Below are 144,179 nucleotides of genomic sequence, written 5' to 3' on the forward strand. Positions count from 1 at the left end.
ACAAATATATTAAATAAAAAAAAAACAATTACTAGTAACAATGTGCAGTCAAGTTTTTTTTTTGTCTTCTAGGAATGAAAACATGCCAGTATGTCCCTAAATAACATTTCCAGTTTGGCAATAAGCATTTCAATGCTGCTCATTCACATAAATGATATTTAAAAGTCCACAAATAACAAAAGGCCTGGGCAAACACCAGCTGTACAGAGTACCAGTTCTTTGGTAGCATGCACTTAAGAATTACATTAAAAGAATACATTCATCTGGAAAATATGGCCTCTAGTTACCTCAAGCTGCACATACTATATAGTTCTTCCCCATGTAGTCTATAAGTATATAAAAACCCTAGAGAAAGATAAAAGAATATAGAAAATTGTATCTGCATAATAATAAATACACATTATAGATATCTAGGCAAACAAAACCTATATCTATGAATAAAATGTTACATTGACAATAACTACAATAGTTGTCAAAAACTAGTGCAGCTTTAAATATAGTAGTACTGTACTAATAAATCCAAGATCTGTCATGTTAATGGGGTTCTCTCATACAGGCCCAATGATCAGCTTTCATCCTGCGAGAAACTGCATACGACTAAGGGTGGCACATGCCTGAAACGCGTCATGTTTTTCCTGTTCCTGTGTTCCTGATTTTATTCAATAAAGGATTATCTGCACATTCCATGCTGGCAATTTGTTCTGTTCTCTGCTGTTCAGTGTAGGCATACACCTGCCGCGCTGTGGAAAGGACGCCTATCCAGTGAGCTGATCTACCTGTCTCCTATTTCACGCAGGAGAAAAGTAGTATTGCATGTCTGCAATTAAAATGCATGGCTAGATGTGTTGGGTCCACCAGAGCAAGAGCCACTCTTTCTGCTCTGGCTCATAAATAAGGGTTTTGAACAGAGGACCCCCTATAATGTCCAAATGCCTTAACAGGGGTCTTTATCAGACAACCCTTTAAAGTACTATATATTGCTTTAGAATGCTGACAAACACAAGTGTTACACAAACAATACAAAATAGCAAATATAATAAATACCACAATTATTAAGGAACACAGTGAATGGGCACAACATGCACCAAATACAAAAGTTATATCTTAATAATAAAATACTTATCATTCGTAAACATGACTATGAAGATTGTATTACTATATTTTATATTACTGATTAACAATAATGGGTTCTCATACATCTGTTGTCGCGTAAAACCAACCATCATAGCTTTGAAATAGTCTTTTGTTGACCATAAAGCATTATTTCTCTATAAACTTTGTTGAAAGATACCAATAAAAGATACCAATAACAAGGGCACATCCTTGTTATTTTTTCACTGTAAGAGCAGTAAACTATAGAAATCTTTGTCAGAGGAAGCTGTCATAGTTAACTCATGAAAAGTGTCCAGATGAGGTCTGGATTTCATTCTTGAGTGTAATATTACTTATTATCATTACTAGATTTATTCTGGTTTTGAGATGGAAAGGACTTCCTTAAAGGGGTACTCCACCCCTAAACATCATATCCCCTATCCAAAGGATAAGATGTCTGATCGTGGGGGTCCCGCCGCTGGGGATCCCCGCAATATAGCATGCGGCACCCACCTGTTTCTGCTCCGGAAGCGCTGGAGGGTCTGGGTCCCGACCACCGGAACGGAAGTCCGTGACGTCACGACTCCGCCCCCGTGTGACGTCACGCCCGGTCCCCTCAATGCAAGTCTATGGGAGGGGGCGTGACGGCTGTCACGACCCTTCCCATAGACTTGCATTGAGGGGACAGGGCGTGACGTCACACGGGGGCGGAGTCGGTGGTCGGGACCCAGACCCTCCAGCTCTTCCAGAGCAGAAACAGGTGGGTGGCGCATGCTATTTTGCGGGGGTCCCCAGCGGCGGGACCCCCGCGAACAGGGATAAGATGTCTAGGGGTGGAGTACCCCTTTAAGGTGAGGAAAACTTATTTCTCTACCGCTTGGGGTTACTTGTCTATCTCTGGATCAACAATGCAGGATGACTAGATGGACGTAACCCTTCCAAACCATGTTACTATGTAACAAAAAATGGATGCCAGTTTTAAAATTTACCACTAACTATGTTTTCACAGCTAACACAACTTGCCAAACCACTGTAAGAAAATAAAGCAGTACCATTCAAGTTGCATTCCACTAACACCGGACATCACACTGTATGATCTAGCCCTGAATATCTGTAATATATATAACATATGTATTCTTTTAGGGTGGCAGGGAAACTACTTTTAACTGAGCCAAGATACTAATTTACTACATTGCCAGTCAGTTAATAAATATAGCTTTACTATGTATGTATAAAGCTATTGAGCAAGATTTATAGGTATATTTAACATTTTTGACTCTAGTTGTCTTTTTTGTAAGAGAAAAGTTTCATGTGATATTGAATCTGTTCACATCCCTGCTAGTCTCAGTTCCACAGGTTTTTTGTTCCTTTTCGAAGGCAAGGATAGCACAAGGCTGTTCTCTGCCAGGGTCTGTTTCAAAATAAATCCATCAACGTTGTCATGACTGTAATGTGAACACATCTTTAGACTGACATTTCAGTTATGATTACAGACCTTTACTTACTATACTTTATGTCTATTCTACACAAATAATCCTATTTTGTATGTGCAATACAGGTTTCCACATATAGTTTGCCCAGGCCTGTCGCATACTCAATATGTGCATGTTTTGAGGAGATCCAGTTGATCCACTGAATATTTTTATGGTAGAAGTTACCTCTCTGACTTTCTTAGAACTGACACCTTATAGATCCATCATAATTCTCTTAAATCTTCCATGTTCCATTACCTTTCATATATTTTCTACTTGCTATTTCAATCTCATTTCTGCAAATATATTCCGTTACCTTCCATATATGCAGCTTTTCGACTTACCATGAGCCACTTCCGTCAACATATTATGAACCAACTGATACCAAGTCACATATCCTACACTGAAGCCATCCATATTTTACATCTTCTATTTGCTGACAGTGAGAGTAAAGAAATCTGAACTGTATGCTTCACTGAGTATTTGCCAACAAAAATGGTTGTAATGGGTTCTTCATGTAAAATACATCTGGAAGTGTGTCTCAGCTCCAACTCAACCAAGAAGAGTGCCTCGTTCATTTTCAGCTAAGTATTCTTAAATTATATTTGGCATATGTTTGAAAATGTGCTTTAAATCCTAAAGAAAACATAAAAGCTGGGAACACCCGTACGAAAAATGCTTGGGCACCTGTCAGTACATTTACATTTTTTTTAAGAATGCCATGAATTCTATAGGCATAGGCATGATAAAAAAAAAACATCAACATTAGGAGTAAAGTATTTGGCCCATACAGACAGACAGTAATGATATTAACTTCAATTGGAGCTGGTCTGGCGTGCATCTGATCACCATGGACCCTATTCAGTGTTTTATCTGGTAAAAGCTTCACCTGGCGAAACATCTCTCCTGTAGTAGCCAATGCAGGAGAGATGTGGTACTGCATACCAGAAGGACTCAAATACTTGGCCAACCATGTAAAATACATGAATGCTGAGTATGAGCTGCTCTTTGTTAACAGCTCTGTACACTGACTCAGTAAAGGGGAGCCCAGAGTGGGGGATCCTCTTCTATTTTGTCTATTTGCTCTTCTATAGTGCATACAAATAAGCTGTCCTTATGAGATAATCTCTTTAACCCCTTAAGGACTCAGCCCATTTGGGCCTTAAGGACAATTTTATTTTTACGTTTTCATTTTTTCCACCTCGCCTTCAAAAAATCATAACTATTTTATATTTTACATCCACAAACTAATATTAGGGCTTGTTTTTTGCGCGACCAATTGTCCATTGTAATTCCATCACTCACTTTACCATAAAATGTATGGCGCAACCAAAAAAATACTATTTGGGTGGGGAAATTAAAAAGAAAAATACGCAATTTTGCTAATTTTGTAAGGTTTCGTTTTCACGCCGTACAATTTACGTTAAAAATTACGTGTTCTTTATTCTTTGGGTCAATATGATTAAAATGATACCCATGATAACATACTTTTCTATTACTGTTGCGCTTAAAAAAAATCGCAAACTTTTTAACCAAATTAATACATTTAAAATCCCTCTATTTGAAGACCTATACCTTTTTCATTTTTCCGTATAAGCGGCGGTGTGAGGGGTCATTTTTTGCGCCGTGATCTGTACTTTTTATTGATACCATATTTGCTTATATAAAACTTTTAATACATTTTTTATCAATTTTTTTGGGAATAAAAAAAAAAAAAGCATTAATCTTGGATTTTTTTTTTTAACGTTAATGCAGTTCACCGTACAGTATCATTAACATTATATTTTAATAGTTTGGATATTTACGCACGCGGTGAAACCAAATATGTATATTGAGTTTTTTTTTTACACTTTTTGGGGGTGAAATAGGAAAAATGGGACAATTTACATTTTTATTAGGGGAGGGGTTTTGCACATATCTTTTTTAACTTTCACTTTTACACTTTAATAGTCCCCTTAGGGGACTATTTAAAGCAATCATTTGATTGCTAATACTGTTCAGTGCTATGCAGGGAGCATAGCACTGATCAGTGTTAACGGTGATCTTCTGCTCTGGTCTGCTCGATCTGTATTGATCATGGCATCTGAGGGGTTAATGGCGGACATCCGTGCGATCACGGATGTCGGCCATTACCAGCGGGTCCCTGGCTGCTATCAGCAGCCGGGACCTGCCGTGCATGACCCGAGCATCGCTCCGATGCTTGCGGTTATGTATAGGACGTAAATGTACGTCCTGGTACGTTAAGTACCAGATCACCAAGACGTACATTAGTTACGTTAAGGGGTTAAATTAAATTAATAGCATATAGATTTCATAAAATGTTTAAAACATGATTAAGGGGCTTTACTTTAGATGCTATTGAATTCTCCCTAAAATTTTTAAGTGTATTATATACTTATACATTTGATAAAATATCCCTTAATGCTATCTATCAATTCATACGCAACAAAAAGGTACTGAAAGAAAATTAACCTTTAGGCCGACTTTAACATTTTGGTTTTTACAGATTATTGACTTAAAGCGTACCCGTCAGATCCAACAAAAAAAAACATTTTTTTAAATATATCACTCAGTACCTAATCCTGAACATGTACATCTAATTTTTATGTGCCTAGCACCTTTATTTATTTATTTTATTACACTTTTAATTTAGCTCACTAGTCTGAATTCCTCTCAAAGGGAGGGGGCGTGGCCTCACTGTGCAGGTCTCCGCCCCTCCCTCAGTATGCTGTCTGCTCACATCTCCCCTAGCATTAGCAAAACTACAACTCCCAGCTTGTCCTCACTGACAGTAGCGGGACACAAGCTGACAGTGGGAGGATTTTTCCTCCAGCTATTAGCCCTGCGCTCACAGCTGTCAATCAAGGAAGTGTGTCCACGACATAGGTGATGATGCATGGACACAGCAGGACTAGTATGTGTCCAAGCAGGCAGGGGGGGGGTAGTTGTTTGACTGGCTTTTTCAGTATGAAATACTGAAAATTTTCTAATGAAAGCAATTGCAAAACCTATTGGTTTTGCATGCTTTACAACATATCAAATGTTTTTGTAGCTGACAGTGCCTATTTAACTTCAATCCTTCTACACAAGTAAGCATTATATGTATTTCTCCCACAGCTGAGCCATTTTCTCCAGCTAAACAAATATTTTATTTGTAATGTAACAGCCCACTTTCAATGTAAAGGAACAATAGAACAGTTGTCCTATTGTTATGTTCTGACTTTCTAAACAATCACTGTCAGCAAAGTAACTTCCTTGCCATAAACAGTTATCCCCTTAGTAACTATTTGAGCTTGTTGCAGATCTCTAAAGCTTTTTTGTAAACCTGAGTTACGTCATCCATGTCTGTAAGTAAAGAAAAACTGCTGTCAGCAAAGCGATTGCGATAACGTTTCAGGTTCTGCGGCCGAGGACTTTTGGGAAGTCCTTCAAAATCCTTAATAAAAAGAATATTTTCAGCTGAAACACAACTACGTATTCTTTGTCGGTTTGGTCTTCCAGCTGATAATTCAAGCAATTCAAAAGAGTCATTAGATAAAACCATGTCATGGCTAATGATACTAGATGGACGACTGTAGCTTCGAGATAGACCTTCCACAGGTGCAAGACCTTGCTCCATTGATTCCAGTGATGTTGTGGCAGGACCCGCCACTGAGGAGTCTGTGTTGCTATTAGAATATTTACTGTTGTGCTTTAAGATTCCTTTCCGCCTGTATGATAGGCTGTGAGAAACTGTTCGCTTTGTTTCATTACTGACTGGAGACGATTCATTGCTCTCTGTTCCATCGTTGTCCAATAGTTCTGAAGATTCGCTTCTTTCTGGTGAAGAATAGTACCCAGACTCCCTCTGCTGAGTCTTTTTTAAAATGCCTTTCTTTGGCATTGGTGTAGACTGCTTTGAGCCATATAATATCGGTTTCTCAAGCTCACTTGTATTCATAAGAACTTTGTCTGTGTCAGAGTTACATGTAGGAGACAATACTGGGCTGATAACACCTTCTATATAGCCAGCACTGTGGCAGCGGTGCTCACTGTTACTCCTCTTTTTCAAGATGCTCTTAGGCCTCTTTGATATAGTTGTTTCTTCTTGCAATGCCTGTGCAATGTCATTGTCCTTTTTGGATTTTTTCAAAGACCTCTGTCGATCAAGAGATGCTTCAGATGGCTTTGAAAGGCACTTGGTTTTGTTTTCAGATTCCATCTGCCGGTTAGTGGAGCGATGATGCCAGTCAATGAACCTGGCAAGCAATGGAGATTCTGAGTCCCTTAAGACATCACAGTCACACACACTCGTCTTGTAGCTCCAGTTAACCCACCAATGGTTTGCAATATCCTCAATTGTTGCTCGGCGTTCAGGATTAACCATTAGCATCCATCTGATCAGTCCACGGGCATCTGTAAAGAAAATCATTTTTGTCAAATATAAACACTTTGGGGGAGATTTATCAAAACTTGTCCAGAGGAAAAGTTGCTGAGTTGCCCGTAGGAACCAATCAGATCTCTTCTTTCATTTTTCAGAGGCCTTTTCAAATATGAAAGAAGCGATCTGATTGGTTGCTATGGGCAACTCAGCAACTTTTCCTCTGGACAGGTTTTGATAAATCTCCCCCTTTGGGCAGTCATTTACAGTAATACACTTCTTGTATTACATTTAACATGTTTAGTGAGTCAATGCAATACACAGCTATATATTTTAATTGGATCTGCACTAAAAGAAGCACTCCACTTTTTCCCCATATGAGGCACATTTCCCCTTACTAGCCATACAGCGCCATTGGTTTCATTTCAGCACAGCGGCATCCATGTGTTTCATTATTGTTGCTGTCATGTGATCACAAGTCTGACCACATAAATGACAGTGATTAATGTGTCAGAGTAAGTGATCTGTCCTAGGTCAGCTAACTTACTGTGAACAACAGGATGACATCATGATCTATTACATTCTCCTGGCAGCTGCCAGACTCACCCCACCTAGCTTTACCCGTATGCTGCTACTGCTATCTCTATTGGATTAGGATATATCGTAGTTATACACCTTCCCTGAGGCTGTGTTAACACATTGCATTTTTGGCGGGTAATTTTTCGAAAATAGTGGCAAAAATGGGATTATTTACAGCAATTACACAAATCACTGTAAAAATGCATTAAAAATGCAACACATGAAAACAGTATGAAGATTTAAAGTCTTCGTAAAAGACCTCAATTGTTATTATAGGTCAAATCACTTTCTCCTCATGGCAATTCTTCTCTAGAAACTCAATTTAAATAAAGAAATGCTTTAAAACTGCGAACTGACACCAACCCACTTATGAGTCTCAGCAGTTTAGGCTTCTGGTTGCTGGAGTGTAGCCAGGTCTATCTCATTAGGTGAATTGAAGTGACTACACTCCACCCCTCTCACTGCAAAGGATTTATGGAAAATGTATGCATTAGTAAACCCAAAATAGACACCAATATGGCTAAAAACCCTGCCTGCTGCATAAGCTAAAATAGGTACCGTATATACTCGAGTATAAGCCAACCCGAATATAAGCCGAGGCCCCTAATTTCACCCCAAAAACCCAGGAAAAGTAATTGACTCGACTATAAGCCTAGGGTGAGAAATACATCATCCCCCCATGTAATCATCCAGACCCCCGTCATCATCCAGACCCCCGTTATCATCCCCCCCCCCTTCATCATCACCACCTGTAAATCCCTTCAGCCATCGGCTGTCCGGGCATGCTGGGAGTTGTAGTTTTGAAACCTCTGGAGGTCCGCAGGTTGAAGACCACTGCGACCTTCTTCATCATCCAGACCCCCGTCATCATCCCCCCCCTTCATCATCACCACCTGTCAATCCCTTCATCAGTGGTCTTCAACCTGCGGACCTCCAGAAGTTGCAAAACTACAATTTCCAGCATGCCCGGACAGCCGAAACCTCTGGAGGTCCGCAGGTTGAAGACCACTGCGGCCTTCGTCATCATCCAGACCCCCCCCCCCTTTAGTTTTCTACTCACCTCTCCTCGTGGGAAGGAAGGGTGAGCTGGTCCGGGCCATCTATGCTGCAGGGACCGTCCGGTGGGGAGGGTTAGTCGTTCCAGGCAGTCCATTTTCACTGGGGGGGGCCCTCTTCTCTGCGCTCCGGGCCTGCCCCGGACTAGTGATGTTGCCTTGACGACGACGCACAGGGACGTTCATGCGCGTCCATGTGCGTCGTCGTCAAGGCAACGTCACTAGCTGGGCCCGGAGCGCCATGAAGAGGGCCCCCCGGTGAAAATGTACAGCCCGGAAAGACTAACCCTCCCCACCGGACGGTCCCTGCAGCATAGATGGCCTGGACCAGCTCACCCTTCCTTCCCACCAAGGGGAGGTGAGTAGAAAACTAAAGGGGGGGGGGGGTCTGGATGATGAAGAAGGCCACAGTGGTCTTCAACCTGCGGACCTCCAGAGGTTTCAAAACTACAACTGGGAGTTGTAGTTTTGCAACATCTGGAGGTCCGCAGGTTGAAGACCACTGAGAAGGGATTGACAGGCGGAGAGTTCACTCGAGTATAAGCCGAGGGGGTGTTTTCAGCACGAAAAATCGTGCTGAAAAACGCGGCTTATACTCGAGTATTTACACAAGTAAGTACACAAGACCCTCAACATTATTCTCTAATGATAGCCTATGCTGCTAAATAAATAAATAAATTCTGGAGTGTGCCTTTAATACCAGTTTTGTGTCTCCCACCATACAATTACCTGATGGCTGGGTTGGCTCTCTATATTCTCCACTACTTATTTGGCGAATTAGGTTTTTATGGTCAAACCCATCAAATGGCATGGTGCCATAGACCAGAGTATAGAGAAGTACACCAAGTGCCCAACTGTCAACCTGAAACATAATGGAATATTACAGAATTCATCAATTACAGCAAGTATGGTATCATATAATATTGAGTAAAAAATACTTTTCAATTGCAATTTTAATTATCTACTAGTTTAATTATCTGCTAGTTATCTACCTACTTGTTGGGGGGGGGGGGAGCTAGGGTCTTCCTCCCTGTCAAATTGAATATGCAGTCCAATCTGTGAGAATTGTTATCATCTGCTTAGCTCCTTCTGCTCTATAACATGCTTCTCACAGACTAGATTGTATTTTCAACATAACTGGTTCCCACTAAGCACAATGACTTGCCTCACTGACCATATTGAGGAATTTCATTCTATGTGTTAGGTATTCTTTAATAACAAAATCCATCCAAAGTCTGAAAACATAATGATTTTATGTGTTTGAATAGTTATTTTTTGTACTTACTGTCGCTTTATTGTCACACTTTAAAGAGTGCCTGTCACCAAATAAAACTTTTAATATAGTGTTCCCTGTGTAATTAGAAGACACTTTCCCATTCACTTGCTTTTAAAATTATCAACATAAATATGTTTAAAAAGGAATATAAAAAATGACCACTAGGTGGCTCTGTTGTGCTCCCTGCCACAATTAATACAGTGAGTTTGGTCTCCTCCCAGCCTGGCAGGAGTCCAAACTCAGCAAGTGCTTCTCTGCACTCAGCCTGATTGACAGCTGTACAGAAAGTGAAAGCTCCACAGATTCTCACAGAAATCTTTACAGAACGAAAGCTGCAGGAGAGCCTCACTGATAGCAACACAGACTGAAACATCCATAGAGCCTTAGGTCTTCTATTTATCACAGTACTGCAACTATGTGAGGGTGGAAGTGCTCCCCCAGCAGGCTTCAGTGTTGTCATGCCTGCTGGGAAACACCCACTTTCTCCTGCTGGGAAATTATACAATGTGAGCAATAAGAAAGGTAAAAGACAGAGCTCTGAGATTTTTTTAAAGGCTGGGGGGAGTTTAAGAGTAGTTAGGGAATATAGCCTGAGTTAGTTTAGAATAATTTATCTGGTGACAGGCGGGTACTTTTTAATTGCATGTCACACAGACATGTCAAAGATTTTGACTGGTAAGTGTCTCATTGTTGAGACCCCTACCAATCTCTAGATATAGCCAGGAGTAGTGCATGGCTGTAGTCTATGAAGGACATCTGTTGCAATGACATAGCGTGGGAGGCCAGTGAAACGCATAGCTGCTCACTTCTTCTGTCTACATTTAAGATTGGTGACAGACCGACTGGTCAAAACTTTTAACATGTTTGTGTGACATGTCAAACTATTTTATTTTAATTTTTTATGAAAGTAATGTTACAGTATTTTAAAAGAGAGGGAAATACAGTTTTCCCTCACCCCATTGTTTATCAACTTCAGAACCCAAGGCTTGCCCCAAGACTATTATGTTCAGAAGATGTATTATCCGTAAGTCCCATGCAAGTCTGCCAAATCTGTTTATGACTGATATTTTCAGTGCAAGCCTTGGGCTCCATAGGTGTCACCAAATTTAAAAAGGTATCCTGCCACTGGGACCCTCATCACAGGTACACTTCAGATGCATACTACAAAGATTATTTGGCACAGATATAGACTGGAATATCACATGTTTGTCCAAACAGGCAAGAACAACAAATGTTCAACATTAAGATTATGACATAATACAAAATATTGCTAATACAATGCTTAATAGTAGGCACTCCTTACCTCAGGACCTCGATAGGGCTTTCCATTTACAATTTCTGGGGATGCATAAAGAGGACTGCCACAAAATGTCTGCAAAAACTTGTCTTTTTGATAGAGGTTTGACAGACCAAAATCAGCAATCTACAAGCAAAGGTGAACATATTTAATGCCCTCATTTTCCTCGGGTTTTTATATCAAAAGTAACAGCAGCATATTAAACATCTTAACATCACATATTTAACCAGAAAGCAAATGTCTATACAGTGATGAAAATACAATTTTTTATTGGCCTGACAATAAGCATAAGGGCTGGACACCTAAACCTAACATACTGTGCCAAGAACCACATGATGACAACTCGATGCTACTTGGTCCACATCAGTAAAGTTGGTGTGTTTGTGCCCTGTAAACTTCTGAAGCAGCTAGCACTATAACCTGTTCAGAGGTCTGTAACATATTGGGGTTCATTTATCTTTAAAAACTGTGTGTAAATTATTTGAAGGGATGTATTGCCTAGATTGCTTTTTTTTTTACTGTAATAGTTTTTTTTTCTTCTAATCTGTTACTATTTTCTGACTGTAATTCCATTTCATTCACCCATATTGCCTGAGCTTTTTGGACAGCATTTAGAGGTATGCTTTACAGCAGCCCATGGACACAGGAAACATTAGACTGGACAGAACCCTATTAAATTCTTTGGGAGAGTTTTCTAGGCATCCTCTGTGATATGTGCAGAGGTCCATGTGCAAAAGGTAGGGAAGAAGTAGAGCTTTAATCATTGCCAACAGTCCGATGTACCTACATGTGGTTATCTCTTCTCCTTTGAGTACAAAACTCATCATGTCCTCCTCTCTGTCACTCTAAATGTCTCTGGAGAGGGTATGTTTCACATGCTGGGCAGCAGTTAGTCCAGTGTCAGTCCCTACTAGTTCAGCAGACCCTTTTAAACAGCCCAATGTCTGCACTATAATAAGTGCAGCATTCCTTGCTCAATCCTCATTTAAGTAGCTGGGCCACACAACAATTGCTAGATCAGGAAATGTATGTAACGGAAGAAATAGTGCCTGCACTCCTGTCACAAAATAACGTCCGTTATTAATAATGTCATTATAAAGGATCTTTAAAACAGATGAATTTATAATGTGAAAGGAGCCTTAATAGATTAAACATACAGCATAGTATTACAAATAGTATATTACATAAAAGTACTGCAAAATATATTACATAAAAAAAAGAACTAAAAGGCCCTTTGACCTGTCCTGAAACCTAATTCTTAGACACACACACAGATGAAGCCTTTAATTTCCCCTAATTCCTCCTATCGGTTCTTAATGGCCGCATTGCAGGAAGTTGCGCTTAAGCCTTTAGACGTGTGTCCTGCCAGTCAAGAAGAAAATAATAAAACATTTACACGACTTATGAATCTGTGCTAGTCTCTAACCTTTGTCCTGGCTTTCAATACTCCAAGAATTTTCCCTTAAAATTGCACTCTATGCTTTCCTTAAAATAACACATAGCTCTTAATGGCATGGAATGTATGAAACATGAAATGCAAGGCATAATATATTTGTTTTCTCATGAAGGAGCGGTTTCTGCAGCCATGTTTTCATTATGGCTATTCAGGAAAAAAAGTATTTACATTTAAGTCCACTCCCATCCTCACAGACTGATGCTTATCAGCTTTTCCCATTAAACTTGTCAGACTCCTTGAAACAAGATTAATAGGATTTCAGATTACTCTAAGTTCTTGGCTCTTCGACCAGCAATTTAGTTATTTAAAAAGAATTGAAAATATGAGAAGGGTTTTAGAGAAACACTATATGGTAAAGTCTATTTTTGGAATTTGTATTTATGTCTCATAGTAAATCTACTGTTGTACATTGGTATTCAGGAACAAGGTGGCAACATGTACTATGGCTAATGGTATATTATTCACTTTCTAAACTAATGCATTGTGGGTGTCACAGTGGCCGCAATGTAGCCAGTGCTTTACGTCTGCAATTCCTGAAACTACCAGGGCTCATCTAAACTGAATGTAGACCTCCACAAACACTAGTGATCTTAGTCTGGTACAAGAGAACTGTGGGTGAGCAAATGTTGCAGGTGGGCACATTACAGCCCAAGGCTGCATTCACCCTGCAGTTGGAGCGTATGGCTGCCGGATCCAGCTGGGGGAGGGGAAAACTGTGCGCACCCACGCCGAACTCCATTGACTTTAATGAGCCGACCAAAGTCAAAAAGTGGTAAACAACGGTTTTAGGTCCGATCACAACAAAAATGAGCCGACCGGAGTCACGGTTTGGCTTTGGTCGGCTCATTAAAGTTAATGGAGTTCGGCACCAATCCGGCTGGGGTATGGTAGCGCACAGTTTTCCCCTCCCCAGCAGCCATACACTCCAACCACAGTGTGAATGCATCCTAAGCTTACAACCCATTTTTTTCAACCTTTTTTCAGCCATTCACACACTTTTTCCTGCCATTTTTTGCTTCTGGTGCATTTTAGTACCAATTTCAACTCAAAATAAGGCTCACAGACAATGGCAATGTTCACAAATATTTTTACAACCATCTATTGTACAAAAAAAGAAGAACCCGCCATATCCAGTTTTTAAGTTTACTGGAACCCAATGAAAAACAGATGGTATTAAGCACGTTATTTAATAGCTGTTTTTAAGAAAAAAAGATTTCTGTCTTCTGAACAAATTAATGCCTCAAAATAGGCAGTTTTTTACAGATATAAATACGGGACCAAAATTGTGTGTGAACTTGGCCTATGGGTACATTCACACTGCATACTTTTAGTAATTTGCACTGGTAAATCAAAAGAAGAAGTGGATCGTTATAATTTGCCCATCTCACAGTAAATAAGGAAGCCCATACAAACAGCTGGTTATCTTCTCCAAAGCATCAGTGATCTTTAACCCCTTGGGGACAGAGCCCATCATGACCCTAAGGACGGGAGCATTTTTTTTTCAAATCTGGCCTCTATCACTTTATGCATTAATAACTCTGGGATGCTTTTAATTATAAATTTGATTCCGAGATTGTTTTTTTGTGACATATTCTACTTTATGTTAGTGGTAAATTTTCGTCAATACTTGCATCATTTCTTGTTGAAAAATTCCAAAATTTCAGGAAAAATTTGAAAATGTTGCATTTTTCTAACTTTGAAGCACTCTGTTTGTAAGGAGAAGGGACATGTCAAATAAATTACACATAGATTTTTTTTTTTTAGACTAATATGCTGGTGTAGCCCCTAACTTTTTCTTTTCATAAGGGGTAAAAGGAGAAAAAAATCCCACCAAAATTTGTAACGCACGGAATGGAAATATCCCATATGTGGCCCTAAACTGTTTCCTTAAAATACGACAGGGCTCCGAAGTGAGAGAGCGCCATGCCCATTTGAGGCCTAAATTAAGGATTTGCAATAGGGGCGGACCCGGATACAAGGATGACAGGGTGCCCCCAGCGGTTGAATAACTCCCAGCCTGCCAGGACAGTCAATGGCTGTCCAGCAATACTGGGAGTTGTTGTTTTGCAACAGCTGGAGGCTCCGTTTAGGAAACACTGCCGTATGAGACATTTTTCATTTTTATTGGGGGGGGGGGGGGGGGGAACGTGAAAGGGTATGTATGTAGTGTTTTACTTTTTATTTTGTGTAGTGTAGTGTTTTTAGGGTATATTTACACGGGTGGGGGTTCACAGTGAATTTTCCACTGGGAGTTTGAGCTGCGGCAGAAAATGTAAACCCACTGTAAACCCCCGCCCGTGTGAATGTAGCCTGTACATTCATCTGCTTTTGCAAAACTATGACTCCCAGAATGCACTGAAAGACCGTACATGCTGGGAGTTGTAGTTTTGCAACAGCTGTAGGCACACTGTTGGGGAATTACTGAGTTAGGAAACAGACTCTAGCTCAGTGATTCCAACTCGTGTGCCTCCAGCTAATGCAAAACTACTACTCCCAGCATGTACGGTCTGTCAGCGCATTCTGGGAGTCATAGTTTTGCAACAGCTGGAGGAACACGGGTTGGAATAACTGAGTTAGGAAACGGACTATAGCTCAGTGTTTCCCAACCAGTGTGCCTACAGCTGTTGCAAAACTACAACTCCCAGCATGCACTGACAGCCGAAAGGCATGCTAGGAGTTGCAGTTATGCAACAACTGGGCAACTGGGGAAGAACACTTTGGAGACCGCTAAGTAGTGGTCTCCAAACTGTAGCCCTCCAGATGTTGCAAAACTACAACTCCAAGCATGCCCAGACTGTCCAGGCATGCTGGGAGTTGTAGTTCTGCAACATCTGAAGGGCCATATATTGCAGAGCTACACTGCCTAGCATCCCTGACTGTCTGAGCATGCTGGGAATTGTAGTTTTGCAACATCTGGATGGCAACAGTTTGGAGACCACCATATAGTGGTCTTTAAACTGTGGCACTTCAGATGTTGCAAAACTACAACTCCCAACATGCCCAGACAGTCAGTGCATGCTGAAAGTTCTAGTTTTGCAAGATCTGGAGGACCACAGATTGTGTAGTGGTCTCCAAACTGTGGCCATCCAGATGTTGCAAAACTACAACTCCCAGCATGCCCAGACAGCCTTAAGTACAAGGACACAAAGGCATACCTGTACGCCCTCTGTCCCCAACAGGTTAAGGGGTTGTCTGGTGTATATATTTACTTAACTACAGTGCCCAGACTACCTGATAAAGCTAATTGAACCTTAACTCACCTTCCTTGTACCCTTCGGTATCAGGATGCTCCATTAAAGCGCTGCTCAGTCAATCCCTGGCTGCATCGGTGTCCCCCCTCAGTTAGTGATTGGCCAACGACACTGTCAGTTCCCACGGTTGCAGACGCTATGATCTAAGAAAAGCAATGTTGCTGGCTACATATGGGGTGCCCTGATACCAGAGTCTACGAAGGAGCGAGGAAGGTTAAGTGTGTTAGGGTACGTTCACACGTACGCAGATTTGATGCGCAGGATTTGATGCGCAGGATTTTCTGCTGCAGATATCAATATAAACTAAATGACTGAGCACAGCTTCTAATCTGCAGTTACAAATCCTGTGCATCAAATCTGCGCAGGATCCTGTATGTGTGAATGTACCCTTAAACTGTTTTATTAGGCAGTCTGGGCATATTAGTTAAATCAAAATATTCACCGGATAACCCCTTTAGGTAGGCCATACATATTAGTTACAAGTAGGTTGATACTTGAACAACCCTTGAACAAATGATCGTCTGATGATCGATCATTATGCAGACACCGCCGCATTTTAGTCCATACTTTGGTCAACTTTAATCTAATGTGTATGGGCACCTATAGCATGGCATCCTTTTCTAGGGTTCATACAGAATAACACAGATATTAACTGTAGAGTACTAGTCCACATATATCTATAGGTGCAGTATAACAGCTCTGTACAATTCAGAGACCATATAAAGCCATTATATGCCAGGGTGCATAAGCCTTTAGGGAAAGTTTTCCTTCTCTCCTTCTCACGAGCTCCATAACTATTGTAACGAAAAGAATGTAAAGTAGATTCTTTGGATTCTGTAAGTATTTGGCCTATAATAATACAACAATGCTATTTCAAAAATGCAATTAGGATTAATTATTACAAAGTGTTCTTGCATGTTCAACATTCACTGACTATACACGGTGCACTTGTTTTCTTACTCTGTCACAGTGGTTGACTTGACCTTGAGTCGCATACCTACAACTATGCACAGTACAAACTATTAGACCACTTTTGTCATTTCTGACTCAGGAATTTACAACAACAATAGGGTCTCCTGCATGTACTAGTCAGAAATGCTCTCATTCTGCATCTTTGCATAATGAGTTGTAAGTTATGCAAATCAGTCTATGTTTACAAGAGAGCAATTTGTAAAATTCTACAAAACCTGGAATTGAAATAATGGATTGCCTTGTGTTTAGAGACAAGGTCAATATAGGTTAATAGCGTGCAGACGACACATTGCACATCTTCACCTATAAGTGAAAGGTGGCCATACACATTAGATTGAAGTAGTTTGGACAGATGAATAAACAATTGTCTGGTGAACAGTCAGTACACTGACACATACGCATTGCTCATACTGACCATTAAAGGGGTACTCTGGTGGAGAACCTTTTTTTTTTAAATCAACTGGTGCCAGAAAGTTAAACAGATTTGTAAATTATTCCGGCACTGCTGCTGATACTTGCATGGACTTGGACTATGGGACGTGTGACGTGGTCCTCTGACTAGTAATAGCAAATCTCATATCTTGATGCAGAAGAAAAGTGAAAAAAGTCAGCAAACTCACATGGACTTCTTTTTCAGGGTTGTTTCTTTATTGCATACTCACATATAAAAATAGGTGCAGAGGGGGGAGAGAGGGATCACAGTGGGGGGTATTCACTGTCTGGCAACAGAATCTGTTTCGCTCGGTACTCAAGCTTCTTCTGGCCAGAAGAAGCTCGAGTACCGAGCGAAACAGATTCTGTCGCCAGACAGTGAATACCCCCCACTGTGATCCCTCTCTCCCCCCTGTGCACCTATTTTTATATGTGAGTATGCAATAAAGAAACAACCCTGAAAAAGAAGTCCATGGTGAGTTTGCCGACTTTTTTCACTTTTCTTCTGCATCAAGATATGAGATTTGTAAATGACTTCTATTAAAAAATCTTAATCCTTCCAGTACTTATTAGCTGCTGAATACTACAGAGGAAATGGTTTTCTTTTTGGAAGACAGAGCTCTCTGCTGACATCATGACCACAGTGCTCTCTGCTGACATCTCTGTCCATTTTAAGAACTATCCAGAGTAGGAGAAACCCCCCATAGAAAACATATGCTGCTCTGGACAGTTCCTAAAATGGACAGAGATGTCAGCAGAGAGCACTGTGTTCCAAAAAGAAAATAATTTCCTATGTAGTATTCAGCAGCTAATAAGGAAGGATTAAGATTTTTAATAGAAGTAATTTACAAATCTTAATGTAACAATAGAAGAATGTAGCATTCACTCACCGCAACAAAGGCATCAACATTCCCGGCTAGAGGGGATCGCGGGTCAGCGTCTTCAGGACTTCAGGAGTGCTCAGAGGCTACAACCGGTTTGTTTCACGCGCTGTTGCCTTCGGACAGGCCGGACGAAGCGCGCAACAGCACGTGAAACAAACCGGTTGTAGCCTCTGAGCGCTCCTGAAGACGCCGACCCGCGATCCCCTCTAGCCGGGACCGTTGATGCCGTTGTTGCGGTGAGTGAATGCTACATTCTTCTATTGTTAAATTTTGATACTCTATCTAGTTGCAGGCATCCAGCAGGTATTACGGAGTAACTGGACCCTCACAACTGCCGCAGACTCCTTATACTGGTACCACCCATATACAGAGTTGCTCTCCTTCCGTTCCTTTCTCTCAATTGTTTGATCATTTACAAATCTGTTTAACTTTCTGGCACCAGATGATTTAAAAAAAAAAAAAAAGTTTCCAACGGAGTACCCCTTTAAGGTGGACATACACATAAGACAGATTTCTCTCCTGATGCCCCCATACACATGCATGATGTGTGAGGCTTATTTCCTGAGAACAAAAGGATCAGGCAGTTCAACTCCAATATACACAGATTCTTCTTTCCTTCAACAACTTCTCATTGGGAAGAATTGGGACCCCCCATTAGTTAGCTTAATCTTGCAGGTTCTGCCAATAGCTGTTCAAACTGACCATATATGTTTAACAAAATGGAGCAGATGACAGCAAATTTTGAACAAACTCTTTAAACACTTTCAGTTCCTTTTTAGACCAGGGTCATCGTTGAACAAAAAAAAAAACTAAAGTTTGTTGTGAAGTTTTATGCGATGAAAGATCATGTTGGTTAAACTTGTCCATTTTGATCAACTTTGAAGTAACTGGGATAAAGACTGTGCCCTGCAACACGTAGATAGTGCTAGATAATCATTTATATCTCAACAGTTAAAATGACAATAAAATACGATACATAAGAGATAACAAGTATCACAAGATTTAGGAATAAACTGGAGGTGGGACAAGAAGGAAGATGTAATGCTGGTACTGTACGTTCTAGATAATTGTCCTTTAGCTTTACATACAGTTTAAAATGAGATTAAATATGATACATGAGAGATAACAAGAGTAACCAGATTTGGATTAAACTGGAGGTGGGATAAGAAGGAAGAGATGATGTGGGTACTGTACGTGCTAGTTATACAAGTGGTGTGGGTGGTACTTTTGTACTTGGCTGCTGGCATGGGAGTGTGAGTTTCATGATAAACACTGCGCGTTTCTACATGATCACATTTCATATTGGTGCCAGTATTGAACTTTTGGTTTTGAGTGATATATGGGTAAAAAATAAAACTTGCTATTAAATCAAATGAGTAATGGGTGAGTGGTGAAAAGTGACGAACCTTTACAGCTATAAGCAAACATACAGACTACACAATTAATGAATAGCCTCACTACCTTCTCATTTGGCCAGACCCTCATGATCACCTGTATAAGGGGGATTGGAATCACGCATAGAGACTTGCATAGAGTATGTCAAAACTCCCAGTTCTACACAAAGACTAGATTGGCCCTACTGAAATGATTTTGAAAATAGTGAAAATAGGCGTCTCTACTAGAAGCAACTGCTCACATGACATCTGTCATCTTCCTGTGCAGCCGCTAAAACTAAGGCTAAAATGCTACATCTCATAAATAAGCAAATAGTTCTATAAATCTTTATGCAAGGCATAAAAAGATACACTTTGTTTGGTATGTGTGACTCATATGATGATCCAATTCAGCTCCAATTTAAAGGCATACATGGAGTTTTGTAAAGGGAAGGTTCTTGGCCTTAAAGGGGTATTTCAGGATTTTTTTATTTAAGTGTACTACAGGAGTTGTAAAGTTAGTGTAGTTCATAATATAGTGTTTGTACCTGTGTTTCATGGTGGTATCGCCATTCTTATGTGATCTTTGCCCCTATGTTTATTTTGAACAGCATACAAAATGAGTGTCTCAGGTTTTCCCAGGTTGCAGTGTGGCCCGGGACATTACATCACTAGTCAAGTGTTCAAAGGAGCCTGTCTGCTTTAATGGGTGGGGCAACCACTGGGTTGGAAGGAGATCATTCTGCAGTGAATTGTAGTTTTGCTACAGCTGGAGGCATCCTGGTCAGAAAACACTGGTTGTTTGTTTACAGCAAAGCATGGAAGGTAGCTCACCTGTGTTTCAATGGGTGGGGAGGAAGAAAAGTGACCTCACACTTACAAACAATGAATCCTGGGACTTGTAGTTGGAGGGAGGGAACTCCAATTTACAAAAATAATTCAGCAGCATTATAGTAAACTCAGAGCACAGCCATTTAGCTCAAAGACAAGCACAGATCCTTCCTAAGCATTTCCATTACTGTCTGGCAGGTAAGCACTAAAATCACCTTATGGTGGCTAACCCCTTAAAGTATGGAAAAATGTACACATATACACAAACACCCACTTACTGCACACACACACTGTGAAACACATACATACAGAGGAATGTGGAATTCCTATCGCCCGACGCCCGTGACATGAAGTGCGATCCACTATAGAGGTAGCCGGAAGGCTTACCTCTGCTTCCCTGGTGTCCGTGGCTCTGTAATTGATAGAGCCTGGCTGGACTAGGCTCTATCAATGGATCGCAGAGCACACAGATCAATGGAGTTCAATAGAACTCTATTGATTTGTATGAGGAATCTAATGATTCCTCCTAAAAGTCCCCTAAGGAACTAATAAAGTGTAAAAAAAAATGTTTAATAAAAGTTTAAAAGGCACATATTAACCCCTTCCATATCAAAAATTCAAATCACACCCTTTTCCTATATAAAAACATGTAAACATAATAAAAATAAACATATTTGGTATTGCTGCGTGCGTAATTGTACGAACTATTAAAATATAACATTATGTATCCCGTATGGTAAATTACGTAAATGTAAAAAAAATACCAAACCACAGAACTGCAATTTTTATAAAGTTAAAAGTGATTAAAAAGTCAGATCAATACCAATTTTTTTTTAAAATTGGTAAAACATGATTGCTGTAATCAGGCCGGCCTAAAGTATCAAAATAACATGTTAGCCCAACGAAATGGTAAATAGCGTAGAAAACCACCAAATTTGCTAAATTATCTTTTACTATTTAAATTTCACCTCACCCAAATAAATTTTTTTTTTTTAAATGAAAAGGTATCATTATGGTAGTTGGTTATGGCTTTTATAGGGCGAGGAGGAAAAAACGAGAGTGTAAAAGTGAAAATTGGCCCGGACAAGTGGATCGTCATGAGGGACATGTAGATTTTGCTCTGTTTTAGTCCCATGGACAAGTCGTTTTTTTATTACATTTCTACACTCCGGATACATATACATGTACGCACATGTAGACATACATATTCGACTAAGCCTGCATGTGTTTTACAGAGGAAGGGAAAATAACCTGCTGGCAGACTTGCTTATTTCCTGATGAAACTAAAATTGTGAATGTTGGAATCCACTACTCCTGGTCCTACTTTTCCCTAAAGGGAAAGTTGAGAGGCTTTTTACCTAATTCTGTTTATTTACTTTCTGATAATGAAAACATACTGTCCTTCTCCAAAAATAAACAATTAACAAACCAACCACTCCTTTACCCTGTCTAGTTTCCTAATAGGGATAAATAATGCCACTGTCATGATCCAGGATATAACTTACAGCCTACCTTACAATCAATATATTTTCTAGTTATATAAAGAAATTTACCATGTGTGCAAAAAAAAAAAAAAACACTAATTGTAAAATGTTAAGATCAAAGAGTGAGCCTACTGAGCGCTCATGTGTATGAATGTTTAAATCTAGCCGGCGGGCCTGCCTCAAAGCGCAAGTCAGCACTGGGAGAGAGGGACTTTCAGGGGATCGGGGCTCCGGACTGCAGGTAGGTATAGCATTCCGAGACCCCGCATCTGTCTCCTGTTCACCCGCACTATAACCCGGTGTATTGGGTTATAGTGCGGGTGAACAAATGACCGTTTTCCTTTAATAGCATTTACCAGTAAAAACCATCACACATGCCTGTTATCAGTGACCAAGTCATCTGAATGTAATAATGTCTACATTCATTCACTGAGGGAACTTATTATGCATAATCCACCTCAAATTCCATGTGATATATGCATCTTAATGTTTTAAATGGAAATCTGTCCAGTAGTTCACACTATGAGCTGACGGAAAACTATAAGTGGAATTCTACTAATTGAATAATTTGTGGATTAATTTTACACAGAAAATGTGCTGGGGTACCCAGGACGTATATAAGTCCCATGTAATGTGGATAACGCAAAACCAAAATCAATAAAAAAATCCAAGCCACAGAGAGCAAAAAAATTCTAAATCAATCCAGGCATATGGTTAGGATTTCTGTCAAGCATTTTATAGAAGATTACTCCAATAGAAAAATGCACCATGTGGCCATAGCTGCACTTTTAGCTGCACTAATACAAAAAATTTAAGTTTTACATTTTATGATGTACAGTCTAAGGCAAAGGTGTCCAATATGCATCTTGAAGTTGGCCCGCCAAAATAGAGGTGTGGCCCCCTGAAGATCTCTAGCTGTCTGGGGGCATGGTGGCACAGTCCTTTGGGGGCATGGTGGCACAGGTATTTAGGGGTATGGTGGCACAGCACTTTAGGGGCATGGTGGCACAGGTATTTAGGGGTATGGTGGCACAGCACTTTAGGGGCATGGTGGCACAGGTGTTTAGGGGTATGGTGGCACAGCACTTTAGGGGCATGGTGGCACAGGTGTTTAGGGGTATGGTGGCACAGCACTTTAGGGGCATGGTGGCACAGGTGTTTAGGGGTATGGTGGCACAGCACTTTAGGGGCATGGTGGCACAGGTGTTTAGGGGTATGGTGGCACAACACTTTAGGGGCATGGTGGCACAGGTGTTTAGGGGTATGGTGGCACAGCACTTTAGGTGCATGGTGGCACAGTACATTAGGGCAATGGTGACACAGATTATAAGGGGCATGGTAGCACAAATTAATAGGAGCATGATGGCACAGTTTATTAGGGTCCTGATGGCACAGATGATTATCAGCATGATGGAAATCTGTCCCCAGCTCATGTTCTCAATTTTAGCCGATTTCTGGGGAAGTTTAAACAAGCCCTTTAATAGACTGATGTTTTCTTAAGATTGTAACATTTCTCAAGAGCTTCGATAGATAATCCACTCTTACCTTTATGTTACCATTTTCATCCAGAAGTATGTTTTCCAGCTTGAGATCCCTGTGCACAACACCATTCTGGAGAGATAAAAAAATGATATGAAATGTTATATAGAAACAATGGTGTGAATAATATTCACTGAACAAGATTCTTTCTCTATGCCATTACCAACATAAAGTCTAACAGCAGGCTATCTATTAGTCACTTGCTATGCGGTTAAGACAAGAATGAGTGGAATCCATCCTCCTACAAAGTATATGAAACAACAGAAGATTCTTCTGGTACCTTATTTCAACTCCCCTAGTCTGTAGTGTGCAGGAGTAATATAATCTGCAGCTTAGTGCCAAGATCTGGAAGTGCAAGTCTAATTCCATTTGGGTGCCTCTCAGATATTCAATAAACATTTCACAAAGATATGCTTTGATTATGGAGGAAAAATGTCTTATAGCTGTGGGTTAGGCTTATCTAAGCTTCCACATTTTCGGTTGGCACATAAGAACTACGGTAAGTGTCTTGTTGTGTTTAGTCTGTGAGCTAGACAGCAGGAAGGATCTTCTATAAAAAGAATAGCGGAAAGATAGTTGTGTAAACTGTACGTGCAATGAAACAAATACAATTTTGTCACTCGGTGCAATGGAAATGTAAAAGGCTAAATAAAAGTCCTTGACCTAAATGAAATATTCAGCAAAAGGAAGCATGTATGATATTTTACTTAGCGTATTATATTTCCAGCGGACTTACAAATTTTCTTTTGTTCTCCTACCAGCAAGAACTATTTTACTTGCCATATTCCTAGTTATCTAAAATGTAAGATCGCCCCCCCCCCTTTCTCATTTGAGATACATATAATTAACCCTTAAATGTTGTATGCATCATGCACTGAAGTATCAGCTATAAAGATAACATGTGTTCGCTTACTGAATAATGAAAAAGGATAAATGATTCGTACAACAAGTGGTAGACTAAGTTCTGCACCTTAAAGGGGTACTCTGCCCCTAGATATCTTTTCCCCGATCCAAAGGATAGGGGATAAGATGTCTGATTGCGGGGGTCCTGCCACTGGGGACCCCCGCGATCTCCCTGCTGCACCCGGCGTTTGTTTAGAGCATCAAGAGCAGTGCCGAACGCTCGTGACATCACGGTCACACACCCTCAATGCAAGTCTATTAGAGGGGGAGAGGGATGGCTGTCATGCCCCCTCACATAGACTTGTATTGAGGTGGTGTGGCCATGATCTCACAAGCGGGGCGTGACTGTAACATCACTAGCCCCCGGAACTGCTCTTGACACTCTAAACAAATGCTGGGTGCAGCAGGGAGATCACGAGCCTCTGCCCCACATTGCCAGTCATCTGGCACGGAGTGAAGCTCGCTCCGTGCACTGGATGTCTGGGGTACCGCAACCAAGATCGCGGGGGTCCCCAGCGGTGGGACCCCCACGATGAGACATTTTATCCCCTATCCTTGGGATAGGGGATAAGATAACTAGGGGTGGAGTACCCATTTAAGCTTTTAAATCCATCAAATTTACTTAGTGTTAAAGCTTTATCTTACTGGCCAGGGAAAATCTGGTTTCAGCTTTCAGAATATTGCTGAAGGGTGGAATAATTTTTTTTTTAAATACATGGATGCATGGTGAGCCACATGAATAAGATGATACTTGACCTATCACATAACATATACATAGCGTCCTCCTAATCTACCATATGCCAAAAGAGTATCCTTTTGGCACAGGGAATATACACCAAGTTATTAATTTTTTAGCTATAATAAAAAAACAGTGAAGTTGTCAATGATTCTCAACACAAAGGCACCTCTGGTGCTTTACACATCAAGTTCAGAGTAGATGGATCAGAGGATGGAGCTTGAAGCACTTGTCATGTTGCATGCGATAGAGGTATCTTAAAAATCCTTCTCTGAAAACACTTCTCCAGGTACAGATGGACTCCCTTTTGAATTATATAGAATAGGGCCTTTTTTTTTACTGAAATTATTAGAGGTCCTGAATTAATGCCGTCTAGGGGAATTTTTGGCACAGTTCACACATTAAGCTATTATTGTTTTAATTTCAAAGAAAAACAGGACCATTTGGATTTAGAGGCCTATAGGCCCATTTCTTTGTTAAATCCCGATGTTAAAATATTCTCTTAGATTTTGTGCCTACATTAACTGAAGTATGTGACAAGGGTTATGAGCAAGGACCAGGGCAGCTTCATGGTTATTTACAGTTTAATTCAGATATCTATGATATTACATTAAAAATAACTGTTTAGATATTTAATAAAAATAATTAAAAAAAACAGCACATGTTGCTATACTAAGATTGTTCCTGGAATATCATGTAATATAATAAAATTTAAAGCAGCATAGTTTGGTATTAGATTTAACTATGGACAATATTTATTATTTGTGAGTCAATATCTTTTTTTATATTAAATATTTATTTATCAAGTTTAACAAACTACATGACAATCAAACATAAAAATACACAAAAAATATGTATACAATCATGCAATTCCCAAACCACCCAACCCCTCCCCCCCTTGTAAACCGCAAACAGAGCATCACCATCCTCTAATTTTCCACCTTCTCACCATAAATAAACATTTTCTGCCCCATGAAATGTGTCTCTACAAATGCAGTAATCTTCAGCTTTCATGGCCATAAAATACTAAGGCTTTGTAAACTTCAATACTATTCCTGAAAGGTCAGCAGGAACTGAAAGGCTTCTTATCTGCACAAATATTTGCACAGTGAAAACATCCATGAATTTTGTGTGTGTGTGTGATATTTTCAGTGTCTGGGACACTAGATATACACTCAGCCTACTTCTTCAGACATTTTCACTTTTTCACATTTTATTATGTTGTGGCCATGTGCTAAAATAAATAAAAAAAATTGAATTCCCCCCCCCCCCCATCATTCTGAACTCAGTACCCCATAATGACAAAGTGATAGAAGAATGTTAGAAATAGTTAGAAATATTTACTAATTTATTAAAAAGGAAAAACTAAAATATTGCATTTACATAAGTATTCAGACCCTTTACTCAGTACTTAGTTGGAGACCCTTTGGCAGAGATTACAGCCTCCAGTCTTCTTGGGTATGATGCCACAAGGTTAGAACACCTGGATTAGGGATTTACTGCCATTCTTCTCTACAGATCATCTCTAGCTCAGTCAAATTGTATGGGTACTGTTGGTGGAAGCCATGTTCAGGTCTCTACAGAGATGTTCAATTGGGCCTAAGTCAGGGCTCTGGCTGGGCCAATGAAAGACATTCACAGAGTTGTCCCAAAGTCAAAGTCACCTGCTTTGGCTTGGCTGTGTGCTTAGGGTCACTGTCTTGTTGAAAGGTGAACCAGAGCACTCTGGATAAGGTTTTCATTGAGAATATCTATATACTTTGTTCCATTTAGCTTTCCCCAAACCACGACCCAGTCGCTAAAAAACACCTCCCAGCATGTCACTGCCACCACCATGCTTCACTGTAGGGATGGGATGGTATTGGGCAGGTGTTGAGCAGTAGCTGGCTTCCTCCAGATATGATGCTTAGAACTGATGCCAAAAAGTTAATTCTTGGTTTCATCAGACAAGAGAATATTGTTTCTCACAGTCTGATAGTCCTACTTTTTTTGCAAGCTTCAGATGGGCTTTTATGTTTCTTTTACAGAGGAGCCACTAGCCAACTTGCCATAAATCCTGGATTGGTGGAGTACTGCAGTGATAGTTGACCTTCTGGGCCCTTTGAGTACACCAGAAATTTTTGGTACTCTTCTCCAGATCTGTGTTTTCACACAGTTCTGTCCCTGAGCTCTACAGGCAGTTTTTCCTACTCATGGCTTGGTTTTTGCTCTGATATACATTGTCAGCTGTGAGACCTTATATAGACAGGGTTGTGTCTTTCTAAATAATGTCCAATCAGCTGAATTTAGAATGTGTCGGCACATAAGAACCATTTGGCCCATCTAGTCTGCCTAATAATCTGAATCTGAATCCTATCAATAGTCCCTGGCCCTATCTTATATGAAGGATAGCCTTATGCTTATCCCATGCATGTTTAAACTCCTTCACTGCATTTTGCAGCTACCACCTCTGCAGGAAGGATATTCCATGCATCCACTACTCTCTCAGTAAAGTAATATTTCCTGATATTACTTTTAAACCTTTGCCCCTCTAAGTTACCATGTTAACGACCAAGAACGTGTATACTCGTCCTTGTGCCGTTAACGGGGTATGGCGTGGGCTCACGACTCGAGCCCACATCATACCATCCAGCCCTCAGCGGATTTTTGTACCTGAGGGTCGGCGTTAATAGCCGACATGCGGCGATCGCCACGGGCGGCTGTTAACCCTTTATAAAAAGTGATCAAAGTGTCAAAACAAAACAATCATGGTACCGATAAAAACTTCAGATCACAGCACAAAAAATTAGCCCTCTTACCACCCCATATACAGAAAAATAAAAAAGTTATAGGGGTCAGAAGAGGACAATTTTAAACATACAAATTTTGGTGTATGTAGTTATAATGTAGTCCTTTAACCTTTCCTGGTAAGTTTCATCCTGCAATCTTTGTACTAGTTTAGTAGCTCTTCTCTGAACTCTCTCTAGAGTATCTATATCCGTTTGGAGATACGGTCTCCAGTACTGCGCACAATACTCCAAGTGAGGTCTCATCAGTGTTCTGTACAGTGGCATGAGCACTTCTCTCTTTCTACTGCTTATACCTCTCCCTATACACCCAAGCATTCTGCTAGCGTTTCCTGCTGCTCTATTACATTGTCTTCCTACCTTTAAGTCTTCTGAAATAATCACTCCTAAATCCCTTTCCTCAGATGCTGAGGTCAGGACTGTGTCAAATATTCTATATTCTGCCTGAGGGTTTTTACACCCCAGGTGCATTATCTGGCACTTATCCACATTAAATTTCAGTTGCCAGAGTTCTGACCGTTCTTCTAGTTTTCCTAAATCCTTCTCCATTTGGCGGATCCCTCCAGGAACATTTACATTTACAGCAGGTGACTTCAATCAAGGGGTAGAAACAGTTCAGAGATGATCAAGAGAAATTGGAGGGCCCAGAGCTAAATTACATGCGTTATGGTAAAGGGTCTGAATATTATGTCCCATGTGAAATTTTAGTTTTAACTTCTAAATAAATTTGTTAAAATTTCTAAAATTGTGTTTTTACATTTTCATTATGAGGTATAAGGTGCAAAATGGTTAAATAAATCTTGAAGTTTTTTTTTTTATCTTGGCACAAGGCCTCAACATAACAGCACGTGAAAACGTCTGAATGCATTGGCCCTCATTTACTAACGTGAAACCGACAGTTTTTGTCGGGTTGAGCGACCAAATTTGTGTCGCATAGCCCATGCGACACAAATTTGGTCGCACAACCCGACAAAAGATATCATCACTCCGAGTGTTTTTTAAACCCGTCAAAATGGGCGTGGTTGTCACAATAAGGGGCGTGTTCCCGACAAAAAAGAAAAAACACTCGGAGTATGATGAAAAACTCACAGGAAAACCTGTGAATTTTTCTTCATCAAAACCCGACAGCTCTGAGAAATTACTGAAAACCGAGTGAATCCTACCCCCACCCATCATGGAACAGGGTCTGTTCCATGTTGGGGGTAGTAGTACAGGGGTTGATCGCATCGGGTCTCACTTCTGAGACCCGATCCGATCAAAAGTTATTAAGCAGGGAAGCGGGCGGCATGGTCCGCTCCCCAGCGATGTATGATGTGTTTTACTTTCATTTTCCCAGCCGGGATCCCTGAATAGCCCGTACTGAGGAGCCATTCAGGGATCCCTGTGAGCTGCGGTGGGGAAAGATATATAGAATCGCTGGGGGGAATGTATATGTCCCCACAGCTTCTATATATCTTGCCCCCCACTGCGCAATATGTCTTGTCCCCCGCCGCGCAATTATATACCCCCCGCAGCGCATGTGTACACATATATATACTATATACCCCCCCGGATAGCGCTATTATATACCCCCCGCAGCGCATGCAGATATATATTATACATGCCCCCGCACAGCACATCTATATACACATGCTTCTGAAGCACTATCAATGACTAATGCAGTGGTCTCCAACTTGCCATCACCGGAGCTGCCCCATCGCCTCCCCCATCCCCGGTGTTATAATTACCTGTTGCCGGGGTTCGAGGTCCGCGATGCTCCTGGCTTCGGCGCTCTTGCTGTGCGCTGTCACTGTGCGCACTGATGGTGACGTCCCCAACGCACGTCATGACGTCACCATCAGTGCGCACAGTGACAGCGCACAGCAAGAGCACCGAAGCCAGGAGCATCGCGGAACTCGGACCCCGGCAACAGGTAATTATAACACCGGGGATGGGGGAGGCGATGGGGCAGCTCGGGTGATTCCTGAGGATTGTGTATTGTAGCGAAGTGGGGACCAGATAACGCTATATGTCTGCTCCCCACTTCGCTTCTACACACATGCCTCTGAAGCGCTATCATTGACAAGTATTAGCCAGTGGTCTCCAACTTGCGGACCTCCAGATGTTGCAAAACTACAACTCCCAGAATGCTCCGTGCATGCTGGGAGTTGTAGTTTTGCAACATCTTGAGGTCCGCAAGTTGGAGACACTGCATTAGTCATTGATAGCGCTTCAGAGGCATGTGTATATAGATGCGCTGTGCGGGCATATATAACGCGCTGTGCGGGGCATATATAACGCGCTGTGCGGGGCATATATAACGCGCTGTGCGGGGCATATATAACGCGCTGTGTGGGGCATATATAACGCGCTGTGCGGTGCATATATAACGTGCTGTGCGGGGCATATATAACGCGCTGTGCGGGGCATATATAACGCGCTGTGCGGGGCATATATAACATGCTGTGGGGGCATATATAATGCGCTGTGGGGGCATATATAATGCGCCGTGCGGGGCATATATAACGCGCTGTGGGGGCATATATAATGCGCTGTGTGGGCATATATAATGCGCTGTGCGGGGCATATATAATGCGCTGTGCGGGGCATATATACATGCGCTGTGAGGGGGACATATATACAATTTACCGTGCAACACAATTTCCAACCCGTGGGACACAATTTTTTTCCCATGCGACACATTAGTAAATCAGGGAGATGTTTCACCTCTTTTTTTTTTTTTTTACTCCGAGAACATGCGACACTTTCAGGAAACCCGTGGGACACATTTCCAAACCCGTGCACCAAAAAAAAAATTGTCGGGCGACAGATTAGTAAATATGGAGATTTTCACTCAGAGAATTCAGGGAAAACACTTAGAGATTAAACCGACACTCTTAGTAAATGAGGGCCATTGTGTATTAGAGAACAGAGGAGAAGACTATTCTTGTTGCATGGGCCTGTGGTTCTTAGTAGAATACTTTACTGACCACCTTTGCCAAGTAGACGCTTGACTAGAGTGAAATGAATATACAGCACATGGTGAGCAATATGATACATGGAATATAACCTCATGCTCAGGGACTGAGCCATAAATCACCAAAGCCACCACATCTACAGCCAAAGAGTACACCTAGCAAATCCCAACATGTTGCCTCCTTACCTTATGGCAGTAGTGCACAGCAGAAACAATCTGACGAAAGAAATGTCTTGTTTCCCTTTCACTCAGCCGTCTCCTCTCGCTGATGTAATCGTATAATTCACCTTTGCTGGCATATTCCATGATGATCACTATCTTATCTTTATTCTCAAACACTGTAAGAAAAACAGAATGATGTCACCATGCAAGCTCCAACACAATGCAGTGCCTAAGAACACATGCAAATTCATACATTACATACCCACAAATACATCAACACAATGTAACAGAAATGTTATCACTTAACACATTTAATGTCCCAGCATGTTTTCAAATGTATATGATCACTTAATGCAAACAATGATCTAGAAAACTAATAGATGTTTCCTATGTCAAGCCAAAATACTATAGAAGATCACTAAGTAAAACATTGCTGTAATTCTATAAATGCTTACATCTGTAGTATACTCTGCGGTTTTATCATTCTTGTTATATATAGTTGGATAGTGCAGATTACAACTTTATTAAAAATGGAAAAAAAGATAATATCTACAGACATATAACACAATATCTAGATAAGGAGCCTTGAAGTTATAGAGATGCTTACTGTATACAGGCAGTGACCCCTACAGTCTCCATGAATATTGATTACATGGATAAGCAGGTTACACAATTCAGGCAACCGCATGTTCACATATGCATTTGTAGTTCAGTTTTTATATTCTGCCACAGGAACAGAATAATGAAAATAACCACAGTGCTGGATCGGCCATATAAACACCAACAACACCAGAAGAACCCCATGGACTATAGTGGATTATGTTGGTTTTCCTCACAGTGTCCTCTCATTTTACCTGTCATGTTCTGCAACGTTTACAGGATTCCCTTCAATTGGAGCCTTAAAGGGGTACTCCGCTGCTCAGCGTTTGGAACAAACTGTTCCAAACGCTAGAGCCTGCGCCGGGAGCTCATGACATCACGCCCCGCCCCCTCAATACAAGTCTATGGGAGGAAGCGTGATGGCTGTCACGCCCCCTCCCATAGACTTGCATTGAGAGGGCGGGGTGTGACATCATGATGGGGCAGGGCTATGATGTCACGAGCTCCCAGCGCCGGCTCCAGCGTTTGGAACAGTTTATTCCAAATGCTGAGCAGCGGAGTACACCATTAAGCAGGCCATACGCATTACATACTGTATGTTTTGGATTAACACACCAATATTTGTTGGACAGGCTGACCACCAATATTGGTGGGATGATGGCAGATATTGGGGGAAAGAACGATTGGGAAGATAAGCAGCAGCCCGGGGAGCCTAGCAGCAGCTCTCTTATCCTACATTAAGAACACATGAACTCTCCCCTAAGTATGTATGTCTATGGGGGGTATCGGGAGCTGTCAGCCAAACAAAGTTCAACCAATAGCTAGACTCTGAGTAATGCTAGCTATAAATGTTTTTTTTTAGACAGGGAGTTTTTTTGCTAAACTATCTTGGGTTGCAGTAAAAATAAAATGTATACTCACCTACCCTGATCCCTTTCACCACTGAAGCTACCCTGGAGCCTAGCTACTGTTGTTGGTCTCTTCTTTCTGGTTTCTGAGACATTTTGTTTGTGCAGGAAATGACGGCTCACCAGTTACTGGTCAAAGGCCATTAATGCTTTACTTGAATGGCAGAACTGTATGATTTTGCAGACGTGCAACATATTGATGCCCATTTTTGTTACATTTAGAGATGTGGTGGGCCATTTCTAACTAGTAATCTATTTATATGTTCCTACCCTTATGTTACCAAACAGTGCGATAAAAAACACAACAGCCTAATACTTGGCTCTATATAAAAATAAAGGGTGAGATTTATCTAAACCTGTATGTATGAAAAGTTGACCAGTTGCCCATAGCAACCAATCAGATAGCTTCTTTTGTTTTTCAGAGGACTTTTTAAAATGAAAAATGAAATGAAATGAAGAATTGATAGGTTTCTATTGGCAACTGGTCAACTTTCCCTCTGCAAAGGTTTTAATAAATTACTTTATTTTCTCCTAATTTCCTGATGAAGTACAATTCACTTAAGCTTGTGACACTACTGTCCTTGTTTTCATTGCTCTCGTCTGTCATATGTCATAGAAAAGTACAATAAAAAACAAAACAAAAACAAAAATGGCAGCACAGCATCCCTTACACACCATACACCAAAGCCCTCGAAAGAGCTCAATGGCTTTAAATGAAGTACACTGGATTTACGTCATCTTGTCTTTATTAGAACAGACAAAAAAGGGCTACATGTGCTTTTTGGCCTGGGATTTATTACTGAATTTGCCACAAAGGCACCTAACAGAAATTACAACGTAGAAGTATATGACGCCTTCTTTTGCAATAAAGGTTTAAAATGATTAGTGTACAGGAAGCAATTTGATGTATACAAGTCTGGGCAAATACGGTAGGTAAAATCTCTCTAATATGTTCCTACCCTTATGTTACCAAACAGTGCGATAAAAAACACAACAGCCTAATACTTGGCTTTATATAAAAATAAAGGGTGAGATTTATCTAAACCTGTATGTATGAAAAGTTGACCAGTTGCCCATAGCAACCAATCAGATAGCTTCTTTTGTTTTTCAGAGGACTTTTTAAAATGAAAAATGAAATGAAATGAAGAATTGATAGGTTTCTATTGGCAACTGGTCAACTTTCCCTCTGCAAAGGTTTTAATAAATTACTTTATTTTCTCCTAATTTCCTGATGAAGTACAATTCACTTAAGCTTGTGACACTACTGTCCTTGTTTTCATTGCTCTCGTCTGTCATATGTCATAGAAAAGTACAATAAAAAACAAAACAAAAACAAAAATGGCAGCACAGCATCCCTTACACACCATACACCAAAGCCCTCGAAAGAGCTCAATGGCTTTAAATGAAGTACACTGGATTTACGTCATCTTGTCTTTATTAGAACAGACAAAAAAGGGCTACATGTGCTTTTTGGCCTGGGATTTATTACTGAATTTGCCACAAAGGCACCTAACAGAAATTACAACGTAGAAGTATATGACGCCTTCTTTTGCAATAAAGGTTTAAAATGATTAGTGTACAGGAAGCAATTTGATGTATACAAGTCTGGGCAAATACGGTAGGTAAAATCTCTCTAATATGTTCCTACCCTTATGTTACCAAACAGTGCGATAAAAAACACAACAGCCTAATACTTGGCTCTATATAAAAATAAAGGGTGAGATTTATCTAAACCTGTATGTATGAAAAGTTGACCAGTTGCCCATAGCAACCAATCAGATAGCTTCTTTTGTTTTTCAGAGGACTTTTTAAAATGAAAAATGAAATGAAATGAAGAATTGATAGGTTTCTATTGGCAACTGGTCAACTTTCCCTCTGCAAAGGTTTTAATAAATTACTTTATTTTCTCCTAATTTCCTGATGAAGTACAATTCACTTAAGCTTGTGACACTACTGTCCTTGTTTTCATTGCTCTCGTCTGTCATATGTCATAGAAAAGTACAATAAAAAACAAAACAAAAACAAAAATGGCAGCACAGCATCCCTTACACACCATACACCAAAGCCCTCGAAAGAGCTCAATGGCTTTAAATGAAGTACACTGGATTTACGTCATCTTGTCTTTATTAGAACAGACAAAAAAGGGCTACATGTGCTTTTTGGCCTGGGATTTATTACTGAATTTTACCTTCGTCATCATCCAGACCCCCCCCCCCCCCTTTAGTTTTCTACTCACCTCCCCTCGGTGGGAAGGAAGGGTGAGCTTCCTTCCGGGCTGTCCATCTTCACCGGGGGGGCCCTCTTTTCCGCTCTCGGCCGGCCCCGGACTAGTGACGTTGCCTTGACGACGATGCACAGGGACGTTCATACGCAGGGACGTCCCTGTGCTTCGTCATCAAGGCAACGTCACTAGTCCGGGGCCGGCCCGGAGCGGAGAAGAGGGCCTCCCGGTGAAGATGGACAACCCGGAACGACTAACCCTCTCCATCGGAAGGTCCCTGCAGCACAGATGGCCTGGAACAGCTCACCTTTCCTTCCCACCGAGGGAGGTGAGTAGAAAACTAAAAGGAGGGGCCTGGATGATGACGAAGGCCTGGCAGTGGTCTTCAACCTGCGGTCCTCCAGATGTTTCAAAACTACAACTCCCAGCATGCCCGGACAGCCAATGGTTGTCCGGGCATGCTGGGAGTTGTAGTTTTGCAACATCTGGAGGTCTGCAGGTTGAAGACCACTGAGAAGGGATTGACAGGCGGAGAGTTCACTCGAGTATAAGCCGAGGGGGGCGTTTTCAGCACGAAAAATCGTGCTGAAAAACTCGGCTTATACTCGAGTATATACGGTAACTACTGATGTCCAATAACAATTTACTATGTAAAATATACATAAGGCAACATCTGCATGGAGTTTCTGTTCCCCCAGCATTCACGGTAATATCCACCCACATGCTTTGTTTGAAATTGAACTCGTGTCTATGTATGTGAGAGATAACAGGGACTGATAAGAGTGATCATAATCTTTTTACAGCACTGTGGAATATGTTGTAGCTGTATGAGCAATGAATAATAAATAGTATAAGAACACACTTTCTCGTATATGCAGGTTGTATTTCTAGTAACAAATATACTGTAATGCAATTTGGTAAAGAAATCAGCAAACTTTGAAGAACTCTTAGACGTAAAGATGTGATACTTCAATTTATTGTTTCCCCTCCTCTCCTCATTATTTGTCTTGGACCGCATGCCAAAATCTGTTTCACGCTCCCACCCCTGTGCTACCAGCCAAAGAGATCTGATAAAGAAAGAAAGGAAGCTGAAGCATGCATGTACCCTGCCCTAAGGGCCCAGCTTGTCCTCTCCTGTCAGAGATTCCCAACTGTGTAATCCTCATTATAGGAAAGACTTCTGAAACCAGAAGAAGCTGTCTCTGAACGGATTACTTGATCCATAACGTTCTCCAAATATGAGCACATCATTTTTTTTCTACAGGGATAATGAGTTTCCCAGGCCTAGGTCTACTGATTTTGTTTGTTATTGGTTAAGTGCCAGCAAGAAACATGCTTTTCCTCACCGATGGTCACTGAATAAAGTATGTTAAATTGCAACACTATATTTAGTACGTTATGAATGGGTCAAGATACCTTTCCAAATAAATATTAATGGCAACATCAAAAAAATTGCATGGTCCACAGTAGTACTTATACAATTATGGTCGGAAGAAATGTTAGCCAGTTTTCTTCATACGTTTACAATCTACAGTCAATGGTAAAATGTTTATAAAGAACCGCACATAATTATTTCCTTTTTCAGTTGCTTAATGCGTCCAAAAAAGGACGCATACAATGCTCAAGGATTTTTTCCATGTATTTTATTACGGACAACCATGTGGCTTGGTAGATAACGGATTATGCTTCCTATTCCACATGTTTTAATCATAAGAACACACATAAGCTGAAGTAGAGAATATAACATATTCTAAGCCAAAGTGCACAAAGACAATGATTTAAGTTTCCATGTTTTGAGAGGAAAAGAAATCTGGTTAATAAAAAGAAAATGTGGAGGACAACTGTATTGGAAAATAAAGCTATTCCTATGAACAAAAAGGCAGGACTGCCATAAGAACTGCACACCAGTGTATTGCAAACATTGGAGGATTTAGATTTAGGCAAGGGCTACCTGAAAATTTGCCCAAGTAGAAATGATCAGTAATGCCAAAAAGGCCTCTCAGATGGATTATGTCCCACTGTAAAAGGAGTATTCCAAGGAACTCAACGTATCCCACAGGATAGGGGATAAGTGTCTGATCACATGGGGTCCAACTGCTGAGACAGATTTCCCGTTCGTGGATGTTACCCGGATTACCCCTTTAAAGTGACACTTTTACTTAACCACAGGAGGAGCAGGACATAAATGTCCACTCTTGCCACCTGGTACTTCTGGTACACTTATACCCTGCGGCATGTACATTCTATAAAGTAAGCTCAGGAGATGCGCTTGCTTAATAGACAGTGGGTAAGCTTATAACAGCCGAGCACCCTTCGCTAATGCTGGACGTTAGTGACAACGTTGATGCCCGACTATAAACCCTTCAGATGCCGTCATCAATACAATGTGCAATTGCTGATGTCCGCCACTAGAAGCAAGTCCCCAGCTGCTATAAGCATCTATGCGCTTGCTTCTTAGTACGGATGAGACTCAGGACGTACGAGTCGAGTACCAGGCAGCCAGGGTGTTAGCATACCCTTAGAGATAGCGGCAAGAAGGGGTAGGGTGGGGGGGTTACACACCAGCTCAGATTATGAACATGGGGGAAAGAATCCTTGGAGGGCAGTTCACACAGGCTGTGGACAGAGAGTTTGAAAGGAAGAATCACACAGACTTTGTACAAGTGTAGAAAACAAGGCTCAATACACGAATTCTAGATGCTGCAGACTTTTGTAAGACTTGTAGTAAATAAAGAAATTACTATTTTGTGCACCATAATGAGTACAAACAAGAATAAAACATGTGTTATAAATGTGTCCATAGCCTTTACGATGACGTTTCTATTAGTTTTTTATTAATAAAAGTAACCAGAGGGGTAATAGCAATGTACATCTAAAAGTCAGAAAATCAAAAACAAGAAGCCATCGGTCACTGGTTTAAATGAAAGAACCAATATTTCAGATGGAAAAAAGCCACCAACTGAGTCTGCAGGACCACCGCTACTTGAATGGCTGCTAAAGAAAAAAGCTTTGTTTGCTTTTCTACATCTTGGAAAATATGTAGCTAAAGTTATTGTTGGCTTGATGTATGCAGCCCGATAGGGCTACAGCAAATGCCTTCTGTAGCTGACAAAAGAATACCTCAGTCTCTGCTTATTCTTTGGCGTGCTTGTGACCGTAGGGGAAAAAATTCAGTTTGCTGGTCAAAGGGACAGCCCAGTTCTAGCAATGAATCTGCGGGAATTCTCCCGATGTGTTCTGTCTCAATGCGAGTAATCTACCTAAATTAGTTCCAGTATGTTGACATTCCTTCCATCTGGTGTCTTTCTATGCATTGGTATTTTTATTACTATTCTAGCAACCGCAGACAGGAGTACCTTTCCACAGTTACAAAGTGGTTCTTTATTAAAGAGTCGCCAATCAAAAAGTACAGGCCTGCACGTGTTTAACTTTAACTGTACTGAACTAAAATAGCCATTTAGCCAATAAAACTGCTTAATGCTCCATTACTTTGTTAAAGTAACAACCGATAAATTGTTCTCTGCTTTTACTTTCTAAAAAGCACAGTATTAAAAAAAATGTTTTATATAAAACAAAAAGCACGTAAGGAGCCTTCTCATTTTGTGGGCTATTGTTGTCGGTTTTTTTGAGAAACCAGTTTATAACAGGGCCATGATAAATGATACAGAAGTAAAAAAAGAAAACATTTTTAGCCGAAGCTTGTGACTCCTGATAATACTTTCTGTAAGTCATTTTCTCTATTTATTTCTACAAGACAATCTTATAGAAGAGGAGGTCTTGTGTGGGGGACTCCCCTATGATGTCAGTGTGCTCTGATGGGTATATTGTAGTCAATCCTTAGGCAACAGCTTTAAAGGGGTACTCCGATGGAAAACTTTTTTTTATTTAAATCAACTGGTGCCAGAAAGTTAAACAGATTTGTAAATTACTTCTATTAAAAAATCTTAATCCTTCAAAAAAAAAATTTTTTTTTTGGAACACAGTGCTCTCAGCTGACATCACGAGCACAGTGCTCTCTGATGACATCTCTATCCATTTTAAGAACTGTCCAGAGTAGGAGAAAATCCCCATAGCAAACATATGCTGCTCTGGACAGTTCCTAAAATGGACAGAGATGTCAGCAGAGAGCACTGTGCTCGTGATGTCAGCAAAGAGCACTGTGTTGCAAAAAAAAAAAAAAAAAATTTCCTCAGTAATACTAAACAGCTAATAAGTACTGGAAGGATTAAGATTTTTTAATAGAAGTAATTTACAAAGTTTTCCACCAGAGTACCCCTTTAAATAATTCAATTATTAAGGTTTGAAAAAAGTTAGCCTGTGCTTTTCTACTGCCGTACAAAACTGGAGTATCAAGCGCATCTTATAAAAATGGTCACAAACAGGGATATTATGGTGTATATAATTTAGGATGTGGATCAATACAAGATCATCTCAGATGGAAGGTAGGAAGGAAGGAAAAAGCCAGTGAGACTGTGACAAACTCATAGGCATCCAAGACTCAATGATGCATGTAGGATGTGAAGACTTGCACAGCTGGTTTGATGTACAAACTGCTAAAAAATTGTGCACACAGTGTACAAAAGCTTGCTGTGTATTAGACTGCATCATTGCAAGCTAGTTATAGCTTATAGCTACTGAGCCCAATGTATTGCAGAAAGTACCTCCAATCAGCACTTAAGCTCCAGAACTGGACCATGAAGAAATGGAATAAGGTTACCTACAAGGTCACCTAAATCATGTATAGGTGTAGATGTAGGGGACTGCCAGGTGGCTGTTTATAGCTTATGTAAAAAAGAGATGGCACTGAGGGTAAAAGGCAGGCTGATGGAGATGGAGTGAGGCACTTTGTGATGTTCTGTTGGGAAACCCTGGGACGTAACATAAAAGTTGTATTCCAGGGCTTGGAAAAAATGTATATGTTGCTGGGGCCATGAAAAAAAATACAAAAAAAACTACACTTACCTCCGGTCTCCCGCTGGACCCAATGCCGCTCCAGTTAAGTTTCTTCCAATCCTCCAATCTCCTGTGTTCTTCCTGCTTTAAAGACAAGAGCCCAGTACAGGACCTGCCAGCTCAGCCAATCACTGTGCCCCATCTCAGCCAGTGACTGACTGAGTGGGAAGGTCCTGCATTGAGCTCTTTACTCAGAAGCAAAAGGAAGTCACTGTCATTATTCCCTAATGGCAGTGGCCTCTTTCAGCAGGATAATGTACCAGCCAAAATACAAAAAATTACCTGATGGCACAAACAGGACCTACACTTGTGATTTTAATGTTTTGGCTGATTGGTTTACAATTTTAATAGTTATGCCACTGCTATTCTTTTGAAACCACCAAATTCCATATAGACTGTAATAATAATACATTTTCTACATTTCCTTTAAGTGGTATGCTTTGGAAAGCCTCCACTGATCTTTGGTAAACTAATCGCATAGGTACTGAATAATTATGTAAGGAAATCCAAGCTCGGTGGAATGTAACAGAGGGATTAAGCTCTTGATTTAATGCCAGTATAGTCTATGACCAGTTTTAGGTTCGGAGTGCTATCAAGTGCAAACAATGAGAAGACTAGCGCTGTCTGACGTCACTGCTCTGCAGACAGGAAATTAATTAGAAGAATAGTCTAATTAAGAGGTAAAATGATGCCAGATTCATTCTCCTGCTTCTATATGCAGAGGCTGCTGGTCGCTTCATTATTTGTTTTTCAGCTCATTTTCTTCTCTATGTAAGGTCACCTCATTCCAGTATACTCAATGGGAATATACAATGGTTCTCATAATTTATAAAACCAGTCTAATGCTTTTTTTTAACATGAAAGGAGTAAAAAATAAAGGAAAGCGTGACCTAAAAATGTCTACACGTTTTTCTTATCCCTTATTGTAGAAAATGTATTCAGAAGGGACTTCATGCTAGAGAAAATGCATCACTATTCTGTATTCACTTTCAATACAAAAATGAAATGAAAGATACTGTATATTCTACACTATTTTAACACTTGAGGTAACATATCTCAAACTATAACGTTCTCTATCACTATTCAAGGTCAGCTAGTCCATATGAAAATACTCTTAGGCCAGGTTCACACGACATATTGTTACTTCTTCCATCTGCTCTGAAATGAATTGCTGTATACGGGGATGGCAATGCAGTTTGTGTGGTCTTAATGTCGACTTCTGTCAGCACTGGCCAGCCTTGGGATCTCTGGTTGTAATTTTGGCTGGTAAATCCATTGTGTGAACCTGGCCTTGAGCACCAGCTTTATGAAACAACCATTTCAAAGTTCAGAAGAGTAAACAGAGGTAAGAGGCCTCCTGGCAAAGCCACTTCTGGAGTTGGTTAGCTCCACATTTCTTAGTACAGACAGCCATGATGCCTGTTTGGCCCTTATCTTTCCCCCCAGATCCTTGGGTTAATTTAATACCTTTCCTACCTATGGAGAGGACATACTAGCACAGATGCTTATAGATCCATTACAATAAGGGATGCTGCAAAAGTAGGCTGTGTTCCCTTTGTCCATGATAAATATGCCAAAGCCAGAGTTAAACAAAGCTGGTATTCACCAATCACATTGATTATCTTGAAACAATGGTCATGTCAAGGGGCGAAACATATTAGGTACATGGTCAGTTCTTAAGCTGATGTTTTGGAGGCAAGAAAAATGCTAAATTGTGATTCAGAGCATCTTTAAAATGGCAGCACATGAGGTGTTTTTTCAATGTGCAGTAAATATTACCTAAAAAAAAGTCTAAAAGCTGCTGGAAAAAAGTCAGTGTTGACTATGAAAGATAGATCGGTCAATGTACACATGTCACTCCCTCTCTACCATCTCAAGTGCCTACAACAGGTACATAACCCTCAGAACTGGACAACGAAGAAGGTGGCCTGGTCTGATGACTCTAGTTCTCTCTTACATTATGTGGGTGGCTAAATGTGTGTATATCACTTAGCTAGGGATGGATGCCCAGGATTTCCTATGGGAAAAACACAAGCAGAGGACAAGCAGAGGAGGTTGTATGAACTTTGTGCAGGGCAATGTCCTTCAGAGAAACCTTGGGTACTGGCATTCATGTGGAATTTACTTTGACATGTACCACCTGCTTAAGCATTGTACACACCATATAAACCCCTTCATGGAAATTGTATTTTTAACTAACAATGTCCTCTTTCGGCAGGATAATGCACTAGGCCACATTGAAAAAATTGTTTAGAAGTGGTTCAAAGAATACGACAAATAGTTTAAGGTGTTGATTGGGCATCCAAATTCCCCAGATCTCAAACAAATCGAGCATCTGTGTGATGTGCTGGAAAAAACAAGACCCATCCATGAAGGTCCCAACTCACAAGTTAAATGACATAAAGAATCTGCTGATAACATCTCAGGGACAAATACCACAGGACACCTTCCAATGTCTTGTGGGGTCCATGCTTTCATTGGTCACAGCTAATTTGGTGACACAAGGGGGGCCTACACAATATTTGAAAGGTTGTTTGACATAAATATTAGAATGGATGAAAAACAAAAACAAAGCTAATCCAAAAATAAAATAAGAATTATAAGGACAATTTAAATATCAGTACTTCAAGACACTGGCTTACTAGAGTAAGAATAAGTCGTCCGTGGTATTCTTAGACTCGACATGTAGCGCTAAGGATTTTCATGAAAGAAGCACGTTCTTCACAGATTAAATTTATACTCTCAGAAGTAAAGATTCTGGCAAAGTCAACTCTAGCTGTTCACTACTATTCAAGATGTTTTAAGTCACTTCAACAGTATTTTCCTCCCAGCTGTACAATGCCAATTGCCAACTTCTGTCTTGCTGAGCGAATGGAATTTCTCCAGACTGAGAATGAGGGTCTAACTCTTCCAGTTACTTCTGAAAATCAATGTGTTCTGACTGAGTTACAGAATACTATCACTAATAAAGTAGGTCTCATTGTGTGTGTGAAATGTAGTCCTCGGTACCACAGAATTTGAAATAAAAATGTATGCATAATAACCATAACTGAAGCATATATACCGTATTTAACTGAGAGACAAACAATAACATTTTATTAGAAACATATAATACTAAAAATGATAGTACAGAAAATGATACTAAAGGATGTGTAAGTAAAATGCATGCAGATAAGTCACTGCTTAAAATGCTCAATCCTTAGGTGACCATTAGGTGAGGAATGTATCCTAATGTATGTGCTTTCTGCAGAAACAATCTCATGTGTGGAACCCATTTTCAGTGGAAGAAATTTCTTTAAGTCTTGAGTATGGTGTAAACCCATAAAGTCTTTCCATTAGGAAACTGGCTGCAAATTTCTATTACGTAAGCTCAAATATAGGGGTCCCTCAAGGTACAATGGCCTCAGGTAATAACATTTTCAACATGCAATGGTCTTTTCTGGACCATTGTAACTTAAAACTATACTCAACATACAATGCCAGAAACACAGCTGATCCGTGGATCATATGAATGGTTGAAAGATCTGACCAATTAGAGAGGGTATTTTACTGATAAAACCGCTGTATTATTAAAGTGCCTGCGCTGATTTGCTGTTACTAGCAACGGTTTCTGAATTTTATATGTAAGAATTGATTTCTCTTTATTGGTTATCTACCTTATATACTCGAGTATAAGCCGAGTTTTTCAGCACGATTTTTTGTGCTGAAAACACCCCCCTCGGCTTATACTCGAGTGAACTCTCCACCCGCAGTGGTCTTCAACCTGCGGACCTCCAGAGGTTTCAAAACTACAACTCCCAGCAAGCCCGGGCAGCCATCGGCTGTCCGGGCTTGCTGGGAGTTGTAGTTTTGAAACCTCCGGAGGTCCGCAGGTTGAAGACCACTGCGGCCTTCGACATCATCCAGCCCCCTTTCACCCCCTTTAGTTCTGTACAGTACTCACCTCCGCTCGGCGCTGGTCCGGTGCTGCAGGACTGTCCGGAGAGGAGGTGGTCCGGTGGGATAGTGGTTCCGGGCTGCTATCTTCACCGGGGAGGCCTCTTCTAAGCGCTTCGGGCCCGGCCCCAGAATAGTCACGTTGCCTTGACAACGACGCAGAGGTACGTTCATTGCCAACGTACTTCTGCGTCATTGTCAAGGCAACGCCTCTATTCCGGGCCGGAAGCGCGGAGAAGAGGCGCCCCCGGTGAAGATAGCAGCCCGGAACCACTATCCCACCGGACCACCTCCTCTCCGGACAGCCCTGCAGCACCGGACCAGCGCCGAGCGGAGGTGAGTACTGTACAGAACTAAAGGGGGTGAGGGGGGGCTGGATGATGTCGAAGGCCGCAGTGGTCTTCAACCTGCGGACCTCCGGAGATTTCAAAACTACAACTCCCAGCAAGCCCGGACAGCCGATGGCTGACCGGGCTTGCTGGGAGTTGTAGTTTTGAAACCTCTGGAGGTCCGCAGGTTGAAGACCACTGAGGGCGGATGATGAGAAGAGGATGATGAAGGGGGAGTGTGGGATGATGACAAGAGGATGATGAAGGGGGGGTGTGGGATGATGAAGGGGGGTGGGGATGATGACAAGGGGATGATGAAGGGGGGGTGTGGGATGATTACAAGGGGATGATGAAGGGGGGTGGGGATGATGACAAGGGAATGATGAAGGGGGGTGGGGATGATGACAAGGGGATGATGAAGGGGGGTGGGGATGATGACAAGGGGATGAGGAAGGGGGGATGTGTGGGATGATGACAAGGGGATGATGACAGGTGATGATGATGAGGGTCTGGATGATGACAGGCGGTGATGATGATGAGGATGTTAATGACGGGTCTGGATGATGACAGGGGGGATGATGTATTTCCCACCCTAGGCTTATACTCGAGTCAATAACTTTTCCTGGGATTTTGGGTTGAAATTAGGGGGTCTCGGCTTATACTCGGGTCGACTTATACTCGAGTATATACGGTAGTCATTTTTTTTTAATCTTTATTTTTTTGTGTTAATGTTTTGTTTTTCTGGTAAATTAAATTAAGTTACAACTTTGGAGTTCCTGTTGGTATTTTTACAGCTTATACTATACCTATTAAAGGAGTCTGAAGTCCAATGCCATAACTGGTTATACTCTGTGATCCACAATATCATTGGGGATCATATACCCTGATTACCAGTCACTATGTAATTGTAGCTTTATTTTATAAAGTGATAGCGTATTGATAGGATGTGCCATAACAATACGATCAGAAGGAGTCTGACCTCTGGCAGCACAAATTTAGTACTGCAGCCCCTCACCTGTTTTTTTCCTCCATGGTGCCAGTCCTGACCACATATAATGGATGGAATTTTAGCTGGTCCTATTCCTTAGAAAAAAAGCTGCATACTGGCTGGCATATGTGCTGCGTTCTCTTCATTCTCAGGATCAGCGAAGATCCCAAAGGTCAGACTCCCAATAGTCCTAGTTATATGAGATCACTTTGGAAGATAGGCATGCACCTTAATGTGCGGCTGTGGCAAAGTCTCATTCCCCCACAAATACCACACATCTTTACCCTGAATCACAATCACTCAACCATAACCTTTAGTCTTCTCCATCTGTTTAGTAGTAATTAATCTCTCCTCTCTGCCAGTCCTATGTTGCCTAACCCCTTAAGGACGCAGCCCTTTTTCACCTTAAGGACTGATCCCTTTTTCGCAATTCAGACCCCCGTCACTTTACGAATTAATAACGCGAAAATGCTTTTACCGAATATTCTGATTCTGAGAATGTTTTTTCGTGACATATTCTACTTTATTTTGGTGGTAAATTTTCGGTGTTACTTGCATCCTTTTTTGGTGAAAATTCACAAAATTTCATGAAAATTTTGAAAATTTTGCATTTTTCTAACTTTGAAGCTCTCTGCTTGTAAGGAAAATGGATATTCACAATAAATTAAATTTTTCTTCACAAATACAATATGTCCACTTTATATTGGCATCATAAAATGGACATATTTATGCTTTATGAAAAAACTAGAGGGCTTCAAAGTAAAGCAGCAATTTTCAAAAATTTCATGAAAATTGCTAAGTCTGAAGGGACAGATGTTACAGAACTACAACTCCCAGCATGCCTGGGCAGTCGAGGCATGCTGAGAGTTGTAGTTTGCCAACATCTGGAGGGCTACCATTTGGGCACCACTGTAACAGTGGTCTCCAAACTGTGACCCTCCAGATGTTGCCAAACTACAACTCTTAGCATGCCCAGACAGCCTTTGGCTGTCTGGGCATGCTGGGAGTTGCAATTTGGTCTTCCTAGTGGTTGCAACAGTAAAGATCGTTTTACTTTCACTTTCAATTCCCACCCCCCCCCGTCGATTCCCTACCTGAGCAAGTATCCAGCAGGCTCCAGCGAAGATCCCGGGTCCCCAGGCATCTTCTCCTGCAGGTACGGCCTCCCTCTTCTTCTCAGATTCCCTCGACATCCAGGGGCGGGCAGAATGGGGGGTTGCCATGGCAACCCCCTGTCCTGCGCTGCCATTGGTCAGAACTCCGTTCTGACTAATGGCAGGGGATAGGAGGAGATCGCAGCTCTGCGACCTCACTCAGGCTGATCGGGGCTGTTGCTGACAACTGGGCGATGTGCCGGGGTGCCTGCTGAATGATTTCAGCAGGCATCCGGCTCCGGTCCCCAACCGGCTAGCGGTGGGGACCGGATTTCCCACGGGCGTATGGATACGCCCTCGGTCCTTAAGGACTCGGAAGTGGCTAACTCTGAGTTGGAAAAATTTAAGACATAATGAGCACATAAAAGGGTCGTAATACACATTTTACCAGGCCTATTACATGACTTAGCAAGACTCACTAGCCACTAGATCAATCACGGGATTAGTTGCGAGGCGTTTTGCTTCTATCATACATTGGGCGCACATACCCTATTAGACATGGTGATGTTGGTCGGATGAATAATGACTTTGAAACCTGTTAAAGCTATGTGATCAGTCGACAAATGAGCTGATCACTGGGCAAAATATAAATCAACTGACCCAAAAAGGCCCCAAAAGTCTCCTAACACGCATCAGAGGTATTTAATATAATCTTAAGTATCACAAATGTGGAAATTCATGTCCATAAATGACCGTGCATAGATGTGTAAAATGGGTTAAAGCAGAGTTGAAGCTATATTTTACTATTGTTTCTTCACATCAATTTCTAAAAAGGCTTTGTAAATTACCTCTTTTATGGGAATATTTGTATAAACAAACCACACACAAAGAAAAGTGAAATCAGATGTGTGTAAGGGTTCTAGGACCACAGAAACACATCTATTAAGACATTTCTTTGCGTGAGTGATACATTGTCAATAAAGGTATAAACTCTTTTTGTGTATCACACTTTAGAGGAAGCAACTGGAAAGGCTAAACAACATTGTAAACACAGTCAGTGGTTCTTAACCTGGGTTCGATTGAACCCCAGGAGTTCAGGGAGTCAGTACCGTGGGTTCGGCGGTGGAGGTCGCAACAGGACAAGCAAACCAAGCAAGGGGGCCCCGAGCAGAGCCAGTGTTTGCCCATCCTGTAGCGACGGGGCAATTCCCCCCATCCCTATTAACTCCCTGCGGCCCCACGTTAAGTTTAAAAACGCAGGGCCGCCAGGACATAGCGCATGCCGGGACGTCACTGACGTCCCGTGCGTGCATGCGCCCATGGAAGCAAAGGCACCGAGGACCGGAGGATAGAGAAGGAGGAAGACGCGCACTGGCCAGCTTGGTAAGTGACCAGCGGCACGTCATCTTCGGTACTCCGACCACCGGTCCTGAGACCTACTGCTATAGCCGGAGCGGTGGTCGGAGCACTGAAGTGGGCAGTATACAGGCATACAGCCTCCAGCCATACACTGTATATGGCTGGAGGCGCTGTATATCTGTGGGGGAACACTGCCAACATTAGTGGTCTTCAACCTGTGGACCTCCAGATGTTGCAAAACTACAAGTCCCAGCATGCCCGGACAGCCATTGGCTGTCCGGGCATGCTGGGAGTTGTAGTTTTACAACATCTGGAGGTCCACAGGTTGAAGACCACTGGCCTACATAATTTGGAGGAACACTGCCTGTCTAATGTTGGGGAACACTGCCTGCCTAATGTGGGGGAACTCTGCCTGCCTAATGTGGGGGAACACCGCCTGCCTAATGTGGGGGAACTGTCTGCCTAATGTGGGGGAACTCTGTCAGCCTAATGTGGGGGAACACTGCCTGCCTAATGTGGGGGAACTCTGTCTGCCTAATGTGGGGGAACTGTCTGCCTAATGTGGGGAACTCTGCCTGCCTAATGTGGGGGAACACTGCCTGCCTAATGTGGGGGAACACTGCCTGCCTAATGTGGGGAACACTGCCTGCCTAATGTGGAGGAACACTGCCAACCTAATGTGGGGGAACACTGACTGCCTAATGTGGGGGAACACTGCCTGCCTAATGTGGGGGAACTATGTCTGGATAATGTGGGGGAACACTGCCTGCCTAATGTGGGGGAACTCTGTCTGCCTAATGTGGGGGAACACTGTCTGCCTAATGTGGGGGAACTCTGCCTGCCTAATGTGGGGGAACACTGCCTGCCTAATGTGGGGGAACACTGCCAACCTAATGTGGGGGAACACTGCCTGCCTAATGTGGGGGAACACTGCCTGCCTAATGTGGACCGGAGGACCGGAGGATAGAGAAGGAGGAAGACGCGCACTGGCCAGCTTGGTAAGTGACCAGCGGCACGTCATCTTCGGTGTTCCGACCACCGGTCCTGAGACCTACTGCTATAGCCGGAGCGGTGGTCGGAGCACTGAAGTGGGCAGTATACAGGCATACAGCCTCCAGCCATACACTGTATATGGCTGGAGGCGCTGTATATCTGTGGGGGAACACTGCCAACATTAGTGGTCTTCAACCTGTGGACCTCCAGATGTTGCAAAACTACAAGTCCCAGCATGCCCGGACAGCCATTGGCTGTCCGGGCATGCTGGGAGTTGTAGTTTTACAACATCTGGAGGTCCACAGGTTGAAGACCACTGGCCTACATAATTTGGAGGAACACTGCCTGTCTAATGTTGGGGAACACTGCCTGCCTAATGTGGGGGAACTCTGCCTGCCTAATGTGGGGGAACACCGCCTGCCTAATGTGGGGGAACACCGCCTGCCTAATGTGGGGGAACTGTCTGCCTAATGTGGGGGAACTCTGTCAGCCTAATGTGGGGGAACTCTGTCAGCCTAATGTGGGGAACACTGCCTGCCTAATGTGGGGGAACTCTGTCTGCCTAATGTGGGGGAACTGTCTGCCTAATGTGGGGAACTCTGCCTGCCTAATGTGGGGGAACACTGCCTGCCTAATGTGGGGGAACACTGCCTGCCTAATGTGGGGAACACTGCCTGCCTAATGTGGGGGAACACTGCCAACCTAATGTGGGGGAACACTGCCTGCCTAATGTGGGGGAACACTGCCTGCCTAATGTGGGGGAATTATGTCTGGATAATGTGGGGGAACACTGCCTGCCTAATGTGGGGGAACTCTGTCTGCCTAATGTGGGGGAACACTGTCTGCCTAATGTGGGGGAACACCGCCTGCCTAATGTGGGGGAACACTGCCTGCCTAATGTGGGGGAATTATGTCTGGATAATGTGGGGGAACACTGCCTGCCTAATGTGGGGGAACTCTGTCTGCCTAATGTGGGGGAACACTGTCTGCCTAATGTGGGGGAACACCGCCTGCCTAATGTGGGGGAACTGTCTGCCTAATGTGGGGGAACTCTGTCAGCCTAATGTGGGGGAACACTGCCTGCCTAATGTGGGGGAACTCTGTCTGCCTAATGTGGGGGAACTGTCTGCCTAATGTGGGGAACTCTGCCTGCCTAATGTGGGGGAACACTGCCTGCCTAATGTGGGGGAACACTGCCTGCCTAATGTGGGGAACACTGCCTGCCTAATGTGGGGGAACTCTGTCTGCCTAATGTGGGGGAACTGTCTGCCTAATGTGGGGAACTCTGCCTGCCTAATGTGGGGGAACACTGCCTGCCTAATGTGGGGGAACACTGCCTGCCTAATGTGGGGAACACTGCCTGCCTAATGTGGGGGAACACTGCCAACCTAATGTGGGGGAACACTGCCTGCCTAATGTGGGGGAACACTGCCTGCCTAATGTGGGGGAACTATGTCTGGATAATGTGGGGGAACACTGCCTGCCTAATGTGGGGGAACTCTGTCTGCCTAATGTGGGGGAACACTGTCTGCCTAATGTGGGGGAACTCTGCCTGCCTAATGTGGGGGAACATTGCCTGCCTAATGTGGGGGAACACTGTCTGCCTAATGTGGGGGGAACACTGCCTGCCTAATGACATGAGAGTGACACTTGCCAAGGTAAAGCCACGCATTTCTGAACTGGTCTCTGAAAGTCAACAGCAGAAGTCACACTGATTTGCAGTAAATATTCATTATGTTTTTGCTTTTGTGTGAAAATCCTGTTTTCATGGTTATGTTCTTTGTTCTTAATGGTTTTGTTCATTATATACTTAAATATATACCTCCTATGTTTTGAATTTGAAAAAATCATATTTTATTTTTCCAATGAAGGGGTTCGGTGAATGCGCATATGAAACTGGTGGGGTTCAGTACCTCCAACAAGGTTAAGAACCACTGCTTACAGTGATTCTATGGCTAAGCATGTAGTGTTCTTTGTAGGTGACACTAAGGCTGGGTTTACACATAGCATTTTGGTCAGTATTTGTTCAGGAATTTTTGCCAAAAAATATTGGGTTTGGGCAGAATTACTGGCGAAAATACTATATGTAAACCCAGCTTTAATGTTAATTTACTGTGCAATACAATCTATTGAGCCAACAGTGCAACCAGGCAGTAGAAAAAGTAAGTGGGGTGCTTGTCTGCCCAGCTAGAAGTATAACCAGTAGGAAGAAGGAGATTGTGATCCCTTTATATAAAGCTCTAGTGAGACCACATCTGGAATACTGTGGGAAATAATAAAAATATATAAAAGCTATACTGTCTGAATTGGTCAATAACAACCAATCCCAGCTCAGCTTTCATTTTATGAAAGCTGAGCTGTGATTGGTTGCAATTGGCAAAACCAGACAGTCCTGCTTTTACAGTTTTTATGTATTCCTCCCTCTCCAACAAAAAGATATTGGATGGGTCCAAGGAGGGGCTAAGTGTCCAAGAGGCATGTCAAAAGTTTAAATTGGTCAGGGTCTGGGTGCTCCCCACCAATTGCTTTATCCAGTGGGGTGGGACTGGAGGGGGTGCTAGCTATGCTTGTTTTCTCTCTGGTCTGTCCTTAATGCAGGAGATGGACTCCCATAGTAAGTCTATGAGCCTGCACACAGAAGGGGGGAGAAGTGCTCAGCCGTGCACTTCTCCCAGCTGAGACAAAATGATGTCTGTTGGGTGTGACAGAGGAACCATCCACATAAGATAACTATCCGCTAACCTCTACCTACATGAACCCTAAGCTCAGCCGAGCATTCATGTGTTCAGGATGGTGAGGGCGGGGGATAAGCTGCTTGTGGTAATAGATATACTCACAACATCAACTGTTCACTTGTTGTCACTTCTGTGCATGTATTCATAGTGGTAGAAAGGCAGGTTGAACTGCTGATGTTGTGACAAAGCTAATCATTGCTGGAATACTACAGTAAAAAGCTGTAACGTTAGCAATAATAAATAATCCATCACATCCAGAGTGTGTAGCATGTGTGAATTGCCAGTAATCGGGCTCATTGCTTCTATCCCTTGGACAATGTGAGGTCAGCGGTTAATTTTCTGGCAGCCCTTCAGTAATACTCCCTACAGACCTGTCACTCACAAAGAAAAGCTGATTTTCTATAACACTGTATGAATTCGCCCGACATGCTGATTCTGGTTTTCCTCCAGAGTGAAAGGAAATCCCCATTAGGTGTTTCTACTTGGCTTGGTGCTCTTGGCAAGTGCTGCCCTTGGACTAGGGTGTGTACTTCAATCTTCATTTTTCAAGAGACCATTGTAGGCATTGCTTGTTTCTATACTTCCCTTTTATTTTGGTCCATGACGCTTTTCTGTAATTTCACTCAGTGAACTCCTGGCCTGAACTTAAACTTGGCCTGTGGTGACACAACGAACAACACATCACACTGCTGTCGTCTCTTGGCTGCTGCTGGCCTTAGATGGTAGGGGGGTAGCCTCATATAAACTAGAAGCGATTTATTTGTGTGATTCTATCGACTTCTTTCACTTTCCCATCTGGAGTAACAATATCATTTCTTGGCAGTAATATTTTAGGTTACTTTGGGACAATCAGGTCCGTTTCAGGAAGCTGTATTTTGTACCTCTTGTGTTGCTGCTGTATTAGTTACCTGATTATATAACCGTGTGACAATGTGAACCTCCAGTTTAGAACCACTTTAAATGTTATATTTTGAAATGACATAGGCAGAGATTCTTTAATGTTATGTAGGAATGATGCATTACTAACCACACAGGACCACTGCTTGTATCCCAAAGATGTAATGCCCACACCCTCTGTAATCCCTGCCTGCATGGAGAATACAGTCTACTATAATATTCTATCATATATTATTTTGAATGCTTCTGTATTAGAGCAGTAGGAAATCTGAATAGGTTTCCTGCATTTATTTTATTATGTAAAAAAAAAAAGCATTCCCTAATTTCGTTACATTGTGAAAGATGTGCGGATGCGCCATTCCACTCCTCAGTCACATGGTACAGGAAATTCTGCCTATCTGCCTATCTCTCCTATGTTAGCACCTTGTGATCATGTATATGCTGATGTGCAAATAAACGTGTTAGGGAGAGGCAAGGGGCTTGCTTAAAGGCAATCTGCCATCAGGTCTATGCTGATCTATTCCTAAATCTTGAAATACAGTCCCCGATTTTAACCATGTATTACTTGGGCTGGGTTTACACTGTGTCTGTGTTTACTTTTAAAGTGTACATTTTACACTTTTGAAAAGGATAAAAACCTATATGTTAACGAATGCTAAAAATAGATTCTCCTGTATGTCAAACAGCAGAATCCGTTTTCCAATCATTAACGTAATAAAAAAAAAAAAAAGAGGTTGCAATGTACACATCCCAATATAAATCCCCCTATTGTGCAGTAGTTCACCCAATGATGTGCTCATGCTCAATAATCCTAGATATTTCTGTGGGTGGGGTGAGCTCATCCCACTGTAAAGGAATAAAATGTGATTTTAGGACATCAGCTGCGACACGATGTAAGAAATGGATAAAATCAGTATCTTTGTGACTAGTTTATGCTGCACCCTGGAAAGCACAGCATAAAACTGCTGACAGATTCCCCTTCAAAGACAGTGACTAAGATTATGAATGGGGGGGGTAATCTTTAGGAGGCAGAATCAAAATAGAGGGTTCGCAGTCATATCTGGGGCTAGTTAGTAAAAAAGTATATTTCTGTAAGGCAGGTATTTTGCATAGCTTACATTCATGTAAAGAGCAGGCCACGTGACAGTGGTATATGGTCATAGTTTAAAACAAATACAACAAATGTAGATGAGAATGGGAACTATGAGTTGGTAGACTGAGATAAGAACCAAAGGCTGGCACTTCTTAGATGCATAAAGTTAGTAATGTATTGAAATAACATCAGACATTTCACTTGGAAACACTCCACAAAACCTATCCCATTGCTGCTGTAAAGGAAATCTGTCACAATAAAAAATATGTTAAATCTGCATGCATTATGTTATACAGCTGGAGGAACTGAGCAGATTGATATATAGATATGTAGAAAAAGTTCAAGGATAACTTGTCTTTTATTCCTGTACATGAATGCTCATTCTGGACTATGAAGTCATGTTGGTGGTCCTACTGAGCGATCAACAGTTTTCTAATATAAAGATAGCTGTCAATGCATGAGTAGGACCACCCACATGACATGAGATTTACATGAATAAATAACAAATTATCCTGGAACTATTCCAAGATCAGCTCCTCCTGCTCTATAACATGCTGTCTGCAGATTGGACTGCATTCGTATTGTGACAGGTTCCCTATAACACCAGTAGGGTTTATTGTGGCTGGATCCTTTCCCACTTACAGTGCCTGCACAGTACACATAGTACAAACCCAAGGTCACTGTCGCAGTACTGCAGATGATGTGGTGTAGAGTGGATCGGTATAAAACTATTGTATGGGAGTTCCATTACCTTCAAGAGATGAAGGAGAAAGATCTGTCTAGGCATGGTCGGTAAACCCACACACACTGCACTAGTGTGTCCTGTGTACTTTATATGAACATGTCCTACAAGGCTAAACATTACTTTTCTCACAATTTATTGATATGCATCCCACACAAGCATAAGAAAGGCTGACAAGGAGTCAGGGGTGCACGGAATATTGGATCACACACATCCCCCATGATTCAAAATAAAATATTACCTTCATATATGCTTATGATATGCGGATGGCTGAGTGATGACATTATTTCAATCTCTCGTCTGATGTGAACCATATCTTGCTCATCTCTTATTTTGTCCTTGCGGATAGATTTTATGGCAACCTAGAATATTTAAAACACTAAGCGTTACTTTGGGAACAGAAACAGATGTTAGGCAACAATTAGAACGTCTCAAAAATCAACACAGATGTTGTTTGCTGGCAATAGATGCACAGTAAATGGATCAGACCAAAACTAAAAGACCTCCTCTAAGAATATTCCTCAAATGTCAATAGACCCAAGAAATGATACAACATTTATACATTGTTCTATATTGAAAAACACAGCTCAGCCACATTTAAAGAGATGGGAGAATTCAGATTATAAGGTTAGATGTTCCTTGGTAGTTGTCCATTTCTGAGGTTATCTGATGATGTAGTGTATCATCATAATGTGCACAGACATTGAGATGGCTATATATCATCTCTAGGTGGCCATATGGACTGTTGCACAAAAGTACCTGTGTATATAACACTCACCAAGGTCTTGTAATAGTGGTCCCAAAGGTCAAAAACTATAGGTTCCAGCACCCAGAGAATAGGGACAGAAGCTGCCACTCCTGTTTACCCGTATTCTCATCTTGACCCTACACAATTCAGCCTCCTGCCATACAGTACAATCTTTCCGTGCAGCACCTTGTACACTTCTCCAGTAGCTAGGGAAGCTGCTTATTGGGGTCCGAAATCTGTGGCTATCTGAAACATGATGTTTGGGGCCTTTAGGTGTCGGGTTTGAATTCATTTGGAATCTGAAGTCGGATCTAATATTGGAATATAATAAAGGGGTCATGAATTTTACACAGACATTAAAGGGGTACTCTGCCTCTAGACATCTTATCCCCTATGTAAAGGATAGGAGATAAGATGTCTGATCACAGGGGTCCCGCCGCTGGGACCCCGCGATCTCTGTGCAGCACCCAGCGTTTATTTAGAACGCTTGGATCGGGTATCAGGGGGTCGTGACGTTACGGACTCGCCCCTCGTGACATCACACCACACCCCCTCAATGCAAGCCGCCATGCCCCCTCCCATAGACTTGCATTGAGGGGGTGTGGTGTGACGTCACAATGGGCATGGCAAGGATGTTACGACCCCCCGATGCCCGCTCCAAGCGTTCGGAACAAAATGTTCTGAATGCTGGGGCAGCGGAGTACCCCTTTAAATGGGACCCCCATTTATTGCCAGTAGGGGGTACCAAAGTTTCTGATTCCCCTTAATATCGAGTCTGAAGCGAGGAATCTGAATGGAGCACATGCCTTGCTGCTCCATTTAAAATCTGAAGTAATGACTTAAATATGAAGAATGCTTCTGGGTGGAATACCCCTTTGTGTTGTGGGAGCGTGTCTGTAAAACAACTCACCCACCCATGAGTAATAGTTCAGCTATTGTTGAGATCATTGTTGAGATCATGTTATCTGGTCATAGTAACATGCAGGAAATACTCATCAAAGGGAAACACCATCACAGTCTGATGACATGTCCTTCATATAATGGCTGTAGGGTCTCTAGCTCTTTTTGGACTCTCTGGTCTCAAGAAGTTTGGGAACCACTAAGCTAATGAGTAAGGGGGTAACCCAATAGTTCCCTACTGTTGTACTAACAACTACAGTCATGGCCATAAATGTTGGCACTGAAATTTTTCTAGAAAATGAAGTATTTCTCACAGGAAAGGATTGCAGTAACACATGTTTTGCTACGCACATGTTTATTCTCTTTGTGTGTATTGGAACTAAACCAAAAAGGGAAAAAAAGAAAATTGGGCATAATGTCACACCAAACTCCAAAAATGGGCTGGACAAAATTATTGACACCCTTAACTTAATATTTGGTTGCACACCCTTTGAAAAAAAATAACTGAAATCAGTCGCTTCCTATAACCATCAATAAGCTTCTTACACCTCTCAGCTGGAATGTTGGACTGCTCTTCCTTTGTAAACTGCTTCTGGTCTCTCTTATTGGAAGGGCGCCTTTTACCAACAGCAATTTTAAGATCTCTCCACAGGTGTTCAATGGGATTTAGATCTGGACTCATTGCTGGCCACTTCAGAACTCTCCAGCGCTTTGTTGCCATCCATTTCTGGGTACTTTTTGACGCATGTTTGGGGTCATTGTCCTGCTGGAAGACCCAAGATCTTGGACGCAAACCCAGCTTTCTGACACTGGGCTGTACAGTGCGACCCAAAATCCATTGGTAATCCTTAGATTTCATGATGCCTTGCACCCATTAAAGGCACACAGTGCCAGAGGCAGCAAAACAACCCCAAAACATCATTGAACCTCCACCATATTTCACTGAAGGTACTGTGTTATTTTCTTTGTAGACTTCATTCCATTTTCAGTAAACAGTAGAATGATGTGCTTTACCAAAAAGCTCTATCTTGGTCTCATCTGTCCACAAGACATTTTCCCAGAAGGATTTTGTCTTACTCAAGTTCATTTTGGCAAAATGTAGTCTTGCTTTTTTATGTCTCTGCGTCAGCAGTGGGGTCCTCCTGGGTCTCCTCCATAGCGTTTAATTTAATTTAAATGTTGACGGATAGTTCGCGCTGACACTGATGCTCCCTGAGCCTGCATGACAGCTTGAATATCTTTGGAACTTGTTTGGGGCTGCTTATCCACTATCTGGACTATCCTGCGTTGACACCTTTCATCAATTTTTCTCTTCCGTCCACTCCCAGGGAGATTAGCTACACTGCCATGGGTTGCAAACTTCTTGATAATGTTGCGCACTGTGGACAAAGGCAAATCTAGATCTCTGGAGATGGAATTGCTACATTGAGATTGTTGATATTTTTCCACAATTTTGGTTCTCAAGTCCTCAGACAGTTCTCTTCTCCTCTTTCTGTTGACCATGCTTAGTGTGGCACACACAGACACACAATGCAAAGACTAAGTGAACTTCTCTCCTTTTTATCTACTTTCAGGTGTGGTTTATATATTGCCCACACCTGTTACATGCCCCAGGTGAGTTTAAAGGAGCAGAACATGCTTGAAACAATCTTATTTTTCCACACTTTTAAAAGGGTGCCAATAATTTTGTCCAGACCATTTTGGAGTTTGGAGTGATATTATGTCCAATTTGCTTTTTCCCCTCCCTTTTTTGGTTTAGTTCCAATACACACAAAGGGAATAAACATGTGTATAGCAAAACATAGGTTATTGCAACCCTTTTCTGTGAGAAATACTTCAGGGGTGCCAACATTTACAGCCATAACTGTATGTTAAATGCTTAGTAACCTACAATTATGTCAAGTTTCCTTAACTATAAGTTACTTTCGAGAAAACAGAGGTAAAGCAGGGTAAGAGACAAGGCACCGAAATACAGGCAGATGGGAGAAAGTTGAAATGATAAAATATTTCCAAGAACTCTATTGATTCTACTCAGCTTTCCATTTTATCAATACGGTGACAATTACCTTTGCATTGACAGAACAGGAAGCTGAGATATAGCTGAATTCATCTTCTGAAAGCTGCTTTTTAAAGACTGAATAAACCATAAATGCACTTTTTTACATTAAGTTTTTTGGTTTCTAGACCATAAAACAGGATTAAAACTAATTCCAGAATCCATCCCGCACTTCCGTGAATATTTGCTCAAAGTGTTTGCTTTTCTGTGACCTTTAAAGCAAGTAAAGAGTGGCCAACTGCTTTGTTGCTTAACTAAAATAACAGGCTACTGCTACCTACTTAAAGGGGTACTCCCGTGGAAAACAATTTTTTTAAATCAGCTGGTGCCAGAAAGTTAAACAGATTTGTAAATCACTTCTATTAAAAAATCTTAATCCTTCCAGTACTTTTTAGAGGCTGTATGCTAAAGAGAAATGCAAAAAAGAAATGCATTTCCTCTGATGTCATGACCACAGTGCTCTCTGCTGACCTCTGCTGTCCATTTTAGGAACTGTTCAGAGCAGCATATATTTGCTATGGGGATTTTTTCCTGCTCTGGACAGTTCCTAAATTGGATAGCAGAGGTCAGCAGAGAGCACTGTGGTCATGACATCAGAGGAAATGCACTTCTTTTTGGGATTTCTCTTTAGTATACAGCCTCTAAAAAGTACTGGAAGGATTAAGATTTTTTAATAGAAGTGATTTACAAATCTGTTTAACTTTCTGGCACCAGTTGATTTAAAAAAAAAAAAGTTTTCCATGGGAGTACGCCTTTAAAGGGGTACTCCGCCCCTAGACATCTTATCGCGGCGGTCCCCCAGCTGGGAACCCCGCGATCTCTGTGCAGTACCCAACGTTCGTTTAGAATGCTGGGTGTGGGCGGCTGAGGTCGTGATGTCATGGCGACGCCGCTCATGACATCCCACCATGCCCCTCAATGCAAGTCTAAGGGAGGGGTCGTGGTGGGGTCGTGGCGGCCTTCCTAGAAAATAACATGCTGTAGTTGAAAGCCCTAGAAACAGATGGTGCAGACTGTAATCACCAAAGCCTCATTGAAAATAGATTTTTCACACCAGTAGAAATGAAATGCACAATACAAGGGTTTAAAATATGTATTGTGCTGTGATAATGCACGATTCAAGTATCTGTAAACAAAAAAGAAGAAAAATGCTGGCACTGCTCTCTATCGGACTCGCCAGCAGACACTGCTGCAGCAGCTCAGTTCAGTATGCAGAGTCACTCTACCTAATTATATGGCTGGCGGTGCTCTGCTGCAATGCAGCAATACAGTGATAGGTCATCAAAAGCAATGAAGAATGGCGCATTCACCAAAACTCTACCAAAACTTCTTTATTTAGGCAAACGTAGGGACGGACATAGTGTAGCAATCAGGAGCTGGAAGAAGCGGGTACCAAGAAAAGTTGTCGCTGACCTGACTGCTCTGTCTTTCCCCATTTTTCTTAAATAAAGAAGTTTGGGCACGATTTTGGTGAGTGCTGCCATTCTTCATTGCTTTTTAAGAACTATGACTCGAGTATCTGTCTATGTCTATATGTGCCTAAAATGAACTGTATACTTCCATAGTAATACCAACTGATGCACCCGTATCCTGCATAACAAGAATATCTGATCAACAGAAAATGCTTTGTAACCTCATTTTCAGTTCCCAATAAAATTAAAAGGGATTGGAATACAACCCCTCCCCCTCCCCCCCCCCCCCCACCACCACCCCCGGAAGTACAAGTCTCAACTACTATTTCATGATTGTACAATGTGTATTTCTGTAGCTACATGTGAGTAGCTCTGTCTACCTGAACAAGCAGGAGGTGTCAGCACAAGAGTTGTAGATAGTACATCTCTACTGAAATCCTCAAACACCACTAAAAGCAGTATTTCCCATGAAGTGTGCCTTCAGCTGTTGCAAAACTACAACTGTCCGGGCATGCTGGGAGTTGTAGTTTTGCAACAGCTGGAGGCACACGGGCTGAAAAACACTGCAATAAATAAAAGACATGCATCTAGTCCACTACACCATGTGTATAAAACCCTGTGTTTTTAGTTGGCCAACCCTCCCTAAACAGCCAGCAGATACTTGTAGGTTCAGAATGTCAGAATGGATGCTTTAAAGGAGTTATCCAACACAAGGTGAATTTAGTAAATAAGTGTCATACAGTACTAGACTTGCTAACCAAGGATCTGTGCTTGTGTTGGTGGTGAAAGGCCATGTCTTGTGTTCCTCATCACACTGCTGGCTTGTTTTTGGGAACTGGCTACTTCCTGTTTCTGTGGCATTCCTCAGACTACAATCCCCAAGATCCTTTGTTTCAAGGTGGGAGGTGATTTATTTCCCTCCTACACATGGGTCGCCCCACCCATTGCAGCACAACCTGATCTGTGAGATTGAGAATGCACACACATTGTGGTGGTCCTCAGGGGGGCTCACACACAACAGATGAAGCAGCCAAGCCCCTTTCAGCACCTGACTTGTAATGTATTGCCTTTGGCCGCACTGCATTTTGTAGGCTGCCGAGAATAAACATCCGGGGAAAAAAAAAGACAAAGAAATCTGATACCAGCCCCACACAAAGGTTAAGGGAAGTATATTAGTAACTAGACTAACTTTGCTGCCCCTGTCTCACATTCAAAGAACCAACAATCCCGGAATACCCCTTTAAAGTGATTCTTTCAAAAGGTATTTACACCACACTAAAACCTTTCATCTGATGCAGATGATCCACTGAATCCTTACCCTGCAGGCATCCAAGGTATTAAAAACCAGGGAACCGTATTTTGAACAATGAAGACACACTCATAGAACCAGACTAAAGATTAATATTGGGCAGTACACATAGCTTACCCGAGAATCGAGATGCTGTAAAGTGCTTCACTTATAGTTTTTATAGTGCTGTGCTTTAGCACTGCTAATACACAGTAAATTTGGTGCTTTACATAGGTCATTTCCCAGTTGAAAACAGGACCCAATGAATCAGCTAGAAATAAGTGGAATCTATCACTTTAGAAAAACATGGTAGTTACTGATCACAGGCGGCTGGGGCAATGCCCAGATATGTCTTATCTGAGGTACCTTTCTTTAGAAAATATGTGTTTGTTTATGTCAATAATGGAATGTTTTCCAAGACGAATGGTGATGTTCCGAAACCTACAGCTGCACCAACATGCCGGCTGGGCAAGCAGGTACACGTTATGGAAAGCTAGACGGGTGTAATTTATTTATTTATTCTCTTATCAGCCACAAAAAAAAAAAAAAAAGAAAGTCACATAAAGCAAGTCTAATGCACACAGTAGAAGTAAAGTATACAGAGCCAAGCAAATATTATGAAGAGGACTGGACGTCTCGGTATTGATGGATGACCATATGTGTTTTCTAATGGATTGGTTGGATTTAAATCCTTCCTGCAGTATGTGACCTTTAGTTACTTGTCTTATTCTTCCTTTTTGGAAAAATTTTCATATATTTTACATCCTGTATAAGGATTTAAAGTGAATCTGATAGTTTTAAACACTTTTAGATCGGTCAGGGTTTGAGTGTTCAGGCCCTGACTAAAAGAGACAGAAGAAGCGCGCAGCTGAGCACTTCTCTCCCCACTCTCTGTGCTGGTGACCGAGAAAACCCCATAGATTTATGGGAGCTCTTCTGGGTCACGTGGCACAGAGCCGGGAGAGATTGTGCCTAGAGTGCTCTTCTCACACCTTGTTATAGTAATCAGTCCCCGACTAATTTAAAAACTTGTCATTACAACATGTCAAAAGTGACAGTGCCCATTTGAGGGCCAACACAATTAACCATTTTGTACATTAAAGGGGTACTCTGCCGCTCAGTATTTGGAACAAAATGTTCCAAACGCTGGAGCCGGGAGCTCGTGACATCATAGCCCCACCCCCTCATGATGTCATGCCCCCTCCCTTAGTCTTGCATTGAGGGGGCAGGGTGTGATGTCATGAGGGGGCGGGGCGATGATGTCACAAGCTCCCGGCTCCAGAGTACGGAACAGTTTGTTCCAAACGCTGAGCAGCGGAGTACCCCTTTAAGTCAACTTTAGTTTCCTGATACATGTCTGAGCTGCTGAAAACTTCTGTGTATATAGTTATAAGCTCACCAACAGGTTGTTTAGGCAGATGTTGTCCACCAAGGACCGCCCAAGCTCATCGTATTCTGGCCATTATCATAGAAGGTTAACTCTGCTAAAGATGGCTATTCATATGATCAAGATGGACAAGTGTTGGGCAATGTATGGACACAAGAGTGAAATTAACTTGCTGTTTGATGGGATCCGGAGAGGTTTCTGTATATTAAATATCCAACAAGATATATAGCATGTGTGTATATAGCATGTATTATGTTTTTACATCACGTGTCAGCATTTGGAGACCTCCTACATATTACAGGATGTGACAAATCCCATATAGTTGAAAAAAAATATTCTACAGAGTCCCCTTAAAAGTACCATTCATGGTATCAACTACAATAACAGTGCCATCTACTGTGCCCTCCACAACACTTGCTATGACGGTCCCATGCACAATGCACTCCATAATCCATGCTCTTTCCCACAAAATGAAGCCAACGATAATGCTCTGTAATAGTAAAAGTACCTCCTGCATGCTAATTTGCTGCAGTACTTTATTAGTTAAAATATATGTAATCGTTCACAGTTTTTATTAAACAAATTGGTGGTTACAGAAAGAATGGCATTCATCTTCCGAATGATATACTGTATATTTTTCGTGCTGAAAACGCCCCCCCCCCCCTCGGCTTATACTCGAGTGAACTCTCCGCCTGTCAATCCCTTCTCAGTGGTCTTCAACCTGCGGACCTCCAGATGTTGCAAAACTACAACTCACAGCATGCCCAGACAGGCATCGGCTGTCCGGGCATGCTGGGAGTTGTAGTTTTGAAACATCTGGAGGTCCGCAGGTTGAAGACCACTGCGGCCTTCGTCATCATCCAGACCCCCCTTTAGTTTTCTACTCACCTCCCCTCGGTGGGAAGGAAGGGTGAGCTGGTCTGGGCCATCTATGCTGCAGGGACCGTCAGGTGGGGAGGTTAGTCTTTGCGGGCTGTACATTTTCAGCAGGAGGCCCCTCTTCTCCGCGCTCCAGGCCTGCGCCGGAGTAGTGACGTTGCCGCACAGGGACATTCATTCGCAGCCTGAAGCTCGGAGCTCGGAGAAGAAGGGCCCCCCCGGTGAAAATGGACAGCCAGGAACGACTAACCCTCCCCACCGGATGGTCCCTGCAGTATAGATGGCCCCGACCAGCTCACCCTTCCTTCCCACCAATGGAAGGTGAGTAGAAAACTAAAGAGGGTGGTCTGGATGATGACAAAGGCCGCAGTGGTCTTCAACCTGCGGACCTCCAGAGGTTTCAAAACTACAACTCCAAGCATGCCCGGATAGCCGATGTCCGGGCATGCTGGGAGTTGTAGTTTTGCAACATCTGGAGGTCCGCAGGTTGAAGACCACTGATGAAGGGATTGACAGGCGGTGATGAAAAAGGGGGGGGGATGATGACGGGGGTCTGGATGATGACGGGGGTCTGGATGATGTCATGGAGGGATGATGTATTTCCCACCCTAGGCTTATAGTCAAGTCAATAACTTTTCCTGGATTTTTGGGGTGAAATTAGGCTTATATTCGGGTCGGCTTATACTCGAGTATATACGGTATAGCTATTTCCAATGTAGGGACATTTCCAAATACCTTATAAACTTGTCAGATGCCCGTGGAATAAGGCTTTTAATGTTCTGCTTTAGTCTTGCCATGGAGAGCTGCACTTTTACTTTCAAACATGCTTAATTTCAATATATACAAGCATATGTTTGGCTTGTGGGTGAACCCTTAAGTCCGTGCCAGGTCCAAAGTGGGCTTCAAAGCCATTAGTGTATTTTAATGAGAGATGCTGGGCAGACAAAGGGAGGAGTGGAGGGAGACATTGCAACAAATAACCATCCAAGTTTGTACAGGCTTCTTATGGCAGTACATCACAAGACATATCCTTTAAACACTGTCATATTCCTGACCACATCCCAGCTAAATTGAAGATGAGATTTCCTTTCTATTCATGCATACAAAAAGCAAACGCTTGCCAGATGTGAGCTCCACACATTAAGAACAAAAATATATTCTCTTTCCACTCGAAAAAAAATCTGTTCAGCTGAAAGTATTTAAACATTTGACTACAATTTCCTTACATATCCCCCATCTGCTTTGAGATAAAACACCACGTGTAAATGAAAAGGTATTTCTTGATTTATGACCGTTTATGAAACAGCCGCTTATAAAAGATCTGCCCAGGCAGACAATTCCTAAGAGGGTCACATTTTTCTAAAATTCTAATACATAATCGGACATGACGGTTTGACAAGGAGAGAGCTACATAATGGCCAGCTCTGACTGCCAGCCATGGTGGAGGAAATATACATGAATTATAATCTCACTCCTATAGCCATGACATAAAAATCCCAAATATTAAAGTTGTTGTCTGGGACCTAGTAAATAAAGCTTTATAGAAGGTAATCATAAATATAACATGTACATTGTTTCCAAAGCGTTACTCTGGAACCCGCTGTAGACAATGTAAACGTATACTATTGTTGATTCGTCCATGCCTGTCCATGAGTAGACAAGGAAAGTCTCTGCCTTCTTGTTCTCCTAAAGCTGACCATTCATATTCAATAGCTTGTTCAACCAACAGCTATCTCTCCTGATCTTCCGATCGTCTTGGCTGAGCATTAATGGGTTCTGATTGTAGAGAACAGGTACGCTGCTACTATACTCCCCTGGCAGGGGATTAAGATATGATTCTAACCAATCTTCCCAGTGACATGGTGACATATACCATGGTGTACTGACAGCAGGTCCATTGAGTTTACTGGAGAAATTGTAGTTAACTAGCATCTAAAGTTAATCCATTTTCTGAATGTATACATTCATTTTTGGGGACTTACAAGTGCAGCAGACCCTGCTCTTTAGTCCCACAAAATGAATGTACACATTTGGAAAATGGGCCAAACATGATGGTTTATAGCACGGCTGAAATGAAACTTGTCCAGTCCTTCTCTCCTCTGACATCATCTTTTGGGTAAGAGTCGGGAAACCCCTATACAGTGGGTTTGTATGACTTTTTTCTAGTGTGTATAGGCGGCTTTGTTCTCTGCTAGATATGTGTATAGCGAAGGTGTAATGTTTATGTGTGAAAATATCAGTATCCACTTTCCCACCCCAGTACCTAAATCTTCACACACATGTGTATGTTTTACAGTACTAAAAACATTAGAACAGTTCTATCATTCACAGCGAAGCAGTAACACAAATTCTTTTCTTGTTCACAAAAATAATGTCCATTTTGTATTTCAGCAAATACTGATGTAACAATCCAAAATTCCTGGGCAAACCTTATATTACGTAAAAAAGACATTAGAATCCATAGTAAGCTTTTAGACCAACGAGCAAAATTAAATAAATAAAATAAAGGAGCACTTAACATCTAGCATATACACTTGAGAAGCTTTACCTCTAACTCTTATATACTAGCACGGACTGAGTTTGGGTGCATTTACACTATGATTTTGGGATCTGGCAGGAGAATAAAAAAAATGGCTGCTGCTGTACACCCCATTCATTTCAAGTCAGATATTGACACTGGTCAGCTAATTTTTAGGGTGCGTCCACACGCTATTACTAGCAGCGGGTTGCCCACTGCAGGAATCCCGCTGCGAGTTACGCTACCATTGATTTAAATGGGTCCACAGACAGTCCGCAATAGTGTCAGATTTGCGGACTGTCCGCGGACCCATGTAGCATAACTCACAGTGGGTTTCCCGCAGCGGGAAACCCGTTGCTAGTTACTAGCACCTGAACGCACCCTTAAACTGTATCATTTTTTGTTGCTGGACTGAAACCACAGCAGACAAAGGTTTTCAGTCTGGTAACAAAAACTGATACCGTGCAAAAATGAGCCAAATTATCCCGCTGTATCCCAAAATCGCGGTCTGAATTCACCCTTACAAGCTGTGGAACTGCTGGACTCATTTGCATAATAAGTAAAAAAAAACTTATAGATCTGTTCTGGAAGGACTATAATGATAAAAAAGGTATGTCTCAAATCTGGGGCAAGAGAGTACAGACTCGGCACTCTACATTTAAATCCTCTATGACCCTGGGCAATTCTGCACAATGAGGAGAGATGTATCTGCGTCTCGGGAGTACTCTTTCTTGGAACATAAATCCATGAAACTGTAGTAAGAGAAATCAAAAATGCAACACTCACCCTTGTATTAGTGCACAACAGAAAAATGCTTTATTCCATACTTCAGTGATGGTGCACATAGCGGGAAGGGAAGAAGAAAGCTGTGCGTTCATGGGTCCGACAGTCCCGTTTTGGGGCATGACCAAGCGGATTAGCCGTGAAACTGGACTGTCGGACCCACAGGCTTGCGTCTTTCTTCTTTCCCTCCTGCTATGTGCACAATCACTAAAGTATGGAATAAAGTGTTTTCCTTATTGAACTAATACAAGGGTTAGTGCTGCATTTTTTATTACTCTTGCTCAAATTCTGATGACTAGCTTTATCTAGCCATATGCTTATTTAAAGGGGTACTCCGGCCCTAATACATCTTATCCCCTATCCAAAGGATAGAGGATAAGATGTATGATCGTGGGGTTCCTGCCGCTGGGGACCCACGCAATCTGTTGTTACGCACCCACCTTTGTGAGCTCTACGCAGCGCTGGAGGCTCCGAGTGTGATGTGTGACAACCACAGGGCTGGAGTATCATGACGTCAAAACTCTGCCCCCATGTGACATCACCGCCCCCTCAATGCAAGTCTATGGGAGGAGGCGTGATGGCCAGCGTCGGGATCCCCGCGATCATACATCTTATGCCCTGTCCTTTGGATCGGGGATAAGATGTATTAGGGCCGGAGTACCCCTTTAAACCCCTGTTTTCCTTCTGAAAGGTCCCCTTTGAGTACAGATCAATGCTAGGGAATGAGGTATAACCATTGGATTCTGCAATGCAATGGATGAGATCTGCAGTAAAACCCATTGGTGGATTCAAGGCAAGATTGTATTAAGAAATCTACTTCATCTTACTAAAACCCGACTCCATAGAAAGTAGTAGGTGGAGATAACTGTTTAACAAAATCAGACTATTTCCCTAGATAAAATGTTTCATAAGTGCTGTTTCACAACATATTCCTGTTATCACCTTGGACATTTTCAACGTATGCAGATGTTCGGTATCTGCAAAATGTCTGTTCCAGTCTTGGGGACACTGTCTACTCCACAGGGTCATTTATTAACTCACAAAATGCAGGCATGTAAAGCACAACTATTTAGCGTTTAAAGGTCTGTTTGCAAACAGGATAAATATTACAAATAGAAAGAGAACATTAATAAATAAACAATGGATTGTTACATATGAGCCATAAAGATTAAAGGGGTACTCTGCGGGCAAAATTTTTTTTATAAATCAAAAATCAACTGGTGCCAAAAAGTTAAACAGATTTGTAAATCACTTGTATTAAAAAATCTTAACCCTTCCAGTACTTATCAGCTGCTGTATGCTCCAGAGGAAGTTCTTTTCTTTTTGAATTTCTTTTCAGTCTGACCAAAATGCTCTCTGATGACACCTCTGTCCATGTCAGGAACTGTCCAGAGCAGTATAGGTTTGCTATGGGGATTTGCTCCTGCTCTGGACAGTTCCTGACATGGACAGACGTGTCAGCAGAGAGCACTGTGGTCAGACAGAAAGTAAATTCAAAAAGAAAAGGCCTTCCTCTGGAGCATACAGCAGCTGATAAGTACTGGAAGGATTAGGATTTTTTATTCGTAGTAATTTACAAATCTGTTTCACTTTCTAGCACCAGTTGACTTAAAGGGGTATTCCAGGAAAAAACTTTTTTATATATATCAACTGGCTCCAGAATGTTAAACAGATTTGTAAATCACTTCTATTAAAAAATCTTAATCCTTCCAATAGTTATTAGCTTCTGAAGTTGAGTTGTTGTTTTCTGTCTAACTTCTCTCTGATGACTCATGTTCCGGGAGCTGTGCAGTTCCTATGGGGATATTTTCCCATCATGCACAGCTCCCGGGACGTGACATCCTCAATGAGCAGTTAGACAGAAAACTTCAGAAGCTAATAACTATTGGAAAGATTAAGATTTTTTAATAGAAGTAATTTACAAATCTGTTTGTTAACTTTCCGGAGCCAGTTGATATATGAAAAAAAGTTTTTTGCCTGGAATACCCCTTTAAAGTAAAGTAAAGTAAATAAAGTTGACTTAAAGTACCCCTTTAAATACATTATGATAAATACTATTTCCGTTTTAGGTCCCACATGCTCATTTTGTACTACACTGGGTTGAGCTTTGCTTGATTTTTTTTTATTTTTCTTATAAAGCACAGAGGTTTATACATTTTGCACATTTTTGTAGATGAAATAATATATAGGTCTAAGACTAAGTATGTGTTGGTATGGAATGTGCCAATTATTTGTGCCAATGTCTTACAATGGACTTTCAGTCTATTCATTAGACTTTTTTCAGAACCAAGCCCACTTTCTTTAAGAGCCAAAAGTGTCAACATTATTTTTATTATTTTTTGGTACAAAACAGTAATGTAATGTGATGTTAATAAAATAAAGCAGATAAATGGCACATAGCAAAGCAAAATCCAGGCACAACTTATAAAATACCTCTACCCACTTTTATCTGGATATATAAAGTAATAGCTTATTACTGTAGAGCAGTGTTTCCCAACCAGTGTGCCTCCAGTGGTTGCAAAACTACAACTTCCAGAATGGCCGGACAGCCTATGGCTGTCAGTGCATGCTGGGAGTTTTAGTTTGCCACAGCTGGATGCACACTGGTTGCGAAACACTGCTCTAGAATGATATTCATGACATGTAAATATAACGGCCCACTAAATCTCTCACTCTGAGGTTACTATAACTTCCATTTACACCAATGAGGAGTGTGTCAAAAGCCAACTCTTCACCAAAAATGGCAAGTTTCATTCACAGGAGCAGCGGGTTACATAGAAACATAGAATGTGTCGGCAGATAAGAACCATTTGGCCCATCTAGTCTGCCCAATAATCTGAATACTATGAATAGTCCCTGGCCCTATCTTATATGAAGGATAGCCTTATGCTTATCCCATGCATGTTTATACTCCTTCACTGTATTTGCAGCGACCACTTCTGCAGGAAGGCTATTCCATGCATCCACTACTCTCTCAGTAAAGTAATACTTCCTGATATTACTGCATAAACCTTTGCCCCTCTAATTTAAAACGATGTCCTCTTGTGGTAGTTTTTCTTCTTATAAATATCCTCTCCTCCTTTACTGTGTTGATTCCCTTTATGTATTTAAAAGTCTCTATCATATCCCCTCTGTCTCTTCTTTCTTCCAAGCTATACATGTTAAGGTCCTTTAACCTTTCCTGGTAAGTTTTGTCCTGCAATCCAAGTACTAGTTTAGTAGCTCTTCTCTGAACTCTCTCTAGAGTATCTATATCCTTTGGAGATATGGTCTCCAGTACTGTGCACAATACTCCAAGTGAGGTCTCACCAGTGTTCTGTACAGCGGCATGAGCACTCCTCTCTTTCTACTGCTTATACCTCTCCCTATACATCCAAGCATTCTGCTAGCGTTTCCTGCTGCTCTATTACATTGTCTTCCTACCTTTAAGTCTTCTGAAATAATTACTCCTAAATCCCTCTCCTTAGATGCTGAGGTCAGAAATGTGTCAAATATTCTATATCCTGCCCGAGGGTTTTTACGCCCCAGGTGCATTATCTTGCACTTATCCACATTAAATTTCAGTTGCCAGAGTTCTGACCATTCTTCTAGTTTTCCTAAATCCTTTTCCATTTGGCGGATCCCTCCAGGAACATCAACCCTGTTACATATCTTTGTGTCATCAGCAAAAAGATATACCTTACCATGTATCTGTGTTTGATGGTAGTCACGCAATTCTTAAGTGATCTTTGCCCCGATGTTCAATTTTTAGCGGCATACAAAATAAGTGATGTCTCAGCTTTTCCCAGGTTGCAATGTGGCCCGAGACAATACATCACTAGTCAGGTGTTGAAAGGGAGCCTGTGGGAGGGAGATCATTTTCCAAAGGGCTGCAGGGAATTGTAGTTTTTAAATGGTAACTCTCATTAAAACTAATTTTTGCTATTGCACTCCTTATGGTAAATAAAACATCTTTCTAATATACTTTATTTAAAAAAAAAAAATGAAGTTTTCTATTTTTTTTTGTGTTTAAAAAGCTGCCACTAGGTGTCTCCCTACTTGTCCAGAACACATTTCTCCTATTTCTTTAGCAGACTTTGGACTCCTGCTGGCCTGGTAGAAGTCCAAACACAGGAAATGCAGTCTAGAGTGTTCGGGGGGAGGGGCCAAGCTTTATCCAATCATAGCTCCTCTCACACTTAACTGCCATTTGCTGTTGGTTGCAGAGTAATAAGGAGGTAGGTTTTCCCCTGTATGGCTTCAGATGATGTCACACCTGCTGGGTAATGCCCCTTTCTCAGTCTATGAACCTGAACCTGAGGCTGAGCAGAAAGTAAAGAGGAATATCAAGGAAGAAAACTAAAAAATAATAAAAATAAAGGCAGTGGGTGGTTTACCATGATGGGGCAGTGAACTGGGAGGATTATAAAATGTATCAAGTTATTAAGAGGTACTCTTTAGGCACAGTACACACAAAAGACAGCTCAGGTGTGCTGCAATGAGTGGGGTGGTTGATGTGTGGGAGGAAGAAAAGTGACATCACACTTACAAACAAGGGATCCTAGGACTTGTAGTTGGAGGGTGGTGAACGCCAACGGTAAATAGCCATTTCACAAAAAGAAATCAGCAGCTTTATGGTAGACTCACAACACGGCCATTTAGCCCCAAGACAAGCATGGATCCTTCCTAAGCATGTCCGTTACTGTCTGTCTGTACGTACTAAAATCACCTTATGGTGGATAACCCCTCTAATCCCTCCTTTAATGTCCTACAGAGGCTTCCCAGCTCTTTGCAATCACTCCCTTTAAACCTCTCTGTGTTCCTCCCTGCCTACATAGATCCCTAGCATTTTACATGTATATAAGGAGACCTGGGTGCTTCTGTAAGTCCTTATGCACAAGGCTAAAACCGATGCACAAAGCCTGTATGATGGCACACAAAGCCCTACAGTTCCATATAAACTTTTAGGGGAGAATACCTCTGTAAACTTGTATTTCATGAATTCCCATTAAATCTGTGAGAAAAAAAAAATGATGTATAAAATTGGAGACACACAAAGGTACAGTATGTGTACATGAGCCCTTATGAACAAAACTACAGTATAAAAGCTCACAAACTATATAGTGTTGGTAGGACCCTGGCTATCTTCCAATCCACAACTGCTGGATGTGGAGAGTGAGACTACATTATATTTACTGAACATCTGCACAATATACCTTCTCTCCACTGGCAGAATGTTGGCCTGCTGTTACCTACTTGTCAGCTTTCTATACTATATAACTTTTTTAGTGAAGGTTTCTATGTCATATGTTCCATTATTTTTTGTACGCATAGACACACTTACTTTGCAATCCGATACGCACTTTCTAAAAAGCATGTTACAGCATACAAAAACGTTCTATACCATTCCTTTTTCCATACAGGCAAAATAAAAGCATCTTGGCTGCTATGAAGTAGGAAACAACGACATCGCTCCACTCCAATGTCAAAACATGTCTGGATATCTAGACTCTGGAAAGGGGAGCCAGTATCACGTCTGGCAATGAGTTCTGTGGGATATATATAGAGTGGGAATGCTGCTATGTGTTAGACCTATGTTCATGTTGTTAAAACAACAGCAAAAGTATCTCAGCCTCCTGTAAACAGAAGACTCAATCACTAAAGTCATTCAGAGGACTTACTAAAGATACTGCATAATGTATGTTGTTTAGCCACAGCGTGATTATAGTGTGACAGTCAATGATGTACATAGAGCATAGAGGGTCCTGCAGAAAAAATACGAATTTAACTGAATTAAGGTTCTTTTGGAACCCACGTAACTGCTGAAAACAGATAGTCCTGGTGCTTCCATCCATTTTCATTGCTCAAGTACATTTTCCAATTTATTTTCTAACAAAGCAGGACCTGTAGAGACCACATCATCCATCCATTATAATGGTTACCAGGCAAACCTGAAAAGTTCATCCTACCTCCAGTGACCTTATAGTGGCTATATAAGTTGCTTCTGAAGAAAGAATATACGGAGGGTCCGGCACTTCATTGCAAGCAGCTTTATTGAAGATACATCACACCATAAAAACGACAGTCAGTCAGACATGTTTCGAGCGCAAGCGTTCTTCCTCGGTGACCACCTCGGTCACTGAGGAAGAACGCTTGCGCTCAAAACATGTCTGACTGACTGTCATTTTTATGGTGTGATGTATCTTCAATAAAGCTGCTTGCAACGAAGTGCTGGACCCTCCGTACATTCTTTCTTCAATATTGGATGCCTTGCCGGGCTCCGGTCCGAGCACTGTACATCAAGGAAGGTGAGCTGGACCACTCACTTGTTTGTTGCATAAGTTGCTTCTACAGGCTAAGCCAGTGTCTCCCAACCAGGGAGCCTCCAGTTGTTGAAAACCTACAACACCCAGCATGCCCGGAAAGCCTCTGGCTGTCTGGGCATGCTGGGAGTTGTAGTTTTGCAACATCTGGAGGCGCCCTGTTTGGGAAACAGTCGGCTAAGCCTTGGCCTCTATGATGAGCTTTGGCTGACTAACTCACTCTATTACCATATATACAAATAAATACTTTTGGGGTTAAAACAGATGTAAACATATGTCCCATCCATGTTTTATATGCTTTGAGGATAGGCGACCACAAAGCATATACTAAAAAGTGGGACTCTCCTAGTTGCTGCAGGTTTCACCCATCCATTTAAAGAGGTACTCCACTGGAAAACATATTTTTCTAAATCCACTGGTGCCAGGAAGTTAAACAGATTTGTAAATTACTTCTATTTATCAGCTGCTGTATGCTCTACAGGAATTTCGTGTGTTTTTGAATTTCCTTTCTGTCTGACCACAGTGCTCTCTGCTGACACCTCTGTCCATGTCAGGAACTGTCCAGAGCAGGATACATTTGCTATGGGGATTTGCTCCTACTCTGGACAGTTCCTAAAATGGAAATTGTTAGCAGAGAGCACTGTGGTCAGACAGAAAGGAAATTTAAAAAAAAAGAACTTCCTGTGGAGCATATAGCAGCTGATAAGTACTGGAAGGATTAAGCTTTTTAAATAGAAGTAATTTACAAATCTGTTTAACTTTCTGGCATCAGTTGATTAAAAAAAAAAATGTTTTCCAGGGGAGTACCCCTTTAAAGGGGTACTCCCACCCTAGACATCTTATCCCCTATCCAAAGGATAGGGGATAAGATGTCTGATCTCGGGGGTCCCGCCGCTGGGGACCCCCGCAGTATTGCATGCGGCACCCACATGTTTTTTGTGCGGAAGCGCTGGAGGGTCTGAGTCGCAACTACGGGAAAGGAAGTCTGTGACGTCAGGACTCCTCCCCCCATGTGACGTCACGCCCGTCCCCTCAATGCAAGTCTATGGGAGGGGGCGTGACAGCCATCACGCCCCCTCCCATAGACTTGCATTGAGGGGGCTGGGCCTGACGTCACACGGGGGCTGAATCGTGACGCAACAATCTTCCGTCCCCGTGGTTGGGAGCCAGAACCTCCAGAGCTTCCGGAAGCAGATACGGTGGGTGCTGCATGCTATATTACGGGGGATAAGATGTCTAGGGGTGGAGTACCCCTTTAAACAGGAAGTAGCTGATAAGTACTGGAAGGATTAAGCTTTTTAAATAGAAGTAATTTACAAATCTGTTTAACTTTCTGGCACCAGTTGATTTAAAAAAAAAAATGTTTTCCAGGGGAGTACCCCTTTAAAGGGGTACTCCAACCCTAGACATCTTATCCCCTATCCACAGGAAGTAACCCTGAAATATACTTCTCAGATGCAACTGTAAATTTATGTTGTGAGTTGTAGTTCAACAAAAACCAGGGCACTACATCTGTGCTGCTTCCAATCCTCTATAAAATTGCATTTATTTAACGTGTAATATGTAGTTTACATTAGAGCCACATGACTTAGGCAGTAAAATATTTTTATGATGCCTGTTAAACCCAAGTTAGACCATCAATCATTGGGATAAGACGGTGGAGTAAGAGCTATAAACGTTTAACGGATGTCACAACCACTAGAGTAAATGTGTAACTATCAGCAATATTTGCCATTCAAGACACTTCATGAAACCCTCTAAAAATGTTACGATGTCCTGGGTCAGGCTGTCCGGTCTATATCCTCAGATTAGGAGGATCTGATTATAGGACTTCTTTTGTATAATGTTATTAAAGTCAAGCAGAACACAAATCTCTCAGACAGTATAATGTTACACTATACTTGTACAATATGGATTATGGTAGGGGTCAATCAAGGAGGGATATCAATAGTCTAGTTCTATCTTCTGAGGATAGACTATCAATGCATTTTGCCTAAAAAAAACTTGACTATCTTTTCATACAGTTTTAGTTTTTTTCATTAGTTTTATTTTTTTTTTTTGGGGCCAAAATGCTGAAGCTAAATGTTTACAAAGTCTATAGAGAACTATGAAACAACTATAAATAATGCCATAAAACAACTATAAATAATGCTTTATTTGTCGGCATCATTTCCCTTTAAAGCAGAATGCTCCAGCTATGACGATTCTTCTAGCGTTTTTTTTTTCCATTGACTTCTCTAAAGGATAAGTGAAAAATAACTTATCCTCTAACCAAAGATCGTGGGGGGCCCGAAACCCGGAAGTCTGCAGGAAGCAGCCGCTCCGACCCCCGCAGTAAGCCGCAGCCGACATGCACCCTTCCTTGTATCTCTATGGGATACATGGAGAGGGTGTGTCGGCCGCGGCTTCCTGCAGGGGTCAGCATGCCCCCTTCCAGCAGACTGCCGGGCCCCCCTCAGGAGATCGCAGGGGGTCCCTGCAGTCGGATCCCCCACGATCTATAACTTATCCCCATCCTTTGGATAGGAGATGTTATTTTTCACTACACTACTTCTTTAAGTATCAAGGCGATGGGCCTATTAATGTAATACATTTTAAGAATTTGTGCAGTTTCAAAAACCTATCTTCATATACCCTATCAGGAAATACAGAAATGGCCACTGTCAGCGAGGGCCGGACTAGCACTGCTCTGTGCTCACTCCTGTCCTATCTATCAGATTCCTGTCTGAAAACAGAGAGGAGGGTGTTAAACAGCAGCTTGCAGTGATTGGATGAAGTTACCCAGAACAGCAAACTCAAGGAGGAAGTGAATGCATGGTGAGTGCTTGCCTCGGATATACCCGAGCAGTGAATGTCAGAATGACTGAGCAGCAGAACAGAGGAAATTGTTAACCAAATACAGAAGCTAGACACATAAAAGACAAGTAAAGAATCTGCATAACCTAGTGAGAAACATATCTAAGGCTGGGTTCACATCACGTTTTCTCCCATACGGGAGCACATACGGCAGGGGGGAGCTAAAACCTCACGCACCTGTATGCCTCCGTATGCTCTCCCATATGTAATTAATTTCTATGAGCCGGCCGGAGTGAAACGTTCGGTCCGGTCGGCTCAATTTTGCGCCGTATGTGCTTTTACAACCGGACCTAAAACCGTAGTTGACTACAGTTTTAGGTCCGGGGAAAAAGCTCGTACAGCGCAAAAATGAGCCGACTGGACGAACGTTTCACTCCGGCCGGCTCATAGAAATTAATTACATATGGGACCGCATACGAAGGCATATGGGTGCGTGAGGTTTTAGCTCCCCCCTGCCGTATGCGCTCCCGTATGGGAGAAAACGTGATGTGAACCAGCCCTAAGCAATATTTTTTTTAGGTAATGTAATAGGTACACATTCATGAATAGAGGGGGTTCTGAAGAGTCTATTAGTCAAAGCCAAGGGCAATTATAAAGAGTTTTTCTTGCTCTAAGGGATTAAAATTTGCACTGTGTAATACTTAATTTCCCCTCTGGTGGCGCTGCAGGTTCTCCGCAGATAACAGCTGATCATATTGGGTCCCAGCAATGCAACACTTTGTGATCAGCTTAATATCAAGAGACTCTGCTTACATGTAAGGATTGCCTAAGGATATAAGAAAAAACCTTAAATAAAGTATTCTTCTAAGATGGATTCAAACAGTATTACGTGACGTTGCAACTTGAATAACAGTATATCTGTCTTTTCCATTGGCAGTAAACATTAATTGTTATCTCATTTATTATTAATGAGGATTTACAGTGCCAACATCTTCTGAAGCACTGTACAAAGTATATATTAGCAGCACAATTACAAACATTAAACTAACAATAAAGACTGGAATGTGAATCTAGAGAAATGATGAGAAAAAACAAGGAGAAACACGTAAAAAAGGAACATTATACTGCACAGATGGGAGCCATGGAGATCTGAGAAGATAGAGGTCTAGATAGAGCTCAGGGATGATAGAGGTCAGGGATGATAGAGGTCAGGGACGATAGAGGTCAGGGACGATAGAGATCAGGGACGATAGAGATCAGGGATGATAAAGGTCAGGGATGATAAAGGTCAGGAATGATAAAGGTCAGGGATGATAAAGGTCAGGAATGATAAAGGTCAGGGATGATAAAGGTCAGGGATGATAAAGGTCAGGGATGATAGAGGTCAGGGATGATAGAGATCAGGGATGATAGAGGTCAGGGACGATAGAGATCAGGGATGATAGAGATATGTTTTATATCAAAAACAACAAAGAGACAAAGTCATAAAAAATTCTGTTAATATTTGGAAGATTTAAGACAATGTCCACAATGTTATTAGAGACGGCAGGAAGGCGTTTGTGTGGCTTGAGAGTATCTGTACATTGGAAAGTTTGTAGAAAAGTCAAACCTCTTTTAAGGAATTTAAGGTTGCCTAGCCTAAGTCTAATTGTATTCTATGTAAAACAGCTTTATGTTGTAACATAAGTGAACATTGCCACGTGTCAGATAATTACAACATAGGTGGTTCTGCACATGAAAAATGGGAATGGGATGTTCAGGACATGTTCTTACATGGGATCGCAGTACAAAAGGTAACATCAGGACAGTATGCCCTTTGAGCATATTTCCGCTTTTTGGGGGCCATTTTATTAAAAAGGGGTTTGATACAGTATTCCAACTCATTCCGTGTCCATTCAAGACCCTTTAAGAGCAGTGTTGTTTTCAGAAGAAAGTATAATCATCTTTAACTTTAAGGGAATGTTCACATGTCAGATTTTTCCATTGAAAGAATCTATAGAATTTGCAGCAGAAATCAGATGTATACCCTTGGGTTTCTGAGCGCATTTTCTACTTGAATTTTGTGGATTCTCTGCATTTTGTGATGTGGATCAACCCTACACAGTAAGGCTTCTCTTCATGCGACTACCCCATCAATAAGTGACACCTCACTTATTTATCAGTGTTGTGCCATGAGGACGGCATTGTGGATTACCATTTAGAATAGTAGGAAGCTTCTTTTGGTGCAGATTTCAGTGTATAATAGGAGCACATTCGTCATGTGACCATGTCCTATGGGTATGGCCGCATGGGTCAAACAATCTACCATTTTCTATAGAGACAAATCCACAGCAAATCATGCAAAGTCTGTTTCAGATTTTCCTGTGGGTTCTGAAGAAAAGAAAAGGAAAAAAATGCAACTGCTTTTGAAATCAATAGCTGCAGATTTGGTGCGGTCATGTTTATCCAGAGTAAAATGTGAGGAATGCCCGTCTGTAAAACATTTGTGCGATCTGGTTGGCGCTAGGACCGCTAGCAAATATGCCATCTCATAGATGCCAATGCATTTCCATGTGAAATCCGCAAGAAGAATACACAAGTCTATTCTTTTTGCACACACCGAAATCTGGCGGAAATTCCAGTGTGCACAGTGCAGCAGAATCCAACTGAAATGAATCAGCAAAATTTCCATGCAAAATATTCTGGTGGAATTCTGCACGGACATTCCACTGTGTGAACATACCCTTAGACTACTGTAGATTTCACTGCAGACTTTTTCTTTCCCACTGAAGTCAGTAGGTAAAATAGGCATATGTATGCTTTGTCCATAACAGAAAATCCATGTTGTTGCTCAATTTCTGCACAGAAACATGCCTTGTACTACAAATCAACAGGAAAAAACCTGCAACAATTCTGACCCTTTACTAGGGCTGGGCGGTATGACCAAATGTGTGTATCACAGTATTTTTTAAACTTTTGGCGGTTCCACGGTATATAACGGTATTTCCTAGAGCCCCCCCCCCCCCCATATTAATTATCAGCCCAAATTCCCATACTCACTCTCTATACTGTGCGGTATCCCTATGCCCGGGCTGCAAAAGGTAAACAAAATAAACTTTTAACGCACCTACATCGGCCTTACGCTGGGGACGGGAACGTCGGAGAGCTATTAGCCTATCACCGGCCGCAGGGATGTTCCGCCTCGGCCAGTGATAGGCTGAGCCCACTGTCATGTAAGAAGCCGGCTTCTTACATGACAGTGGGCTCAGCCTATCACTGGCCGAGGCGGAACATGGCTGCGGCTGGTGATAGGCTGGCGGCTGTCCGACGTTCCCGTCCCCAGGAAACAAGTGAGGCCGGTACCGGACTAACGGGAGGTAAGTTAAAGTTTATTTTGTTTATTTTTTGCAGCCCGGGCATAGGGATACCGCACAGTATAGAGCAGTGGTCTCCAACCTGCGGACCTCCAGATGTTTCAAAACTACAACTCCCAGCATGCCCGGACAGCCAACGGCTGTCCGGGCATGCTGGGAGTTGCAGTTTTGAAACATCTGGAGGTCCGCAGGTTGGAGACCACTGGTATATAGTGTCAGCGCCAGCGGCCCGCAACAAACAGGACGAGGAGGGCAGCGCATGCGGGTGATTTGTGAGTAGTACCCTGATGGGGACCGGGATAATAATTAATTGGGGAGGGGGAGGGCAGAACAGCACTCGCAGGTCACATAGGATTAGTTCCTCGATGTGGGGACAGTGCAGCGCTGGGCTGATAATACATTCATTCCCGAGGAGGAGGGGCCAAACCGGTATTGCGGTATGGGTTAAAATTCATATCGTGCAGCACAAAAATTTCGGTATGAACCGGTATTCCGCCCAGCCCTACCCTTTACTTTAATACAAACAACCAAATAAAAAGGTGAAACTGAATTTCAATAATGACAACCCCAAATTCCTCAGACTCTGACCTGACTCCTCTCCTTCAGTTAGTGTTACTTGTAAAAAGTGATGTCATATATGAAAAGATAGAGTTTCATGTTGCATATATCCCGCTGACATATTCACTCCTACCATTCCATGAAATATTGACATTTTTGGACGAGAGGTCTAATGATGAGTGGAAAGATTATCAGCGGTGTCCCAGACTGCTGCCTAAGCTGGAAAAACACATTATGGTTAATGCATGAAACTCATAAAACTTTCTGCCGCGCTGTAACATTGAAGCCAGCTATATTGAATGACAAGGACGTGTGCCAGGCTAATTTTGGAAGGGTTCTCTCTGCCTCAATTTCTCATCAAGTAAAAAGCAGAACACTGGGGCAGAGATCCACAAGAATGTCGGCCTCATTACACATGTCCAATTCCAGGGAGCCACAATAGCAAAGTTTATTTGGTGCTGAAACACATTGACACGTTTCATAACCTGACAATGGATGTTTTAGTACTGTTATTAAATATGTCACTGCTGTAAAACGGCATTAACTGACATAAACAGTATAAAATCACAATGTACTACATGATTCAGGGTAAAAAAAACTGGCTTTTTGTTATCGACATGCAGCAAAGGATATATTTTCAAGTCAAAAATATTTCTACAAGTTCTGCTAAAACTAGTGACATGACCGAGGCAGAAAGCATGCGGCTTCTTATCACTACACCTCATATCTGATATATACCGTATTTTTTGCCGTATAAGACGCACTTTTTCTTCCCCAAAACTGGGGGGGAAAAGTTGGTGCATCTTATACGGCGAATACACACCTATCGCGGTGGTCCCTGCGGCCATCAACGGCCGGGACCCGCGGCTAATACAGGACATCACCGATCGCGGTGATGCCCTGTATTAACCCTTCAGACGCGGCAATTAAAGCTGACCGCCGCTTCTGAAGCGAAAGTGACACTTACCCGGCTGCATCGGGAGGGACCTTACCTGCCTCCTCGGTGTTTGCTCCGTGCCGGGATCCCCTGCATGGCCGGCGCTCTCCTTTGTCGTCATCACGTCGTCGCGCACGCCACCCCGTCATCCAATAGGAGCGGCGTGCGAAGCGACGTGATGGCGGCGACGGAGAGCGAGGATACCGGACAGCAGAGATGTTCCGGAGCAAAGGGGACACCCCGGGGAAGCGGCGACAGCGATGGAGGGCGACATCCAGTGCAGCGGTGACGGGTCCAGAGCGGCGGGGACACGTGAGTATTACCTCCTACACCAGTGTTCTTCAACCTGCAGACCTCCAGATGTTGCAAAACTACAACTCCTGGCATGCCCGGACAGCCAACGGCTGTCCGGGCATGCTGGGAGTTGTAGTTTTGCAACATCTGGAGGTCCGCTGGTTGAAGATCACTGTGACCTATACTTTACATTGTATTGTAGATTTTCCTCATTTAAAATTGGGTGCATCTTATATGCTGGAGCGTCCTATAGGGCGAAAAATACAGTACTTTTTATATACTTTTACATAAACTCATACACCCAGAGTCCTACAAGTAGGTCAGGTCAAGAAGATGGGGAATGGAAAGGAATGTATTTACAGATCTCACTTGGTCTCCAAATACATTAGGAAGTATTTTTCAAGCATAGTCTGACTTGTTTTGCCTATGAGATCCTGCTAGATTATTCCTGAGATAACAACAGTGTCCAGTTCTTCCAGTGTTATTTTTTCCTTGAAGGAGCTGTACTCGGCTACTTCTAGCAGTCACACAGTATTTGAATGGAGCAGTATTATGCAAGCTTGACCGCTGCTCCCCTCAAATAAGGAACATAGGATACCTGTTCTTTAGTTTGGTGTGAGCCCCTGTGCTTGGACGTACACACATCAGACTCTTATCACCTAGCCAGAGAAGTTTTGAACTTTTGGGAGACTAGTTAAACTGGAGGAGCTTCTTAGGCAGAATCAGTAGCCAGAGGAAGAAGAGGACGCTTTCCATGGTGCTGCCACAGCAGGAGATAGAGGTACCGATTGGTGGACAATTTAAGTAAAATAATAAACAATTACAGCATTGATATAACATTCAGGACAATGCATTTCGATGGTAATACATCTTTGTCAGATTTGATGAGCCTGACAAAAAGGGACCTATTACCCTTGAAATGTATTGTCCTATATGCAGGGAGTGACTGCATTTTAAGGAAATGTCAGATATTAAATGGGCACTGTCACCAAATTATTTTTTTTTCATATGTTGTAGTACTTATGTACTACAACATATCTCTAATATACTTTTATTTTTTCCATTAAAATGGTTTAATTTACATTTAAAGACCGGCCACTAGGGGTCTCCCTCCTAGTGGCTGGCTGCATTGGACCGATGTCGGTCGGGTATCAGTGTGAATTCAGTCAGGCTGCGCTCGCTCCCTGCCTGTCAATCAGGTTGCGGGCTGCGCGGCGGGGAGCGGGATGTGCGGCCATCACAGATACGGTGTTCACCTATACAGTATGCCTCCAGTTGTTTCCCCACTACAACTCCCAGCATGCCCTGACAGCCAATAGATGTCAGGGCAAGCTGGGAGTTTCAGTGGGGAAACAGCTGGAGGTACACTGAATAGGTGAACTAAGGGCGGAAGTGTGCCCCCCCAGCAGGCATCAGTGACGTCGTGCCTGCTGGGGAAGTCTGCCTGGTAGTGAGCACACTACCAGGCAGACAAAAGGCATTTTTAATATGTTAAAAAAAAATTAAAGGCAGGGAGGAGGTTAGGGATAGATGGGCAATAGGCAGGGACAGAAAAGGAAAAAAAAAGGATGGTGAGAGCTACCTTTTAAGTTTTTTTGAATGCACAGCGAATGTTGGTCAAATGTAGAGCTACTACAAAGATTACAATTCCCCAAGAGCAGATGCTTGGAATGCATGCTTTTATGGATTATCCATACAGGGAGTTTCTGAGGACAAAATTCATGGAATCCATTGGGCTTGAAGTGTGTGTACTATACACTGAACAGGTCACTGAATGAGGGCTGCTGGAGGTACCCTGTACTGTATAAGGCTGTTTTCGACACTCTCACTATCAATGAATGGAGCAGTACACATGACCATAGCTTCATTTTTACGAGAGATTAGGGATAACGTTTCTTGGTTGGACCCTCGTGATCATTGACTTATGTTTATGAATCCCAAAGGATAGAAGATAAGTGTTAATGGTGAGACAACCTCTTTACAGGGGTACTCCAGTGGAAAACTTTTTTTTTTTTTTTAAATCACCTGGTGCCAGAAAGTTAAACAGATTTGTAAATTACTTCAATTATAAAATCTTAATCCTTCCAGCGCTTATGAGCTGCTGAATACTACAGAGGAAATTATTTTCTTTTTGGAACACAGTGCTCTCTGCTGACATCTCTGTCCATTTTAGGAACTGTCCAGAGCAGCATATGTTTGCTATGGGGATTTTCTCTTACTCTGAATAGTTCTTAAAATGGACAGAGATGTCAGCAGAGAACACTGTGCTCGTGATTCAGAGAAAGGCTCTGTGTTCCAAAAAGAAAAGAATTTCCTCTGTAGTGTTCAGCAGCTAATAAGTACTGGAAGGATTAAGATATAATTTACAAATCTATATCCACATAGAGAAAGGAACAATTTCGGAGCACTCACCTCGGACACCAATTTAGCGAGCAGAAGATTCTTTATTCATGATTACAATAGCAGGTACATAGCAGGGAGGTGGTGAGATGGAACAGGAGCGGGTGGATTCAGCCGGTGGGTGACGGTCCGTTATCGCGCTCTTGCGCTTTGTCAGGCCCCACAGGGACCAGTTGATTAAAAAAAAAAAAAGGTTTTCCACCAGAGTACCCCTTTAACTACAATTCAATATTGCTGAAGGAATAAATATATCAGTTCTGCCAGCCACAATGTTAAATACCACCCAGAATGAAACGCAGGTCTTCTTGACCATTAGTCTACAGCATGCATTTAGCATCTGCTAGGCTACTTCTGGGAAAAATCTAGGATTTTGGATGGATATAGACATCTCTCCTGTGTATCTCTGTATGAGTGAGACACTAAGATGCTGGGAGTGGATCGCTCCATATAGCAGATGTTACAAGGCTATGTCTATTGGCTGGCTGCATATACAATACACAATTATGTGAGTATTATACTGTATACTGATTCTTTTAGCTGAAGTTTAATGCAGAAGTCTATGGAGATATTACCATGTGAGATATAGTTTAGAAGAAAGACTAAATATGTCTATAATGACTTCCTGCGGAGTGTGAGGGCTTGGCAATGTGAGTGTGCAGATGAATCCGTTCAGTCCTGCTGACAAGTGTGTGGGATGACATTGCAAGGATCAGACCGGCAACACTTACTCCCTTATCTTGTGTCTTACAGGAGGAACAGGAAGTGTTTCCACCACTGGCTACATAACTGGACTGATATTCTGCCATGCCTAACGTGTCCTTTCCTTGTAGTAAGACTTTGCTGAAATCTCATAAATGTCATAATGAACATGCCGTCCTGGGTATAGAAAGCAGGTTACAGAGCAGGAAATGTGATCATAATGATATACAGTGATCCCTCAACATATGATGGTAATCCGTTCTAAACGGACCATCGTTTGTTGAAACCATTGTATGTTGAGGGATCCGTGCAATGTAAAGTATAGGACGGTGGTCTACAACCTGCAGACCTCCAGATGTTGCAAAACTACAACACCCAGCATGCCCGGACAGCCAACGGCTGTCCGGGCATGCTGGGAGTTGTAGTTTTGCAACATCTGGAGGTCTGCAGGTTGAAGACCACTGGTAGAGGAAGTTGTACTCACCTGTTCCCACCGCTCCGGACCGTCACCGCTCTTCACCGCTGCCCTGGATGTCGCCCTCCATTGCTGTCGCCGTGTCCCCGACGCTCCGGTAAGGCCTCTGCTTCCCTGGCATCTTGGCTCTCCGTCGCCGCCATCACGTCGTTACGCACGCCGCTCCTATTGGATGACGGGACGGCGTGTGCGTGACGTGATGACGTCGATGGAGAGCGCTGACGATGCAGAGGATCCCGAAAAGGACGCGCCGGAGCTCCGAGGACAGGTAGGAGACCATAACCGGAGCACACGGGGCACCGTAAACGGCTATCCGGTGGCAGCTGAAGCAGTCTACGCTGCCGGATAGCCGTTTATACGATGGCCCCAACATAGAAAAGGATCGTATGTTGATGCTGCCTTCAACATGCGATGGCCTCTGAGAGGCCATCGTATGTTGAAATGATCGTATGTCGGGGCCATCGTAGGTCGGGGGGTCACTGTATTTTTCATTAAAGGGCTGGCCAGGATTTTTCTCAATAAACTAGCATGCATTGAATTCTGTGTTGTATGTCCTGTAAATTATTAATCATTTATTTTTGTTTGCTATTCGATTTAAGCTGCCCATCCTTTTATTGTTGTCCTTTTTGAATACTGTGTATGGTGCAAGCATCAAATCCCGTAATGATTCCAGGGTGCTTGATCAAAACATGTTAGGAGCATGCTAGCGCCCAGACATGGCAAATGTAGATTAGTGCGGGGCCGAGGTTGCCCTTTTTATTGGGCAAGTACCCCATTGTTCCCTGAGCGAGCAGGGCTAGTGCTGGTCATCAGAGCAGGGGTCGCCATTATCAGGGCGGGTGCTCCGCCAGTTACGTGAGTGATAGGATTGGCTGTAGGGACAATTGTACAACCTTAAGACAGCTGGACCCAGTTTTCTTAACTGGCACCCACTTTTTTCCACCAGGTTTGAGCAACTGTTCTGTGTGGAAAAGGCATACAATCTACCTGGTTCTTATTCATGTGGTAAGACTGTTGTTTGTCTGGATCGGAGCATAAAAGACATAAGACATTGAAGCCCGTATGTATATTTGCAATATGTCCCTCTCTAGGGTACTTAGTACATGTTGTATGCACTTGTTGGTGTGGAATTTAAAATTGAGTTTTTTTTAAAGACATTGAATAAAAGTTACATTTTATCTGTGTATAGGGATAACCATTTATCATACGGAGTCCTCTCTATACCTCACTTAGTTGTTCATGAAACCTGAGTTGTTCTCCCTTTAATGGAATTCTGTCAGTAGTAATATTCTGCCTGAACCATGGGCAGCATGAAATCTTATCAAGCTAAGTTTCACTCAAAGCTGCAGCTTTTCAGAGAAAAACGTAATTTGAATCGGTGAAGTGTCCGGGAGGAGGTCTCCCTAGCTTCCCCCTGCCCGGCTTGATAGGTCTGCCCTATACACAAATTCGGGAAATTAATGTCAATCAAGTTAAGCCAGGTGTGGAGCAGTGTTACTCGAAATTTCCAAGATGCTACACGTCCATTTCAAACTACAATTATATCTGTTATGATGACGTATATAAAAGATATTTACTGTATCCCCAATGGCCAATTTGTTTCAAATAATTCAGCTGTTCCACACAAAACAATGTTGGAAGCTTACTGAAAAAAGAGAAAGGAAAAAGCAGCATGGTAGCAGTCATGCCATTCCATTCTTCATTTCCACCCGCATCAATCACATATTCCACAATATTGGAGAGACACATTAAAATGGAAAGATCTCTGTAACGCTATAGTAAAAGCCCGGTTCCACTTAATATCAGGTAAGGATACTACAGACAACGTCAATGACTTATAGTAATTATTGCTATTGAATAAACAACACATGACAAACCTTCTAAACCTCTGCCTCCAAGCTGAGAAAAATAACACCCTACTAAAATCTCCTCAGCTCCGGCACCTAGACCTTCACAGACAAAGTGGTACTTTCTGTTCTGAACTTACCAACAGTATCAGACGTCAGGGTAGGAGAGTGTAATGTGTGCAGAACAAACATGACTTGGACGTGCTAACCCCTTGTTTGTGCAGGCACCATATTTAGATGCATTGATTGAATGTTTAGCAAATACTAGCTAGAACTATGCATACATTACATAGCCCATTGTCAGAGGAATTCGATAGGAAACAAAAACACTATTGTACTCTGCATACTTTGTCTTATTATGAACAATGTACGGTATTGCATTGCTTGGATAATGTTACATGCTAAGTAGATTCCATGATTTTCATTACCTCACCTTACAGAATGAGAACAAAGCTGCTGCTGCAACAGGGTGGATGGACAGACTAATGGATGGATGGAAGGGTCTCCAAAAACCTGACGTTAGTCCTGACTGCAGAATAGTTCATGGAGACAATGAAATACCCCTTTTTTCATTGTGACTAGATGTACATCTAGAACCAGTCTACTTGCAACTTTATATTGACTCCAAAAACTATTAGCTTAGCAGACATCTAGCCGCAGGCCAGTGTTAGCAAACACTTGGAGCAAAAACATAAAAATCATTAATCACAAAATCTGAGCCACAGTAAGTGTGTGGGGTGGGTTTGTCCATGTAAAACATTCTTCATGCAGTTTAGCATCTCCCAGTGAAATTAATGGGAGATGGGTTTTGAAAACAGCATGGTTTAAGGCAAATTGGCACAGTCTCGGCATCAAAAAAACACCAGAGCTGCAGACATAGGCAGACAGTTGACAGGAAGATAAAACAAATAATAAAATCAACAATAAAAGGAGAAACAGAGAACTAACCATACAGGACTTGATTGCAGTAACTTTATTCCATGTCAATCGATAGAGGGAGCGGGGCGGTGTGGGGCGCTCCACTGGCCGGGCTACAGCAGCCGTTTCACGCACAACAGCGTATCATCAGGCCAATCAGTGATAACTGATGGGCCTAATAATACGCCGTTATGCGTGAAACGGCTGCTGTCGCCTGTCCGGTGAATAGCTTCCTGCTCTCTCTACCCTTACCTTCTGCTGTATTTTATCGATTGACATGGAATAAAGTTACTGCAATCAATCCTGTATGGTGGATGCTCAGTTTCTCCTTTTATTCTTTTTTATACTGACTGAATCTCACATGTGAAGCACCACTGGGGATCGAGTACTAGCAGCCATTGCTACAGAGAAGCTTTGTGTTATTGGACTCGTTTTATTTCTTCACTATTGTTCTAAATGATAAAATCATTTGTGCCTGTGGTTTAAGCAGAGAGCACCACCTGGCAAGCTGTGCTGTCTTTAATAGGAACGGGTTAAATCTGAAGGGGAATTAAGGAATTGAGCAGTGCCGAGAAGCTTTCTATTGTTGAATAAATGATAAAATCATGTTTTCCTTCTAACCTCAAGTGTCACAGAGGTGGGAGTGAGCTGCAGCATGCACACCTCCTCCACCCCCGGCTGCCTTGCATAAGTGATATACAGGATTTGGCTTCCAGCACTGAGTATTGTTCTTCAACCATACAAAGCAGGGAGGGGTGGGGGAGGACACTTAAAAAAAATATATGATTTTAGAACTGTGAAAACAGCCATCATCAAAAGGGCAGGTATCATTTGTTTAACCTCCCTGTCAGCTATCTGCCCGTGTCTGCTGCTTTGAGCATAATATAGAGCTGACAGATTCCCTTTTGAGTTTTTGTAAAAGTTTTTCAGACAGATTTTGTGCCAAATAAAGGAGTGGATTCTAAAGGTAAGGGAAGGACTTATAGGTCTCCTTCATAATGGATTCACTTCTGGATTTGGCTTAAAAAAAAAACTAAATGAAAAACTGCCACAAAAATGCTATGTGTGAACCCTCCCCCTTAAACTCTTATAAAACAAATACTATATATATATATATATATATATATATATATATATATATATATATATATATATAGTCAAACTAGAAACAAAACTAAAAAAAGAAAAAGATTGGATAATAACACAGTTAGCTAAGCCCACAGGATCTAGGCGTTGCTGTAATGGCTTAATCCTAAACAGAGCTATTACAAAATTATTGGCTAAATGTTTTATTTCAAGATACATCTGGAATTCTGCATCCTTATTGTTTGCATTGTTTTGCTAAAAGAATCAGATTAATGGTACGTTCACTGATACACTTCACAGGTGCGCAGATTTGATGCACAGGATTTTCTGCTGCAGATTTCAATGTAAACTAAATGACTGAACACAGCTTCTAATCTGCAGTTACAAATCCTGCGCATCAAATCTGCGCAGGATCCTGTATTTGTGAACGTACCCTTAAAAGTAAAGCTGTATTTAGAGGCAAATGCAATTCAAAAAGCAGAATGCTGTTGATGGTCTAAAAAAATTTAGCAAAAAAACCTTCTGAACTTCTCGGACAAAAACATCATAGTATAACTCACAAGTCAAGAACCATTATTATCAGATCCGGTCCCTGGCAGGGGTCCCTATTACTATGGATTGTATATATTATATGAGGGCTTGACAAATCCCGGATGCTAGGTCACCACAGTGACTAAGAATTTCCATCCTTTAAAAAAACAACATAAAAACCTAAAAACTGTTTATCTTAACTCCTCTTTCGTTCCTGCCCTGTTCCCCCATTCTGCCTGCAGTCGGCACTCCAGTGTTACAGAAGCAGAAAATGTCCACTGCAGCCAAACAGAGGCCTTGGCGGTGATGCTCCCTACTTCGAAGTACGGAACGTCATGGTGACTGGTTTCAGCCATCACGTGACACCAGAGCACTGACCGAAGACATTTGATGTTCAGCATGGCAGGACAGTGGATCAGAGTGGAAACCGAAACTAAGGCAGAGGTAAGTAAAAGTTTGTTATTTTTAAACAGATGAGACACATATAACTGTGACACACAGGAGGGAGAGATGAGGGGACACTATTAAAGGGGTACTCCACTGGCCAGCGTTTGGAACTAAATGTTCCGAATGCTGTTTTAGCACTGTGGGAGTCGGCCACGCCCCTAGTGACATCACAACCACGCCCCTCAATGCAAGTCAATGGGAGGGGGCGTGACGGTCGTCACGCCCCCTCCCATTGACTTGCATTGAGGGGCGTGGCTGTGATGTCACGAAGGGCGTGGCCGACCCCCACAGTGCGAAAACAGCATTTGGAACATTTGGTTCCAACACTGGCCAGTGGAGTACCCCTTTAACTGACACACAGAGAGGGGGATCAGCAGGCATTAATACAATAACTGACATATGGAGAGAGATGAGGGGACACTATTAACTGACACACAGGGAGGGGGATCAGCAGACATTAATACAGTAACTGACACATGGGGAGAGAAGAGGGGACACTAATGACTGACAAACAGGGAGAGATAGGGGGACAGTAATGACCATGATACACGGGGGGGGGGGAGATGAGAGGACATTAATAACTGTCACACAGGGGAAAGATAAGGGGACATTTACTATACACCGTATCTAAGCCCAGGCATTAGCACAGTGAATGGAGCATCTCACACTATGGCTTTCCCCATGCTGCCACTTTATAGAAGTGGTAGTCCAAAGATAGAGCTATTACTATAAGCCACTACTAGAGTTCTAAGAAAAGTATGTAATTCCCATTTAATTTAGAATTTGTATAACTGGTTAAATATATCCCTGCTCAAAATATAAATGTCCATTCTATAAACCCTGTTTTAAAGAGCCAAGTCCGAAGTGTGTACTGTAGTGTGTAAATTCCCCGCAGACGTAAACTCAGCAGGTGTTCCTGGCAGCAAGAGAGTTAATCCTATTGCATTTATGCCATTACACTAGCGTTGGGCTGTGTTTCACCTCCTCATATAGTTTAATCGTGCTGTATAATAGCCCTATAACTAGAGTGAAATGTCCCAGTATTTATTCCTGTATGAAGTGTATAAACTATAGAATCTATAAATGGATGTAGACTACTCATGAACATCTGAAGAACAGAGGCAGAGGTTTTGTTGTAGTGGTTGTAATGGGAATGCATTAATAATTCACAGGTCACGTTACATTATTTAAAGGCCTTCTCCTGTTTGTTGGAAGCTATAATACATTTAAATCAGAATTCAAAATCAATGCAGAAATCTTTTTTATCAGCGATCTGCTTCAAGACTTCTGACTGTTCTGTGGTATCTGGCACCAAGATGTTAGCAGCAGATCCATTGTGAGGTGGTCTCCAGATAAGACTTGTTTTTTCCAGCACACCCCACAGATGCTCGATGAGATTAACCCCTTAAGGACTCAGGGTTTTTCAGTTTTTGCACTTTCGTTTTTTCCTCCTTACCTTTTAAAAATCATAACCCTTTCAATTTTCCACCTAAAAATCCATATTATGGCTTATTTTTTGCGTCACCAATTCTACTTTGCAGTGACAATAGTCACTTTACCCAAAAAATCACGGCGAAACGGGAAAAAAATAATTGTGCGACAAAATCGAAGAAAAAACATCATTTTGTAACTTTTGGGAACTTCCCATAGGGACCTATAACACTGCACACACTGATCTCTAATGCTGATCACTGGCGTGTATTAACACGCCTGTGATCAGTGTTATCGGCGCTTGACGGCTCCTGCCTAGATCTCAGGCACGGAGCAGTCATTCGTCGATCGGACACCAAGGAGGCAGGTAAGGGCCCTCCCGGTGTCCTGTAAGCTGTTCGGTCCTGAACAGCCCGACTGACTAGCCGGGATACTTTCACTTTAGAAGCGGCGGTCAGCTTTGACCGCCGCTTCTAAAGGGTTAATACCGCACATTGCCACGATCGGCGATGTGTGGTATTAGCCGCGGGTCCCGGCCGTTGATGAGCGCCGGGACCGACGCGATGTGATGGGACATCATGCAATACTATACGCTTTCCATTGTAGTATATGCAGGTACACAACCTGTAGCGGTAAGCGGCTGCTCACCCCTCCCCCTCATCCGATTCAACATTGTACTAGTGATACTCCATTATGGAGCGCCTTTGCTCTTCTCTCTAAATCTGTCATTTTGACTTTACAGATCGAGGTCCCCCTCCATTAGGAACCTCCTCTTATGAGCCAGAACAAAGAATCGATCTGTACAAGTGGCTCCTGTCCTGGTGGACTCATAACATCCTTTCATTTTAAGGACAAAGGCAGTATGCTATTGCTGAAATATTGCATTTTGTTTGGTGAAATAAAGCTTTTTTTTTAAGCATTTTTGACAAGAAGACATTAGGGCATGGCTTCCTGTGACAGGGTCTGGGATGGGTTTACTAATGCATGGGAGGAGTGCAGGCTAGCCTGTCTGGTCCGATCCTACTGAAGAACTACTGTAGCATGAACTGCTGAAAAAAGTCAGTTCTAGCAATGACAAAAAGCTGTCAGAGTACACAGTGCATTTCAGCTTTCTGCATGTACTTGTGTAGCCGCAGACTGGTTACAGTGCCGATACCGACCCCTAGCCACTGCCAAAAATGCCTACAATGGGCATGTGAAGATCAGAACTGGAGCATGGAGCAGTGGAAGAAAGAGGCCTGGTCTGATGAATCAAGTTCTCTTTTACATCAGGTTAACATGTGAAGGCTTTAATAGTAGATGGCACGAGACTATTCATGGGAAGATGGGGAAGGCAATGAGATTTTCTAAGCTATGTTCTGCTGGTAAACCCCAGGTCCTTTGCCCGAAGAATCACAAGCCTCCACCTGCTATCCTTCTGGGCCACGGGTTGTGATGTGGTGTGATGGTGTGGTATGTGGCTAAATGTTTGTGATGCCAGGGTGTGGTTTTCCTGGTAACCACCCGAACGGTAGTACCGCTATCCCAATGGTAGGTAGGGCAATAATAGTCCAACACCAATTAAGGGTTAGCGGTAGCTTTACTGAGGTAGACAGATGGAAATAGTCTTTACAGCTAGGCCAGGATCCCAGAGAGGTAGCCAGTAATACAGAAGGACCACGCAGCTTGCTGGGACTTGTAGTGACTTAGATAGACATTAGTTCAGCCACGCATACTATAATAGACTTGACTTTAGACTCGACTTTAGACTGCATTCGGTTCTAGATAGTGACAGCAAACATAGACTTGACTTACTGGAATGTGGCTGTAGGTGGCTTGAGGCCTCCAGATATGCTGGACACTAGATCTGAGACGTCTGTTCTTTACTGTGCCTCAGGATCTAAGAGAGAGATTGTAATGACTCTCCCTCTAATAAAGGGGGGCTTAGCCAGAAGCCCATAGGTCAAGCTGCAGGTCACCAGGTTAGCTGGTGCTCTCTGGGTAACAAACACAACATGTGGACACATTATCATGTGACAACTACATAAAACACATAACACTTTATATATTACTATGGGGAAGACACTGCAGGAGAGCCCCTAGGACACAGAGGGACTCAACCTGACAGGGCCTAAGTACTGTACAGGACTATATCCCGTACTTGGACATTACACATACGTCATTTCTTTCCCAAGTAAGTGAAGCACACACAGTCAGTCATCTTTATGATGTAAAAGATATTGTAAATCATCAGACCAGCAGACCTTCTTCTAATGCTCCATGTTCCCTTTCTGATGCTCACATGATATGGGCACTTTCAGCAGTGGACAGAGGTCAGCATCAATATTACAATTAGTTAAGTATCAAACCACAAAAAGAGTTGCTTAATAGTTGTGGACGTGCGCCAAATTTATGAAACGGCGCACAGACTTTGATAAATTTTGCTGATACAACTTCTAAAAGAGTTGCAGGTTTTGTGCTGACTTGCGACTTTTGTGTGAAAAGTTGCATAGAATCTGACTCAAAAGTCGCACAGAAAATGTAGAGTAGGGCTGACTTGATCTGAGAAACCGTCTATTTCTGGGATTGTGTGACAATTTTGCCACATTCAAGTTGCACTTAGTAAATCAGTCACCAATGAACAAAGTGCTGTAAATGGATAAATATCATGGTCATTTTTGAATCGTTAATAAAGCAATTGTCGCACAAAGAGTCGCCCCGGACTCATCGTGAAAAAATCTGTTCAAAAAGTGTTCTAAATGTTTTGATAAATTCCCCCCTGTATCCCTTTAAAGGGAACTTGTCACTAGATGATGCTATTTACTCTATCAGCATCATGTATGCTCTATAACATGATGATGGTGGATTAGACTACATATACAATGTCACAGGTTCTATTTAAAGAGACCAGTCTCACCCTATGATGGTAACACCCAGTTGTCACATCCCGGGCTAAGGGAAGTAGGAAGTAGACAGCTGTTGCGGAGCTCCGGGGGAACGTAGGAAGGTATGTGAAAGTTTGTTTTCTCTTTTTTTTTTTGCATGGAATAGGAAAAGTCCGCACCAGACATCTCCTTTAATTCATTCTAAGAGGAAAACCGAAGGAATGGAACAATGCAGAGTTCTAAGAAAACATGATTATTTTCTACAATAAACATGTGAGGGGCGGAGACTGTTTCTACTTAAAGGGGTACTCCGGTGAAAACCTTTTTCTTTTAAATCAACTGGTGGCAGAAAGTTAAACATATTTGTAAATTACTTCTATTAAAAAAATATTAATCCTTCCAGTACTTATTAGCTGCTGAATGCTACAGAGGAAATTCCTTTCTTTTTGGAACACTGATGACATCACGAGCACAGTGCTCTCTGCTGACATCTCTGTCCATTTTAGCAACCATGCATAGCAGATGTATGCTAAGGACAGCATGGTGGCTCAGTGGTTAGCACTGCTGCCTTGCAGTGCTGGGGACTTGGGTTCAAATACCACTAAGGACAACAATAAATAAAGCATTATTATTATTATTATTATTATTATTATAATGTCAGCAAAGAGAACTGTGGTCATGATGTCATGAGAGAGCATTCCAAAAAGAAAAGAAATTCCTCTGTAGTATTCAGCAGCTAATAAGTACAGGAAGGATTAAGAAGTAATTTACAAATATGTTTAACTTTCTGCCACCAGTTGATTTAAAAGAAAAAAGGTTTTCACCGGAGTACCCCATTAAGGACCCGCGGTTGGGATGTGAATTGCAGTGATAATACAGACACATAAATGTATCCATACTACGCTCCCTAAAACCAACCCCTGACTGAGCTACCATATCAGCTGCTTTTTATTGGAAACCCAAGAACGTACTGCCATCCTGCCAACATTGCTAGTATGATCTGCATGCTCTATTTTCAAATTGTACATGTTCTCCTTGGCTGCTCATAGAGATAGATGATACAGAGTATTAACATCACTTTCATTAATCATAAAATGTAGATAGATAGATAATATCAAATTAAACAAGCAAATAGGACACTAAACAGTGGACGAAAACAACAAAAAGGGATAGTTGTGATTGTTTGAATATATGGAGATTAGGGCTGGGCGGTATGGCCAAATATGTGTATTGCGGTATTTTTGTAACTTATGGCGGTTCCACAGTATATAACGGTATTCCCCCCCAAAAAAAAATTAGTTATTAGCCCAGCGCTGCGCAGTCCCCATCGGGGCACTATTCACTTCACCCGCAAGCGCTGCCTCCTCATCCTACTGTTTGTTGCGGCCGCCGGCACCGACACTCTATACTGTGCGGTATCCCTATGCTGTATCCCTATGCCCGGGCTGCAAAAAGTAAACAAAATAAACTAACACATGTTCCAACGTCAACCTTACGCTGGGGACGGGAACCTCGGACAGCCATCAGCCTATCACCGGCCGCAGCCATGTTCCGCCTCGGCCGGTGATAGGATGAGCCCACTATTATGTAAGAAGCCGACTTCTTACATGACAGTGCGCTCAACCTATAACCGGCTGAGTCGGAACATCGCTGCGGCCAGTGATAGGCTGACGGCTGTCCGACGTTCCATTCCTTAAGAAGCAAGTCCGGACGGACAGGGAAGGTGAGTTAAAGTTTATTTTGTTTACCTTTTGCCGCCCGGGCATAGGGATACAGTATAGAGCAGTGGATTGCAATCTGCGGACCTCCAGATGTTGCAAAACTACAACTCCCAGCCGTTGGCTGTCCGGGCTTGCTGGGAGTTGTAGTTTTGCAACATCTGGAGGTTGAAGACCACTGGTATAGAGTGTCAGCGCTGGCGGTCGCAACAAACAGGAGGACCAGGAGGCAGCACTTGCGTGTGACATATGTTAGTAGTAGCGCTGGGCTGATAATTAATTGGGGTGGGGAGCAGAACAGCGCTCGCGGGTCACATATGATTAGTTCCCCGATGGGGACAGCGCAGCGCTGGGCTGATAATTCATTCCCGAGGGGGAGGGGCCAAACTGGTATTGCGGTATGTCGGTTAAAATTCATATCGTGCAGCACAAAAATTTCGGTATTCAATATGAACCGGTATACCGCCCAGCCCTACTGGAGATGCAACCCAGCATTGTTACTACCTTCTGTAATGAATAAGAATAACACAGAAATCATCACAAGAGAACACACATTTGGGACAATTGTTTTAACATTGCTATAGTCACCATTAGAAAAACACATCGTGTGTAATATTGCAGCTCATTCCCATGTACTTTAATGGAGTTCTGCTGCACCAGCACACTCAAGCTTTGGACAGCCATGGCACTGTTTTTTAAAGAAAGCAGTCGTGCTTTTCTAATTTCCCTTTCTGAAAGCAGCCCCCACCCTGCTGAGAGACATAGACCATATGGTTTCTGCCCTGCACTGATGAGTCAGGCTCTCTTCTTCAGTGCTAAGAAATGGGAGGTGTGTATGGTCTCAGCCAATCAGACACTGAATCCCTCTCTGCTGCTCAGAGCAGGAAAGTGGGGGCAGGCAGAGCAGAGTTGCAATGATTGTTGGGAGATGTAGGCAAGGGGAGAGAAGAATGGCAAACAATATCAAACTGCCAGAGAAGACAACAGGGGCCACAGGAGCCATGCATGTCAGGCAGTATGGTTTACAGGGAACATATCTAGGTAGCATGGCACATTTAAGGGCCTAAAAGTAAGGGAAGGGCAAAATTGATCTTAATAAGGTTTCCTAGCATTTGTTTATTGCAGGAAGTGAGCAGCGTAAATGGCTACAAAATACTTTGAATCTGGCGCACTGGATATGCTACTGAATGCTACCTAACCATCAGGTCAGAGACCAGGCTACAACTAGTCTAGGCTTTCTGCCGCTCTGCAGCCATGATTGACAGGCAAAGATGCTTCCTTTTCCAGGCAGCCGGTGACGTAGAAATCACTTTGCCTGTCAATCACGACTGCAGAGCACGATTACAGGCTAAGAGCCCTGACGAGCTGCAGCTTGGTCTACACCCCGATGACTACTTACCATTTTGTGGGGCATTTACAATGCTGACTTCCTGCAACAACACATGGTAGGAAATCTTATTGGACACCTTTCAAGCCCTGCCTTTGCTTTTATACCCACAAATCTGCTGACAGTTTCCCTTTAAGAGACAATGTAGTACATACTGAGACTACTAGAGTCACTGTTGTCAGTGGCCCAATACTGTGACTCGGAGGGTCAATCAAAACCCTACTTAGCCTTCTATGAAATCAACATATCCTAATAGGCATATGGACACAGCTGGTCTGAGAGCACAACCCTTAAAATAAGGGTTTCTAAAAAGAGAAAAGCATTGTTCATAAAGATCTCTGGTAAGTGACAGAAGGTCCAGGTTATGCTCTAGCCTTGCTGACAATAGTCATTTGTACTTCTGGTTGTCACATCTTATACACAAGATGAGGCATTCAGTGGATCACAATGATGGACCTCTAGCAGCTGGGGTCTTCAGGTAGTCTACTCTTGGCTAAAATTGAGCATCAGGACATCGGCAGAAAGATCCCCTTGTGTAAGAAAATGCTATTGTAGGAAGACTCATTTACACCACATTCTAAAAACCATTTCTGGAAGAACACTGAACGTACATCATTTTAGTCCAAGTAGATCAGACAAAAATTCTTAGTGCTGGTCTACAAGGGACGTGTTCTGTACTCTACAAGGGACGTGTTCTGTACTCTACAAGGGACGTGTTCTGTACTCTACAAGGGACGTGTCCTGTACTCTACAAGGGACGTGTTCTGTACTCTACAAGGGACGTGTTCTGTACTCTACAAGGGACGTGCTCTGTACTCTGCAAGGGACGTGTTCTGTACTCTACAAGGGACGTGTTCTGTACTCTACAAGGGACGTGTTCTGTACTATACAAGGGACGTGTCCTGTACTCTACAAGGGACGTGTTCTGTACTCTACAAGGGACGTGTTCTGAACTCTACAAGGGACGTGTTCTGTACTCTACAAGGGACGTGTCCTGTACTCTACAAGGGACGTGTCCTGTACTCTACAAGGGACGTGTTCTGTACTCTACAAGGGACGTGTCCTGTACTCTACAAGGGACGTGTCCTGTACTCTACAAGGGACGTGTCCTGTACTCTACAAGGGACGTGTTCTGTACTCTACAAGGGACGTGTTCTGTACTCTACAAGGGACGTGTTCTGAACTCTACAAGGGACGTGTCCTGTACTCTACAAGGGACGTGTCCTGTACTCTACAAGGGACGTGTCCTGTACTCTACAAGGGACGTGTTCTGTACTCTACAAGGGACGTGTCCTGTACTCTACAAGGGACGTGTCCTGTACTCTACAAGGCACGTGTCCTGTACTCTACAAGGGACGTGTCCTGTACTCTACAAGGGACGTGTCCTGTACTCTACAAGGCACGTGTTCTGTACTCTACAAGGGACGTGTTCTGTACTCTACAAGGGACGTGTTCTGTACTCTACAAGGGACGTGTTCTGTACTCTACAAGGGACGTGTTCTGTACTCTACAAGGGACGTGTTCTGTACTCTACAAGGGACGTGTTCTGTACTCTACAAGGGACGTGTTCTGTACTCTACAAGGGACGTGTTCTGTACTCTACAAGGGACGTGTTCTGTACTATACAAGGGACGTGTTCTGTACTCTACAAGGGACGCGTTCTGTACTCTACAAGGGACGCGTTCTGTACTCTACAAGGGACGCGTTCTGTACTCTACAGGGGACGTGTTCTGTACTCTACAAGGGACGTGTTCTGTACTCTACAAGGGACGTGTCCTGTACTCTACAAGGGACGTGTCCTGTACTCTACAAGGGACGTGTTCTGTACTCTACAAGGGACGTGTCCTGTACTCTACAAGGGACGTGTCCTGTACTCTACAAGGGACGTGTCCTGTACTCTACAAGGGACGTGTTCTGTACTCTACAAGGGACGTGTCCTGTACTCTACAAGGGACGTGTTCTGTACTCTACAAGGGACGTGTTCTGTACTCTACAAGGGACGTGTTCTGTACTCTACAAGGGACGTGTTCTGAACTCTACAAGGGACGTGTCCTGTACTCTACAAGGGACGTGTCCTGTACTCTACAAGGGACGTGTCCTGTACTCTACAAGGGACGTGTCCTGTACTCTACAAGGCACGTGTCCTGTACTCTACAAGGGACGTGTCCTGTACTCTACAAGGGACGTGTCCTGTACTCTACAAGGCACGTGTTCTGTACTCTACAAGGGACGTGTTCTGTACTCTACAAGGGACGTGTTCTGTACTCTACAAGGGACGTGTTCTGTACTCTACAAGGGACGTGTTCTGTACTCTACAAGGGACGTGTTCTGTACTCTACAAGGGACGTGTTCTGTACTCTACAAGGGACGTGTTCTGTACTCTACAAGGGACGTGTTCTGTACTATACAAGGGACGTGTTCTGTACTCTACAAGGGACGCGTTCTGTACTCTACAAGGGACGCGTTCTGTACTCTACAAGGGACGCGTTCTGTACTCTACAGGGGACGTGTTCTGTACTCTACAGGGGACGTGTTCTGTACTCTACAGGGGACGTGTTCTGTACTCTACAAGGGACGTGTCCTGTACTCTACAAGGGACGTGTCCTGTACTCTACAAGGGACGTGTCCTGTACTCTACAAGGCACGTGTCCTGTACTCTACAAGGGACGTGTCCTGTACTCTACAAGGCACGTGTTCTGTACTCTACAAGGGACGTGTTCTGTACTCTACAAGGGACGTGTTCTGTACTCTACAAGGGACGTGTTCTGTACTCTACAAGGGACGTGTTCTGTACTCTACAAGGGACGTGTTCTGTACTCTACAAGGGACGTGTTCTGTACTCTACAAGGGACGTGTTCTGTACTCTACAAGGGACGTGTTCTGTACTCTACAAGGGACGTGTTCTGTACTATACAAGGGACGTGTTCTGTACTCTACAAGGGACGCGTTCTGTACTCTACAAGGGACGCGTTCTGTACTCTACAAGGGACGCGTTCTGTACTCTACAGGGGACGTGTTCTGTACTCTACAGGGGACGTGTTCTGTACTCTACAGGGGACGTGTTCTGTACTCTACAGGGGACGTGTTCTGTACTATACAAGGGACGTGTTCTGTACTCTACTGGGGACGTGTTCTGTACTCTACAAGGGACGTGTTCTGTACTCTACAAGGGACGTGTTCTGTACTCTACAAGGGACATGTTCTGTACTCTACAAGGGAAGTGTTCTGTACTCTACAAGGGACATGTTCTGTACTCTACAAGGGACGTGTTCTGTACTCTACAAGGGACGTGTTCTGTACTCTACAAGGGACGTGTTCTGATACTCTACAGGGGACGTGTTCTGTACTCTACAGGGGACGTGTTCTGTACTCTACAGGGTATGTGCTCTGTACTCTACAGGGGACGTGCTCTGTACTATACAAGGGACGTGTTCTGTACTCTACAAGGGACGTGTTCTGTACTCTACAAGGGATGTGTTCTGTACTATACAAGGGACGTGTTCTGTACTCTACAAGGGACGTGTTCTGTACTCTACAAGGGACGCGTTCTGTACTCTACAAGGGACGCGTTCTGTACTCTACAGGGGACGTGTTCTGTACTCTACAGGGGACGTGTTCTGTACTCTACAGGGGACGTGTTCTGTACTCTACAGGGGACGTGTTCTGTACTATACAAGGGACGTGTTCTGTACTCTACTGGGGACGTGTTCTGTACTCTACAAGGGACGTGTTCTGTACTCTACAAGGGACGTGTTCTGTACTCTACAAGGGACATGTTCTGTACTCTACAAGGGAAGTGTTCTGTACTCTACAAGGGACATGTTCTGTACTCTACAAGGGACGTGTTCTGTACTCTACAAGGGACGTGTTCTGTACTCTACAAGGGACGTGTTCTGTACTCTACAAGGGACGTGTTCTGATACTCTACAGGGGACGTGTTCTGTACTCTACAGGGGACGTGTTCTGTACTCTACAGGGTATGTGCTCTGTACTCTACAGGGGACGTGCTCTGTACTATACAAGGGACGTGTTCTGTACTCTACTGAGCTCCATCGGCTGCTGAATGACATTTATGATTGGTTTTCTTTCTGTACTAATATTCACACCGTCTCACAGTGCCAGGCATTACAATAACTGGCACGTTGCTATAACAACAGGCCGGCTCCGTTATTTGCTTCTTTAATAAAATGTCTCATATTCATATTGTGCGGACCCTGTTGTCTTTCTGACTAAAGGTGTGCGATGACTAAAGCTGCTGTAAATGTGTACAATACTGTTCAATGCAGAGATAGTAGTGGCTAATATTTACTGCAGTATGATATAATAGCAAAATCTGTGCTCAATGATGTCATCATAGTTACAGGGATTTGACTAAATGTCAAGATATATGGCAAGTAAGAGAAAAGGAGGAAGGACACTAGCGGTAAAAGGATTTAGAACATCTAAGTGCTTTGGTTGAAAGTGCTGGCGCCTATATACTTGACTGCTTTATTTAGTATTAGGCCAATTGCTGCCAAGGTGTTCTGCCCTCCTTTAATGTAGCAATAAGATCTCTGCATCCATAGGGATGTCAGAGTAAAGTGACAAGGAGGGTAGCAACCTATAATAACCAACCATATCATAGTTTTTATTATCTAATCTGCACTGGAGAAATAAAGGCTGGCTTGTAATGGGTCGACATGGGCAACGGTTCCCTATGGAGCACTCTGGGAAGAACAGTTTATTTATCCCCTGACATTACCATTATGCTACTGAACACCCGACCTGCTCCCTCTCTTAAAGGGGTTATCCACGATAAGGTTATTTTTGTACGTACCTGGCAGACAGTAATTGAAATGCTTAGGAAGGATCTGCGCTGGTCTTGGGGATAAATGGCTATGCTGTGAGATTACCATAATACTGTGGCTAGCTTTTTGTGAACTGGTATTTCCTGTTTGAGTTTTCCTCTTTGCCTACAAATCCCATAGTTCAATTTTCCTCCCTCCCACACATCAGCCACCCCACCCATTGAAACATAAATGAGCTGCATCCATTCAAAAGACCTGGGATTTTCAATCAGGGAGCCTACAGCTGTTGCATTAGTCGCAGATTGATCTCCCACCAAGCGATCCCTCCACCCATTGAAGCAGACAGGCTCCCTGTCATCAGCTGACTAGTGAGTCAGGTCTCGGCCGCATTGCAAGCTGGGAAAAATCTGAGACAACAGCCATTTTGTATGTTGGTAAAAATAAATATTGGAGTGATAATCACATAAGAATTGTGAGAAAACCGTCACACACAGGTACAGACACTATATTATAAACTACACTAACTTTACAGCCCCTGTAGCATAGTCAAATAAAAAATTCCTGGAATACCCTTTTAATTTAGTTCTATAATTCCATGTCAATTCTGGTCCCCATTGGTCTCCAGTGTGACTGTCCTATTTAAAGAGTGGAATAGAAGTTCCTCTACCATGTGAGTCTCATAGAAATGCATTACAAGTTGCTTCTCTGACCATAAAGTGAACACTGAGTGAATGGGGCAGCCACGCTAGAGAGCAGTGAGGACCAGAACTGACATGTTATTGTAGGACTAATGTAAAAGAGGTAGCAGGGCGGCTGTTCTGCTGCATAATGGTAATGCTGGGGAGTGAAGAAACAGTTTGTCCTGGAGCCGCCCTTTGACCCTTTAATGGGTTCTATATAGTCTCTTACTGGTGTGTGCCTCTAGTGGATGGATTTCAATACTGAAGCTAGCGGTCTGATCTGTCAGTCTGATAGTTTATTTTTATGAAGACAATCAGCCTACATATAACCTAGTACAAGTAGCTGGGCATGGACATTGAGCCACCAAATTGAGCCAGAGTAGAAAGCTGTTCATAGACATTGGCTCCCACCATCCAAGCGCCTAGGTTTGCCATTTACCTGAATGCCTAGCCAACTGATATACAACTGTTTGCTGAGGGTGCGAGAAGCCGGACTTGCAGTGATCACCGCCTCTTCCATCTGGAGCAGTGTTTCCTAAACAAGGAGCCTCCAGCTGTTGCATAACTACAACTCCCAGCATGCCCAGACAGCCAGAGGCTGTCCGGGCATCCTGGGACTTGTAGTTGTGCAACAGCTGGAGGCACCCTGGTTGAAAAACACTGATCTGTAGCCTCGTCCCTTTCCCTAATAAAGAACTATTGACACATACAGTATCCTGCGCATATTTGAAGTTGTAGATTGGAAGCGAAGTTCAGTCATTCACATTGAAATCAGCAACATAAAATATGCACAAGATACTTTACGTGTGAATAGATCCTGAGGGTGCATTCACACGTGCGTATTTTCTGCTGCAGATCTGAATTCAATGGGCAGCAAAATCTGCAGCAGAAAAATGCACGTTTGAACGCATACGGATGTATTCTCATGTACAGTATTCTAAGCATATTGGATGCTGCAGATTTAAAGTTGTGTTCAGTTTACATTGAAAACTGTGGCTTTAAATCTGCAGCATTAAATATTGTGGAGGAAACTGTACATGTGAATACACTCTTAGGGTAGGGTCACACATGCTGCATTTTGCTGCATATTTTCTGCAGATGATTTTGCTACCCATTAAAGTCAATGGGCAGCAAAATCTGCTGCAGCAAATCTGCAGCAAAAATAAGGACATGTGCACTGACTCGTGTATTTTCATGTATAGTATCCTGCACATATTTGAAGCTGTAGATTTTATGCTGAAGATTTTAATGGAAACTAAATGACTGAACACAGCTTCAAATCTGCAGCTTCAAATCCTGCGTAATAAATATGCACAGAATACCTAACGTGTGAATACACCCGTAGGGTGCCTTCACACGTGGGTATTTTTGCTGTAGATCTGCTGCAGATTTCCTACTATAGATTTGCTGCCCATTGACTTCAATGGGCAGCAAAATCTGTTGAAGCAATTCTGCAGCAAAAATACCCATGTGTGAACGCACCCTAAGGGTACGTTCACACTTATGGGATCTGCTGCATATTTTCTGCAGCTGATTTAGCTACCCATTGAAGTCAATGGGAATTCACACATACAGTATCCTGCGTATATTTGATGCTGCATATTTGAAGATGCAGATTTTATGCTGCAGATTAAGGGCTTGTTCACACGAGCGGATTTGTTTTCAAATTTGCAGCGGATCTCCCGCTGCGAGTTTGAAAAGGTTCGAGGCCTCTGTGTGTTACCCGCAGCAGATTTTCGCCAGCTGAATCTCTGCCGTTGAAGATTTACTGCAGACCCTATTGACTGCAATTAGGTTTGCGGTGAATTTTCAACAGTGGAGAATCCACTGGCGAAATTCTGCTGCGGATAGCGCACAGGGACACCGCCCCTTTTCAAACTCGCAGCGGGAGATCTGCTGCGGGTTTGAAAAGAAATCCGCTCGTTTGAACAAGCCCTAACACTGAAATTTACAGCAAAAAAAATCTAGCATCATCAAATATGTGCAGGATATTGTACGTGTGAATAGACCCTTAAAGGGGTACTCCGGTGGAAAAAATTTTTTATTTTTATTTAAATCAACTGGTGCTAGAAAGTTAAATAGATTTGTAAATTACTTCTATTAAAAAATCTTAATCCTTCCAGTAGAATTTAGCAGCTGTATGCAACAGTGGAAATTATTTTCTTTTTAAATTTCTTTTTTTGTCTTGTCCACAGTACTCTCTGCTGACACCTCTGTCCTTGTCAGGAACTGTCCAGAGCAGGATAGGTTTTCTATGTGGATTTTCTCCTGCTCTGCACAGTTCCTGGTGCGGGCCTCAGGTGTCAGCAGAGGGAACTGTGGACAAGACAAAAAAGAAAGTCAAAAAGAAAAGATTTTCCTCTGTAGCATACAGCTGCTAAAAAGTACTAGAAGGGTAAAGATTTTTTAATAGAAGTCATTTACAAATCTATTTAACTTTCTGGCACCAGTTGATTTAAAAAAATAAAATAAAATAAAAAAAAATAAATGTTTTCCACCGGAGTACCCCTTAAATGTTGATAGGTTAATATGTAACTGTCACCGGAACTTAGCTACTTGTGATACACGGATTTCTTACAATGGCGCAGCCGATACGCCACCGTGATTGAATAGGTCATATCACGCAAGTGGCGATGTTTGGCTTCATAAACAGGCAACATATTTGGAAGATTATCTGAGAATACACTTAACATGCCCCCGTGCTCCAGTCATCCCTCCAGGCACGCAGGCGGCTAAGTGCCGGACGTCACTGCTAATATCTCTCTCGGACAAGATGCGTTCACCTGACACCCCACCGGTTGTCCCCGTTTTGCCTCCACTAAATTCTTGGCATGCAGGCTGCCTGGCTGAGAGCGTCAGCGACACTACTGCACACAGCTCTGCCTGCAGCCCATTTGGGTCCAAAGGTTAGGTAAACTGTTACGAGACCTCACAGTGCACTAGAAAAATGCTAGTTAGTATACAGGACTAGATCCCGCCTATTGTGTAATATACTCCGTGCTCCATTACTAACCAATGTCAACAAATCTGCTTGCTTTCAGTGAACAGAATCTTTTTTTTTTTTTTATGCCCAGAGACAATGCATGCAAACTTGAGGTACGTTCACACGCAGCGGATACACTGTCGCCGATTTCGACTTCCCTATTGAAAATAATTGGGAATCTACCCCATGTGAACATACCCCAGCAATACATGTTGTGAATCACGCTGCCTGGGCTCTAGATTGAAACATTTTCGACACATTTTGACAAACCATTAGGACTTGTGTGGTTAAATACATTAGGTTACATGGGAATAAAGCAGTCTTTTCAAAACAATGTGACTTCAGCTGTTGCAAAACTACAACTCCCAGCATGCCCGGACAGCCTTCGGCATGCTGGGAATTGTAGTTTTGCAACAGCTGGAGGCACACCATTTCGAAAACACTGCTATATAAGAAAGTTGTATGACTCTTTACTACACAGTAAATAGGATTTACATAGGACTGAAAGATTTTAATAGGCATTTTAATGGGCCAATCCGACTAAAAATCCTTTTTGTCTTCTTCCAAGAGGGCCCAAAGTGTGTTTCCTGAAAAACTGGGTGCGAATCAATATGGGGGCCACCGAAACTCCCACTGAGGTTTCTAACTTCACTTTCCCAGGGTCCTGAATGACAGTTCTGCCTGGAGGAGCAGTTGTAAATCCATGTGGGGGAGGTATCTCTGCATTATCTGCCATTTAGGAGTCTGGACAAGGTAGATGATGACCACTGTAGGAGTTGTCATGGCCGCCAAGTCAAACATAATTTTAGCTACAGTTAGATTAGTATGTGGTACATGGCCAATACTGATCAGCGGTCTCAAAACTGTGGCCTTCCAGCTGTTGCCAAACTACAACTCCCAGCATGCCGAGACAGCCGTTGGCTTGGAGATGTAGTTTTGCAACAACATGAGGTCTACAGTTTGGAGACCACTGAGTAACTGGTCACTATAGATCTGTGTTTCCCAACATAAGGCTCTCCAGCTGTTGCAAAACCACAACTTCCACCATGCCCGGACAGCTGTTGTAGTTTTGCCACAGGCTGGGGACCACTGGTCTATAGGGACCACTTAGCCCTGTTGTCCCCAAACTGTGGATCTCCAGATGTTGCAAAACTACAACTTCCAGCAAGCCCGGACAGCTGTTGTAGTTTTGCCACGGGCTGGGCACCACCGATCCAGATTGACATAAACAGATCAGGTGTCACAAACGCCATCATGTTGCCCATTGGTACATAGCGATGCCAAGTTCCCATAGAAGTGGTGGACCATACTTACCACCCTGCCGGAGAACCTCTCGATTGCCCTCTTGACCTTGCCATAGGTGCCCTTGCCCAGGGTCTCCAGGAGCTCGTACCTGTGCTTCAGGTTATGTTTGTGGTGATGCCTTTTAACCCCTTGTTGCCTGAGCAGCAGCTCTGGGGCACTCTCCTCCTCTGATGGTGAGTGGGATGGAGAGGAGAGGTTCATCTGTTCCACCATGCCCACAGTGCCCATCTGCTCCCTGCCCTGGTCCTCCTCCAGCCTGTCCACCTCAGCATCTCCATCCATGTCTCCGGGGAAATCGCTATCAGTCTGCTCAGAGTGTGTGGCTACTGCAGCTGCGCATTTGGCACATGGAAGCTACACTAGAGCCCGGCTTGTCAGCAGCCCCCCATGGCGTGTGCCCCCCGGGTGTAGCCTGCTGAGATCAGAGCATGATGGGCACAGATGCCCAGACTGCCGTTAGAATTGTTCACAAGTCCTGGTCGCAGATGGCCGGGCAGCAGCTCTCCCCATTCAGTCAATGCAGTGTGCGAGGTGCAGAGATGTGCTGTGCCCGCTGCCAGGATGCTGATTCACCTCACCCGATGCCATGCTCCTCTGTCTCCTATGGGATGCTGACGGGCAGCGGTCTCCGGGCTGATGTGTGAGGCCCTTTTCATTCCCTGTTCTCTCGTCTAGTGTGAGGGAAAGCCCGTGTGGGTGGAGCGGCCCCGGCCTCCTCCCCTCTCCCTCACATTCCAGCCTGGAGCAGGGAGCTGGGGTCAGCAGGCAGAGCACACGCTGGGATACAGTGTAATGCTGGGGGGGCTCTGCTGTCTGACGAGTGCCACCTCTCATGCCCTCACACACCAGGGAGGCGCCCTGTGTACTAATATCAGGACACTGCTGACTGGAATCATAATGAGGGTAGTAGTCCCTGAAGTGTACCTCAACCTTTGTTCTGAAGTAGCTGTTCCCCTACACCAGTGTTTTCCACACACTGTGTCGTCAGCGGCTGCAAAACTACAACTCCCAGCATGCCCGGACAGCCGAAGGCTGTCCGGGCATGCTGGGAGTTGTAGTTTTGCAACAGCTAAGGGTGCATTCACACCACGTATTTGCAATACAGTTCCCGTATCAGGTTTTTGATGAAAAACAGATTCCTCAAAACCTGACTAAACTGTATCAAAACGTGTGTACAAATTTCAACCCGTATACAGTTAAAACCGTATACAGTTTGAAAAATGATGTACGGTTGCATCCGTTTTGTAAGAAAAAAACGTATACGTTTTTAACTTTTCACTCTATTTTGAATAAAGTTTCACTTGTTTGATTGAAATTCCAAGAAAAAAAACTGCAAAGTCAAAAACCGGATGGTGCAAACCGGATGGAATCGTATGCACATAAGGTTCTGTACAGTTCCCATTGACTCCCATGTTTAAAAAAAACGTATACGGTTTAATACAGTTTTTCACCCGGACCAAAAAACGTGGTAGACTACGGTTTTGGGTACGGGAAAAAAAACTGACAAAACCGTACAGGATGCAAAACGGACACAACATGATGCATCATTTGGCATACGGTTTTCAATAGAGAGTCAATGCATACGGATTTCAATACGGTTCTGTACGGTTTTCACATTGAAAACGTATACGGGAACTGTATTGCAAAAACGTGGTGTGAATGCACCCTAAGGCTGCATTCACATCTTGTTTTCGCAATACGGTTTCGTATCAGGTTATTTTGTAAAAAATAAAAAAAAAACTATGTCTCAAAACTGTATACAACCGTGTACAACCGTATAGACCTCTCTACGGTTTTAAACCGTATACGGTTTGGAAACAGATATCCGGTTGCATACGGTTTAATACGTTTTTTGAAGAGAAAAAACGGATACGGTTTTATGTTTGTCCTTAGGGTTTATTCACATGACGATTTTACCATCCTACTTCTTCTCACAATTTTTTACTTTGAAATCGTACAAATCTGCGCGCCAAGTAGTATCCATTGACCATTCATTAATGATAGACAACAAATGCATCAGTTTTGATCCGCATCCGATTTTGCACGATTTAAGATTGGAGGTAAAATCGTGATTCTAAATCGATTTCTATGTAAATCTGATGGAATCGTGTGACTGTGCGATTCTATCAGATTAATCTCACACGATTTTTTAGAACGCATGCGCAGTAGACTTCAAATCACATACATATTCATTTTAAAAACAGGATCGGATTTTTATTGAAAATCGGATGGAATTTTTATCTGTACGATTTTGGGATATGATTTTAAAATCGTATAGCAAAGAAATTTTTACATACGATTGTATACAATTTTTTGCAATCCGATTTCGTCCGATTTCACGGTCCGATAAGCGGATGGTTAAATCGTGATGTGAACCTAGCCTAAATTAAAGTTCTTCTTGTTCTATTTGTGGGAAGAACTTTCGGCGTGCACTGCGCATGTGCAAACTGCAAAACCGTATTGTGCAAACCGGATGGAACCGTACGCACATACGGTTCAGTACTGTTCCCATAGACCACCATTTAAAAAAAAAAAACGTACATGAGTTGTATCCGGTTTTTCACCCGGACATAAAACCGTAGTAGACTACGGTTTTGGAGATGGGAAAAAAAACGGATAAAACCGTAAATGATGCAAAACGTACACAACCGGATGCTACGTTTGGCATACGATTTTCAATGACATGTCTATACATACGATTTGCAATACGGTTCCATACGTTTTTTTTCACTGAAACCGGATACGGGAACCATATAGCAAAAACGAGTATGTAGCCTAAGTCACACTGAAAAACACTGCCCTACACAGAGCCCAGGAATGAGACTTCTTACAGTCAGGGTTTGTTTTCACAGCAAATTTTTGCGCTTTCATTTTTATCGCCCTAGCTCTTTCCATCTACAGAGCGATACAAGGGCTTATTTTTTTGCCGGACACGTTGGATTTTGTGATGACACTGCTCATATTACCATGTAACGGACTATAAAACAGACCAAAAATGATTTGTGAGGTGAAATGTAGCAAATTGACGTTAGGCCCCTTTCACACTGCCGTTGCTCCCCGTCAAGAACAGCCATTAAAGTCTCTATTTTTGTGTGTGTGTGAGTTTAACGGCCACTCTTGTAATGGGGAGCAACGGGCAACAGCGGGTACCGACGGCTCCCATCTACTATTATGGGGGCCGTCGGGCATCATTGTTTTTTGACGGGAATAGCGGGAGAAAAAGACGGCTCTTGTAGTATTTTTTCTCTTGTTGTTCTCTCCGGCTCCCCCGACGGCTGTCACACTGCCGTATCATAGCGACAGTGTGAAAGAAGCCTTATCTGTATTCCTCAGATAACTAGGATTACAATACCCAATGTGTATGGTTTTCATGACAGCGGGTTGGGTCCCTGTAATCTCTTTGTGGGGAGCTGACCTATGCACTATACCGCCAACCATGGACAAGTTATACTGTTTAGATGCTGCTGTCAGTTTTTATGTAGAATACTGATACTTTAATGTAGCTGGATAAGTACAGTTTTAGGGTAGGGTCACACGTAGCATATTCACAGCATATTTGATGCTTCAAATGCACTATTGGCCATCCCTGAGTGCGCCTCCAGCTGAGCCCGTGTGTCCTGCTCGCAGCAGCAATCCGCCGCTACGAACAGACACAGAGGGAGCGTACGTGCATGCGCTGTGTACTCCAGACATCATGGCCGCTATAGGCCTAGCTGAGTGAGCAGGGGGAGTGGCCGCGATGTCTGGAGAGCTGCGTGTCTGCGAGCAACCCCCCTGTGTCTGTTCGTAGTGGTGGATTACTGCTGCGAGCTGGACATGCAGGCACAATTGGAGGCACAATCTAGCAACGGGCAGTAGCGCATTTGCAGCGTCAAATACACTGCGGATGCGCTATGTGTGACCCCACCCTTAGGGTATATTCACACGTACAGTATCCTGGGCATATTTGATGCGCAGGATTTGAAGCTGCTGATTTGGTGCTGTGTTCAGTCATTTAGTTTACATTGAAAGCAGAATACCATCTGCAGCTTCAAATCCTGTGCTTCAGATATGCACAGGATACTGTATGCGTGAATACACCCTTGGAATACAACTTGAGACTCAGGAGAAGAAACTTTGCAAACTGCTTTTTAGCAGAGATATGACTGGTGCTTATGTATGTGAACTTGTGTCTATTGTAGATGTATACAGATGTAGAAAAGAGCAATTGGAGTTGTAGTTGTGCAATAGCTGGAGAAACATTGTTTGAGTAACACTGGTATATAGGAAAGTTGCACGACTCTTCACTATACAGTGTGTTTCATATCCAAGTAAAAGAACCCGACTAGAAAGCCTTATCTCTTCTTCCAAGATGGCCCAAACTCAGTTTAGTCATTTCGAAGTGATGTATGTTACCTGAGGAACTAGGTGAGAACCAATATGGCGACCACCACAACTCCCACTGGGGTTTGTAACACAGCCCTCCCTTTAACACAATTGCTACACTATGCTAAAATTATAGCTACACTAACAATTCATAAACAAATAACAAACAAATAATAACAAACAAATAATCCATCAAAATAAAATGTGCATGAACCTGAGGTGTCACATTTAATGCTAAGAAAGTACCTCATGTAAAAGCGATGATCAAATGCCGAGCAGACCCAGTCTATGTGAATGTTGATGCCATAGCAGCTTGACCCTCCACCTCACCCTCCTCCACAGCATTTCAGCAGAGCTTTCTCTTGGAGGGTTCACACACAATTCATCCTGATTCTATACAAACTATCCATGGCACCCTCCACTATTGGCGTAGGGCACCATAAAAAGACATTTCTACACCTGAGAGTCAGTTCCATACATCTGAATGGGGCTGTTTCTGTAGCATGTGCATGGATTTCTGCCACTCCCATTTAGATGCCTGGGACAGCCACAGAAATGTATGTAATAAATGTAATATGTTTGACTATCCTCTTTACAATCTACAATCAATTGGAACATCACTTTCACATTTATAGGCACTGGTGAAGGCCACAGCAGTTTTAATAGCTGTCTGGTGCATCCAGGGTCAGTGCATACAGGAACACTCATACAAATTAGTTATCTCAAGCCAAGAATACAGGCTACTGCAAAGGAAATACCACACGCCTGCATCCTGTACTACGAAGACCTTATGTAGTCCCTCCAGATCAACCACCCAGTCATTAGACATTTCCTTATCATTAACACTGCGTAGCACTGGGTGCCAACCCTGTGATGAATCCTGTCAAAGACTAATTCAGATGTGGGCAAGAGGCACACAATATTATGCCATTTTTTATTTTCATCCATTTATATATTTAAATAGCCCTTTCCCCACACATATATTCTTCTGAGATGCATTACTTGACAGGCAATGTGAAGAGTATAATCATAGATAACTATGAAAGATCTTCTATCAGCTTTTATGACCTATACACATTGCGTATACACAACATATCTCACTCTGCGTAGCTGGAAATGCGCTGCATATTCTCCTATGAGCAAACACGCAGGGCTTTCCCGTGGCAGCCCTGTGTGCACAATGAGGTTTGGAGACGGGCCTACGCGTCACAGTCACTTCGGCACACTGGATGCGCCTCCAAACCTCACTGCGCACACAGGGCTGCCACAGGGAAGCGCTGTGTGTTTGCTTAAAGAGAATACACAGCGTATTTCTCGCTGTGCAGCGGATTTTGGGCACTGTGAAATACAATCCGTATACGCAATGTGTACCCTTACCTTTGAAGTAACATTTCTAGAGCACCTTTCCTTAGAATTGTTTCTCTATAATGTAAGATTATATTGATAACTTACCATTTCCATTGTCAGTAAGATGTATCCCGTCAAGTCGTTCTGCACCACTACAGATTGATTTTAATTGTGTGATAGCAGAAGTTACCAACATTACATGAAACTCAGTGTATGACTACATGCTGCAGTTTAGATCTATAGTTAAAATTGGTTGGTTGTGTTCCAAAAAGTGTCCATGTAGGCCAGAGCTTATTTCTATGCTTCCAGGAGGAATAAAAGAGGAACATCATAACAGAGAACTCTACGTAAAGATGCTCTAGAATTGTTATCTTATGGGGATTATAAGAAGTTGTTAAACAGGCAGGTCCAAAGAGCCAATGTGTCCTTTTTAACCCAATGATGTACAGGTGAATTTTAGACATTCTTCTTCCTCTTCTACACCCAGCCGAGATTTAATTTGATGGCTTTTCCCGATGACCACCAAGACTTCTTTGGCCCATTGCTTCTGCAGTCATTGCCAACCTCTGCAGAAACTAAATAAAATCTAACCCTCAGACCAGACTCCTACATTTATCAGATCCCAGACAAAATCCCCCATATTTGTTCAGACACCAGATCGGACCCCTATTTCAACAGACCAAAACTTCTCATATAATCATACCAGACCCCAAGGTCCTCAGGCCTTTAGATTCCTCAGACTCCAGACCAAACCCTTAATTCATCAGACCCTAGACCTGACAGCTAGGTTATGTAGATTGCAGATAAGACCACTGATCTGCAATCAACATACTTACTCACAGTACATGTAAGGCTACCAGCACGTCTGGATGACTACCAAGCTTACTACCTCTGTTCTATGCTGAATATGTAGGTGTTTTTTTGTAAGCAATCTTGGTAAAAATTTTACACAAAATAATTGTAGGGGATATCATATGAGGACAACCCCAGTTGATTTACCCTATTAGGGGTACAGAGGGGGTTCCTTTTTAGGGGGGACCCCCTTCTATGAGCTAGGACAGAAGAGGAGCTTCCATTCTGGTGAAATTAAGCTGTTCTTGTATTACAAAGATTCATCTGGCGGGAATGGAACCCAGGTCTATCAGCTCATTGCCCCAAAGGGATCATCTCTGATAAGACAACCCCTTTAAGAGAATCTTGTCTTGGCTTAAAAAAATCTATATTATTTTCCCTATAGAAAACCTTCAGACTATAAGAATGTTTATGAGCACGGTTTGCTAGACAGTGAGCTGAATATGTTCAGACTGTTGCTTAGCAACAGATGTCGCAGCCGGTGGGTGTCTCTGCCTGACATGCAGCTTTCCACATTCTGTATCAGTTCTTCTCAAACAGTGAGGAGGAAACCAGGGACATAGCTTTGACAGAAGAGATCTGATGCGGTTCACATCTGCTGGAGGAGACTTTATCTGGCTCCTGTAATGTTTGGTTTAGTGACTCCACATTTAGGAATGATTACAAATTCTTATTTTATTGGAATAAGCCCCTCTTGCTTGTTTTTTAAGGGGAGCCCCATAGCATCATAATCTTTCCTGCCAGGCTGTTTCTACCCTTTCTCTCCTTAATGGTCTATTCATACGTACAGTATTCTGTGCGGATTTGACGCGCAGGATTTTCTGCTGCAGATTTCAATGTAATCTGAACACAGCTTAAAATTCTGTGCATCAAATCTGCACAGAATACTGTATGTGTGAATAGACCCTTAAGAGGTCCTACACTGGAAAACATTTTATTTTTTTTTTAAATCAACTGGTGCCAGAATGTTCAACAGATTTGTAAATTACTTCTATTTCAAAATCCTAATCCTTCCAGTACTTATCAGCTGCTGTATGTTCCACAGGAAGTTCTTTTCTTTTTGAATTTATTTTCAGTCTCATCACAGTGCTCTCTGCTGACACCTCTGTCTATTTCAGAAACTGTACAGAGTAAGAACAAATCCCCATAGCAAACCTCTCCTGCTCCGCACAGTTCCTAAAATGGACAGAGGTGTCAGCAGAGAGCACTGTGGTCAGGCAGAAAGGAAATTCAAAAAGAAAAGAACTTCCTGTGAAACATATAGCAGCTGATAAGTACTGAAAGGATTAGGATTTTTAAACAGAAGTAATTTACAAATCTGTTTAACTTTCTGGCACCAGTTGATTTAAAAAAAAAAATGTTTTCCAGGGGAGTACCCCTTTAGATGAACCTACTGGGTCTATTCTACACTGACACAGAATCTGCATGTGTGAAATAAAACCGCATACCACGTAAGGCCTCAGACCTTAGGACCCTACTAGATAGCCTGACCCCATGCTGGAAACAAGCCTTTACATGGCTCGAGCGTTGGGCAGGGGGATGCACAAATCATCACTTGACCATTCATTCATCCCTTCGGTCCAATTAGTTGTTGATCGCATGTCCCCTATTTTTGACGTCTCAAAATGACCCAACGTGGTGCCAAAAAAGCATTTGCTAAACCTGCTGTTTTTGTTGTTCCGACACCCCTGATGGCAGATGTCTGTGAAAGAAGGATTGAGCATGTTGGTTGTTTCTGTAGGAGATAAGCTGCTGTTAAAGTAGTCCAACCCCACCTTTTTTCCTTCTGCCCACAGAAAACACATACATAGGGTTGTTAATAGGAATAGCTGTTAGCCTAACAAGCATTCTGGCAACATCTTTATAAGGTGTATGGCCACCTTTAGATGCCCATGCACTCCACATCTTCAAACCTTTGAGATTCAGTGTGTAGTTTAATGCAGGACTCTTTTCGTACAGTAAATACTGTATATTGTTCCCTATTGAAGAGTCATTCTAATATTTGTCAACTATGGACAATGGTGTTACTGATTATTCTGGTAGAAAAGAGAAGTCATTTAGTCTGAGAAGGCTAAAAAGAAAGACAAATTTATGCCAAAATGCATTAATATAAAAAGCGGCATATTCATTCTGTACATCCGCCTATTACATGAAATACTTAGCAATGCTACCCTACTTGAACCTCAGAAGAATCATCTTTAAGCACTTTTGAAAAATGTGCATACATTGACCTCTCACCTTTCATGAAGTCACTTCCAGATTAAAATATTTTGGTAGGATTGATGACTATAGGCTTGTACATAATTTAGTGTCCTATCCATACTCAATGTATTATGTCAATTATAGATAGCATCTAGTTTCCATTGTATTTTGTCAGCACTAGTAAACTGTTACGTAGGCATAGAATGTTATTACATTGATTAGAAAGTAGGAATAGCAACCCCCTACATAACTACATTTTCTAATATGTGTGCTTTACATATAAAACCTCTGACAGGCAAGTAACATTCAGTTCTTGCAGTTCATGTGTTGGAAGTAGAAAAAGGAGGGGGGTGTCGGCAAGAGTGAAATTGACAAAGGGCAAATTGTGAATCACAGCATCTGCAAAAGAAACCTTATGGGGTGTTTAAAGTGGTAAGTACCTTCCAAAAGTGATCTAAGGAAACCGGCAATAGGGTCTTGGGTGCTTAAGAGTTATTGATTTGCATAGGTAACAAAGGTTTGGTGCTATCTCACAGAAAACCTACTGTATTGCTGAAAAATAATATTCCCCATGATAAAAAGGTGGTAGAACACACAGTGCATTGGAAATTGATGTGTATGGGGCTATATATCTAAGTAGTTAAAGACCTGTCAGCAGAAAAATGCACAGACATTTTGGGGGTCAGGAGGCTGAAGTTGAAAAAAGGACACTTCTCATAATGATTTATTTAAATGTCCACAAAATAATTCTACACTGCCAAGAAGCCCCCAATAAATGCCCACATAATGATTCCACACTGCCCAGTAGCCCCATTAAATGTCCACATGATGATATTAGATGGCCCAGTAGCCCCATTAATTTCCCACATAATGATTCTAGACTGCCCATAAAATCCCCACATAATGATGTTTCACTGATCATTGCAGTACATCGTCGCAAACCGAGGGCACACAGTTGATTCTATCATAGGTTTAGAAACTTTAAATAATTCCTCTACACAAGGACAACATACTGTATTACTACTGCAGTTACCAAATAATATCATCATACTGTTAGGAAATAAAAGCAACTATACATAACCCAATCTTACCAATAACATCATGCAAGGGATAAATAGCTGTGCCAAACCATAAACACTAATTCCCTCCAGTGTGTAGGTAATTTCCACTATTAGGTAGATGCCCCTAGTAAGTAGATAATTCCCCCCCAATTAGGTAGAAGCTGCCAGTAGGTAGGTAACCCATACCCCTCCCTACACCCAACCTCACTAGTAGGGAAGGGAATCTCCATCATGTTACATGCCTGAAAAGCTACCAAACTAGATAATGCTTCAGGTGCTGGGCTGATTTAGTTAGTTTTACCTGGACTATGTCTTTAATTTAACTGTGACAACCCCATAGAAGACTGCTGTAATACGTGGCACCCAGAGAGTTTGTCATTTAATTCTTCCAAATGTAATGTATATAATTGAAGTGCTACTGCTGAGATGTGGAGCCTACAAATTCCATAGATTGTCGCTGAAAAAGTCTTCTTGACAATATTTGCAGTCCTATGAAAACTAACTGTCAAGAACGGGGAGAAGTGAGCCCTAAGCTATCCCTAAAACCACTCTCCCTGCCTACTTGCCCATCTGCCCTAAATGACGGATTAACAACTTGGACTGGTCCCTTCCTGCACTAAAGTGCATGGGCGTCGAAGTCAACAAAACAAATGGAACTGTACAAAGCCTGGGAACAGGTAAGGAACATAACTGGAATACAATAACCAACAAAGAGATATATAAATACAAACAAGGCAGGAAATAGCATACTAAGCGGTAAGGCAATCAAGAGCACTGTTCACAATGGACTGAAAACAAGAAACACACTAAACACCCCACTCCAATCATGGAGGGATATAAATACCAAAGCCAAATAGGCTCCTAATTAGCGGCACTCTCCACCGAGTGATCACGATACTAGCCTAGGTGGAAAAAAATCCTAAATACCAGCAAACACAGGTACAGACACAAGACCAACTCACTCCTAGATAGAGGGATAAGCTAAATGCTCAGAACAGGATTCTATCCTAGGAGATCCAGGATCAAACAAGGTCAAAACAGAACTGACAAAATGCACAGTGTGAATACGGACTAAGGAAACATAAAGCATATGCAGAACGAACAATACAAGGATACTTAAATCCGACAAAGGTACTAAAACAAAGCAGGCTAAAATCTAGATATCAAACAAGACAAATAACCATGGTTACAGGAAGAGAGCACAATCAAAATTCAGGGAAGTAATCCCGCACTGCTAAAACTCCAGGACAGGGTGAGTAGGTATAAAGCAATATGTAGGTATAAAGCAGCCTTGAAGCAACACACGCTATCTCCATTTTTGCTGTGTGAGCGTTGTGCCTTGGAATTGCACAACCTTACAAGGTGAGCGTAATACTCACCCTGCTATTTTCACTAATATATTTACGATCCTGCACATGGAAGTGCTCCTGTCTTTTTTTGGTTAAATAACCATGGTTAGAACACAGCAAATATGCTCAGACAGACAAAAGCTAAGGTAAATCACAAACAAGACATGGTCAGAGTACAGGTCTAATTGCCAGCACCAAACAACAGCTGAAGTGGCCTTATATCCACTGCCAGTGCTGAAGCCAAGAAGGTTAACTCTTCCCATCCCAGGGAGAATTAACACAAGAAACTGTTCAGACATAAGCATCTTGACCACTTGCATACACACACATATGCATGTATATGACATATGGACACACAGTCACCACATAATCACACATACAACACACATTCACCAGATAAGCATTCATACAACACACAATCACTACAGTCACACATACAACACACAATCACCACATAGTCACACATACAACACACAATCACTACGTGGTCACACATACAACACACACACTAAATCGTTATAACATGCATAAATGCATAGAGTCACATAAGGTATATACACACACTCCTTCATAAATGAATGGCTGCTTACCTTGCTGCTGGTGAGGCCTGGAAAACACAAAAAAAAAAAAGAATACATGACAGGGGCCAGCTATTGAGATCACATTATCTTTATGTTAGAGACCCATGCCTAGTCCTGCATAGATCATAGCACTACAGGGGGATGCAGGACATTAATGGGTTAACTCCTTTCTATGCTCCTCACTTGTAGTTTCTGCATCACGTCCCCTCCCATAGACTTGCATTCAGGGGGCATGGCGTAACGTCACACGGGGTGCAGAGTCGTGAGGTCACGCTTCACACTCGGAGCCTCCAGCCTCCTGCAGAGAGCTCACAAAGGTGGCTGCGGAATGACAGATTGTGGGGGTTCCCAGCAGCGTGACCAATGTGATCATACATCTTATTCCCTATCCTTTGGATAGGGGATAGGATGTATTAGGGCCGGAGTACCCCTTTAATAATGCCCCATCCCCCCCCCCCCCCGTTACAAGCCCGCTTACATAGTGCCAACATATTCCAAAGTGCTGTACAGAGCTTTTCATCACTCACTATCCCTAATGGAACTCACAATCTAAATTCCAAATTAACCTGCCAGTATGTGACTATGGTCTGAGAGTAAACTTAGGTACCTGAAGGATATTCATGCAAGCACAGGGAGAATATACAAACTTTATGCAGGTTTCACCCTAGTATCCAAACGCTGCAAGGTAACTGTGATCCACCAAGCTTAGAGTGCATTCACACCACGTTTTGTACATACGGTTGCCGAATCCGGGAAGGGCAAACCGGGTGCACCCGTACCCCGGCCGGATCAGCCCGTGACTCCATTTACTTTAATGACCCGACCGGAGTCAAACAGTGACTCCAGTTGGCTCAGTTTTGACCCGTATGCGGTTTTGGACCGGACCTAAAACCGTAGTAAACTGGTAAACTGCTTGTCTGGTGAATGTGTGTTGTATGTGTGACTATGTAGTGACTATGGGGGAGATTTATCAACACCTGTGCAAAGGAAAAGTTACCCAGTTGCCCATAGCAACCAATCAGATCTCTTCTTTCATTTTGCAGAGGCCTTGTTAAAAATGAAAGAAGCAACCTGATTGGTTGCTATGGGCAACTGGGCAACTTTTCCTCTGGACAGGTTTTGATAAATCTCCCCCTATGTGTTTTCCAGGCCTCACCAGTTTACTACAGTTTTAGGTCCGGTCCAAAACTGCATACGGGTCAAAACTGAGCCAACCGGAGTCACCGTTTGACTCCGGTCGGGTCCTTAACCCCTTAAGGACTCAGCCCATTTTGGCCTTAAGGACTCAGACAATTTAATTTTTACGTTTTCATTTTTTCCTCCTCGCCTTCTAAAAATCATAACTCTTTTATATTTTCATCCACAGACTAGTATGAGGGCTTATTTTTTGCGTGACCAGTTGTCCTTTGTAATGACATCACTCATTATATCATAAAATGTATGGCGCAACCAAAAAACACTATTTTTGTGGGGAAATTAAAACGAAAAACGCAATTTTGCTAATTTTGGAAGGTTTTGTTTTCACGCCGTACAATTTCTGGTAAAAATGACATGTGTTCTTTATTCTGAGGGTCAATACGATTAAAATGATACCCATTATTATATACTTTTATATTATTGTTGCGCTTAAAAAAAATCACAAACTTTTTAACCAAATTAGTACGTTTATAATCCCTTTATTTTGATGACCTATAACTTTTTTATTTTTCAGTATAAGCGGCGGTATGGGGGCTCATTTTATGCGCCATGATCTGTACTTTTTTTTGATACCACATTTGTATATAAAAAACTTTTAATACATTTTTTATAATTTTTTTTAATAAAATGTATTAAAAAAGTAGGAATTTTGGACTTTTTAAAAATTTTTTCGTTCACGCCGTTCACCGTACGGGATCATTAACATTTTATTTTAATAGTTCGGACATTTACGCACGCGGCGATACCAAATATGTCTATAAAAATGTTTTTTACGCTTTTTGGGGGTAAAATAGGAAAAAACGGACGTTTTACTTTTTTATTGGGGGAGGGGATTTTTCACTTTTTTTTTACTTTTACATTTTTTTACATTTTTTTTTACACTTGAATAGTCCCCATAGGGGACTATTCATAGCAATACCATGATTGCTAATACTGATCTGTTCTATGTATAGGACATAGAACAGATCAGTATTATCGGTCATCTCCTGCTCTGGTCTGCTCGATCACAGACCAGAGCAGGAGACGCCGGGAGCCGCACGGAGGAAGGTGAGGGGACCTCCGTGCGGCGTTATGAATGATCGGATCCCCGCAGCAGCGCTGCGGGCGATCCGATCGTTCATTTTAATCGCGAACTCCCGCAGATGCCGGGATCTGTATTGATCCCGGCACCTGAGGGGTTAATGGCGGACGCCCGCGAGATCGTGGGCGTCGGCCATTGCCGGCGGGTCCCTGGCTGCGATTAGCAGCCAAGATCAGCCGCGCATGACACGGGCATCGCTCCGATGCCCGCGGTTATGCTTAGGACGTAAATGTACGTCCTGGTGCGTTAAGTACCACCTCACCAGGACGTACATTTACGTCCTGCGTCCTTAAGGGGTTAAAGTAAATGGAGTCACGGGCTGATCTGGTGCGCCCAGTTTGCCCCTCCCCCTGCCGGATCTGGCACCCGTATGTACAAAACGTGGTGTGAATGCACCCTTGGACCTACATTTTTAGACAGTACAAATCATGTAGGTTATAAAGGCTGGTTTCTCAATAAATTCCCCCTTTGTGTTTGTTTTTTGTGTGGATGTGTATGTCTTATTTCTGCAAACCTTTTTGTATAAAGAAATTAGAGAAATCTGTTAAAAATGTTAATGTGTTACTTTATTAAACAGTGTTGAAACCTTAACTATGTGTAAGCAGAAATTCCTATTTTCTAAATTCATAAGATATCAAATACCGACATGCACAAAAGCAACATTTATGGAAGCATTTCTGGTTGGTATCCAAGAAACATCTTCCATAAATAAAAAAAATAAACTTAAGTGTTTTAGATATGTAGAATTTAAATTGTTTCTATTATCTTTACAATATGGTCAAACACTATTGGCATGCATCAATATCACCATCCGGAAGCATGTCACATTTTTCTCCTAGCAGCAAATAATAGCAGCCTTTTGAGGATAAAATACCACATGCGCACGTGGGTTTGATTGTTGACCATGCTCAAAACTACAGGGTCTGTCAGCCCTGACATGCTGTAAACAGCAAGTTATATTTCACATGCTTAGAGCACATGGTGTACAGTAGATATTCTGCTTTTATACTTTACAAAAAAAGTCATTTGGAGTAAAAAGAAAAAAAAAAGGACTAAAGCTTACATACAATATTTAAAAACTAAATCTAATATGGGCACTACTCATCCACGTGTTCCAGGTGCGGACATATCACCTGTGCAGCCAGTTCAGCTGCACAGGGGCCCAGCGTGTGAAGGGGCCTGTTGCCCTTTGAAAGGGTGGGGGGCCCCCTCACATGACGCATACGTGAGCTGCGCCACCGCTGCTCACTGTTCTAAGCACCACAGGCACTTTTAGTTTCTTACCTCCGCAGACCCACGCAGGAGAACGTCTGTGACGTCACTCGTCAGGCCGCCGCTGGAGAGGAGAAGCACTGCACAGGCCAAGTAAATGTGTCTGTGTGTGTGTGTCTGTGTGTGTTTGGGGGATTATGCTACCTAATGTGGGGAAACTGCTACCTTATGTGAGGAATCTATGCAACTTAATGTGGGGAAACAATGCTACCTAATGTGGGGAATCTATGCTACCTTATGTGGGGAAACTCTGCTACCTAATGTGGGTAATATATGCAACCTAATGTGGGGAAACTATGCTACCTAATGTGGGGAATCTATGCTACCTAATGTGAGGAAACTATGTTACCTAATGTAGGGAATATATGCTACCCAATGTAGGGAAACTGCTACCTAATGTGGGGAATCTATGCTACCTAATGTGGGGAAACTGCTACCTAATGTAGGGAAACTATGCTACCTAATGTGGGCAAACTATGCTACCTAATGTGGGGAATCTATGCTACATTGTGTGGGGAAACTGCTACCTAATGTGGGAAATCTATGCTACCTAATGTGGGGAAACTGCTACCTAATGTGGGAAAACTATGCTACCTTATGTGAGGAAGCTACGCTACCTAATGTGGGAAAACTATGCTACCTAATGTGGGGAAACTATGCTACTTAATGTGGGGGCCTGAATATTCTGCGGCATATGGGGGGCCTTAACCCTTTAAGGACTCAGCTCATTTTCACCTTAAGGAACCCAGCATTTTTTACCCATCTGACCACTGTCACTTTAAGCATTAATAACTCTGGGATGCTTTTATTTTTCATTCTGATTCCAAGATAGTTTTTTCGTGACATTTTCTACTTTATATTAGTGGTAAATTTCCGTCGATACTTGCAACATTTCTTGTTAAAAAAAATCCAAAATTTCATGAAAAATTTGAAAATTGCTTACAAGGAAAATGGACATCCCAAATAAATTATATATTGATTCACATATACAATGTGTCTACTTTATGTTTGCATCATAAAGTTGACATGTTTTTACTATTGGAAGACATCAGAGGGCTTCAAAGTTCAGCAGCAATTTTCCAATTGTTCACTAAATTTTCTAAATCAGAATTTTTCAGGGACCAGTTCAGTTTTGAAGTGGATTTGAAGGGCCCTCTTATTAGAGATACCCCATAAATGAGCCCATTATAAAAACTGCACCCCTCAAAGTATTCAAAATGATATTCAGAAAGTGTGTTAACCCTTTAGGTGTTTCACAGGAATAGCAGCAATGTGAAGGAGAAAATTCAAAGTCTTCATTTTTTACACTCGCATGTTCTTGTAGACCCAATTTTTTAATTTTTACAAGGGGTAAAAGGAGAGAAATCACCCTAAAATTTATAACCCAATTTCTCTCGAGTAATGAAATACCTCATATGTGGATGTTAAGTGCTCTGTGGGTGCACTATAGGGCTCAGAAGGGAGTTTTCATGAGTTTTCATGGTTTTTGGGGGGCTTGACACATTTAGGAAGCCCCTATGGTGCCAGAACTGCAAAAAAAAACACATGACATACTATTTTGGAAACTGCACCCCTCAAGGAACGTAACAAAGGGTACAGTGAGCCTTAACACCCAACAGGTGTTTGATGACTTTTCGTTAAAGTGGGATGTTGTTACATTCCATGAGGGGTGTAGTTTCCAAAATGGGGTCACATGTGGGGGGGGGGGGTTCCATTGTTCTGACACTATGGGGCATGGCCTTCAATTCCAGACACATTCTCTCTCCAAAAGCCCAATGGCGCAACTTCTCTTCTGAGCATTGTAGTTAGCCCGCAGAGCACTTTACATCCACATATGGGGTATTTATATACTCAGAAGAAATGGGGTTACACATTATGGGGGGCCCTTTTCCTATTACCCCTTGTGGAAATGAAAAATTTGGGATGACACCAGCATTTTAGTGAAAAAAAATTAAGAAAATTTAATTTTCACGTCCAACTTTAACGAAAATTCTTCAAACACCTTGTGTAGGCCCCTAACGTGTTCTCTGCCCATCAATCTGAAGTGCCATTCTACCACTATGCCGGGCCGATGACAGCAGGTCTTGACACAGTTGATTTAACCATGCGCAGAGTGCCCTGGTCACCAGATCCAAGGTGGGGGCTATCTTGGTAGAACACGTAGCAGCTGAGGAGGCCCTTTTAACCTCTTCAGGACATAGGGCGTATGGATACGCCCTGCATCCCGAGTCCTTAAGGACCGAGGGCGTATCCATACGCCCGTGGGAATTCCGGCCCCCACCGCTAGCCGGTTGGGGACCGGAGCCGGATGCCTGCTGAAATCGTTCAGCAGGCATCCCGGCATATCGCCCAGGGGGGTCATTATGCCCCCCCATGTCGGCGATCGCCGCAGATCGCTGGACAATTCAGTCCAGCGATCTGCGGCGATTCCGGGTCAATCGGGTCTCCGGTGACCCGGTGACCCGGAATTACTGGCTGTTCGGGGCCGTCTCTGACGGCCCCGAACAGCCAGAGCCTGCAGGGGTGAGGTGGCACTGGTGCCACCTCACGATCGCCCTGATTCGTCGGCCGGATTACCGGCCGACCAATCAGGGCGCCTGCTGCGGGTGTCACTCCCGCACCCGCTCCGCCCCTCTTCCGGAGGGCGTGAGCGGGTGCGGGAAGACGACCCCCGGTGCTGGGGACCCCGATCCCCGGCGCCCCTGTTGGGATCGGGGCCCCAGGAGCAGCTGCGGCGGCGAGGGACAGTCCAGCGATGAAGCAACAGCAGGAGGTGAGTTACAGCCTCCTGCTGTTGCTTAGCAACAGCTCCCAGCATGCAAAAAGGGCATGCTGGGAGCTGTAGTTATGCAACAGCAGGAGGCAGACCACCACAACTCCCAGCATTCCCTTATGGGCATGCTGGGACTTATGGTTTTGCAACAGCTGGAGGCACATTATTTCTATGGAAAAGTGTACCTTCAGCTGTTGTCTAACTACAACTCCCAGCTTGCACAAACAGCTAAAGTGCATGCTGGGAGTTGTAGTGGTGCATCTGCTGGTTGCATAACTACAACTCCCAGCATGCCCGTTGGCTGTCGGTGACTGCTGAGAGTTGTAGTTTTGCAACAGCTGAAGGCACACTGGTTGTGAAACTCAAGAGTTTTTTTTTACCTAACTCAGTGTTTCACGACCGGTGTGCCTCCAGCTGTTGCAAACTACAACTCTCAGCAGTCACCTTACACCATGCACCGTACATGCTGGGAGTTGTAGTTTTGCAACAGCTGGAGGCACACTGGTTGTGAAACACTGAGTTAGGTCACAAACTCAGTGATACATAACCAGTGTACCTACAGTTGTTGCAAAACTACAACTCTCAGCAGTCACCGACAGCCAACGGGCATGCTGGGAGTTGTAGTTATGCAACAGCTGGATGTCCCCCCCCCAATGTGAACGTACAGGGTACACTCACATGGGCGGAGGATTACAGTAAGTATCTGGCTGCAAATTTGAGCTGCCGCAAACTTTCTGCTGCAGCTCAAATTGCCAGCGAGAAACTACTGTCAACCCCCCGCCCGTGCGACTGTACCCTAAAAACACTACACTACACTAACACAAAAAATAAAATAAAAAGTAAAAAACACTACATATACACATACCCCTACACAGCCCCCCTCCCCTCCCCAATAAAAATGAAAAACGTCTGGTACGCCACTGTTTCCAGAACGGAGCCTCCAGCTGTTGCAAAACAACTCCCAGTATTGTCGGACAGCCGTTGACTGTCCAGGCATGCTGGGAGTTTTGCAACAGCTGGAGGCACCCTGTTTGGGAATCACTGGCGTAGAATACCCCTATGTCCACCCCTATGCAATCTCTAATTTAGGCCTCAAATGCGCATGGCGCTCTCACTTTGGAGCCCTGTCGTATTTCAAGGCAACAGTTTAGGGTCACATATGGGGTATCGCCGTACTCGGGAGAAATTGTGTTACAAATTTTGGGGGGTATTTTCTGCTTTTACCCTTTTTAAAAATGTAAAATTTTGGGGAAAACAAGCATTTTAGGTAAAAAAAAAAAAAAAATTTTTACATATGCAAAAGTCGTGAAACACCTGTGGGGTATAAAGGTTCACCTAACCCCTTGTTACGTTCCCCGAGGGGTCTAGTTTCCAAAATGGTATGCCATGTGGGTTTTTTTTTGCTATCCTGGCACCATAGGGGCTTCCTAAATGCGGCATGCCCCCAGAGCAAAATTCGCTTTCAAAAAGCCAAATGTGACTCCTTCTCTTCTGAGACCTGTAGTGCGCCAGCAGAGCACTTTTCACCCCCATATGGGGTGTTTTCTGAATCGGGAGAAATTGGGCTTCAAATTTTTAGGGGTATTTTCTGCTATTACCCTTTTTAAAAATAAAAAATTTTGGGGAAAACAAGCATTTTAGGTAAAATTTTTTTTTTTTTTTTACATTTGCAAAAGTCGTGAAACACCTGTGGGGTATTAAGGTTCACTTTATCCCATGTTACATTCCCCGAGGGGTCTAGTTTCCAAAATGGTATGCCATGTGGGTTTTTTTTTGCTGTTCTGGCACCATAAGGGCTTCCTAAAGGTAACATGCCCCCCAAAAACCATTTCAGAAAAACGTACTCTCCAAAATCCCCTTGTCGCTCCTTCCCTTCTGAGCCCTCTACTGCGCCCGCCGAACATTTTACATAGACATATGAGGTATGTGCTTACTCGAGAGAAATTGGGCTACAAATACAAGTAAAAATTTTGTCCTTTTACCTCTTGTAAAAATTCTAAAATTGGGTCTACAAGAACATGTGAGTGTAAAAAATGAAGATTGTGAATTTTCTCCTTCACTTTGCTGCTATTCGTGTGAAACACCTAAAGGGTTAAAACACTTACTGAATGTCATTTTGAATACTTTGGGGGGTGTAGTTTTTATAATGGGGTCATTTATGGGGTATTTCTAATATGAAGACCCTTCAAATCCACTTCAAACCTGAACTGGTCCCTGAAAAATACTGAGTTTGAAAATTTTGTGAAAAATCGGAAAATTGCTGCTGACCGTTGAAGCCCTCTGGTGTCTTCCAAAAGTAAAAACACGTCAATTTTATGATGCAAACATAAAGTAGACATATTGTATATGTGAACCAAAAAAAAATGTATTCGTAATATCCATTTTCCTTACAAGCAGAAAGCTTCAAAGTTAGAAAAATGCTAAATTTTCAAATTTTTCATCAAATTTACGGATTTTTAACCAAGAAAGGATGCAAGTATCGACAAAAATTTACCACTATGTTAAAGTAGAATATGTCACGAAAAAACAATCTCGGAATCAGAATGATAACTAAAAGCATTCCAGAGTTATTAATGATTAAAGTGACAGTGGTCAGATGTGCAAAAAACGCTCCGGTCCTTAAGGCCAAAATGGGCTCCGTCCTGAAGGGGTTAAAGGGGTACTCAGGTGGAAAAAACTGTTTTTTTTTTGTTTTTTTCAACTGGTGCCATAAAGTTAAACAGATTTGTAAATTACTACTGTTAAAAAAATCTTAATCCTTCTAGTACTTATCAGATGCTGTATGCTACAGAGCAAGTTGAGTAGTTCTTTTCTGTCTGACAACAGGGCTCTCTGCTGACACCTCTGGCCATGTCAGGAACTGTCCGGCACAGGAGAGGTTTGCTATGGGGGATTTTCTCCTCCTCTGGACAGTTCCTGACATGGACAGAGGTGTAAGCAGAGAGCACTGTGGTCAGACAGAAAAGAACTACACAACTTCCTCTGTAGTATACAGCAGCTGATAAATACTGGAAGGATTAAGATTTTTTTTAATAGAACTAATTTACAAATCTTTTTAACTTTATGGATCCAGTTGATATCATAAAAAAAAAAAAAAAAAATTCCACCGGAGTACCCCTTTAACCCCTTAAGGACGCAGCCCTTTTTCACCTTAAGGACTGAGCCCTTTTTCGCAATTCTGACCACCGTCACTTTACTAATTGATAATGCGAAAACGCTTTTACCGAATATTCTGATTCTGAGATCGTTTTTTCGTGACATATTCTACTTTATTTTGGTGGTAAATTTTTGCATCTTTTTTAGTGAAAAATCCCCAAATTTCATGAAAATTTTGAAAATTTAGCATTTTTCTAACTTTGAAGCTCTCTACTTGTAAGGAAAATGGTTATTCCAAATAATTTTTTTTTCTTCACAAATACAATATGTCCACTTTATGTTGGCATAATAAAATGGACATATTTTTGCTTTTTGAAAAAATTAGAGGGCTTCAAAGTAGAGCAGCAATTTTCAAAAATGTCATGGAAATTGCTAAATCTGAAGGGACAGATGTTACAGAACTACAACTCCCAGCATGCTTGGGCAGTCGAGGTATGCTGAGAGTTGTAGTTTGGCAACATCTGGAGGGCTACCATTTGGGCACCACTGTAACAGTGGTCTCCAAACTGTGACCCTCTAGATGTTGCAAAACTACAACTCCCAGCATGCCCAGACAGCCTTTGGCTGTCTGGGCATGCTGGGAGTTACAGTTTGGCCTTCCTAGTGGTTGCCACAGTAAAGATCGTTTTACTTTCACTTTCAATTACCCCCCTCCCACCGTCGATTCCCTCCCTGAGCAAGGATCCAGCAGGCTCCAGCGAAGATCCCAGGTCCCCAGGCATCTTCTCCTGCAGGTACGGCCTCCATCTTCTTCCCAGATCCCCTCTACATCCAGGGGCGGGCAGAACGGGGGGTTGCCATGGCAACCCCCTGTCCTGCGCTGCCATTGGTCAGAACTCCGTTCTGACTAATGGCAGGGGATAGGAGGAGATCTCAGCTTTGCGACCTCACTCCTATCCCTTAGGCTGATTGGGGCTGTTGCTGACAGCTCCGATCAGCCCTATTTTCCGGGTGATCAGGTCACCAGAGACCCGATCAGCCCGGAATTGGAGAAAATCACATGTCTGAATTGACATGCGATTTTCTCCGATTGCCGACATGGGGGGGTTTCAGGACGCCCCTGGGTGATGTGCCGGGGTGCCTGCTGAATGATTTCAGCAAGCATCCGGCTCTGGTCCCCAACCGGCTAGCGGTGGGGACCGGATTTCCCACGGGCATATGGATACGCCCTCAGTCCTTAAGGACTCGGAATGCAGGGCGTATCCATACGCCCTGTGTCCTGAAGAGGTTAAGCATAGAATCAGTTTTAGGCTCCATAGCATCAAATAATAATAAGAATTTTCAGAGGAAAAATGTATTTTTTTAATAGTCACGCTACTAGCAAGACAAGCTACTAAAAAGATCTGGATCTAACCTATATACCATTTAAAATTTTGTCAAATATAAGCATAGAGTTAGTAAATATAGACATAATAGCGCACAACAAAAAAAATTATCGTAGTAACACCTAATACCAAGGCATATATGTTGCTAAATGAAGGCTGAAGTAATATTATAGTGTAAAAAAGATAAATGAATAAGTAGGCAGAGCGCCTAAGCTATAATGAAATTCTAAGGCTCAGAAAAAAGGGAGAATTCCAAAAACAAAAAAAGCAAAAAGGAAGAGGTAATGAAAATATAATAAAAATGGGGTAACCTAACTATACTTAGCAAACCTAAGAGGCAATAGAAAAATAAACCAAGTGAGGCATGGAAACCTCGAGAAGGGCTGGAGCGGCACCATCCAAGACATATGAAAGTTTTCAATCAGGGGAGAAATAAGAATCCTATCAGCGTATATTGTAGAGTAGTCTGGAGAATTAATACATTTTACCGATGGATACCTAAGTCTGGCCTGTCTATCACCTCGCCGGTGGGGGGGAGAGGCTACAAGAAGTTCCTCCATTCTGTGGATCATGGATCCTGTGGACATCAGCCAGGAAGACACTTGTTTGTATTAACTTCTCATTTTGTCTTTATGGAAAAAGAAGTAAATGTCATTGTTACTATCTGAGTCTGAGGCTTCTGACTCCACACCACTTCCAGAGTTCTATTCCTTCAATGGATGGAGATCTATGGTGTGTAGCAGAGTCAGGCTGTGCTTGGTGGAATTGGGAAACCAATGATTTAATTTCCTGAAACGTATCAATTAACTGGTTCTTAAACCAAGTCAGGATTTCCCTTGTATCAGTATGCATGGCTGTTCAGACGACAGGTATATAGAGCAAGTATTCTGTTTCCATGAGTGGCAGAATGCACAGGTATTTTGCTAAGACTTGCGCTTATGCTTACTCGGTGGGCTTGACATCTGGAATATATCAATGAAAGACAATGGGGGAGATTTCTCAAAACCTGTGCAGAGCAAAAGTGGATTTAGGCTCATAGCAACCAATCCGATCGCTTCTTTTATTTTTGAAAAAGCCTCTGAAAAATAAAAGAAGCTATCTGGTTGCTATGGGCAACTGGTCAACTTTTTCTCAGCACAAATTTTGATAAACCTTCCTCAATAAGTAAACCACCATATATGGGCACAACATACACTAACTAGAATACCAAGTATGCTGGTTAATGAAAACTATGCCTTTCAAAGTAAAATCTTTGCAAGTTTGGCAAACCTAAGAAAGGAAACTGACCCATCACTAGTTACAAAGTGTCTCCTATATTCCTATATTGGCAGCAGCTAAAAAATGTCCCTTACCCAACTGAGGGATCTGTGGCTCGGTAGAGCTCAGTCCCTCTGCTGGTAACACAGGCTTTTGAAAGACCTGGAGCGCAATGACATCACTTCCAGAAGGTGCACAGGAATTCTGACTGCCAGGACAACTTTGCCATTTCCTGCGAACAGACACAACACAGTGTGCATGCCCAGGAAAGTCCTTGTGTCACCCAGGAGGCATGCCAGAACGAAAGACCCCAGAAAACTGTAGGTGACCAGCTTCCAAGCATATGTCTGATAAACACCAGGGCATACTAAAGAACAGCATCTGACCCATTAACATCAGGCAATGTCAGAAAGTTGGCAGATGAACATCAAGCTATTTTTGGAAAGAAGCATAACTTGGTAAACAACAGGTACACACATAAATACAGCTAAACCAGGTTCTGTGACCAAGCTGGAGTTAAGTAATAGTAGTAATAAATTAAAGGAGTACAGAATCCCTAGATTAAAAAAACAGAGTAAAAATCGAAATGGGTCAAAATGAACCAGAGTTACCAGAAATTGATTGATCACTCCCGGACGAAGGTCAGCGTGCCGAAACGCACGTTGGAGTGGTGGCATCCCGGACCCTGCACTACTATAGTAAACACGTTGGTCTTTTTGTTGGTTTCAGCTTTAATTCGTATGTACTTTATGACTGCTGTTATATATGCACTTAGCACTTTATATCTATCTTGCACTGCACTTATTACTTGTTATCTCTATGTTGCTTACATTATTAGTGTAGATGGATGTTGATATGGATTTATTGATTGCTTTTACATATCTTTTGCTTACAATATACCCTCTTTCTGATTACCATCTTGGGTGCAGGCTGTCCGGTGTTGCCGCTGTCTTTTGATGTTCAGTTTCTTCCTTGTGTTTGTGTTGTTATTTTAATGTAATACCAATAAAACATTTTTTTATACCTTTTTTTTTTAAAGACTCCTTATAGCTTTTGCTTGTTGGTTGGTCTGTTTGTTGGAGTCTATTATTTATTGAGGGCATACTAATCATTTCAGGGGGTGTTACAGTGGTTTTTCTATAATTTGTCACCACACGTCTACCTTCCCTGACTTATTTGTCTGCTGACTTATGTATATACAGAAATTGATTGGTTAACTAAGTAATTATTTTGGGCACATATAGTCGTAACAAAGAAAGTGAAAAGCGGAGCACTCACATGATCAGACTTTAGCGGGATCCTTCAGACAGAATAACCCTCAGGGGTCTTCAGCAAGAAGGCGGTAGATGGTGTTGAGGTAGCTCAGACGACGGCCACGGTCTATATCGCGCCAATGGGCGCTTCGTCAGGTCGTATGGTCTGATGAAGCGCCCATTGGCACAATACGGACTGTGGCCGCCATCTGAGCTCCCCCAACATCATCTACCGCCTCCTTGCTGAAGTCCCCTGAGGATTATTCTGTCTGAAGGATCCCGCAGAAGTCTGATCGTGTGGGTGCTCCGCTTTTCACCTTCTTCGGTATGACTATGTATATCTTACTCTAGACGTGATGCACCACTACTGACAGTGATACCGGGACTTAGTATAACTCCACTCCGGCTAGCATCTGCAATACCAATATTGTGGGTCATACATTGCTATTATTTACACAGCATTTTGCCCAGTGCCAATTCTCCTCCATTTCTGCCCTTTTTCTTTACTAAGTAATTATTTTAATTGTATTTTATTACTAGGTATAACCTCTTCTCTCCATGTAGACAAAGTCTCTTTAACCCATTGTATGATGCTGTAGGATGCTGCATATCTAATTCTTTACTTAGTTTGAGAACCTGCAGTTGATATAATTGGAAAGTTTACATAATTGTAAAAACCCTTTCCCTGAGGCAAATAATATGGAATGCATTCCTTTGTTATCAGCTTAGAAATTGATGGATCTTTATCATAAACCATAACACAGTGTCTACAGATGGAGTGCTTCACATTACTCCCCTCCAAGTTACATCTGTATTTCCAAAACTTGTCCCTTGGTGATGCATACTTTCCCTGACATGTTTTACAATGCATAACTAAATACATAACCTGAAAATCTGGGGATATGGACTTGTTAAACTGCTTTATTCTCTATTACATGTGTTGATTTAATATTTCTAATAGGTTTTTATCCAGTAGATTCAGATTTCATTTTTGCATTGACGCAGAGCCAACATTTTCTTTCAGTTTTGCCTTTTGTAAACTACATTTGTTGCAGCTTGCAAAGTTTTTCTATGTAAGGAATGTGGAAGAAAGACATTCCACTCCATAGGAAGGGTGTTCCTCCTGTCAGAAAGTGTTTCATTGTATTATATTAAAAAGTAAACTCAACTCAGACACAATACAAGTTTACTGTGTTTAGTTCGGTGTGACAAGAAAAATCTGGTCATTGTAGGTCACTAGTTTTCCCACCGCAATATTTTATCACATGTTGATTTGATATGTCATTAAATCTTATCAAAAAAATGGCACATCATGAGGCAGCAACTAGCCACCTCAATTATATCATGTACTATTATCATGGATGATGTCATCATATTCATATCATGGACCCCTAGGAATTTTCAGGAGCCGTTTTCTTTATTAAACATTCAAAATGTTTTAAACAACCATATTACAAAAGGTCTTCCATTTTCATCAGTAACAACATATAAAAAGTTTTGTATCTTACAGTGCTCATTTAAGGCCCAGTAACAGTTCTTTTTCACGTCTAAGTGGAACTTTACGGCAAGAACCCTCTAGCACTAGGATAAGAGTGTGGGCAATCCTCAGGTCCATGCCAGTGATGGACTCGCATCTGGGGCCCCTCTGTCTGATGCTCGAACCCAGCTCGCCTTTCAGCTTAGCCTATCGCTGGCTGAGGTGGGACATCACTGCGACCGGTGATTAGCTGAGCCGCAGTGTGACGGATTGACCATCAGCAACCAGGAAGAGGATCAATGCGGAGGCCAGAGCGGGATACCAGAGGCACCAGGGGAGCGGTGGCAGGTAAGTCCTGGTTGTTTCTTTAAATGCTAGTAGTCTGGGAAAGTTTGAAAAAAAAAATTTGTATCCCAGAGGTCTACTTTAATAGAACTAATAGAGTCAAATGATGTTATACTCTCATGAAGATACATAGAACAAACAGTAGTGCGGGCACTGCACCCTATCACTTCACTTCACTACTTTGGCTAAAATTAACAAAACTATCCTATTGCAAGTGACATGCCCCTGTAAGCCTACGTTACATGCGCTGCCGAATACTCCGAATAAAATACATAGCTGATTAACAACAAGAAGGTTAAGTGCCATTATTCAATTTCCTCACTATCTATTGATATATAAACAGTAGTAAGTGTTTCCTGTTACATTGCTCATTTCTGTGATGTTTCCGCTATTGTAAGTGTAAAGGACCTGGAAACAGGAACACTCTACTTTGATCATGGTGCTAAACACTGCAGTCAGCTGAGTGTTTGCTATGAGGTAACATAACTGGAAGCGACTTCTTTTTAACTTTTCTGAATTACAGTAACATACAGTTCTACTGCTGCACAGAACACTGGTGAGACCTCACTTGGAGTATTGTGCACAGTACTGGAGGCCGTATCTATAGAAGGATGTTGATACTCTAGAAAGAGTTCAGAGATGAGCTACCGGTACTAAACTAGTATATGGATTGCAGGATGAAACTTACCAGGAAAGGTAAAAGGACCTTAACATGTATAGCATGGAAGAAAAAAGAGACAGAGGTGATACAACAGAGACTTTTAAATACATAAAGAGAATCAACACGGTAAAGGAGGAGAGACTATTTAAAAGAAGAAAAACTACAACAAGAGGATATAGGGGGAGATTTATCATTGCTTTTAGAGCATTTTTTTGTCTATGTTTAGGCGCAGTTTAGGACCAAGCAGCATATTTAGCGACTTTTATGCGTCTTTTGATATTGACAGTTCTACTCTTTTTGCCTACCCGTTGAACTTTTTCTTTTTGACCATGCAGTGGTCACGTATTTATCATTTGTGACTTTTGTCAAAAGTCGTTATTTTGTGGGCAAAGGTACTTTTTTAGGCGCAAAGCTACACTACCTACCAGTAGGTGTGAGAATCACTTCTACCTTCCACAATTCAACCTTTAACCTCTTGTGGACGACACCGTCCCACTCCCCTTCTATGACATGCACTCAGGAGCTGAGCGCGGGTCATAGCTGGGTGGCACCAGGACCCATCTCTAAAGCAGATATTACCGATCATGGTGATGCCCGGCTTTAACACATTAGACACCACAATCAAATGTGATTGTAATGTCTAAAATGCAAGTAAAAATGTCCCAGCAGCTCTGTGAAATAAAGTAAAAACACCTAACCTGCCAAATTCAGGACCTGTGAAAGTGTCTACTTCAGTCCCTCACAAGCGATTGAAAAAGTGTATGTGGTAGAGCTTTTCCCAACCACAGCAGAACTGCACAAAATTCATCATCCTGCTGCACCTACTTGATAAATAAGATGCACGTTAGTAAAACCCACCACCCAAATAAATGTGTGAAAATAGTTCTACTGTATACATTCTTCGATTAATCTGGGCCATAGCTTTATATTAGAGGGGCAAAGGTTTATGTGGTAATGTCAGGCAGTATTACTTTACTGAGAGAGTAGTGGATGCATGGAATAGCCTTTCTGCAGAAGTGGCCGCTGCAAATACAGTGACAGAGTTTTAAACATGGGATAGACATAAGGCAACCCTTAATATAAGACTGGGTCAGGGACTATTCATAACATTCAGGATATTCGGCAGACTAGATGGGCCAAATGGTTCTTATCTACACATTCTAAGTTTCTATGTTCATGTTTTTTTTTTTTTTTTAAGGAAAAGAGGATGGTGCCTCATGCATAACCCTGGATATACACTACTCAAAAAATAAAGGGAACACTCAAACAACACAATGTAACTCCAAGTCAATCACACTTCTGTGAAATCACACTGTCCACCCAGGAAGCAACACTGATTGACAATCAATTTCACATGCTGTTGTGCAAATGGAACAGAAAACAGGTAGAAATTAGAGGCAATTAGCAAGATACCCCCAATAAAGGAGTGGTTTTGCGGGTGGTGACCACGGACCACTTCTCAGTTCCTATGCTTCCTGGCTGATGTTTTGGTCACTTTTGAATGCTGGCGGTGCTTTCACACTAGTGGTAGCATGCAGGGCCATTTGAAGGAATTTGGGGGCCCCAAGCAAAATAGACATGGAGGCCCCCCCCCTCCACCCCTCCCCACCATACACATGCAAAGCCTACAGGAACCACAGAATAGCCATACAGCCATAAAGAACAGCCATACAGCCATACACCCACACTTTATAAATAAAAAAGGAAGTTTACAGTGCAAATACTCCTGTTGCATTTAATGTGCATGAAATTTGAACATTTTCAACAATTGAATGTTTGCAAAAAATAACACTGTACCATACAATCCAATATACATTCAAAAAGTGCACAATAACTAAATCCAACATACTTAAAACACACATACACTCACATTAAAATTTTTCAGTTCTTACAAACATGTACAAATTATCTAAAACTACTGTTTGCGAACCCCCAGATTAACCCCCTCCCTCTATTAGGCAGGTAGTACCCCCAAATTAACCCCCTCCCCCAGTAGGCAGGTAGTACCCCCAGATTAATCCCCTCCCCCCCCCCCCAGTAAGCAGCTTGTACCCCCAGATTAACCCTCTCCCCCCAGTAGGCAGGTAGTACATTACCCCCCCCCCCAGTAGGCAGGTAGTATCCCCAGATTAGACCCCCCAATAGACAGGTAGTATCCCCAGATTAGACCCCCCCACCCGTAGACAGGTAGTACCCCAGATTAACCCAGTCCCCCCAATAGGCAGGTAGTACCCCCAGATTAACCCCCTCCCCCCAGTAGGCAGGTAGTAACCCCAGATTAACACCCTCTACCAGTAGGCAGGTAGTACCCCCAGATTCACTGCCTCTCACCAGTAGGCAGGTAGTATCACCAGATTAACCCCCTCCCCCCAGTAGGAAGATAGTATCCCCAGATTAACCCCCTCTCCCCAGTAGACAGGTAGTATTCCCAGATTAACCCCCTCCCCCAGTAGGAAGGTAGCACGTCTAGATTACACCCCCCCCCCCAGCTGGTACCTCTGCAGTTGCCTGGAATTCAGGGCAGAACCTTCCCCAAGGAAGGGCTTGCACAGCTACGCGTGGTAACGATGTTCACTCACGTCTCGCTCTCAGAATACCTAGGGCTGGCGCCAGGAATCAGTAATGCTGGGCCTTGAATTCTGGGAGAATGACGTGAGCAAACGTCAATACGAGGCCGACGTGCGTAGGTGTATGGCACTTAACTGAGGGCGAGGACGTCCTGAGTGAGGCAACTACAGGTGAGCCGGGCACAAAAATAGGAGCCGGAGGCCGAGCAGCTTTAAACTCTGCCTCTCGCTCCAGGCTCTCACACTGCTGGCCCAACCGGCTGACAGGGCGAGCTACTAAACTGGGACAGGGGCAGGAGGATGGCCCGGCCCACCGGGAAAATGCCCGGTGTGCCCGATGGCCAGTCCGGCCCTGCTCCTGTTCCTGTACCACGCGGTACCCGGACTGACAGCCAGGAGGAAGAGGAGCTCGGCCACGCTACAGGGAAGGGGAGGAACTCAGGAGGTGAGCAGGAGCGCTCAGGCGGCTGCAGCCTTATAGGAAGCACAACAAGCACCGGCTCTTCTTGGGGCACCGGGCAAGCTGGGGCCCCAAGCAATTGCTTGGTTTGCCTGTCCTTTAGCAATGGGCCTGGTAGCATGAGACAGAGTCTACAACCCACAAAAGTGGCTCAGGTAATGCCGCTCATCCAGGATGGCACATCAGTGCGAGCTGTGGCAAGAACATTTGCTGTGTCTGTCAGCATAGTGTCCAGAGCATGGAGGCGCTACCAGGAGAGAGGCCAGTACATCAGGAGATGTGGAGGAGGCCGCAGGAGGGCAACAACCCAGCAGCAGGACCGCTACCTCCGACTTTGTGCAAGGAGGAGCATTGCCAGAGCCCTGCAAAATGACCTCCAGCAGGCCACAAATGTGCATTTCCACTCAAACGGTGAGAAACAGACTCCATGGGGGTTGGTATGAGGGCCCAATGACCACAGGTGGGGGTAGTGCTTACAGCCCAACACTGTGCAGGACGTTTGGCATTTGCCAGAGAACACCAAGATTGGCAAATTCGCCTCTGGCACCCTGTGCTCTTCACAGATGAAAGCAGGTGTCAGGATCCGGATACTGTGAGGATACTGGTGGTGGATCCTCTGTGTCAGTGGGGTGATGACGTGGGCCGTACCAGGGGAACGGAGTCCAAGGGGTTACTGGTTTTCACCAGAGCCCGCCGCAAAGCGGGATGGACTTGCAGCGGCAGGTAACCCCCAGGTCCACCCAATAGCGACTCAACCCCAACTGACAGCTGAGATAGGCGCGGTACAAGGGATTAGGCAAGAGCAAGGTCGGACGTAGCAGAAGGTCTTGGCAGGCAGCAAGGATCGTAGTCAGGGGCAACGGCAGAGGGTCTGGAACACTGGCTTGGGACAGACACAGGAACGCTTTCACTGGCACAAGGGCAACAAGATCTGGCGATGCTGGGAAGGGGAAGTGAGGTAATAAAGGCATGGACACAGGTGTATTCACTAATTGGGCCAGGCGCCAATCAGAGGCGCACTGGCCCTTTAAATCGCAGAGAGCCGGCGCGCGCGCCCGAGGGAGCGGGGTCGCGCGCGCCGGGACCGAACCGACGGAGGACAGGACGGGTAAGGAGACTGGCATGCGAGCCGCGAGCGGGCGCATCCCCGCCGGTGACATTAATGCAGCGCTCCCGGTCAGCGGGTCTGACCGGGGCGCTGCGACAAGGTGAACGCCGCGAGCGCTCCGGGGAGGAGTGGGGACCCGGAGCGCTCGGCGTAACAGCAGGTTCCCACTGAGCACATGTGACAGACATGACAGAGTCTGGAGACGCCGTGTAGAATGTTCTGCTGCCTGCAACATCCTCCAGCATGACCAGTTTGGCGTTGCTGCCAATTATTTTGGGATTCCGAGTGCCTGGACAGAAAAGGTCATTTTAACAAAGTAACATACAAAAACACATTTTAACATATATAAATATATAAAGCAGGACATGGATCCTTATCATCTTAGAGGTCTGTTTATTGGAGGTGAGCCTCTAAGAACTATTTTATTTACTTTTAAGCAGGAAACCCCTAAAGGTCAGGAAGTCATTAGATGTATCAATTTCAACAGTCTCATGTTTTGTTTTTGATGCACAATATAGTTATCATATTAATGCTTACAAGGTCTATACACACCATTTGCCTGAATAAGAAAAAACATTTATGAGCTTTTAGTATATAACTGCTATTATATATATCCAGCCATTAAATATGAGAAGGAACCACTATGCATTTTAATAGTTTAAAAGAGGTTACATCCCTTTGTCTTCTTTTAAACCACCTAGGAAGAAACTCTAGGGAAATGTATAAAGCCAGTAAGCCTAGCTTTAAAGGAGATATCAAATAGTGAAAAATCTGAAAATAAGTACCTGCTAAAGGTTAGACCTTGACTCCATGATGCCACCGCACTTTTCATTATATGTCTGCCCCATCCCGTTTGTATGCTATGCCACTGTGAAAATAGCAGCACTTCCTGGTTATGGAGCCTGAGCTCCCATCATCCTCTTCACTCTGAAAAAAATTACTTCCTCTCAAGTCTGTAACATAATGTACGCCCCCAAAGCCTGCCCATATCACCCCCTACTGTGCTAAATCTCTGCCCTTCTTATTGCTTACAGCTCCTCCCCCCCCCCCCCTGCTCTGTTTACACAGGACCTAACTTATCATGGGGAGGTTTCAAGTTTGCACAGGGAATGCGCTGAGCAGGAGATGTGTGAGGAGACATACTGCACTGCAGGGGCTGGGGATGATTTCTATATGTGAGGAGACATACTGCACTGCACGGGCTGGGGATGATTTCTATATGTGAGGAGACATACTGCACTGCAGGGGCTGGGGATGATTTCTATATGTGAGGAGACATACTGCACTGCATGGGCTGGGGATGATTTCTATATGTGAGGAGACATACTGCACTGCATGGGCTGGGGATGATTTCTATATGTGAGGAGACATACTGCACTGCATGGGCTGGGGATGATTTCTATATGTGAGGAGACATACTGCACTGCACGGGCTGGGGATGATTTCTATATGTGAGGAGACATACTGCACTGCATGGGCTGGGGATGATTTCTATATGTGAGGAGACATACTGCACTGCAGGGGCTGGGGATTATTTCTATATGTGAGGAGACATACTGCACTGCAGGGGCTGGGGATGATTTCTATATGTGAGGAGACATACTGCACTGCACGGGCTGGGGATGATTTCTATATGTGAGAAGACATATTACACTGCAGGGGCTGGGGATGATTTCTATATGTGAGGAGACATATTACACTGCAGGGGCTGGGGATGATTTCTATATGTGAGGAGACATACTGCACTGCATGGACTGGGGATGATTTTTATATGTGAGGAGACATATTACACTGCACAGGCTGGGGATGATTTCTATATGTGAGGAGACATACTGCACTGCACGGGCTGGGGATGATTTCTATATGTGAGGAGACATATTACACTGCAGGGGCTGGGGATGATTTCTATATGTGAGGAGACATATTACACTGCACGGGCTGGGGATGATTTCTATATGTGAGGAGACATACTGCACTGCAGGGGCTGGGGATGATTTCTATATGTGAGGAGACATATTACACTGCACGGGCTGGGGATGATTTCTATATGTGAGGAGACATATTACACTGCACAGGCTGGGGATGATTTCTATATGTGAGGAGACATACTGCACTGCACGGGCTGGGGATGATTTCTATATGTGAGGAGACATATTACACTGCACAGGCTGGGGATGATTTCTATATGTGAGGAGACATACTGCTCTGCATGGGCTGGGGATGATTTCTATATGTGAGGAGACATACTGCACTGCACAGGCTGGGGATGATTTCTATATGTGAGGAGACATATTACACTGCAGGGGCTGGGGATGATTTCTATATGTGAGGAGACATACTGCACTGCAGGGGCTGGGGATGATTTCTATATGTGAGGAGACACTGGGGATGATCTCTATATGTGAGGAGACATATTACACTGCAGGGGCTGGGGATGATTTCTATGTGTGAGGAGACATATTACACTGCAGGGGCTGGGGATGATTTCTATATGTGAGGAGACATACTGCACTGCAGGGGCTGGGGATGATTTCTATATGTGAGGAGACATATTACACTGCACAGGCTGGGGATGATTTCTATATGTGAGGAGACATATTACACTGCAGGGGCTGGGGATGATTTCTATGTGTGAGGAGACATACTGCACTGCAGGGGCTGGGGATGATTTCTATATGTGAGGAGACATATTACACTGCACGGGCTGGGGATGATTTCTATATGTGAGGAGACATACTGCACTGCAGGGGCTGGGGATGATTTCTATATGTGAGGAGACATATTACACTGCACGGGCTGGGGATGATTTCTATATGTGAGGAGACATACTGCACTGCACAGGCTGGGGATGATTTCTATATGTGAGGAGACACACTACACTGCAGGTGCTGGGGATGATTTCTATATGTGAGGAGACATACTGCACTGCAGGGGCTGGGGATGATTTCTATATGTGAGGAGACATACTGCACTGCACAGGCTGGGGATGATTTCTATATGTTAGGAGACATACTACACTGCAGGTGCTGGGGATGATTTCTATATGTGAGGAGACATACTACACTGCAGGGGCTGGGGATTATTTCTATATGTGAGGAGACATACTGCACTGCACAGGCTGGGGATGATTTCTATATGTGAAGAGACATACTGCACTGCACGGGCTGGGGATTATTTCTATATGTGAGGAGACATATTACACTGCAGGCGCTGGGGATGATTTCTATATGTGAGGAGACATACTACACTGCAGGGGCTGGGGATTATTTCTATATGTGAGGAGACATACTACACTGCAGGGGCTGGGGATTATTTCTATATGTGAGGAGACATATTACACTGCACGGGCTGGGGATGATTTCTATATGTTAGGAGACATATTACACTGCACGGGCTGGGGATGATTTCTATATGTGAGGAGAGATATTACACTGCACGGGCTGGGGATGATTTCTATATGTGAGGAGACATATTACACTGCAGGGGCTGGGGATTATTTCTATATGTGAGGAGACATATTACACTGCACAGGCTGGGGATGATTTCTATATGTGAAGAGACATACTGCACTGCACGGGCTGGGGATTATTTCTATATGTGAGGAGACATATTACACTGCAGGGGCTGGGGATGATTTCTATATGTGAGGAGACATACTGCACTGCAGGGTCTGGGGATGATTTCTATATGTGAGGAGACATACTGCACTGCAGGGGCTGGGGATGATTTCTATATGTGAGGAGACATATTACACTGTACGGGCTGGTGATGATTTCTATATGTGAGGAGACATAATACAATGCACGGGCTGGGGATGATTTCTATATGTGAGGAGACATACTGCACTGCACGGGCTGGGGATGATTTCTATATGTGAGGAGACATACTGCACTGCAGGGGCTGGGGATGATTTCTATATTAGTGTTGAGCGGCATAGGCCATATTCGAATTCGCGAATATTCGCGAATATATGGACGAATATTCGTCATATATTCGCGAATATTCGCATATTCGTTATACCCTCGTTTTATTTTCGCATATGCGAATATTCGCGTATGCGAAAATTAACATATGCAAATTAACACATGCGGAAATTCGCATATGCGAAAATCAGCATATGCTAATTTTCATATATGTGAATTTCCGCACGTCAGTCTTACACAGTAGTATTACAGCCTTCTTTACACCACACAAGCTGGAAGCAGAGAGGGATGATCACTGTGATGTGTACTGTGAAGAAAAAAAAAAAAAAAAAAAAAAAAAAAAAAACGAATATTCGTAATTACGAATATATAGCGCTATATTCGCGAAATTCGCGAATTCGCGAATATGCGATATTCGCGAATAATATTCGAATTGCGAATATTCGCGAGCAACACTATTCTATATGTGAGGAGACATATTACACTGCACGGGCTGGGGATGATTTCTATATGTGAGGAGACATACTGCACTGCACGGGCTGGGGATGATTTCTATATGTGAGAAGACATATTACACTGCAGGGGCTGGGGATGATTTCTATATGTGAGGAGACATATTACACTGCAGGGGCTGGGGATGATTTCTATATGTGAGGAGACATACTGCACTGCATGGACTGGGGATGATTTTTATATGTGAGGAGACATATTACACTGCACAGGCTGGGGATGATTTCTATATGTGAGGAGACATACTGCGCTGCACGGGCTGGGGATGATTTCTATATGTGAGGAGACATATTACACTGCAGGGGCTGGGGATGATTTCTATATGTGAGGAGACATATTACACTGCACGGGCTGGGGATGATTTCTATATGTGAGGAGACATACTGCACTGCAGGGGCTGGGGATGATTTCTATATGTGAGGAGACATATTACACTGCACGGGCTGGGGATGATTTCTATATGTGAGGAGACATATTACACTGCACAGGCTGGGGATGATTTCTATATGTGAGGAGACATACTGCACTGCACGGGCTGGGGATGATTTCTATATGTGAGGAGACATATTACACTGCACAGGCTGGGGATGATTTCTATATGTGAGGAGACATACTGCTCTGCATGGGCTGGGGATGATTTCTATATGTGAGGAGACATACTGCACTGCACGGGCTGGGGATGATTTCTATATGTGAGGAGACATATTACACTGCACAGGCTGGGGATGATTTCTATATGTGAGGAGACATACTGCACTGCACGGGCTGGGGATGATTTCTATATGTGAGGAGACATATTACACTGCAGGGGCTGGGGATGATTTCTATATGTGAGGAGACATACTGCACTGCAGGGGCTGGGGATGATTTCTATATGTGAGGAGACACTGGGGATGATCTCTATATGTGAGGAGACATATTACACTGCAGGGGCTGGGGATGATTTCTATGTGTGAGGAGACATATTACACTGCAGGGGCTGGGGATGATTTCTATATGTGAGGAGACATACTGCACTGCAGGGGCTGGGGATGATTTCTATATGTGAGGAGACATATTACACTGCACAGGCTGGGGATGATTTCTATATGTGTGGAGACATATTACACTGCAGGGGCTGGGGATGATTTCTATATGTGAGGAGACATACTGCACTGCAGGGGCTGGGGATGATTTCTATATGTGAGGAGACATATTACACTGCACGGGCTGGGGATGATTTCTATATGTGAGGAGACATACTGCACTGCAGGGGCTGGGGATGATTTCTATATGTGAGGAGACATATTACACTGCACAGGCTGGGGATGATTTCTATATGTGAGGAGACATATTACACTGCACGGGCTGGGGATGATTTCTATATGTGAGGAGACATACTGCACTGCACAGGCTGGGGATGATTTCTATATGTGAGGAGACACACTACACTGCAGGTGCTGGGGATGATTTCTATATGTGAGGAGACATACTGCACTGCAGGGGCTGGGGATGATTTCTATATGTGAGGAGACATACTGCACTGCACAGGCTGGGGATGATTTCTATATGTTAGGAGACATACTACACTGCAGGTGCTGGGGATGATTTCTATATGTGAGGAGACATACTACACTGCAGGGGCTGGGGATTATTTCTATATGTGAGGAGACATACTGCACTGCACAGGCTGGGGATGATTTCTATATGTGAAGAGACATACTGCACTGCACGGGCTGGGGATTATTTCTATATGTGAGGAGACATATTACACTGCAGGGGCTGGGGATGATTTCTATATGTGAGGAGACATACTACACTGCAGGGGCTGGGGATTATTTCTATATGTGAGGAGACATACTGCACTGCACAGGCTGGGGATGATTTCTATATGTGAAGAGACATACTGCACTGCACGGGCTGGGGATTATTTCTATATGTGAGGAGACATATTACACTGCAGGGGCTGGGGATGATTTCTATATGTGAGGAGACATACTGCACTGCAGGGTCTGGGGATGATTTCTATATGTGAGGAGACATACTGCACTGCAGGGGCTGGGGATGATTTCTATATGTGAGGAGACATATTACACTGCACGGGCTGGTGATGATTTCTATATGTGAGGAGACATAATACAATGCACGGGCTGGGGATGATTTCTATATGTGAGGAGACATACTGCACTGCACGGGCTGGGGATGATTTCTATATGTAAGGAGACATACTACACTGCAGGGGCTGGGGATGATTTCTATATGTGAGGAGACATACTGCACTGCACGGCTGGGGATGATTTCTATATGTAAGGAGACATACTGCACTGCAGGGGCTGGGGATGATTTCTATATGTGAGGAGACATACTGCACTGCACGGGCTGGGGATGATTTCTATATGTGAGGAGACATATTACACTGCAGGGGCTGGGGATGATTTCTATATGTGAGAAGACATATTACACTGCAGGGGCTGGGGATGATTTCTATATGTGAGGAGACATATTACACTGCACGGGCTGGGGATGATTTCTATATGTGAGGAGACATATTACACTGCAGGGGCT

General features: G+C 42.9%; 1 protein-coding gene across 1 annotated transcript; it reads right to left on the reverse strand.

Moving 5' to 3' along the window:
- Positions 1-1,840: 1,840 nt before the first annotated feature.
- On the reverse strand, positions 1,841-106,461 carry NUAK1 (NUAK family kinase 1). Its single transcript, XM_056574469.1, has 7 exons — positions 105,523-106,461; positions 53,986-54,106; positions 30,921-31,072; positions 23,360-23,425; positions 11,138-11,257; positions 9,288-9,420; positions 1,841-6,959 (listed from the first exon to the last, which is right to left on the reverse strand). The coding sequence occupies exons 1-7, from the start codon at positions 105,793-105,795 to the stop codon at positions 5,848-5,850; spliced, it is 1,977 nt and encodes a 658-aa protein (XP_056430444.1). The 5' UTR covers positions 105,796-106,461; the 3' UTR covers positions 1,841-5,847.
- Positions 106,462-144,179: the final 37,718 nt, after the last annotated feature.

This window comes from Hyla sarda, chromosome 4 (genome assembly GCF_029499605.1).
Source record: "Hyla sarda isolate aHylSar1 chromosome 4, aHylSar1.hap1, whole genome shotgun sequence".
NCBI lineage: Eukaryota > Metazoa > Chordata > Amphibia > Anura > Hylidae > Hyla > Hyla sarda.

What these genes read in the sequence shown, in the direction of transcription:
- NUAK1 (XM_056574469.1), bottom strand. Translation starts at nt 105,795, where the DNA reads ATGGATGGAGATGCTGAGGTGGACAGGCTGGAGGAGGACCAGGGCAGG. An exon ending in TATCATAAGCATATATGAAG is followed by an intron (nt 31,073 to 53,985) that starts GTAATATTTTAT and finishes TTTTTCTTACAG; the next exon opens with TGTTTGAGAATAAAGATAAG. An exon ending in AGCCCTATCGAGGTCCTGAG is followed by an intron (nt 9,421 to 11,137) that starts GTAAGGAGTGCC and finishes ATTATGTTTCAG; the next exon opens with GTTGACAGTTGGGCACTTGG.